Source organism: Triturus cristatus, chromosome 4_2 (genome assembly GCF_964204655.1).
Source record: "Triturus cristatus chromosome 4_2, aTriCri1.1, whole genome shotgun sequence".
NCBI classification, from domain to species: Eukaryota; Metazoa; Chordata; class Amphibia; order Caudata; family Salamandridae; genus Triturus; species Triturus cristatus.
This window is the reverse complement of record NC_140586.1, coordinates 102,730,771-102,874,949: the sequence shown is the minus strand read 5'-3', so window position 1 is coordinate 102,874,949 and position 144,179 is coordinate 102,730,771.

The window sequence follows — 144,179 nt, the reverse complement described above, 5'->3', positions numbered from 1 at the left end:
ATTTTCCACGTACAAATGCGAATTGTAGTTCAAAGAGGCAACATTTGAAAACGGACCATTTTTTTTGTTTCTGAAGCATGTCGTAAGGGGGGGTGGTTAACTCTTTCATCAAAAATTGGGCGTTTTTGTTTGAACAATAAAGGCCTCCAAATGTTATTTAATTCACTTTCTGGGGTGGAGAAACACTTTTTAAGGCCTCAGAATGAGTAAATTGGCCATTTTCATTCACTTTTAGCCATTCCAAAAACTTGTGTTTAAGGCCCCTGGACGCATGAAAATCACTTTAAACATCTCATTTTATCTTTAAAAGTGATTTTCCACGTACAAATGTGAATTGTAGTTCAAAGACGCAACATTTGAAAACTGACCATTTTTTTAGTTTCTGAAGCATGTCGTAAGGGGGGGTGGTTATCTCTTTCATCAAAAATCAGGCGTTTTCGCTTGAACAATAAAGGCCTCCAAATGTTATTTAATTCACTTCCCGTGGAGGAGAAACACTTTATAAGGCCGCAGAGTGAGTAAATTGGCCATTTTCATTCACGATTACCCATTTCTCAAATCTTGTGTTTAGGGCCCCTGGAAGCTTGAAAATCACCTTAAACATCTCATATTATCTCAAAAAGTGATTTTCCTTGTACAAATGTGAATTGTAGTTCAAAGACGCAACATTTGAAAATGGACCTTTTTTTCGTTTCTGAAGCATGTCGTAAGGCGGGGTGGTTATCTCTTTCATAAAAAATCAGGCGTTTTCGCTTGAACAATAAAGGCCTCCAAATGTTATTTAATTCACTTCCCGTAGAGGAGACATACTTTTTAAGGCCGCAGAGTGAGAAAATTGGCCATTTTCATTCACTTTTACCTATTTCTCAAATCTTGTGTTTAGGGCCCCTGGAAGCTTGAAAATCACTTTAAACATCTAATTTTATCTCTAAAAGTGATTATCCACGTACAAATGTGAATTGTAGTTCAAAGACGCAACATTTGAAAATTGACAATTTTTTACATTACTGAAGCATGTCGTAAGGGGCGGTGGTTATCTCTTTCACCAAAAAACGGGCGTTTTTTGTATTGAACATTAAAGGCCTCCAAATGTTATTTAATTCACTTCCCGTGGAGGAGCAACACTTTTTAAGGCCTCAGAGTGAGTAAATTGGCCATTTTCATTCACTTTTACCCATTTCTCAAATCTTGTGTTTAGGGCCCCTGGAAGCATGAAAATCACTTTAAACATCTCATTTTATCTTTAAAAGTGATTTTCCTTCTACAAATGTGAATTGTAGTTCAAAGACGCAACATTTGAAAATGGACCATTTTTGTCGTTTCTGAAGCATATCGCAAGGGGGGTGGTTATCTCTTTCACCAAAAAACAGGCGTTTTTGATTGAACAATAAAGGCCTCCACATGTTATTTTATTCACTTTCCGGGGTGGAGGAATACTTGTTAAGGCCTCAGAATGAGTAAATTGGCCATTTTCATTCACTTTTACCCATTCCTCAAATCATTTGCTTAAGGCCCCTGGAAGCATGAAAATCACTTTAAACATCTCATTTTATCTTTAAAAGTGATTTTCCTTGTACAAATGTGAATTGTAGTTCAAAAAGGCAACATTTGAAAACAGACCATTTTTTTAGTGTCTGAAGCATGTCGTAAGAGGGGGTGGTTATCTCTTTCACCAAAAAACGGGCGTTTTTTGTATTGAACAATAAAGGCCTCAAAATGTTATTTAATTCCCTTCCCGTGGAGGAGAAACACGTTTTAAGGCCTCAGAGTGAGTAAATTGGCCATTTTCATTCACTTTTACCCATTTCTCAAATCTTGTGTTTAGGGCCCCTGGAAGCATGAAGATCACTTTAAACATCTCATTTTATCTTTAAAAGTGATTTTCCTTGTACAAATGTGAATTGTAGTTCAAAGACGCAACATTTGAAAACGGACCATTTTTTTAGTTTCTGAAGCATGTCGTAAGGTTCAATGTAGAAAAAGTGCTGGCATCATTCATCACCAGCAAAATCAAAAAGTGATAGATCGCCATTAAAACAGATGGTTATGCCATCAACAACAGAAAGTCACTGCATGCTGTCAACCACATCACCTGACAACGCCGAAGAAACTGTGATCAACATCGTAGAGGCAAAAAATTACAGTCACTTTCCAACTTCTCAGGTCGTTTTTGATTGAACAATAAAGGCCTCCAAATGTTATTTAATTCACTTTCTGGGGTGGGGAAACACTGTTTAAGGCCTCTGAATGAGTAAATTGGCCATTTTCATTCACTTTTACCATTCCACAAATCTTGTGTTTAAGGCCCCTGGAAGCATGAAAATCACTTCAAACATCTCATTTTATCTTTAAAAGTGATTTTCCACTTACAAATGAGAATTGTAGTTCAAAGACGCAACATTTGAAAATGGACCATTTTTTTTGTTTCTGAAGCATGTCGTAAGGGGGGGGGGGTGGTTATCTCTTTCACAAAAAAACGGGCGTTTTTTGTATTGAACAATAAAGGACTCCAAATGGTATTTAATTCACTTCCCGTGGAGGAGAAACACTTTTTAAGGCCTCAGAGTGAGTAAATTGGCCATTTTCATTCACTTTTACCCATTTCTCAAATCTTGTGTTTAGGGCCCCTGGAAGCATGAAAATCACTTTAAACATCTCATTTTATCTTTAAAAGTGATTTTCCTTCTACAAATGTGAATTGTAGTTCAAAGATGCAACATTTGAAAATGGACCATTTTTGTCGTTTCTGAAGCATATCGTAAGGGGGGGTGGTTATCTCTTTCACCAAAAAACAGGCGTTTTTGATTGAACAATAAAGGCCTCCAAATGTTATTTTATTCACTTTCCGGGGTGGAGAAATACTTGTTAAGGTCTCAGAATGAGTAAATTGGCCATTTTCATTCACTTTTACCCATTCCTCAAATCATGTGCTTAAGGCCCCTGGAAGCATGAAGATCACTTTAAACATCTCATTTTATCTTTAAAAGTGATTTTCCTTGTACAAATGTGAATTGTAGTTCAAAGACGCAACATTTGAAAACGGACCATTTTTTTCGTTTCTTAAGCATGTCGTAAGGGGGGGTGGTTATCTCTTTCATCAAAAATCAGGCGTTTTCGCTTGAACAATAAAGGCCTCCAAATGTTATTTTATTCACTTCCCTTGGAGGAGAAACACTTTTTAAGGCCGCTGAGTGAGTAAATTGGCCATTTTCATTCACCTTTAGCCATTCCAAAAATCTTGTGTTTAAGGCCCCTGGACGCATGAAAATCACTTTAAACATCTCATTTTATCTTTAAAAGTGATTTTCCACGTACAAATGTGAATTTTAGTTCAAAGACGCAACATTTGAAAACGGACCATTTTTTTAGTTTCTGAAGCATGTCGTAAGGGGGGGTGGTTATCTCTTTCATCAAAAATCAGGCGTTTTCGCTTGAACAATAAAGGCCTCCAAATGGTATTTAATTCACTTCCCGTGGAGGAGAAACACTTTTTAAGTCCGCAGAGTGAGTAAATTGGCCATTTTCATTCACTTTAACCCATTCCAAAAATCTTGTGTTTAAGGCCCCTGGACGAATGAAAATCACTTTAAACATCTCATTTTTTCTTTAAAAGTGAATTTCCACGTACAAATGTGAATTGTAGTTCAAAGACGCCCCATTTGAAAATGGACCATTTTTTTAGTTTCTGAAGCATGTCGTAAGGGGGGGTGGTTATCTCTTTCATCAAAAATCGGGCGTTTTTGATTGAACAATAAAGGCCTCCAAATGTTATTTAATTCACTTTCTGGGGTGGAGAAACACTGTTTAAGGCCTCAGAATGAGTAAATTGGCCATTTTCATTCATTTTTACCATTCCACAAATCTTGTGTTTAAGGCCCCTGGAAGCATGAAAATCACTTGAAACATCTCATTTTATCTTTAAAAGTGATTTTTCACTTACAAATGTGAATTGTAGTTCAAAGACGCCACATTTGAAAACGGACCATTTTTTTAGTTTCTGAAGCATGTCGTAAGGGGGGGTGGTTATCTCTTTCATCAAAAATCATGCGTTTTTGCTTGAACAATAAAGGCCTCCAAATGTTATTTTATTCACTTTCCGGGGTGTAGAAATACTTGTTAAGGCCTCAGAATGAGTAAATTGGCCATTTTCATTCACTTTTACCCATTCCTCAAATCTTGTGCTTAAGGCCCCTGGAAGCATGAAAATCACTTTAAACATCTCATTTTATCTTTAAAAGTGATTTTCCTTGTACAAATGTGAATTGTAGTTCACAGAGGCAACATTTGAAAATGGACCATTTTTTTAGAGTCTGAAGCATCTCGTAAGGGGGGCGTGGTTATCTCTTTCATCAAAAATCGGGCATTTTTGATTGAACAATAAAGGCCTACAAATGTTATTTAATTCACTTTCTGGGGTGGAGAAAAACTTTTTAAGACCCCAGAGTGAATAAATTGGCCATTTTCATTCACGTTTACCCATTCCTCAAATCTTGTGTTTAGGGCCCCTGGAAGCTTGAAAATCACTTTAAACATCTCATTTTATCTTTAAAAGTGATTTTCCACGTACAAATGTGAATTGTAGTTCAAAGACGCAACATTTGAAAACGGACCATTTTTTCAGTTTCTGAAGCATGTCGTAAGGGGGGGTGGTTATCTCTTTCATCAAAAATCAGGCGTTTTCACTTGAACAATAAATACCTCCAAATGTTATTTAATTCACTTCCCGTGGAGGAGAAACACTTTTTAAGGCCGCAGAGTGAGTAAATTGGCCATTTTCATTCACGATTACCCATTTCTCAAATCTTGTGTTTAGGGCCCCTGGAACCTTGAAAATCACTTTAAACATCTCATTTTATCTCTAAAAGTGATTTTCCTTGTACAAATGTGAATTGTAGTTCAAAGACGCAACATTTGAAAATGGACCTTTTTTTTAGTTTCTGAAGCATGTCGTAAGGCGGGGTGGTTATCTCTTTCATAAAAAATCAGGCGTTTTCGCTTGAACAATAAAGGCCTCCAAATGTTATTTAATTCACTTCCCGTAGAGGAGAAATACTTTTTAAGGCCGCAGAGTGAGTAAATTGGCCATTTTCATTCACTTTTACCTATTTCTCAAATCTTGTGTTTAGGGCCCCTGGAAGCTTGAAAATCACTTTAAACATCTAATTTTATCTCTAAAAGTGATTTTCCTTGTACAGATGTGAATTGTAGTTCAAAGACGCAACATTTGAAAATGGACCATTTTTGTTGTTTCTGAAGCATGTCGTAAGGGGGGGTGGTTATCTCTTTCACCAAAAAACAGGCGTTTTTGATTGAACAATAAAGGCCTCCAAATGTTATTTTATTCACTTTCCGGGGTGGAGAAATACTTGTTAAGGCCTCAGAGTGAGTAAATTGGCCAATTTCATTCATGTTTACCCATTCCTCAGATCTTGTGTTTAGGGCCCCTGGAAGCTTGAAAATCACTTTAAACATCTCATTTTATCTTTAAAAGTGATTTTCCACGTACAAATGTGAATTGTAGTTCAAAGATGCAACATTTGAAAACGGATCATTTTTTTAGTTTCTGAAGCATGTCGTAAGGGGGTGGTTAACTCTTTCATCAAAAATCAGGCGTTTTTGCTTGAACAATAAAGGCCTCCAAATGTTATTTAATTCACCTCCCGTGGAGGAGAAAGACTTTTTAAGGCCGCAGAGTGAGTAAATTGGCCATTTTCATTCACGATTACCCATTTCTCAAATCTTGTGTTTAGGGCCCCTGGAAGCTTGAAAATCACCTTAAACATCTCATTTTATCTCTAAAAGTGATTTTCCTTGTACAAATGTGAATTGTAGTTCAAAGACGCAACATTTGAAAATGGACCTTTTTTTCGTTTCTGAAGCATGTCGTAAGGCGGGGTGGTTATCTCTTTCATAAAAAATCAGGCGTTTTCGCTTGAACAATAAAGGCCTCCAAATGTTATTTAATTCACTTCCCGTAGAGGAGAAACACTTTTTAAGGCCGCAGAGTGAGTAAATTGGCCATTTTCATTCACTTTTACCTATTTCTCAAATCTTGTGTTTAGAACCCCTGGAAGCTTGAAAATCACTTTAAACATCTAATTTTATCTCTAAAAGTGATTATCCACGTACAAATGTGAATTGTAGTTCAAAGACGCAACATTTGAAAATTGACAATTTTTTACGTTTCTGAAGCATGTCGTAAGGGGGGGTAGTTATCTCTTTCACCAAAAAACGTGCGTTTTTTGCATTGAACAATAAAGTCCTCCAAATGTTATTTTATTCACTTTCCGGGGTGGAGAAATACTTGTTAAGGCCTCAGAGTGAGTAAATTGGCCAATTTCATTCATGTTTACCCATTCCTCAGATCTTGTGTTTAGGGCCCCTGGAAGCTTGAAAATCACTTTAAACATCTCATTTTATCTTTAAAAGTGATTTTCCACGTACAAATGCGAATTGTAGTTCAAAGAGGCAACATTTGAAAACGGACCATTTTTTTTGTTTCTGAAGCATGTCGTAAGGGGGGGTGGTTAACTCTTTCATCAAAAATTGGGCGTTTTTGTTTGAACAATAAAGGCCTCCAAATGTTATTTAATTCACTTTCTGGGGTGGAGAAACACTTTTTAAGGCCTCAGAATGAGTAAATTGGCCATTTTCATTCACTTTTAGCCATTCCAAAAACTTGTGTTTAAGGCCCCTGGACGCATGAAAATCACTTTAAACATCTCATTTTATCTTTAAAAGTGATTTTCCACGTACAAATGTGAATTGTAGTTCAAAGACGCAACATTTGAAAACTGACCATTTTTTTAGTTTCTGAAGCATGTCGTAAGGGGGGGTGGTTATCTCTTTCATCAAAAATCAGGCGTTTTCGCTTGAACAATAAAGGCCTCCAAATGTTATTTAATTCACTTCCCGTGGAGGAGAAACACTTTATAAGGCCGCAGAGTGAGTAAATTGGCCATTTTCATTCACGATTACCCATTTCTCAAATCTTGTGTTTAGGGCCCCTGGAAGCTTGAAAATCACCTTAAACATCTCATATTATCTCAAAAAGTGATTTTCCTTGTACAAATGTGAATTGTAGTTCAAAGACGCAACATTTGAAAATGGACCTTTTTTTCGTTTCTGAAGCATGTCGTAAGGCGGGGTGGTTATCTCTTTCATAAAAAATCAGGCGTTTTCGCTTGAACAATAAAGGCCTCCAAATGTTATTTAATTCACTTCCCGTAGAGGAGACATACTTTTTAAGGCCGCAGAGTGAGAAAATTGGCCATTTTCATTCACTTTTACCTATTTCTCAAATCTTGTGTTTAGGGCCCCTGGAAGCTTGAAAATCACTTTAAACATCTAATTTTATCTCTAAAAGTGATTATCCACGTACAAATGTGAATTGTAGTTCAAAGACGCAACATTTGAAAATTGACAATTTTTTACATTACTGAAGCATGTCGTAAGGGGCGGTGGTTATCTCTTTCACCAAAAAATGGGCGTTTTTTGTATTGAACATTAAAGGCCTCCAAATGTTATTTAATTCACTTCCCGTGGAGGAGCAACACTTTTTAAGGCCTCAGAGTGAGTAAATTGGCCATTTTCATTCACTTTTACCCATTTCTCAAATCTTGTGTTTAGGGCCCCTGGAAGCATGAAAATCACTTTAAACATCTCATTTTATCTTTAAAAGTGATTTTCCTTCTACAAATGTGAATTGTAGTTCAAAGACGCAACATTTGAAAATGGACCATTTTTGTCGTTTCTGAAGCATATCGCAAGGGGGGTGGTTATCTCTTTCACCAAAAAACAGGCGTTTTTGATTGAACAATAAAGGCCTCCACATGTTATTTTATTCACTTTCCGGGGTGGAGGAATACTTGTTAAGGCCTCAGAATGAGTAAATTGGCCATTTTCATTCACTTTTACCCATTCCTCAAATCATTTGCTTAAGGCCCCTGGAAGCATGAAAATCACTTTAAACATCTCATTTTATCTTTAAAAGTGATTTTCCTTGTACAAATGTGAATTGTAGTTCAAAAAGGCAACATTTGAAAACAGACCATTTTTTTAGTGTCTGAAGCATGTCGTAAGAGGGGGTGGTTATCTCTTTCACCAAAAAACGGGCGTTTTTTGTATTGAACAATAAAGGCCTCAAAATGTTATTTAATTCCCTTCCCGTGGAGGAGAAACACGTTTTAAGGCCTCAGAGTGAGTAAATTGGCCATTTTCATTCACTTTTACCCATTTCTCAAATCTTGTGTTTAGGGCCCCTGGAAGCATGAAGATCACTTTAAACATCTCATTTTATCTTTAAAAGTGATTTTCCTTGTACAAATGTGAATTGTAGTTCAAAGACGCAACATTTGAAAACGGACCATTTTTTTAGTTTCTGAAGCATGTCGTAAGGTTCAATGTAGAAAAAGTGCTGGCATCATTCATCACCAGCAAAATCAAAAAGTGATAGATCGCCATTAAAACAGATGGTTATGCCATCAACAACAGAAAGTCACTGCATGCTGTCAACCACATCACCTGACAACGCCGAAGAAACTGTGATCAACATCGTAGAGGCAAAAAATTACAGTCACTTTCCAACTTCTCAGGTCGTTTTTGATTGAACAATAAAGGCCTCCAAATGTTATTTAATTCACTTTCTGGGGTGGGGAAACACTGTTTAAGGCCTCTGAATGAGTAAATTGGCCATTTTCATTCACTTTTACCATTCCACAAATCTTGTGTTTAAGGCCCCTGGAAGCATGAAAATCACTTCAAACATCTCATTTTATCTTTAAAAGTGATTTTCCACTTACAAATGAGAATTGTAGTTCAAAGACGCAACATTTGAAAATGGACCATTTTTTTTGTTTCTGAAGCATGTCGTAAGGGGGGGGGTGGTTATCTCTTTCACAAAAAAACGGGCGTTTTTTGTATTGAACAATAAAGGACTCCAAATGGTATTTAATTCACTTCCCGTGGAGGAGAAACACTTTTTAAGGCCTCAGAGTGAGTAAATTGGCCATTTTCATTCACTTTTACCCATTTCTCAAATCTTGTGTTTAGGGCCCCTGGAAGCATGAAAATCACTTTAAACATCTCATTTTATCTTTAAAAGTGATTTTCCTTCTACAAATGTGAATTGTAGTTCAAAGATGCAACATTTGAAAATGGACCATTTTTGTCGTTTCTGAAGCATATCGTAAGGGGGGGTGGTTATCTCTTTCACCAAAAAACAGGCGTTTTTGATTGAACAATAAAGGCCTCCAAATGTTATTTTATTCACTTTCCGGGGTGGAGAAATACTTGTTAAGGTCTCAGAATGAGTAAATTGGCCATTTACATTCACTTTTACCCATTCCTCAAATCATGTGCTTAAGGCCCCTGGAAGCATGAAGATCACTTTAAACATCTCATTTTATCTTTAAAAGTGATTTTCCTTGTACAAATGTGAATTGTAGTTCAAAGACGCAACATTTGAAAACGGACCATTTTTTTCGTTTCTTAAGCATGTCGTAAGGGGGGGTGGTTATCTCTTTCATCAAAAATCAGGCGTTTTCGCTTGAACAATAAAGGCCTCCAAATGTTATTTTATTCACTTCCCTTGGAGGAGAAACACTTTTTAAGGCCGCTGAGTGAGTAAATTGGCCATTTTCATTCACCTTTAGCCATTCCAAAAATCTTGTGTTTAAGGCCCCTGGACGCATGAAAATCACTTTAAACATCTCATTTTATCTTTAAAAGTGATTTTCCACGTACAAATGTGAATTTTAGTTCAAAGACGCAACATTTGAAAACGGACCATTTTTTTAGTTTCTGAAGCATGTCGTAAGGGGGGGTGGTTATCTCTTTCATCAAAAATCAGGCGTTTTCGCTTGAACAATAAAGGCCTCCAAATGGTATTTAATTCACTTCCCGTGGAGGAGAAACACTTTTTAAGTCCGCAGAGTGAGTAAATTGGCCATTTTCATTCACTTTAACCCATTCCAAAAATCTTGTGTTTAAGGCCCCTGGACGAATGAAAATCACTTTAAACATCTCATTTTTTCTTTAAAAGTGAATTTCCACGTACAAATGTGAATTGTAGTTCAAAGACGCCCCATTTGAAAATGGACCATTTTTTTAGTTTCTGAAGCATGTCGTAAGGGGGGGTGGTTATCTCTTTCATCAAAAATCGGGCGTTTTTGATTGAACAATAAAGGCCTCCAAATGTTATTTAATTCACTTTCTGGGGTGGAGAAACACTGTTTAAGGCCTCAGAATGAGTAAATTGGCCATTTTCATTCATTTTTACCATTCCACAAATCTTGTGTTTAAGGCCCCTGGAAGCATGAAAATCACTTGAAACATCTCATTTTATCTTTAAAAGTGATTTTTCACTTACAAATGTGAATTGTAGTTCAAAGACGCCACATTTGAAAACGGACCATTTTTTTAGTTTCTGAAGCATGTCGTAAGGGGGGGTGGTTATCTCTTTCATCAAAAATCATGCGTTTTTGCTTGAACAATAAAGGCCTCCAAATGTTATTTTATTCACTTTCCGGGGTGTAGAAATACTTGTTAAGGCCTCAGAATGAGTAAATTGGCCATTTTCATTCACTTTTACCCATTCCTCAAATCTTGTGCTTAAGGCCCCTGGAAGCATGAAAATCACTTTAAACATCTCATTTTATCTTTAAAAGTGATTTTCCTTGTACAAATGTGAATTGTAGTTCACAGAGGCAACATTTGAAAATGGACCATTTTTTTAGAGTCTGAAGCATCTCGTAAGGGGGGCGTGGTTATCTCTTTCATCAAAAATCGGGCATTTTTGATTGAACAATAAAGGCCTACAAATGTTATTTAATTCACTTTCTGGGGTGGAGAAAAACTTTTTAAGACCCCAGAGTGAATAAATTGGCCATTTTCATTCACGTTTACCCATTCCTCAAATCTTGTGTTTAGGGCCCCTGGAAGCTTGAAAATCACTTTAAACATCTCATTTTATCTTTAAAAGTGATTTTCCACGTACAAATGTGAATTGTAGTTCAAAGACGCAACATTTGAAAACGGACCATTTTTTCAGTTTCTGAAGCATGTCGTAAGGGGGGGTGGTTATCTCTTTCATCAAAAATCAGGCGTTTTCACTTGAACAATAAATACCTCCAAATGTTATTTAATTCACTTCCCGTGGAGGAGAAACACTTTTTAAGGCCGCAGAGTGAGTAAATTGGCCATTTTCATTCACGATTACCCATTTCTCAAATCTTGTGTTTAGGGCCCCTGGAACCTTGAAAATCACTTTAAACATCTCATTTTATCTCTAAAAGTGATTTTCCTTGTACAAATGTGAATTGTAGTTCAAAGACGCAACATTTGAAAATGGACCTTTTTTTTAGTTTCTGAAGCATGTCGTAAGGCGGGGTGGTTATCTCTTTCATAAAAAATCAGGCGTTTTCGCTTGAACAATAAAGGCCTCCAAATGTTATTTAATTCACTTCCCGTAGAGGAGAAATACTTTTTAAGGCCGCAGAGTGAGTAAATTGGCCATTTTCATTCACTTTTACCTATTTCTCAAATCTTGTGTTTAGGGCCCCTGGAAGCTTGAAAATCACTTTAAACATCTAATTTTATCTCTAAAAGTGATTTTCCTTGTACAGATGTGAATTGTAGTTCAAAGACGCAACATTTGAAAATGGACCATTTTTGTTGTTTCTGAAGCATGTCGTAAGGGGGGGTGGTTATCTCTTTCACCAAAAAACAGGCGTTTTTGATTGAACAATAAAGGCCTCCAAATGTTATTTTATTCACTTTCCGGGGTGGAGAAATACTTGTTAAGGCCTCAGAGTGAGTAAATTGGCCAATTTCATTCATGTTTACCCATTCCTCAGATCTTGTGTTTAGGGCCCCTGGAAGCTTGAAAATCACTTTAAACATCTCATTTTATCTTTAAAAGTGATTTTCCACGTACAAATGTGAATTGTAGTTCAAAGATGCAACATTTGAAAACGGATCATTTTTTTAGTTTCTGAAGCATGTCGTAAGGGGGTGGTTAACTCTTTCATCAAAAATCAGGCGTTTTTGCTTGAACAATAAAGGCCTCCAAATGTTATTTAATTCACCTCCCGTGGAGGAGAAAGACTTTTTAAGGCCGCAGAGTGAGTAAATTGGCCATTTTCATTCACGATTACCCATTTCTCAAATCTTGTGTTTAGGGCCCCTGGAAGCTTGAAAATCACCTTAAACATCTCATTTTATCTCTAAAAGTGATTTTCCTTGTACAAATGTGAATTGTAGTTCAAAGACGCAACATTTGAAAATGGACCTTTTTTTCGTTTCTGAAGCATGTCGTAAGGCGGGGTGGTTATCTCTTTCATAAAAAATCAGGCGTTTTCGCTTGAACAATAAAGGCCTCCAAATGTTATTTAATTCACTTCCCGTAGAGGAGAAACACTTTTTAAGGCCGCAGAGTGAGTAAATTGGCCATTTTCATTCACTTTTACCTATTTCTCAAATCTTGTGTTTAGAACCCCTGGAAGCTTGAAAATCACTTTAAACATCTCATTTTATCTTTAAAAGTGATTTTCCACGTACAAATGTGAATTGTAGTTCAAAGACGCAACATTTGAAAACGGACCATTTTTTCAGTTTCTGAAGCATGTCGTAAGGGGGGGTGGTTATCTCTTTCATCAAAAATCAGGCGTTTTCACTTGAACAATAAATACCTCCAAATGTTATTTAATTCACTTCCCGTGGAGGAGAAACACTTTTTAAGGCCGCAGAGTGAGTAAATTGGCCATTTTCATTCACGATTACCCATTTCTCAAATCTTGTGTTTAGGGCCCCTGGAACCTTGAAAATCACTTTAAACATCTCATTTTATCTCTAAAAGTGATTTTCCTTGTACAAATGTGAATTGTAGTTCAAAGACGCAACATTTGAAAATGGACCTTTTTTTTAGTTTCTGAAGCATGTCGTAAGGCGGGGTGGTTATCTCTTTCATAAAAAATCAGGCGTTTTCGCTTGAACAATAAAGGCCTCCAAATGTTATTTAATTCACTTCCCGTAGAGGAGAAATACTTTTTAAGGCCGCAGAGTGAGTAAATTGGCCATTTTCATTCACTTTTACCTATTTCTCAAATCTTGTGTTTAGGGCCCCTGGAAGCTTGAAAATCACTTTAAACATCTAATTTTATCTCTAAAAGTGATTTTCCTTGTACAGATGTGAATTGTAGTTCAAAGACGCAACATTTGAAAATGGACCATTTTTGTTGTTTCTGAAGCATGTCGTAAGGGGGGGTGGTTATCTCTTTCACCAAAAAACAGGCGTTTTTGATTGAACAATAAAGGCCTCCAAATGTTATTTTATTCACTTTCCGGGGTGGAGAAATACTTGTTAAGGCCTCAGAGTGAGTAAATTGGCCAATTTCATTCATGTTTACCCATTCCTCAGATCTTGTGTTTAGGGCCCCTGGAAGCTTGAAAATCACTTTAAACATCTCATTTTATCTTTAAAAGTGATTTTCCACGTACAAATGTGAATTGTAGTTCAAAGATGCAACATTTGAAAACGGATCATTTTTTTAGTTTCTGAAGCATGTCGTAAGGGGGTGGTTAACTCTTTCATCAAAAATCAGGCGTTTTTGCTTGAACAATAAAGGCCTCCAAATGTTATTTAATTCACCTCCCGTGGAGGAGAAAGACTTTTTAAGGCCGCAGAGTGAGTAAATTGGCCATTTTCATTCACGATTACCCATTTCTCAAATCTTGTGTTTAGGGCCCCTGGAAGCTTGAAAATCACCTTAAACATCTCATTTTATCTCTAAAAGTGATTTTCCTTGTACAAATGTGAATTGTAGTTCAAAGACGCAACATTTGAAAATGGACCTTTTTTTCGTTTCTGAAGCATGTCGTAAGGCGGGGTGGTTATCTCTTTCATAAAAAATCAGGCGTTTTCGCTTGAACAATAAAGGCCTCCAAATGTTATTTAATTCACTTCCCGTAGAGGAGAAACACTTTTTAAGGCCGCAGAGTGAGTAAATTGGCCATTTTCATTCACTTTTACCTATTTCTCAAATCTTGTGTTTAGAACCCCTGGAAGCTTGAAAATCACTTTAAACATCTAATTTTATCTCTAAAAGTGATTATCCACGTACAAATGTGAATTGTAGTTCAAAGACGCAACATTTGAAAATTGACAATTTTTTACGTTTCTGAAGCATGTCGTAAGGGGTGGTAGTTATCTCTTTCACCAAAAAACGTGCGTTTTTTGCATTGAACAATAAAGGCCTCCAAATGTTATTTTATTCACTTTCCGGGGTGGAGAAATACTTGTTAAGGCCTCAGAGTGAGTAAATTGGCCAATTTCATTCATGTTTACCCATTCCTCAGATCTTGTGTTTAGGGCCCCTGGAAGCTTGAAAATCACTTTAAACGTCTCATTTTATCTTTAAAAGTGATTTTCCACGTACAAATGTGAATTGTAGTTCAAAGAGGCAACATTTGAAAACGGACCATTTTTTTTGTTTCTGAAGCATGTCGTAAGGGGGGGTGGTTATCTCTTTCATCAAAAATCGGGCGTTTTTGTTTGAACAATAAAGGCCTCCAAATGTTATTTAATTCACTTTCTGGGGTGGAGAAACACTTTTAAAGGCCTCAGAGTGAGTAAATTGGCCATTTTCATTCGATTGTACCCATTTCTCAAATCTTGTGTTTAGGGCCCCAGGAAGCATGAAGATCACTTTAAACATCTCATTTTATCTTTAAAAGTGATTTTCCTTGTACAAATGTGAATTGTAGTTCAAAGACGCAACATTTGAAAACGGACCATTTTTTTCGTTTCTGAAGCAGGTCGTAAGGGGGGGTGGTTATCTCTTTCATCAAAAATCAGGCATTTTCGCTTGAACAATAAAGGCCTCCAAACGTTATTTAATTCACTTCCCGTGGAGGAGAAACACTTTTTAAGTCCGCAGAGTGAGTAAATTGGCCATTTTCATTCACTTTTACCCAGTCCAAAAATCTTGTGTTTAAGGCCCCTGGACGCATGAAAATCACTTTAAGCATCTAATTTTTTCTTTAAAAGTGATTTTCCTTGTACAAATGTGAATTGTAGTTCAAAGATGCAACATTTGAAAACTGATCATTTTTTTAGTTTCTGAAGCATGTCGTAAGGGGGTGGTTAACTCTTTCATCAAAAATCAGGCGTTTTCGCTTGAACAATAAAGGCCTCCAAATGTTATTTAATTCACCTCCCGTGGAGGAGAAAGACTTTTTAAGGCCGCAGAGTGAGTAAATTGGCCATTTTCATTCACGATTACCCATTTCTCAAATCTTGTGTTTAGGGCCCCTGGAAGCTTGAAAATCACCTTAAACATCTCATTTTATCTCTAAAAGTGATTTTCCTTGTACAAATGTGAATTGTAGTTCAAAGACGCAACATTTGAAAATGGACCTTTTTTTCGTTTCTGAAGCATGTCGTAAGGCGGGGTGGTTATCTCTTTCATAAAAAATCAGGCGTTTTCGCTTGAACAATAAAGGCCTCCAAATGTTATTTAATTCACTTCCCGTAGAGGAGAAACACTTTTTAAGGCCGCAGAGTGAGTAAATTGGCCATTTTCATTCACTTTTACCTATTTCTCAAATCTTGTGTTTAGAACCCCTGGAAGCTTGAAAATCACTTTAAACATCTAATTTTATCTCTAAAAGTGATTATCCACGTACAAATGTGAATTGTAGTTCAAAGACGCAACATTTGAAAATTGACAATTTTTTACGTTTCTGAAGCATGTCGTAAGGGGTGGTAGTTATCTCTTTCACCAAAAAATGTGCGTTTTTTGCATTGAACAATAAAGGCCTCCAAATGTTATTTTATTCACTTTCCGGGGTGGAGAAATACTTGTTAAGGCCTCAGAGTGAGTAAATTGGCCAATTTCATTCATGTTTACCCATTCCTCAGATCTTGTGTTTAGGGCCCCTGGAAGCTTGAAAATCACTTTAAACATCTCATTTTATCTTTAAAAGTGATTTTCCACGTACAAATGTGAATTGTAGTTCAAAGAGGCAACATTTGAAAACGGACCATTTTTTTTGTTTCTGAAGCATGTCGTAAGGGGGGGTGGTTATCTCTTTCATCAAAAATCGGGCGTTTTTGTTTGAACAATAAAGGCCTCCAAATGTTATTTAATTCACTTTCTGGGGTGGAGAAACACTTTTAAAGGCCTCAGAGTGAGTAAATTGGCCATTTTCATTCACTTGTACCCATTTCTCAAATCTTGTGTTTAGGGCCCCTGGAAGCATGAAGATCACTTTAAACATCTCATTTTATCTTTAAAAGTGATTTTCCTTGTACAAATGTGAATTGTAGTTCAAAGACGCAACATTTGAAAACGGACCATTTTTTTCGTTTCTGAAGCAGGTCGTAAGGGGGGGTGGTTATCTCTTTCATCAAAAATCAGGCATTTTCGCTTGAACAATAAAGGCCTCCAAATGTTATTTAATTCACTTCCCGTGGAGGAGAAACACTTTTTAAGTCCGCAGAGTGAGTAAATTGGCCATTTTCATTCACTTTTACCCAGTCCAAAAATCTTGTGTTTAAGGCCCCTGGACGCATGAAAATCACTTTAAGCATCTCATTTTTTCTTTAAAAGTGATTTTCCTTGTACAAATGTGAATTGTAGTTCACAGAGGCAACATTTGAAAATGGACGATTTTTTTAGAGTCTGAAGCATGTCGTAAGGGGGGGGGGGTGGTTATCTCTTTCATCAAAAATCGGGCATTTTTGATTGAACAATAAAGGCCTACAAATGTTATTTAATTCACTTTCTGGGGTGGAGAAAAACTTTTTAAGACCCCAGAGTGAATAAATTGGCCATTTTCATTCACGTTTACCCATTCCTCAAATCTTGTGTTTAGGGCCCCTGGAAGCTTGAAAATCACTTTAAACATCTCATTTTATCTTTAAAAGTGATTTTCCACGTACAAATGTGAATTGTAGTTCAAAGACGCAACATTTGAAAACGGACCATTTTTTCAGTTTCTGAAGCATGTCGTAAGGGGGGGTGGTTATCTCTTTCATCAAAAATCAGGCGTTTTCACTTGAACAATAAATACCTCCAAATGTTATTTAATTCACTTCCCGTGGAGGAGAAACACTTTTTAAGGCCGCAGAGTGAGTAAATTGGCCATTTTCATTCACGATTACCCATTTCTCAAATCTTGTGTTTAGGGCCCCTGGAACCTTGAAAATCACTTTAAACATCTCATTTTATCTCTAAAAGTGATTTTCCTTGTACAAATGTGAATTGTAGTTCAAAGACGCAACATTTGAAAATGGACCTTTTTTTTAGTTTCTGAAGCATGTCGTAAGGCGGGGTGGTTATCTCTTTCATAAAAAATCAGGCGTTTTCGCTTGAACAATAAAGGCCTCCAAATGTTATTTAATTCACTTCCCGTAGAGGAGAAATACTTTTTAAGGCCGCAGAGTGAGTAAATTGGCCATTTTCATTCACTTTTACCTATTTCTCAAATCTTGTGTTTAGGGCCCCTGGAAGCTTGAAAATCACTTTAAACATCTAATTTTATCTCTAAAAGTGATTTTCCTTGTACAGATGTGAATTGTAGTTCAAAGACGCAACATTTGAAAATGGACCATTTTTGTCGTTTCTGAAGCATGTCGTAAGGGGGGGTGGTTATCTCTTTCACCAAAAAACAGGCGTTTTTGATTGAACAATAAAGGCCTCCAAATGTTATTTTATTCACTTTCCGGGGTGGAGAAATACTTGTTAAGGCCTCAGAGTGAGTAAATTGGCCAATTTCATTCATGTTTACCCATTCCTCAGATCTTGTGTTTAGGGCCCCTGGAAGCTTGAAAATCACTTTAAACATCTCATTTTATCTTTAAAAGTGATTTTCCACGTACAAATGTGAATTGTAGTTCAAAGATGCAACATTTGAAAACGGATCATTTTTTTAGTTTCTGAAGCATGTCGTAAGGGGGTGGTTAACTCTTTCATCAAAAATCAGGCGTTTTCGCTTGAACAATAAAGGCCTCCAAATGTTATTTAATTCACCTCCCGTGGAGGAGAATGACTTTTTAAGGCCGCAGAGTGAGTAAATTGGCCATTTTCATTCACGATTACCCATTTCTCAAATCTTGTGTTTAGGGCCCCTGGAAGCTTGAAAATCACCTTAAACATCTCATTTTATCTCTAAAAGTGATTTTCCTTGTACAAATGTGAATTGTAGTTCAAAGACGCAACATTTGAAAATGGACCTTTTTTTCGTTTCTGAAGCATGTCGTAAGGCGGGGTGGTTATCTCTTTCATAAAAAATCAGGCGTTTTCGCTTGAACAATAAAGGCCTCCAAATGTTATTTAATTCACTTCCCGTAGAGGAGAAACACTTTTTAAGGCCGCAGAGTGAGTAAATTGGCCATTTTCATTCACTTTTACCTATTTCTCAAATCTTGTGTTTAGAACCCCTGGAAGCTTGAAAATCACTTTAAACATCTAATTTTATCTCTAAAAGTGATTATCCACGTACAAATGTGAATTGTAGTTCAAAGACGCAACATTTGAAAATTGACAATTTTTTACGTTTCTGAAGCATGTCGTAAGGGGGGGTAGTTATCTCTTTCACCAAAAAACGTGCGTTTTTTGCATTGAACAATAAAGGCCTCCAAATGTTATTTTATTCACTTTCCGGGGTGGAGAAATACTTGTTAAGGCCTCAGAGTGAGTAAATTGGCCAATTTCATTCATGTTTACCCATTCCTCAGATCTTGTGTTTAGGGCCCCTGGAAGCTTGAAAATCACTTTAAACATCTCATTTTATCTTTAAAAGTGATTTTCCACGTACAAATGTGAATTGTAGTTCAAAGAGGCAACATTTGAAAACGGACCATTTTTTTTGTTTCTGAAGCATGTCGTAAGGGGGGGTGGTTATCTCTTTCATCAAAAATCGGGCGTTTTTGTTTGAACAATAAAGGCCTCCAAATGTTATTTAATTCACTTTCTGGGGTGGAGAAACACTTTTAAAGGCCTCAGAGTGAGTAAATTGGCCATTTTCATTCACTTGTACCCATTTCTCAAATCTTGTGTTTAGGGCCCCTGGAAGCATGAAGATCACTTTAAACATCTCATTTTATCTTTAAAAGTGATTTTCCTTGTACAAATGTGAATTGTAGTTCAAAGACGCAACATTTGAAAACGGACCATTTTTTTCGTTTCTGAAGCAGGTCGTAAGGGGGGGTGGTTATCTCTTTCATAAAAAATCAGGCGTTTTCGCTTGAACAATAAAGGCCTCCAAATGTTATTTAATTCACTTCCCGTAGAGGAGAAACACTTTTTAAGGCTGCAGAGTGAGTAAATTGGCCATTTTCATTCACTTTTACCTATTTCTCAAATCTTGTGTTTAGAACCCCTGGAAGCTTGAAAATCACTTTAAACATCTAATGTTATCTCTAAAAGTGATTATCCACGTACAAATGTGAATTGTAGTTCAAAGACGCAACATTTGAAAATTGACAATTTTTTACGTTTCTGAAGCATGTCGTAAGGGGGGGTAGTTATCTCTTTCACCAAAAAACGTGCGTTTTTTGCATTGAACAATAAAGGCCTCCAAATGTTATTTTATTCACTTTCCGGGGTGGAGAAATACCTGTTAAGGCCTCAGAGTGAGTAAAAGTGGGTGGCAAGCCTTTGTCGGGTCTTGTCCTGCCCGAGATGTCCTGCAAGCGGCACGTCGTGAGCCAGACCCAGTAGGAAGTCTCTGAACCCTGCGGGTACCACCAGGGTACGTGATCCACTGGGCTCAGCAAACCTAGGCTCACTGTACAACAAGTCATTCTCCCAGTAGAGAAAAAAGTTCTTCGGATCAGCACCTGCTGCCTGGTCTGCAGCCTGGTGCCGCAGACCTTCAAGAGTAGGGCATGCTTTCTGCGCGCGGCAGAACTCCTCTCTGGAGGGACCACCCTCTTGCTGCCAATGGGTCAGCTCAGGTATGTCTCCCAGCTCAGCGACCTGTTCCCCTGTAGGCCCCAGGGCATCCCCCGTAGGTTCTGCTCCTTCCTGGACCGTGGGAACAGCGGGGGTGGACGCACCACGCCCCTTGCCCTTCCTCTTTCTGGCAGGGACCTGGGCCGCTGTTTCAGGCTCCAGGTCTGCTTCACAACCCTGTCTGGCTGCCATGGACCGAGTGGTCACACAGACCCACTCAGGCAAACCCAACATCTCCAAATGAGCCTGGCGTTCCACCTCCTTCCACGGGGAACTCTCCAGGTCATTACCTAGCAGACAGTCTACTGGCATGGATGGACTCACAACAACTCTGAGAGGACCTGAGACCCCCCCCCACTCAAAGGGAACATGTGCTACCTTGCAAAGGCGCACAGAGTTGTCAGCTGACACTACTGGGTGGAGTACGTCTGGAATGATCAGCTCCTCAGGGACCCACTGACACCTGACCGTAGTCACACTGGCTCCAGTGTCCCTGAGAGCCTCCACCCTCCTCCCATTGATGGTCACCCACTGCCTGTACTTCTTAGTGTTATCAGGGACAGGGGTTTCCTGGACCATCTCTGTGTCTCCTAAAGAGACAAGGGACATAACTGCTAAACCCTCCAAATCACTAGAAATTAAATCCCCCCCAAAAGCTACACTAGCTATACCCGGTGTTGGAGCACCAGTGGGTGCCTGGGATTTCTTGGGACACACAGGAGCTTTGTGACCCAATTCCTGACAGTGATAACACCTAATGGGACCCTTGTTATCCGACCTGCCCTTAGGGGGCCAGGTTGGTTTGGGTTTTGACTTGGGGGGCTGGGACTGGTTACCCTGGGAACTATTTTGGGGCCCTTGTGAGAACTCCTTTTGGTTACCCTTGTCCCCCCCACTCTTCTGCTGGGGACCCTGCCCACCTTTGGCAATGGTACCCACAATTCCTCTGTGGACCCTGGTACTGGTCCAGCGGTCCGCCTCCTTAGCAAGCTCAATGGGGTCCGTCAACTTGCTATCTAAAAGATGCTGGCGCAGCTCTGGAACACATAGACTACTCAAGTGCTCCCAACTAATTAAATGTAACAACCCCTTATAATCAGTTACCTTGCTGCCCTTCATCCAACCTTCCAGTGCCCGCGAGTACAGATTCACACACTCCATCCAAGTCTCAGACTCTTTCTTCTTGGAATTCCTAAACTGCAGTCTATACTGCTCTGGAGTAAGTCCATACCTGAGACATAGGGCCTCCTTCATATTGGGATAGGTCATGGCACCTGCTAATTCTAAGGGCTCTAGAGCACTCCTCCCAGAAGCCTCAAAATGTTTCAACAGGCCCGCCCCCCAATGCTGTTCAGGCACACCATTCATCCTTAATGCAATTTCATACGATGTGAACCAAGCATAAATATCCTCACTCCTGTTGTAATTCTGTACTAAATCTTTGGGGATATATACTTTACCCCCCTGCACTGGCTGTGCGCTGCCACCATTTGAACCGGACTCCACCTGCTTGGCCTTGATGTCCAGTTCTCTCATGCTCACTTCATGAGCCAGAAGCAATTTCTTCTCTTCCAAGGCACGGGCATTCTTGCTCTCCTCCAACGCCTTGTCCTTCTCTACTTCCAATTGCTTCATTTTCATTTTCATCATTTCCATTTCATGGTCTCTCACCCTTTGATTCTCCTCCAGCTCCTCTGGAGTGAGCCCCCTACTGGAATGGGAGCTGCCAGCCCTTGAGACTGTTCTGCCCACGGGCAGATCTTGGGGAACAAAACCATCCTCTTCATCTGCATCATCCTCCTCTTGGGCCTCCCACCAGGCCTTCAAGATTCTTTGGAGCTCATCTTTTCTAGCTCCGCTTTTAAAGGGACAACCACGGTCTTTGCAGAATTGCTTGAGTGCTACTGCTCCGTACGAATACAAATCCGCAATGGAAAACTCCACTTCTGCCTTCTCACTTGTTGCCACCTGAGACATGATGCTCTTGAAGAGTTACTCAAAAATAGAATCAAAAGTATAGTATGTGGTTGTCTATTGGTCTGCACTTAACCTAGTGATGTACACCAATTACTGTGGGTCAAGTACAAATACAAGTTCAATCCCACCGCTGCCACCAATGTTAGATCTGGGGGTCTCTAGTTGGCAGGGTAGGTACCACTGTCCAAGTAGGGACCCTTGCTTCTAGTCAGGGAAAGGGGGATACACTGTTAAGATAACCCCTGCTCACCCTCTAGGTAGCTTGGCCTGAGCAGTCTAGGCTATCAAAGGCAATGTGTAAAGTATTTGTACCAACACTCACAGTAACACAGTGAAAACACCACAGATTTACTCCACACCAGTTTTAGAAAAATAAGGTATCTTTACTAAAAACTTCACAAGACCAAATACTACAGACAAACCAACATATAATTCAAAAAGGTTACTTTAAAGATAGTTCAAGAGTTTGCAGAAAGTACTCCAGGATGTCAAAATCAGTGTCCTGCACAATGCGACTCTCAATGCACAAAATGCGACACTTTCGTGCCCAACAGTACCTGTAGTTGCAATAAGGTTCCCAAAAGCTATAACAAGGAAGCTTGCAAAGGCGATGCGATACTCCTGAGATCCTGGGGAGGCTTTGCAGCAGCCCTGCTTCACGCAGCAGAGGTGGATGCGCCGGCTCTGATCTGTAAGGGGAGGATGCGATGACTTTGGCCTTCGTTGCGTAGGTTTCTTAGGGGGAAGCTTCACGCACAGGTTCGATGCGACACTCTTCGATGTGGTGCGATGCGTGGCGCAGCGTGGCCTTCCGGCGCCGCAACTCTCGATGCGCCACGGAACGGGACTCTGCGTCGACGCACGCAGCGATTGGAGACTTTTCACGCACCGGCAGTGGTGCGGCCCGCAAACTGGTTCTGCGACAACCCTCGCAATGGCAGGAAGCTTCACGCTTCGGGACGATGCTCGACGCACTCGGCGATGCGGAGACTCTGCGTGTTGCGATGGTGCCGCGTTGAAATTTTCCCCGCACTCTCGTCTTGCGACACGCAATCGGATGATGCGCTGGGTACCAGTCACTCTTGTTCACGCTTCTGCTTCCCAGCTCCCAAGACACAGCAAAACGACCTCCTGTGGCCCCAAGACTGGGCAAGCACTCCAAGGCAGGTCAGAACTCTCTCAGCAGAGTTCCAGGGGAGCTGGTGGTGAAGTCCTTTTGTTCCTGGGACTTCTTAACAGGGAGCCAGCTCTTCTCAGGCCCTTGGAGATCAGAATCAAAAGAAGGGGACACAGCAAAGTCCTTCCCCTCTCCTTGGCAGCAAAGCAAAACAGCAAGCAGGCAGTCTTCTCCTCTTCAGTTTCTTCCAGCTTTCTCCTTGGCAGAGGTTTCTTCTTAGTTCCAAAGTGATCTAAAGTTTTAGGTGTCTGGGGTCCTCTTCTTATACCCCTCCAAGCCTTTGTCTCTCTTTGTTCCAGTGGGGGGATTCCCCTGCTCAAACCGGTTCCTGGGTGTGCTCGGCTCTGGAGCACCTGGTTCCTTTCAGAGTGAGGGGCAGGGTCGTTAGACGCTCAGCAGGAGGTGGAGCCTTCTTTGTGCCAGCAGAGGCAGAGTCCTCAGCCTGGCCAGCAGGGGGTGGAGCCAGCTTTTGTGTTTGTCAGGGGCAGCCCTATTCAAACCCAGGGACTACTCCTCCCACCCATCTAAAGCAGATCTCCCTATTCACCCTGCTGCTGACTCATCCAGGCTCCTGGAGCCACCTAGCCCATCACATGACACCCTTCAGCCAACCAGCACACAGGCACACAGGAAGGTTAAACAGGAGAATAGCTACTTTCTAAAAAGTGCTATTCTCACACAGTGAATTTAAAAACCATCTTGCTAAAAAGATGTATAATTAAATTCTGAACACAGAGATACCAAACTTGGATTTTCTATCTTGCCCTTATGGGAAGATAGGCATGTAAACAGCCTTCCCCATTCTATCCTATGGGCAAGATAGCCTCTCAGCAGTGAAAAACGAAAATGGCTGTAATTCACTACTAGGGCATGTTACACACCTCAGTACATGCCCTACCTTTCAGATACACTGCACCCAGCCCAGGGGGGTACCTAGGGCCACCATAGGGATGCCTGACATGTACAGAAAGGGAAGGATAAGGCCTGGTCAGTGGGTGCACTGGCCAGGTCGACATGGCAGTCCTGGACTGCACATAGGCACTGCAAGCAGGCCTAAGGCATCATTTTAGCGCTACTCCTGTGGGTGGCACAATCAGTGCTGCAGCCCACTAGTAGCATTTGAATCACCAGCCCTGGCACACGCAGTGCACTTTACTAGGGGCTAACAGGTGAAACAAATATACCAATCATGGATAACCAATCAATACAACAATTTACCAAGGGAGCACTTGCACTTTGACACTGATCAGCAGTGGCAAAGTGCCCAAAGCATCTAAACCAGCAAAAACGAAATCCAGCATAGCATCAAAAATACAGGAGGTAGAGGCAAAAAGTCAGGGGTAACCACGCCAAAGATGCCAGGTCTAACATTTACCCATTCCTCAGATCTTGTGTTTAGGGCCCCTGGAAGCTTGAAAATCACTTTAAACATCTCATTTTATCTTTAAAAGTGATTTTCCACGTACAAATGTGAATTGTAGTTCAAAGAGGCAACATTTGAAAACGGACCATTTTTTTTGTTTCTGAAGCATGTCGTAAGGGGGGGTGGTTATCTCTTTCATCAAAAATCGGGCGTTTTTGTTTGAACAATAAAGGCCTCCAAATGTTATTTAATTCACTTTCTGGGGTGGAGAAACACTTTTAAAGGCCTCAGAGTGAGTAAATTGGCCATTTTCATTCACTTGTACCCATTTCTCAAATCTTGTGTTTAGGGCCCCTGGAAGCATGAAGATAACTTTAAACATCTCATTTTATCTTTAAAAGTGATTTTCCTTGTACAAATGTGAATTGTAGTTCAAAGACGCAACATTTGAAAACGGACCATTTTTTTCGTTTCTGAAGCAGGTCGTAAGGGGGGGTGGTTATCTCTTTCATCAAAAATCAGGTATTTTCGCTTGAACAATAAAGGCCTCCAAATGTTATTTAATTCACTTCCCGTGGAGGAGAAACACTTTTTAAGTCCGCAGAGTGAGTAAATTGGCCATTTTCATTCACTTTTACCCAGTCCAAAAATCTTGTGTTTAAGGCCCCTGGACGCATGAAAATCACTTTAAACATCTCATTTTATCTTTAAAAGTGATTTTCCTTGTACAAATGTGAATTGTAGTTCAAAGACGCAACATTTGAAAACGGACCATTTTTTTCGTTTCTGAAGCAGGTCGTAAGGGGGGGTGGTTATCTCTTTCATCAAAAATCAGGCATTTTCGCTTGAACAATAAAGGCCTCCAAATGTTATTTAATTCACTTCCGGTGGAGGAGAAACACTTTTTAAGTCCGCAGAGTGAGTAAATTGGCCATTTTCATTCACTTTTACCCAGTCCAAAAATCTTGTGTTTAAGGCCCCTGGACGCATGAAAATCACTTTAAGCATCTAATTTTTTCTTTAAAAGTGATTTTCCTTGTACAAATGTGAATTGTAGTTCACAGAGGCAACATTTGAAAATGGACGATTTTTTTAGAGTCTGAAGCATGTCGTAAGGGGGGGGGGTGGTTATCTCTTTCATCAAAAATCGGGCATTTTTGATTGAACAATAAAGGCCTACAAATGTTATTTTATTCACTTTCCGGGGTGGAGAAATACTTGTTAAGGCCTCAGAGTGAGTAAATTGGCCAATTTCATTCATGTTTACCCATTCCTCAGATCTTGTGTTTAGGGCCCCTGGAAGCTTGAAAATCACTTTAAACATCTCATTTTATCTTTAAAAGTGATTTTCCACGTACAAATGTGAATTGTAGTTCAAAGATGCAACATTTGAAAATGGATCATTTTTTTAGTTTCTGAAGCATGTCGTAAGGGGGGGTGGTTATCTCTTTCATCAAAAATCAGGTATTTTCGCTTGAACAATAAAGGCCTCCAAATGTTATTTAATTCACTTCCCGTGGAGGAGAAACACTTTTTAAGTCCGCAGAGTGAGTAAATTGGCCATTTTCATTCACTTTTACCCAGTCCAAAAATCTTGTGTTTAAGGCCCCTGGACGCATGAAAATCACTTTAAACATCTCATTTTATCGTTAAAAGTGATTTTCCTTGTACAAATGTGAATTGTAGTTCAAAGACGCAACATTTGAAAACGGACCATTTTTTTCGTTTCTGAAGCAGGTCGTAAGGGGGGGTGGTTATCTCTTTCATCAAAAATCAGGCATTTTCGCTTGAACAATAAAGGCCTCCAAATGTTATTTAATTCACTTCCGGTGGAGGAGAAACACTTTTTAAGTCCGCAGAGTGAGTAAATTGGCCATTTTCATTCACTTTTACCCAGTCCAAAAATCTTGTGTTTAAGGCCCCTGGACGCATGAAAATCACTTTAAGCATCTAATTTTTTCTTTAAAAGTGATTTTCCTTGTACAAATGTGAATTGTAGTTCACAGAGGCAACATTTGAAAATGGACGATTTTTTTAGAGTCTGAAGCATGTCGTAAGGGGGGGGGGTGGTTATCTCTTTCATCAAAAATCGGGCATTTTTGATTGAACAATAAAGGCCTACAAATGTTATTTTATTCACTTTCCGGGGTGGAGAAATACTTGTTAAGGCCTCAGAGTGAGTAAATTGGCCAATTTCATTCATGTTTACCCATTCCTCAGATCTTGTGTTTAGGGCCCCTGGAAGCTTGAAAATCACTTTAAACATCTCATTTTATCTTTAAAAGTGATTTTCCACGTACAAATGTGAATTGTAGTTCAAAGATGCAACATTTGAAAACGGATCATTTTTTTAGTTTCTGAAGCATGTCGTAAGGGGGTGGTTAACTCTTTCATCAAAAATCAGGCGTTTTCGCTTGAACAATAAAGGCCTCCAAATGTTATTTAATTCACCTCCCGTGGAGGAGAAAGACTTTTTAAGGCCGCAGAGTGAGTAAATTGGCCATTTTCATTCACGATTACCCATTTCTCAAATCTTGTGTTTAGGGCCCCTGGAAGCTTGAAAATCACCTTAAACATCTCATTTTATCTCTAAAAGTGATTTTCCTTGTACAAATGTGAATTGTAGTTCAAAGACGCAACATTTGAAAATGGACCTTTTTTTCGTTTCTGAAGCATGTCGTAAGGCGGGGTGGTTATCTCTTTCATAGAAAATCAGGCGTTTTCGCTTGAACAATAAAGGCCTCCAAATGTTATTTAATTCACTTCCCGTAGAGGAGAAACACTTTTTAAGGCCGCAGAGTGAGTAAATTGGCCATTTTCATTCACTTTTACCTATTTCTCAAATCTTGTGTTTAGAACCCCTGGAAGCTTGAAAATCACTTTAAACATCTAATTTTATCTCTAAAAGTGATTATCCACGTACAAATGTGAATTGTAGTTCAAAGACGCAACATTTGAAAATTGACAATTTTTTACGTTTCTGAAGCATGTCGTAAGGGGTGGTAGTTATCTCTTTCACCAAAAAACGTGCGTTTTTTGCATTGAACAATAAAGGCCTCCAAATGTTATTTTATTCACTTTCCGGGGTGGAGAAATACTTGTTAAGGCCTCAGAGTGAGTAAATTGGCCAATTTCATTCATGTTTACCCATTCCTCAGATCTTGTGTTTAGGGCCCCTGGAAGCTTGAAAATCACTTTAAACATCTCATTTTATCTTTAAAAGTGATTTTCCACGTACAAATGTGAATTGTAGTTCAAAGATGCAACATTTGAAAACGGATCATTTTTTTAGTTTCTGAAGCATGTCGTAAGGGGGTGGTTAACTCTTTCATCAAAAATCAGGCGTTTTCGCTTGAACAATAAAGGCCTCCAAATGTTATTTAATTCACCTCCCGTGGAGGAGAATGACTTTTTAAGGCCGCAGAGTGAGTAAATTGGCCATTTTCATTCACGATTACCCATTTCTCAAATCTTGTGTTTAGGGCCCCTGGAAGCTTGAAAATCACCTTAAACATCTCATTTTATCTCTAAAAGTGATTTTCCTTGTACAAATGTGAATTGTAGTTCAAAGACGCAACATTTGAAAATGGACCTTTTTTTCGTTTCTGAAGCATGTCGTAAGGCGGGGTGGTTATCTCTTTCATAAAAAATCAGGCGTTTTCGCTTGAACAATAAAGGCCTCCAAATGTTATTTAATTCACTTCCCGTAGAGGAGAAACACTTTTTAAGGCCGCAGAGTGAGTAAATTGGCCATTTTCATTCACTTTTACCTATTTCTCAAATCTTGTGTTTAGAACCCCTGGAAGCTTGAAAATCACTTTAAACATCTAATTTTATCTCTAAAAGTGATTATCCACGTACAAATGTGAATTGTAGTTCAAAGACGCAACATTTGAAAATTGACAATTTTTTACGTTTCTGAAGCATGTCGTAAGGGGGGGTAGTTATCTCTTTCACCAAAAAACGAGCGTTTTTTGCATTGAACAATAAAGGCCTCCAAATGTTATTTTATTCACTTTCCGGGGTGGAGAAATACTTGTTAAGGCCTCAGAGTGAGTAAATTGGCCAATTTCATTCATGTTTACCCATTCCTCAGATCTTGTGTTTAGGGCCCCTGGAAGCTTGAAAATCACTTTAAACATCTCATTTTATCTTTAAAAGTGATTTTCCACGTACAAATGTGAATTGTAGTTCAAAGAGGCAACATTTGAAAACGGACCATTTTTTTTGTTTCTGAAGCATGTCGTAAGGGGGGGTGGTTATCTCTTTAATCAAAAATCGGGCGTTTTTGATTGAACAATAAAGGCCTCCAAATGTTATTTAATTCACTTTCTGGGGTGGAGAAACACTGTTTAAGGCCTCAGAATGAGTAAATTGGCCATTTACATTCACTTTTACCATTCCACAAATCTTGTGTTTAAGGCCCCTGGAAGCATGAAAATCACTTGAAACATCTCATTTTATCTTTAAAAGTGATTTTCCTTGTACAAATGTGAATTGTAGTTCACAGAGGCAACATTTGAAAATGGACCTTTTTTTAGAGTCTGAAGCATGTCGTAAGGGGGGGTGGTTATCTCTTTCATCAAAAATCGGGCGTTTTTGATTGAACAATAAAGGACTACAAATGTTATTTAATTCACTTCCCGTGGAGGAGAAACACTTTTTAAGGCCTCAGAGTGAGTAAATTGGCCATTTTCATTCACTTTTACCCATTTCTCAAATCTTGTGTTTAGGGCCCCTGGAAGCATGAAGATCACTTTAAACATCTCATTTTATCTTTAAAAGTGATTTTCCTTGTACAAATGTGAATTGTAGTTCAAAGACGCAACATTTGAAAACGGACCATTTTTTTAGTTTCTGAAGCATGTCGTAAGGGGGGGTGGTTATCTCTTTCATCAAAAATCGGGCGTTTTTGATTGAACAATAAAGGACTACAAATGTTATTTAATTCACTTTCTGGGGTGGAGAAAAACTTTTTACGGCCCCAGAGTGAATAAATTGGCCATTTTCATTCACGTTTACCCATTCCTCAAATCTTGTGTTTAGGGCCCCTGGAAGCTTGAAAATCACTTTAAACATCTCATTTTATCTCTAAAAGTGATTATCCACGTACAAATGTGAATTGTAGTTCAAAGACGCAACATTTGAAAATGGACCATTTTTGTCGTTTCTGAAGCATGTTGTAAGGGGGGGTGGTTATATCTTTCACCAAAAAACAGGCGTTTTTAATTGAACAATAAAGGCCTTCAAATGTTATTTTATTCACTTTCCAGGGTGGAGAAATACTTGTTAAGGCCTCAGAATGAGTAAATTGGCCATTTTCATTCACTTTTACCCATTCCAAAAATTTTGTGTTTAATGCCCCTGGACGCATGAAAATCACTTTAAACATCTCATTTTATCTTTAAAAGTGATCTTCCACGTACAAATGTGAATTGTAGTTCAAAGACGCAACATTTGAAAACGGACCATTTTTCTTAGTTTTTGAAGCTTGTCGTAAGGGGGGGTGGTTATCTCTTTCGTCAAAAATCGGGCGTTTTCGCTTGAACAATAAAGGCCTCCAAATGTTATTTAATTCACTTCCCGTGGAGAAGAAACACTTTTTAAGGCCGCAGAGTGAGTAAATTGGCCATTTTCATTCACGATTACCCATTTCTCAAATCTTGTGTTTAGGGCCCTTGGAACCTTGAAAATCACTTTAAACATCTCATTTTATCTCTAAAAGTGATTTTCCTTGTACAAATGTGAATTGTAGTTCAAAGACGCAACATTTGAGAATGGACCTTTTTTTTAGTTTCTGAAGCATGTCGTAAGGCGGTTATCTCTTTCATAAAAAGTCAGGCGTTTTCGCTTGAACAATAAAGGCCTCCAAATGTTATTTAATTCACTTCTCGTAGAGGAGAAACACTTTTTAAGGCCGCAGAGTGAGTAAATTGGCCATTTGCATTCACTTTAACCTATTTCTCAAATCTTTTGTTTAGGGCCCCTGGAAGCTTGAAAATCACTTTAAACATTTAATTTTATCTCTAAAAGTGATTTTCCTTGTACAAATGTGAATTGTAGTTCAAAGACGCAACATTTGAAAATGGACCATTTTTTTCGTTTCTGAAGCATGTTGTAAAGGGGGGTGGTTATCTCTTTCACCAAAAAACGTGCGTTTTTGATTGAACAATAAATGCCTCCAAATGTTATTTAATTCACTTTCTGGGGTGGAGAAACACTTTTTAAGGCCTCAGAATGAGTAAAATGGCCATTTTCATTCACTTTTACCATTCCACAAATCTTGTGTTTAAGGCCCCTGGAAGCATGAAAATCACTTGAAACATCTCATTTTATCTTTAAAAGTGATTTTCCACTTACAAATGTGAATTGTAGTTCAAAGACGCCACATTTGAAAACGGACCATTTTTTTAGTTTCTGAAGCATGTCATAAGGGGGGGTGGTTATCTCTTTCATAAAAAATCAGGCGTTTTCGCTTGAACAATAAAGGCCTCCAAATGTTATTTAATTCACTTCCCGTAGAGGAGAAACACTTTTTAAGGCCGCAGAGTGAGTAAATTGGCCATTTTCATTCACTTTTACCTATTTCTCAAATCTTGTGTTTAGGGCCCCTGGAAGCTTGAAAATCACTTTAAACATCTTATTTTATCTCTAAAAGTGATTATCCACGTACAAATGTGAATTGTAGTTCAAAGACGCAACATTTGAAAATTGATAATTTTTTACGTTTCTGAAGCATGTCGTAAGGGGGGGTGGTTATCTCTTTCACAAAAAAACGGGCGTTTTTTGTATTGAACAATAAAGGCCTCCAAATGTTATTTAATTCACTTCCCGTGGAGGAGAAACACTTTTTAAGGCCTCAGAGTGAGTAAATTGGCCATTTTCATTCACTTTTACCCATTTCTCAAATCTTGTGTTTAGGGCCCCTGGAAGCATGAAAATCACTTTAAACATCTCATTTTATCTTTAAAAGTGATTTTCCTTGTACAAATGTGAATTGTAGTTCAAAGACGCAACATTTGAAAATGGACCATTTTTGTCGTTTCTGAAGCATATCGTAAGGGGGGGTGGTTATCTCTTTCACCAAAAAACAGGCGTTTTTGATTGAACAATAAAGGCCTCCAAATGTTATATTATTCACTTTCCGGGGTGGAGAAATACTTGTTAAGGCCTCAGAATGAGTAAATTGGCCATTTTCATTCACTTTTACCTATTCCTCAAATCATGTGCTTAAGGCCCCTAGAAGCATGAAAATCACTTGAAACATCTCATTTTATCTTTAAAAGTGATTTTCCACTTACAAATGTGAATTGTAGTTCAAAGACGCAACATTTGAAAATGGACCATTTTTTTAGTTTCTGAAGCATGTCGTAAGGGGGGGTGGTTATCTCTTTCATCAAAAATCAGGCGTTTTCGCTTGAACAATAAAGGCCTCCAAATGGTATTTTATTCACTTTCCGGGGTGGAGAAACACTTTTTAAGGCCTCAGAGTGAGTAAATTGGCCATTTTCATTCAGGTTTACCCATTCCTCAAATCTTGTGTTTAGGGCCCCTGGAAGCTTGAAAATCACTTTAAACATCTCATTTTATCTCTAAAAGTGATTATCCACGTACAAATGTGAATTGTAGTTCAAAGACGCAACATTTGAAAACGGACCAATTTTTTTAGTTTACGAAGCATGTCGTAAGGGGGCGTGGTGATCTCTTTCGTCAAAAATCGGGCGTTTTCACTTGAACAAGAAAGGCCTCCAAATGTTATTTTATTCACTTTCCGGGGTGGAGAAATACTTGTTAAGGCCTCAGAGTGAGTAAATTGGCCATTTTCATTCAGGTTTACCCATTCCTCAAATCTTGTGTTTAGGGCCCCTGGAAGCTTGAAAATCACTTTAAACATATCATTTTATCTTTAAAAGTGATTTTTCAAGTACAAATGTGAATTGTAGTTCAAAGAGGCAACATTTGAAAATGAACCATTTTTTTAGTTTCAGAAGCATGTGGTAAGGGGGGGTGGTTATCTCTTTCATCAAAAATCAGCCGTTTTTGATTGAACAATAAAGGCCTACAAATGTTATTTAATTCACTTTCTGGGGTGGGGAAAAACTTTTTAAGGCCTCAGAGTGAATAAATTGGCCATTTTCATTTACGTTTACCCGTTCCTCAAATCTTGTGTTTAGGGCCCCTGGAAGCATGAAAATCACTTTAAACATCTAATTTTATCTCTAAAAGTGATTATCCAAGTACAAATGTGAATTGTAGTTCAAAGACGCAACATTTGAAAATGGACCATTTTTGTCGTGTCTGAAGCATGTCGTAAGGGGGGGTGGTTATCTCTTTCACCAAAAAACAGGCGTTTTTATTTGAACAATAAAGGCCTCCAAATGTTATTTTATTCACTTTCCAGGGTGGAGAAATACTTGTTAAGGCCTCAGAATGAGTAAATTGGCCATTTTCATTCACTTTTACCCATTCCAAAAATCTTGTGTTTAAGGCCCCTGGACGCATGAAAATCACTTTAAACATCTCATTTTATCTTTAAAAGTGATTTTCCCCGTACAAATGTGAATTGTAGTTCAAAGACGCAACATTTGAAAACAGACCAATTTTTTTAGTTTCTGAAGCATGTCGTAAGGGGGGTGGTTATCTCTTTCATCAAAAATCGGGCGTTTTTGATTGAACAATAAAGGCCTCCAAATGCTATTTAATTCACTTTCTGGGGTGGAGAAACACTGTTTAAGGCCTCAGAATGAGTAAATTGGCCATTTACATTCACTTTTACCATTCCACAAATCTTGTGTTTAAGGCCCCTGGAAGCATGAAAATCACTTGAAACATCTCAGTTTATCTTTAAAAGTGATTTTTCACTTACAAATGTGAATTGTAGTTCAAAGACGCCACATTTGAAAACGGACCATTTTTTTAGTTTCTGAAGCATGTCGTAAGGGGGGGTGGTTATCTCTTTCATCAAAAATCAGGCATTTTCGCTTGAACAATAAAGGCCTCCAAATGTTATTTTATTCACTTTCCGGGGTGGAGAAATACTTGTTAAGGCCTCAGAATGAGTAAATTGGCCACTTTCCTTCACTTTTACCCATTCCTCAAATCTTGTGTTTAAGGCCCCTGGAAGCATGAAAATCACTTGAAACATCTCATTTTATCTTTAAAAGTGATTTTTCACTTACAAATGTGAATTGTAGTTCAAAGACGCCACATTTGAAAACGGACCATTTTTTTAGTTTCTGAAGCATGTCGTAAGGGGGGTGGTTATCTCTTTCATCAAAAATCGGGCGTTTTTGATTGAACAATAAAGGACTACAAATGTTATTTAATTCACTTTCTGGGGTGGAGAAAAACTTTTTAAGGCCCCAGAGTGAATAAATTGGCCATTTTCATTCACATTTACCCATTCCTCAAATCTTGTGTTTAGGGCCCCTGGAAGCTTGAAAATCACTTTAAACATCTCATTTTATCTCTAAAAGTGATTATCCACGTACAAATGTGAATTGTAGTTCAAAGACGCAACATTTGAAAATGGACCATTTTTGTCGTTTCTGAAGCATGTTGTAAGGGGGGGTGGTTATATCTTTCACCAAAAAACAGGCGTTTTTAATTGAACAATAAAGGCCTCCAAATGTTATTTTATTCACTTTCCAGGGTGGAGAAATACTTGTTAAGGCCTCAGAATGAGTAAATTGGCCATTTTCATTCACTTTTACCCATTCCAAAAATCTTGTGTTTAAGGCCCCTGGATGCATGAAAATCACTTTAAACATCTCATTTTATCTTTAAAAGTGATCTTCCACGTACAAATGTGAATTGTAGTTCAAAGACGCAACATTTGAAAACGGACCATTTTTCTTAGTTTTTGAAGCTTGTCGTAAGGGGGGGTGGTTATCTCTTTCGTCAAAAATCGGGCGCTTTCGCTTGAACAATAAAGGCCTCCAAATGGTATTTAATTCACTTCCCGTGGAGGAGAAACACTTTTTAAGGCCGCAGAGTGAGTAAATTGGCCATTTTCATTCACGATTACCCATTTTTCAAATCTTGTGTTTAGGGCCCCTGGAACCTTGAAAATCACTTTAAACATCTCATTTTATCTCTAAAAGTTATTTTCCTTGTACAAATGTGAATTGTAGTTCAAAGACGCAACATTTGAAAATTGACCTTTTTTTTAGTTTCTGAAGCATGTCGTAAGGCGGGGTGGTTATCTCTTTCAAAAAAACTCAGGCGTTTTCGCTTGAACAATAAAGGCCTCCAAATGTTATTTAATTCACTTCCCGTAGAGGAGAAACACTTTTTAAGGCCGCAGAGTAAGTAAATTGGCCATTTTCATTCACTTTTACCTATTTCTCAAATCTTTTGTTTAGGGCCCCTGGAAGCTTGAAAATCACTTTAAACATTTAATTTTATCTCTAAAAGTGATTTTCCTTGTACAAATGTGAATTGTAGTTCAAAGACGCAACATTTGAAAATGGACCATTTTTGTCGTTTCTGAAGCATGTCGTAAGGGGGGATGGTTATCTCTTTCACCAAAAAACGTGCGTTTTTTGTATTGAACAATAAAGGCCTCCAAATGTTATTTAATTCACTTTCCGTGGAGGAGAAACACTTTTTAAGGCCTCAGAGTGAGTAAATTGGCCATTTTCATTCACTTTTACCCATTTCTCAAATCTTGTGTTTAGGGCCCCTGGAAGCATGAAAATCACTTTAAACATCTCATTTTATCTTTAAAAGTGATTTTATGGCAAGGCACGGAGGCCAATATTATGCATAACTCTTTTTATTGCAACCCACAGCAGCAACACAAAAACAATGTAAAGAATTAAGAACATTCGTTTAACATTCCAAAAGTTCATAAAATCCAGTGAAAGGCAGCCATCTTCCTTTCTTTGTTGCTGCTCACAGCCCAGATAAGTTCGCTCTTTGATCTAACTTGTATGCTGATTAGGCAAAAGTGTTTAGTTAGGATTGTATGTATGATTAAGAAATTTAAAATTATCTGTGTGTAGTGAGTAAAAATGTTATGTGTGTAAGGATATTTTAAAAGTAAATATCAAGACAGGAGGATATTTTAAATTTAATTCTCAAGACAGGTTAGAAGAAAATGTAAACGAAGAGAGATTAATATTTTAAAAGGGGAATGGACTATGTAAATTAGTTTATGTTTATACAGGAGCTTTTTGTCAATGGATAAATGGGAAAGAAAATTTACCGTTAGTTCTATTAAGGTTAGGTAACCATGTGACAGGAATAAGTTTAGAGAGGTAAACGGAGGAAAGAAGACAGTTTATTTTGACCTGTTTATTATTTTACGATAAAACGGAAAATTATGTTTTAGGACATCGGTATGTGTAAGAAGGGGTCGCGCGAGCGTAACCGTCGCGTTCCGGTGTTTGCTAACTTAAATAACGCGTCTCTGTATTTGACGCGCGAGGTCAAGCAGCGTTTCAGTTTTTACGCGCGAGGACAGGCAGCGCGTGTCTGTGTGGGGTAGCGAACGAGCGTTTAATGATTACGCACGTTTTCTCGCAGCGCAAACATTGGAGTTTATTTATGAGGCAAAAATAGCGCATGTTAAGTTATAATATTATGAAAGAGGGAGTTTACTTACATGGCGATCGGCAGGCAAGTGTGGAGTGACTAATGTTTTTGATCCTTTTTGTCCGCCGTAGTCACATGATTTATCGGCTTCGGCCATTTTGAATTGGGATTGAAATGTGAGAAGGGAATGTATCTCTGGCAGCCATCTTTTGAACAAGCAAAAGAGCCAGTATTCGGTTGGTTTCAGTCAGTCAGAGTTGTGAGAGCAGTGAATTGTATTTTAAAGGTGATTTATTAATTTTGAAAAATATTTGAAAATTTGTAGAGTGTATTTAGAAAGAGGAATAGTGTAGAACTGTTTTAAATTTGAGATTTGGGTTTAGATTGGTTTGTTGAAAGAGGAGAAATAAAAAATGGATAATATTAATGAGAGTGGTGATGTATTGGATGGAAAGGTTATGGAGTGTGTAGATAAGGCAGTATCTGTATTGGCTACACAATTTGGAAAAAAGTTAGAAGATTGTATGAGTAAGATGGAGAAGAAATTCACGAAGGTAATGGCATCAGATGAACAGTATTGGTCTGTTGAGGAAGGTCCAATTCCAAGTGGAAGTAAAGTTTCAAGGAAAAGAAAACATTTGAATACTGATGTGGAAAGAAAAAAGAAAGAGAGCCTTATAAAGAAAGGCAATAAGGGAAAGACTCTTTTGGAGTCAGATAAAGAGGCTATAAAGGCCAAAGAGGGGTGTCGTAGGGCGATTGTCTGTGATGAATCCTCAAGCAGTGGGGATGTAGTTATTTCATGCTCTTCTGAGTTTGGTTCTTCAGATGAAGAGGAAGTTCCAATTAAAAAGAGTAAAAGAGAAACGGAAGGTGATGGTATGGATCAGTTGAAAGACCCCTTCGGGGAGGAGATGTTTGATCCAAATACTATTCAACATCCACTTTCTCCTCAATGGGTGCCAGTTAAACACGTGGCACAATACGTTGAATTTTGGATAAGAAGAGAAATGCCTAAGGAAGTGAGGACACGTCTGAGATCTGAGTGTCCAAGGCCCTCTCTTGCAAATAAGGTGGCGTATACGCCCGAATTGGATGCAAAGATGATTACCTTCCTAAATAAAATGGGCAGAGACCCTAGGAAAGGGCTTGAGAAGGGTCTCAAGGGGTGTCAGGACCGTCTATTGGATGTTTTTGGTCCTTTGACAAAGATTTTTGATATTTGTGAAGAGGCATATGCAAAGGAAGGTGTTGTTGATACAATTGAGTTGCGCCAATGGGTGCAAAGGGCGGTATGTTTATTGGGGAATGCCAACGCTTCCCTCTGTGTTGAGAGGAGAAAGAGCCTGTTGTTTAAAATAGATCCTAAATTGGCGGATCTGGCAGGAAGAGAATCAGGGCATTCGGCAAATGGTTTGCTTTTTGGTGAGGAGTTTGTTAAGGAAATGGCAAGGTACGCAGGGACCTTTAATTCTATTCAGAAGGCGCAGAAAGATATTAGGAGAGTTTTTGGCACGGCCGGGAGATTACGAGGCCGTTTTCCCGGCCGAGGATTTGGAACCAATAGAGGCTTCTTTAATAGAGGAGGTTTCCGGACAGGAAATTATCAATCAGGGTCCTATTCTCCTGGATTCTATCCACAGAGACAAAGAGGAGGAAGAGGCCGTTTTAGAGGGGAAAGGAGAACAAGATTTCAAGGTATGTTTGCAAAGAGACCTTTTTTCTACTCAAACAAAGGTGGGTGGAAGACTGGCACTATTCATAGACAGATGGAAGGATATCACGTCAGACCCTTGGGTGCTTCAGACAGTGGTAGGTTATCGGATAGATTTGGTAGGAAATCCAGTTCAAAGAAAGAGACCAACGCAATTAAGGTTTGCAAGGGATCAGGAGAGCTTAGTAAGTCAGGAGGTTTGGGAACTGGAAAACAAGGGTGCAATAGAATTGGCGGAATGGTCAGGAGGGTTTATAAGCAATCTTTTCTTGGTGGAGAAAAAAGACAAATCAATGAGACCTGTTATAAATCTAAGAGACTTGAACGAGTGGGTGGAGTACAACCATTTCAAAATGGAGGGTATTCATATGTTGAGAGATGTTTTGAGGAAAGGAGATTGGTTGACTCGCCTAGACCTAAAGGACGCCTATTTAACGGTTCCGGTCTGTGTAGATCAGAGAGATCTGTTGAAATTCGAATGGAAAGGAAGGATGTGGAGGTTCAAAAGCCTCCCCTTTGGTTTGACGTCGGCCCCTTGGTGCTTCACGAAAGTGATGCGTCCGATAGCAGCATGGCTTCGTTCAAGGGGAATAAGGTTAATCATTTATTTGGACGACATTCTAATCATGTCAGAGAGCAAGACACAGGCTCAGGAGAACACTTCACTGGCGGTAAAGGTTATAGAGGATTTAGGATTTGTAGTAAACAGAAAGAAGTCTTGTCTGATTCCAAATCAAGAAAGTGTATTTCTTGGTTTTCAGATCTCGACCTTGGATTGTGTGTTGAGTTTGCCGATGGACAAAGTCAGGAAAATCCGAAGGGAAGTGAGGAAGATTTTAGCGAAGGTGTGGGTTCCTTTGCGACAGGTTGCGAGAGTAATTGGGCTTCTATCAGCCTCAATTCAGGCAGTCTTCCCAGCCCCCCTTCACTATCGTGCTTTGCAGAGGATGAGAACTTTGTATTTAAGGAAAGGGGTGAGTTATTCACAGACAATTTGTGTAGAAAGGGAGGCGAAAGAGGAACTATTATGGTGGTTGGAGAATCTTGTAGCTTGGAACGGGAAAGCAATCTTCGGGCCTTCCCCAGATATGGTTATAGAGTCAGATGCAAGCCTTCAGGGCTGGGGTGCAAGATGTGGTGCAATGACTACAGGGGGAAAATGGTCAGGAGAGGAGAGGAATATGCATATCAACTATTTGGAGTTGTTGGCAGGGTCTTTTGCTGTGAGAAGTTTCACGAAGGATCAGGTGAAATGTTGTGTCCTTCTAAAGATGGACAACATTTCTGCAGTAAGGTATGTCAACAAGCTGGGGGGTCCTCGCTCGAGGGTGTTGGCAGATTTGGCAAAAGAGTTTTGGCATTTTTGTCTGAGCAGGAACATTATGATTGTTGCTCAGTACTTGCCAGGGAAGAGCAATTCGGTTGCGGATTGGAACTCCAGGCAACTGAAGGATTTCAGCGATTGGATGTTGAAGAGGACTGTGTTTTTGGCTCTGGACAGGTTATGGGGACCTCTTCCAATAGATCTCTTTGCAAATCGCTTGAATGCACAAGTTCACAGGTTTTACAGTTGGAGGCCGGATCCGAGTGCAGAGGCTGTAGATGCGTTAATGCAAATTTGGAAAGAACCTCGGAGCTATGCTTTTCCCCCTTTTGCTCTCATCCAAAGGGTCCTGTTGAAGGTGAGGGAAGACAGGGCAGAGTTAGTTCTCATAACACCTTTTTGGATGACACAGGTATGGTATCCAGATGTATTGGGGATGTTAATAGCAGACCCGGTACTTCTTCCAGTTGTACCGGATCTGCTATCCAACGTTTCGGGAGATTATCACGAGTTGGTAATTCTCGGTCAGTTAAAGCTCATAGCTTGGTTGATTTCGGGAGAGCCTGGCAAATGCAGGGCTTATCTTCAGAAGCTTCAAAGCTCATTAAGGAGTCATGGGCACCAGGGACAGCAAAGGCTTACAGATTGGCATGGGGGAGATGGGTTCGTTGGAGTACTGAAAGGAGTCTGGATCCAGTATCAGCTCCTTTAGTTGAGATAGTCAATTATTTGTCAGAGGTTTTCCATAATGGGAAGTCTTATAGTACAGTTAATATAGCAAGGTCAGCTATCTCTTCTGGACATGATTTGGTGGATAGCATCACGGTTGGTCAACATGATGTAGTCAGGAGACTTTTGAGAAGTGTAAGGATTAAGGCTCCTCCTGGGCCTAAGTATTCTTCACTGTGGGATGTGGACGTTGTCTTGAAGGTTTTGATGAGTTGGAATGAAAATGAGTTTCTAAATCTTAAAGATCTTTCACTCAAATTGGTTATGCTGCTGTGTCTTATTTCATTCAGAAGGGTTTCAGACGTCAGAGCATTGGAGGTTACAAGGCGACGTTTTGTTCCAGAGGGTGTTTGTTTTTCTATTTCAAGGAGAACAAAAACCTTATCAAGTACGATTTTTTACCCATGTTTGGATGTTTGTAGGAAGCTTTGTGTAGTAAGATGTATACGTGAGTATGAAAGGAGGACTGAGTTAGTAAGGGAGAGTCAAACCCAAATGGTTATTTCTTTCAGGCCTCCGCATAAGGCTGTTTCTACACCTACCTTAGCTCGGTGGGTTAGGGAGGTGATGTTTAGAGCAGGTATTGACTTAAAGAAATTTGGGGCACATTCTGCAAGAGGAGCTATGGCTACTAAGGCATTTATTTTGGGAGGAGGTTTAACAGCTATTTTAAATGCGGCAGATTGGTCTTCGGACTCTGTTTTTAAAAAGTTTTATTTCAAACCTGTGGATTGTGCGGTAGAGAATATTATGGCAAGGCTTTGAACATGCATAATATTGGCCTCCGTGCCTTGCCATAAAATTCAGATTTTCCACAGCTAGGGTGGGTAGAAAATCATGATTTTATTAAAGACACGGAGGCAGATATTATCCCTCCCTGTGTTTTTTCCCACCCTCTTTAATGTGTTTGGTTTGGTTTCTTTTAGGAGACGTTAGGAAATGAGCCACCATGGAGAAGCGTTGGAGTGTTTTGGAGTCTTTCCTTCGCAGTAAAGTTGCATATTTTGGATCGTTTATATGGACTTGTTCGCAGCGTTAAAGAAGGAAGATGGCTGCCTTTCACTGGATTTTATGAACTTTTGGAATGTTAAACGAATGTTCTTAATTCTTTACATTGTTTTTGTGTTGCTGCTGTGGGTTGCAATAAAAAGAGTTATGCATAATATCTGCCTCCGTGTCTTTAATAAAATCATGATTTTCTACCCACCCTAGCTGTGGAAAATCTGAATTTTCCTTGTACAAATGTGAATTGTAGTTCAAAGACGCAACATTTGAAAACGGACCATTTTTGTCGTTTCTGAAGCATGTCGTAAGGGGGGGGTTATCTTTTTCACCAAAAAACAGGCGTTTTTGATTGAACAATAAAGGCCTCCAGATGTTATTTTATTCACTTTCCGGGGTGGAGAAATACTTGTTAAGGCCTCAGAGTGAGTAAATTGGCCAATTTCATTCAGGTTTACCCATTCCTCAGATCTTGTGTTTAGGGCCCCTGGAAGCTTGAAAATCACGTTAAACGTCTCATTTTATCTTTAAAAGTGATTTTCCACGTACAAATGTGAATTGTAGTTCAAAGAGGCAACATTTGAAAACGGAGCATTTTTTTTGTTTCTGAAGCATGTCGTAAGGGGGGGTGGTTATCTCTTTCATCAAAAATCGGGCGTTTTTGATTGAACAATAAAGGCCTCCAAATGTTATTTAATTCACTTTCTGGGGTGGAGAAACACTTTTTAAGGCCTCAGAATGAGTAAAATGGCCATTTTCATTCACTTTTACCATTCCACAAATCTTGTGTTTAAGGCCCCTGGAAGCATGAAAATCACTTGAAACATCTAATTTCATCTTTAAAAGTGATTTTCCAGTTACAAATGTGAATTGTTGTTCAAAGACGTAACATTTGAAAATGGACCATTTTTTTCGTTTCTGAAGCATGTTGTAAAGGGGGGTGGTTATCTCTTTCACCAAAAAACGTGCGTTTTTGATTGAACAAAAAAGGCCTCCAAATGTTATTTTATTCTCTTTCCGTGGAGGAGAAACACTTTTTAAGGCCGCAGAGTGAGTAAATTGGCCCTTTTCATTTACTTTTAGCTATTCCAAAAACTTGTCTTTAAGGCCCCTGGATGCATGAAAATCACTTTAAACATCTCATTTTATCTTTAAAAGTGATTTTCCACGTACAAATGTGAATTGTAGTTCAAAGACGCAACATTTGAAAACGGATCATTTTTTTAGTTTCTGAAGCATGTCGTAAGGGGGGGTGGTTATCTCTTTCATCAAAAATCAGGCGTTTTCGCTTGAACAATAAAGGCCTCCAAATGTTATTTAATTCACTTCCCGTGGAGGAGAAAGACTTTTTAAGGCCGCAGAGTGAGTAAATTGGCCATTTTCATTCACTTTCACCTATTTCTCAAATCTTGTGTTTAGAACCCCTGGAAGCTTGAAAATCACTTTAAACATCTAATTTTATCTCTAAAAGTGATTATCCACGTCCAAATGTGAATTGTAGTTCAAAGATGCAACATTTGAAAATTGACAATTTTTTACGTTTCTGAAGCATGTCGTAAGGGGGGGTGGTTATCTCTTTCATCAAAAAACGGGCGTTTTTTGTATTGAACAATAAAGGCCTCCAAATGTTATTTAATTCACTTCCTGTGGAGGAGAAACACTTTTTAAGGCCTCAGAGTGAGTAAATTGGCCATTTTCATTCACTTTTACCCATTTCTCAAATCTTGTGTTTAGGGCCCCTGGAAGCATGAAAATCACTTTAAACATCTCATTTTATCTTTAAAAATGATTTTCCTTGTACAAATGTGAATTGTAGTACAAAGACGCAACATTTGAAAATGGACCATTTTTGTCGTTTCTGAAGCATATCGTAAGGGGGGGTGGTCTCTTTCACCAAAAAACAGGCGTTTTTGATTGAACAATAAAGGCCTCCAAATGTTATTTTATTCACTTTCCGGGGTGGAGAAATACTTGTTAAGGCCTCAGAATGAGTAAATTGACCATTTTCATTCACTTTTACCCATTCCTCAAATCATGTGCTTAAGGCCCCTGGAAGCATGAAAATCACTTTAAACATCTCATTTTATCTTTAAAAGTGATTTTCCTTGTACAAATGTGAATTGTAGTTCAAAGAGGCAACATTTGAAAACAGACCATTTTTTTAGTGTCTGAAGCATGTCGTAAGGGGGGGTGGTTATCTCTTTCATCAAAAATCAGGCATTTTCGCTTGAACAATAAAGGCCTCCAAATGTTATTTTATTCACTTCCCATGGAGGAGAAACACTTTTTAAGGCCGCTGAGTGAGTAAATTGGCCATTTTCATTCACTTTTAGCCATTCCAAAAATCTTGTGTTTAAGGCCCATGGACGCATGAAAATCACTTTAAACATCTCATTTTATCTTTAAAAGTGATTTTCCACGTACAAATGTGAATTGTAGTTTAAAGACGCAACATTTGAAAACGGACAATTTTTTTAGTTTCTGAAGCATGTCGTAAGGGGGGTGGTTATCTCTTTCATCAAAAATCAGGTGTTTTCGCTTGAACAATAAAGGCCTCCAAATGGTATTTAATTCACTTCCCGTGGAGGAGAAACACTTTTTAAGTCCGCAGAGTGAGTAAATTGGCCATTTTCATTCACTTTTAGCCATTCCAAAAATCTTGTGTTTAAGGCCCCCGGACGCATGAAAATCACTTTAAACATCTCATTTTTTCTTTAAAAGTGATTTTCCACGTACAAATGTGAATTGTAGTTCAAAGACGCCACATTTGAAAACGTACCATTTTTTTAGTTTCTGAAGCATGTCGTAAGGGGGGGTGGTTATCTCTTTAATCAAAAATCGGGCGTTTTTGATTGAACAATAAAGGCCTCCAAATGTTATTTAATTCACTTTCTGGGGTGGAGAAACACTGTTTAAGGCCTCAGAATGAGTAAATTGGCCATTTACATTCACTTTTACCATTCCACAAATCTTGTGTTTAAGGCCCCTGGAAGCATGAAAATCACTTGAAACATCTCATTTTATCTTTAAAAGTGATTTTCCTTGTACAAATGTGAATTGTAGTTCACAGAGGCAACATTTGAAAATGGACCTTTTTTTAGAGTCTGAAGCATGTCGTAAGGGGGGGTGGTTATCTCTTTCATCAAAAATCGGGCGTTTTTGATTGAACAATAAAGGACTACAAATGTTATTTAATTCACTTTCTGGGGTGGAGAAAAACTTTTTAAGGCCCCTGAGTGAATAAATTGGCCATTTTCATTCACGTTTACCCATTCCTCAAATCTTGTGTTTAGGGCCCCTGGAAGCTTGAAAATCACTTTAAACATCTCATTTTATCTCTAAAAGTGATTATCCACGTACAAATGTGAATTGTATTTCAAAGACGCAACATTTGAAAATGGACCATTTTTGTCGTTTCTGAAGCATGTTGTAAGGGGGGGTGGTTATATCTTTCACCAAAAAACAGGCGTTTTTAATTGAACAATAAAGGCCTTCAAATGTTATTTTATTCACTTTCCAGGGTGGAGAAATACTTGTTAAGGCCTCAGAATGAGTAAATTGGCCATTTTCATTCACTTTTACCCATTCCAAAAATTTTGTGTTTAAGGCCCCTGGACGCATGAAAATCACTTTAAACATCTCATTTTATCTTTAAAAGTGATCTTCCACGTACAAATGTGAATTGTAGTTCAAAGACGCAACATTTGAAAACGGACCATTTTTCTTAGTTTTTGAAGCTTGTCGTAAGGGGGGGTGGTTATCTCTTTCGTCAAAAATCGGGCGTTTTCGCTTGAACAATAAAGGCCTCCAAATGTTATTTAATTCACTTCCCGTGGAGAAGAAACACTTTTTAAGGCCGCAGAGTGAGTAAATTGGCCATTTTCATTCACGATTACCCATTTCTCAAATCTTGTGCTTAGGGCCCTTGGAACCTTGAAAATCACTTTAAACATCTCATTTTATCTCTAAAAGTGATTTTCCTTGTACAAATGTGAATTGTAGTTCAAAGACGCAACATTTGAGAATGGACCTTTTTTTTAGTTTCTGAAGCATGTCGTAAGGCGGGGTGGTTATCTCTTTCATAAAAAGTCAGGCGTTTTCGCTTGAACAATAAAGGCCTCCAAATGTTATTTAATTCACTTCTCGTAGAGGAGAAACACTTTTTAAGGCCGCAGAGTGAGTAAATTGGCCATTTTCATTCACTTTTACCTATTTCTCAAATCTTGTGTTTAGGGCCCCTGGAAGCTTGAAAATCACTTTAAACATCTTATTTTATCTCTAAAAGTGATTATCCACGTACAAATGTGAATTGTAGTTCAAAGACGCAACATTTGAAAATTGATAATTTTTTACGTTTCTTAAGCATGTCGTAAGGGGGGGTGGTTATCTCTTTCACAAAAAAACAGGCGTTTTTTGTATTGAACAATAAAGGCCTCCAAATGTTATTTAATTCACTTCCTGTGGAGGAGAAACACTTTTTAAGGCCTCAGAGTAGGTAAATTGGCCATTTTCATTCACTTTTACCCATTTCTCAAATCTTGTGTTTAGGGCCCCTGGAAGCATGAAAATCACTTTAAACATCTCATTTTATCTTTAAAAGTGATTTTCCTTGTACAAATGTGAATTGTAGTTCAAAGACGCAACATTTGAAAATGGACCATTTTTGTCGTTTCTGAAGCATATCATAAGGGGGGGTGGTTATCTCTTTCACCAAAAAACAGGCGTTTTTGATTGAACAATAAAGGCCTCCAAATGTTATTTTATTCACTTTCCGGGGTGGAGAAATACTTGTTAAGGCCTCAGAGTGAGTAAATTGGCCATTTTCATTCAGGTTTACCCATTCCTCAAATCTTGTGTTTAGGGCCCCAGGAAGCTTGAAAATAACTTTAAACATCTCATTTTATCTCTAAAAGTGATTATCCACGTACAAATGTGAATTGTAGTTCAAAGACGCAACATTTGAAAATGAACCATTTTTTTAGTTTCAGAAGCATGTGGTAAGGGGGGGTGGTTATCTCTTTCATCAAAAATCAGCCGTTTTTGATTGAACAATAAAGGCCTACAAATGTTATTTAATTCACTTTCTGGGGTGGGGAAAAACTTTTTAAGGCCTCAGAGTGAATAAATTGGCCATTTTCATTTACGTTTACCCATTCCTCAAATCTTGTGTTTAGGGCCCCTGGAAGCTTGAAAATCACTTTAAACATCTAATTTTATCTCTAAAAGTGATTATCCAAGTACAAATGTGAATTGTAGTTCAAAGACGCAACATTTGAAAATGGACCATTTTTGTCGTTTCTGAAGCATGTCGTAAGGGGGGGTGGTTATCTCTTTCACCAAAAAACAGGCGTTTTTATTTGAACAATAAAGGCCTCCAAATGTTATTTTATTCACTTTCCAGGGTGGAGAAATACTTGTTAAGGCCTCAGAATGAGTAAATTGGCCATTTTCATTCACTTTTACCCATTCCAAAAATCTTGTGTTTAAGGCCCCTGGACGCATGAAAATCACTTTAAACATCTCATTTTATCTTTAAAAGTGATTTTCCCCGTACAAATGTGAATTGTAGTTCAAAGACGCAACATTTGAAAACGGACCAATTTTTTTAGTTTCTGAAGCATGTCGTAAGGGGGGTGGTTATCTCTTTCATCAAAAATCGGGCGTTTTTGATTGAACAATAAAGGCCTCCAAATGCTATTTAATTCACTTTCTGGGGTGGAGAAACACTGTTTAAGGCCTCAGAATGAGTAAATTGGCCATTTACATTCACTTTTACCATTCCACAAATCTTGTGTTTAAGGCCCCTGGAAGCATGAAAATCACTTGAAACATCTCAGTTTATCTTTAAAAGTGATTTTTCACTTACAAATGTGAATTGTAGTTCAAAGACGCCACATTTGAAAACGGACCATTTTTTTAGTTTCTGAAGCATGTCGTAAGGGGGGGTGGTTATCTCTTTCATCAAAAATCAGGCATTTTCGCTTGAACAATAAAGGCCTCCAAATGTTATTTTATTCACTTTCCGGGGTGGAGAAATACTTGTTAAGGCCTCAGAATGAGTAAATTGGCCACTTTCCTTCACTTTTACCCATTCCTCAAATCTTGTGTTTAAGGCCCCTGGAAGCATGAACATCACCTGAAACATCTCATTTTATCTTTAAAAGTGATTTTTCACTTACAAATGTGAATTGTAGTTCAAAGACGCCACATTTGAAAACGGACCATTTTTTTAGTTTCTGAAGCATGTCGTAAGGGGGGTGGTTATCTCTTTCATCAAAAATCGGGCGTTTTTGATTGAACAATAAAGGACTACAAATGTTATTTAATTCACTTTCTGGGGTGGAGAAAAACTTTTTAAGGCCCCAGAGTGAATAAATTGGCCATTTTCATTCACATTTACCCATTCCTCAAATCTTGTGTTTAGGGCCCCTGGAAGCTTGAAAATCACTTTAAACATCTCATTTTATCTCTAAAAGTGATTATCCACGTACAAATGTGAATTGTAGTTCAAAGACGCAACATTTGAAAATGGACCATTTTTGTCGTTTCTGAAGCATGTTGTAAGGGGGGGTGGTTATATCTTTCACCAAAAAACAGGCGTTTTTAATTGAACAATAAAGGCCTCCAAATATTATTTTATTCACTTTCCAGGGTGGAGAAATACTTGTTAAGGCCTCAGAATGAGTAAATTGGCCATTTTCATTCACTTTTACCCATTCCAAAAATCTTGTGTTTAAGGCCCCTGGATGCATGAAAATCACTTTAAACATCTCATTTTATCTTTAAAAGTGATCTTCCACGTACAAATGTGAACTGTAGTTCAAAGACGCAACATTTGAAAACGGACCATTTTTCTTAGTTTTTGAAGCTTGTCGTAAGGGGGGGTGGTTATCTCTTTCGTCATAAATCGGGCGCTTTCGCTTGAACAATAAAGGCCTCCAAATGGTATTTAATTCACTTCCCGTGGAGGAGAAACACTTTTTAAGGCCGCAGAGTGAGTAAATTGGCCATTTTCATTCACGATTACCCATTTTTCAAATCTTGTGTTTAGGGCCCCTGGAACCTTGAAAATCACTTTAAACATCTCATTTTATCTCTAAAAGTTATTTTCCTTGTACAAATGTGAATTGTAGTTCAAAGACGCAACATTTGAAAATGGACCTTTTTTTTAGTTTCTGAAGCATGTCGTAAGGCGGGGTGGTTATCTCTTTCAAAAAAACTCAGGCGTTTTCGCTTGAACAATAAAGGCCTCCAAATGTTATTTAATTCACTTCCCGTAGAGGAGAAAAACTTTTTAAGGCCGCAGAGTAAGTAAATTGGCCATTTTCATTCACTTTTACCTATTTCTCAAATCTTTTGTTTAGGGCCCCTGGAAGCTTGAAAATCACTTTAAACATTTAATTTTATCTCTAAAAGTGATTTTCCTTGTACAAATGTGAATTGTAGTTCAAAGACGCAACATTTGAAAATGGACCATTTTTGACGTTTCTGAAGCATGTCGTAAGGGGGGGTGGTTATCTCTTTCACCAAAAAACGTGCGTTTTTTGTATTGAACAATAAAGGCCTCCAAATGTTATTTAATTCACTTTCCGTGGAGGAGAAACACTTTTTAAGGCCTCAGAGTGAGTAAATTGGCCATTTTCATTCACTTTTACCCATTTCTCAAATCTTGTGTTTAGGGCCCCTGGAAGCATGAAAATCACTTTAAACATCTCATTTTATCTTTAAAAGTGATTTTCCTTGTACAAATGTGAATTGTAGTTCAAAGACGCAACATTTGAAAACGGACCATTTTTGTCGTTTCTGAAGCATGTCGTAAGGGGGGGGTTATCTTTTTCACCAAAAAACAGGCGTTTTTGATTGAACAATAAAGGCCTCCAAATGTTATTTAATTCACTTTCTGGGGTGGAGAAACACTTTTTAAGGCCTCAGAATGAGTAAAATGGCCATTTTCATTCACTTTTACCATTCCACAAATCTTGTGTTTAAGGCCCCTGGAAGCATGAAAATCACTTGAAACATCTAATTTCAACTTTAAAAGTGATTTTCCAGTTACAAATGTGAATTGTTGTTCAAAGACGTAACATTTGAAAATGGACCATTTTTTTCGTTTCTGAAGCATGTTGTAAAGGGGGGTGGTTATCTCTTTCACCAAAAAACGTGCGTTTTTGATTGAACAAAAAAGGCCTCCAAATGTTATTTTATTCTCTTTCCGTGGAGGAGAAACACTTTTTAAGGCCGCAGAGTGAGTAAATTGGCCCTTTTCATTTACTTTTAGCTATTCCAAAAACTTGTCTTTAAGGCCCCTGGATGCATGAAAATCACTTTAAACATCTCATTTTATCTTTAAAAGTGATTTTCCACGTACAAATGTGAATTGTAGTTCAAAGATGCAACATTTGAAAACGGATCATTTTTTTAGTTCCTGAAGCATGTCGTAAGGGGGGGTGGTTATCTCTTTCATCAAAAATCAGGCGTTTTCGCTTGAACAATAAAGGCCTCCAAATGTTATTTAATTCACTTCCCGTGGAGGAGAAAGACTTTTTAAGGCCGCAGAGTGAGTAAATTGGCCATTTTCATTCACTTTCACCTATTTCTCAAATCTTGTGTTTAGAACCCCTGGAAGCTTGAAAATCACTTTAAACATCTAATTTTATCTCTAAAAGTGATTATCCACGTCCAAATGTGAATTGTAGTTCAAAGACGCAACATTTGAAAATTGACAATTTTTTACGTTTCTGAAGCATGTCGTAAGGGGGGGTGGTTATCTCTTTCATCAAAAAACGGGCGTTTTTTGTATTGAACAATAAAGGCCTCCAAATGTTATTTTATTCACTTTCCGGGGTGGAGAAATACTTGTTAAGGCCTCAGAATGAGTAAATTGACCATTTTCATTCACTTTTACCCATTCCTCAAATCATGTGCTTAAGGCCCCTGGAAGCATGAAAATCACTTTAAACATCTCATTTTATCTTTAAAAGTGATTTTCCTTGTACAAATGTGAATTTTAGTTCAAAGAGGCAACATTTGAAAACAGACCATTTTTTTAGTGTCTGAAGCATGTCGTAAGGGGGGGGGGTGGTTATCTCTTTCATCAAAAATCAGGCATTTTCGCTTGAACAATAAAGGCCTCCAAATGTTATTTTATTCACTTCCCGTGGAGGAGAAACACTTTTTAAGGCTGCTGAGTGAGTAAATTGGCCATTTTCATTCACTTTTAGCCATTCCAAAAATCTTGTGTTTAAGGCCCATGGACGCATGAAAATCACTTTAAACATCTCATTTTATCTTTAAAAGTGATTTTCCACGTACAAATGTGAATTGTAGTTCAAAGACGCAACATTTGAAAACGGACAATTTTTTTAGTTTCTGAAGCATGTCGTAAGGGGGGTGGTTATCTCTTTCATCAAAAATCAGGCGTTTTCGCTTGAACAATAAAGGCCTCCAAATGGTATTTAATTCACTTCCCGTGGAGGAGAAACACTTTTTAAGTCCGCAGAGTGAGTAAATTGGCCATTTTCATTCACTTTTACCCATTCCAAAAATCTTGTGTTTAAGGCCCCCGGACGCATGAAAATCACTTTAAACATCTCATTTTTTCTTTAAAAGTGATTTTCCACGTACAAATGTGAATTGTAGTTCAAAGACGCCACATTTGAAAACGTACCATTTTTTTAGTTTCTGAAGCATGTCGTAAGGGGGGGTGGTTATCTCTTTCATCAAAAATCGGGCGTTTTTGATTGAACAATAAAGGCCTCCAAATGTTATTTAATTCACTTTCTGGGGTGGAGAAACACTGTTTAAGGCCTCAGAATGAGTAAATTGGCCATTTACATTCACTTTTACCATTCCACAAATCTTGTGTTTAAGGCCCCTGGAAGCATGAAAATCACTTGAAACATCTCATTTTATCTTTAAAAGTGATTTTCCTTGTACAAATGTGAATTGTAGTTCACAGAGGCAACATTTGAAAATGGACCTTTTTTTAGAGTCTGAAGCATGTCGTAAGGGGGGGTGGTTATCTCTTTCATCAAAAATCGGGCGTTTTTGATTGAACAATAAAGGACTACAAATGTTATTTAATTCGCTTTCTGGGGTGGAGAAAAACTTTTTAAGGCCCCAGAGTGAATAAATTGGCCATTTTCATTCACGTTTACCCATTTCTCAAATCTTGTGTTTAGGGCCCCTGGAAGCTTGAAAATCACTTTAAACATCTCATTTTATCTCTAAAAGTGATTATCCACGTACAAATGTGAATTGTAGTTCAAAGACGCAACATTTGAAAATGGACCATTTTTGTCGTTTCTGAAGCATGTTGTAAGGGGGGGTGGTTATATCTTTCACCAAAAAACAGGAGTTTTTAATTGAACAATAAAGGCCTTCAAATGTTATTTTATTCACTTTCCAGGCTGGAGAAATACTTGTTAAGGCCTCAGAATGAGTAAATTGGCCATTTTCATTCACTTTTACCCATTCCAAAAATTTTGTGTTTAAGGCCCCTGGACGCATGAAAATCACTTTAAACATCTCATTTTATCTTTAAAAGTGATCTTCCACGTACAAATGTGAATTGTAGTTCAAAGACGCAACATTTGAAAACGGACCATTTTTCTTAGTTTTTGAGGCTTGTCGTAAGGGGGGGTGGTTATCTCTTTCGTCAAAAATCGGGCGTTTTCGCTTGAACAATAAAGGCCTCCAAATGTTATTTAATTCACTTCCCGTGGAGAAGAAACACTTTTTAAGGCCGCAGAGTGAGTAAATTGGCCATTTTCATTCATGATTACCCATTTCTCAAATCTTGTGTTTAGGGCCCTTGGAACCTTGAAAATCACTTTAAACATCTCATTTTATCTCTAAAAGTGATTTTCCTTGTACAAATGTGAATTGTAGTTCAAAGACGCAACATTTGAGAATGGACCTTTTTTTTAGTTTCTGAAGCATGTCGTAAGGCGGGGTGGTTATCTCTTTCATAAAAAGTCAGGCGTTTTCGCTTGAACAATAAAGGCCTCCAAATGTTATTTAATTCACTTCTCGTAGAGGAGAAACACTTTTTAAGGCAGCAGAGTGAGTAAATTGGCCATTTGCATTCACTTTAACCTATTTCTCAAATCTTTTGTTGAGGGCCCCTGGAAGCTTGAAAATCACTTTAAACATCTCATTTTATCTTTAAAAGTGATTTTCCTTGTACAAATGTGAATTGTAGTTCAAAGACGCAACATTTGAAAATGGACCATTTTTTTCGTTTCTGAAGCATGTTGTAAAGGGGGGTGGTTATCTCTTTCACCAAAAAACGTGCGTTTTTGATTGAACAATAAATGCCTCCAAATGTTATTTAATTCACTTTCTGGGGTGGAGAAACACTTTTTAAGGCCTCAGAATGAGTAAAATTGCCATTTTCATTCACTTTTACCATTCCACAAATCTTGTGTTTAAGGCCCCTGGAAGCATGAAAATCACTTGAAACATCTCATTTTATCTTTAAAAGTGATTTTTCACTTACAAATGTGAATTGTAGTTCAAAGACGCCACATTTGAAAACGGACCATTTTTTTAGTTTCTGAAGCATGTCGTAAGGGGGGGTGGTTATCTCTTTCATAAAAAATCAGGCGTTTTCGCTTGAACAATAAAGGCCTCCAAATGTTATTTAATTCACTTCCCGTAGAGGAGAAACACTTTTTAAGGCCGCAGAGTGAGTAAATTGGCCATTTTCATTCACTTTTACCTATTTCTCAAATCTTGTGTTTAGGGCCCCTGGAAGCTTGAAAATCACTTTAAACATCTTATTTTATCTCTAAAAGTGATTATCCACGTACAAATGTGAATTGTAGTTCAAAGACGCAACATTTGAAAATTGATAATTTTTTACGTTTCTTAAGCATGTCGTAAGGGGGGGTGGTTATCTCTTTCACAAAAAAACAGGCGTTTTTTGTATTGAACAATAAAGGCCTCCAAATGTTATTTAATTCACTTCCTGTGGAGGAGAAACACTTTTTAAGGCCTCAGAGTGAGTAAATTGGCCATTTTCATTCACTTTTACCCATTTCTCAAATCTTGTGTTTAGGGCCCCTGGAAGCATGAAAATCACTTTAAACATCTCTTTTTATCTTTAAAAGTGATTTTCCTTGTACAAATGTGAATTGTAGTTCAAAGATGCAACATTTGAAAATGGACCATTTTTGTCGTTTCTGAAGCATATCGTAAGGGGGGGTGGTTATCTCTTTCACCAAAAAACCAGGCGTTTTCGATTGAACAATAAAGGCCTCCAAATGTTATTTTATTCACTTTCTGGGGTGGAGAAATACTTGTTAAGGCCTCAGAGTGAGTAAATTGGCCATTTTCATTCAGGTTTACCCATTCCTCAAATCTTGTGTTTAGGGCCCCTGGAAGCTTGAAAATCACTTTAAACATCTCATTTTATCTCTAAAAGTGATTATCCACGTACAAATGTGAATTGTAGTTCAAAGACGCAACATTTGAAAACGGACCAATTTTTTTAGTTTACGAAGCATGTCGTAAGGGGGGGTGGTTATCTCTTTCGTCAAAAATCGGGCGTTTTCACTTGAACAAGAAAGGCCTCCAAATGTTATTTTATTCACTTTCCGGGGTGGAGAAATACTTGTTAAGGCCTCAGAGTGAGTAAATTGGCCATTTTCATTCAGGTTTACCCATTCCTCAAATCTTGTGTTTAGGGCCCCTGGAAGCTTGAAAATCACTTTAAACATATCATTTTATCTTTAAAAGTGATTTTCCAAGTACAAATGTGAATTGTAGTTCAAAGAGGCAACATTTGAAAATGAACCATTTTTTTAGTTTCAGAAGCATGTGGTAAGGGGGGGTGGTTATCTCTTTCATCAAAAATCAGCCGTTTTTGATTGAACAATAAAGGCCTACAAATGTTATTTAATTCACTTTCTGGGGTGGGGAAAAACTTTTTAAGGCCTCAGAGTGAATAAATTGGCCATTTTCATTTACGTTTACCCATTCCTCAAATCTTGTGTTTAGGGCCCCTGGAAGCTTGAAAATCACTTTAAACATCTAATTTTATCTCTAAAAGTGATTATCCAAGTACAAATGTGAATTGTAGTTCAAAGACGTAACATTTGAAAATGGACCATTTTTGTCGTTTCTGAAGCATGTCGTAAGGGGGGGTGGTTATCTCTTTCACCAAAAAACAGGCGTTTTTATTTGAACAATAAAGGCCTCCAAATGTTATTTTATTCACTTTCCAGGGTGGAGAAATACTTGTTAAGGCCTCAGAATGAGTAAATTGGCCATTTTCATTCACTTTTACCCATTCCAAAAATCTTGTGTTTAATGCCCCTGGACGCATGAAAATCACTTTAAACATCTCATTTTATCTTTAAAAGTGATTTTCCCCTTACAAATGTGAATTGTAGTTCAAAGACGCAACATTTGAAAACGGACCAATTTTTTTAGTTTCTGAAGCATGTCGTAAGGGGGGTGGTTATCTCTTTCATCAAAAATCGGGCGTTTTTGATTGAACAATAAAGGCCTCCAAATGCTATTTAATTCACTTTCTGGGGTGGAGAAACACTGTTTAAGGCCTCAGAATGAATAAATTGGCCATTTACATTCACTTTTACCATTCCACAAATCTTGTGTTTAAGGCCCCTGGAAGCATGAAAATCACTTGAAACATCTCAGTTTATCTTTAAAAGTGATTTTTCACTTACAAATATGAATTGTAGTTCAAAGACGCCACATTTGAAAACGGACCATTTTTTTAGTTTCTGAAGCATGTCGTAAGGGGGGGTGGTTATCTCTTTCATCAAAAATCAGGCATTTTCGCTTGAACAATAAAGGCCTCCAAATGTTATTTTATTCACTTTCCGGGGTGGAGAAATACTTGTTAAGGCCTCAGAATGAGTAAATTGGCCACTTTCCTTCACTTTTACCCATTCCTCAAATCTTGTGTTTAAGGCCCCTGGAAGCATGAAAATCACTTGAAACATCTCATTTTATCTTTAAAAGTGCTTTTTCACTTACAAATGTGAATTGTAGTTCAAAGACGCCACATTTGAAAACGGACCATTTTTTTAGTTTCTGAAGCATGTCGTAAGGGGGGTGGTTATCTCTTTCATCAAAAATCGGGCGTTTTTGATTGAACAATAAAGGACTACAAATGTTATTTAATTCACTTTCTGGGGTGGAGAAAAACTTTTTAAGGCCCCAGAGTGAATAAATTGGCCATTTTCATTCACATTTACCCATTCCTCAAATCTTGTGTTTAGGGCCCCTGGAAGCTTGAAAATCACTTTAAACATCTCATTTTATCTCTAAAAGTGATTATCCACGTACAAATGTGAATTGTAGTTCAAAGACGCAACATTTGAAAATGGACCATTTTTGTCGTTTCTGAAGCATGTTGTAAGGGGGGGTGGTTATATCTTTCACCAAAAAACAGGCGTTTTTAATTGAACAATAAAGGCCTCCAAATGTTATTTTATTCACTTTCCAGGGTGGAGAAATACTTGTTAAGGCCTCAGAATGAGTAAATTGGCCATTTTCATTCACTTTTACCCATTCCAAAAATCTTGTATTTAAGGCCCCTGGATGCATGAAAATCACTTTAAACATCTCATTTTATCTTTAAAAGTGATCTTCCACGTACAAATGTGAATTGTAGTTCAAAGACGCAACATTTGAAAACGGACCATTTTTCTTAGTTTTTGAAGCTTGTCGTAAGGGGGGGTGGTTATCTCTTTCGTCAAAACTCAGGCGTTTTCGCTTGAACAATAAAGGCCTCCAAATGTTATTTAATTCACTTCCCGTAGAGGAGAAACACTTTTTAAGGCCGCAGAGTAAGTAAATTGGCCATTTTCATTCACTTTTACCTATTTCTCAAATCTTTTGTTTAGGGCCCCTGGAAGCTTGAAAATCACTTTAAACATTTAATTTTATCTCTAAAAGTGATTTTCCTTGTACAAATGTGAATTGTAGTTCAAAGACGTAACATTTGAAAATGGACCATTTTTGTCGTTTCTGAAGCATGTCGTAAGGGGGAGGGTTATCTCTTTCACCAAAAAACGTGCGTTTTTTGTATTGAACAATAAAGGCCTCCAAATGTTATTTAATTCACTTTCCGTGGAGGAGAAACACTTTTTAAGGCCTCAGAGTGAGTAAAATGGCCATTTTCATTCACTTTTACCATTCCACAAATCTTGTGTTTAAGGCCCCTGGAAGCATGAAAATCACTTGAAACATCTAATTTCATCTTTAAAAGTGATTTTCCAGTTACAAATGTGAATTGTTGTTCAAAGACGTAACATTTGAAAATGGACCATTTTTTTCGTTTCTGAAGCATGTTGTAAAGGGGGGTGGTTATCTCTTTCACCAAAAAACGTGCGTTTTTGATTGAACAAAAAAGGCCTCCAAATGTTATTTTATTCTCTTTCCGTGGAGGAGAAACACTTTTTAAGGCCGCAGAGTGAGTAAATTGGCCATTTTCATTTACTTTTAGCCATTCCAAAAACTTGTCTTTAAGGCCCCTGGATGCATGAAAATCACTTTAAACATCTCATTTTATCTTTAAAAGTGATTTTCCACGTACAAATGTGAATTGTAGTTCAAAGACGCAACATTTGAAAACGGATCATTTTTTTAGTTTCTGAAGCATGTCGTAAGGGGGGGTGGTTATCTCTTTCATCAAAAATCAGGCGTTTTCGCTTGAACAATAAAGGCCTCCAAATGTTATTTAATTCACTTCCCGTGGAGGAAAAAGACTTTTTAAGGCCGCAGAGTGAGTAAATTGGCCATTTTCATTCACTTTCACCTATTTCTCAAATCTTGTGTTTAGAACCCCTGGAAGCTTGAAAATCACTTTAAACATCTAATTTTATCTCTAAAAGTGATTATCCACGTCCAAATGTGAATTGTAGTTCAAAGACGCAACATTTGAAAATTGACAATTTTTTACGTTTCTGAAGCATGTCGTAAGGGGGGGTGGTTATCTCTTTCACCAAAAAACGGGCGTTTTTTGTATTGAACAATAAAGGCCTCCAAATGTTATTTAATTCACTTCCTGTGGAGGAGAAACACTTTTTAAGGCCTCAGAGTGAGTAAATTGGCCATTTTCATTCACTTTTACCCATTTCTCAAATCTTGTGTTTAGGGCCCCTGGAAGCATGAAAATCACTTTAAACATCTCATTTTATCTTTAAAAATGATTTTCCTTGTACAAATGTGAATTGTAGTACAAAAACGCAACATTTGAAAATGGACCATTTTTGTCGTTTCTGAAGCATATCGTAAGGGGGGGTGGTCTCTTTCACCAAAAAACAGGCGTTTTTGATTGAACAATAAAGGCCTCCAAATGTTATTTTATTCACTTTCCGGGGTGGAGAAATACTTGTTAAGGCCTCAGAATGAGTAAATTGACCATTTTCATTCACTTTTACCCATTCCTCAAATCATGTGCTTAAGGCCCCTGGAAGCATGAAAATCACTTTAAACATCTCATTTTATCTTTAAAAGTGATTTTCCTTGTACAAATGTGAATTTTAGTTCAAAGAGGCAACATTTGAAAACAGACCATTTTTTTAGTTTCTGAAGCATGTCGTAAGGGGGGGGGTGGTTATCTCTTTCATCAAAAATCAGGCGTTTTCGCTTGAACAATAAAGGCCTCCAAATGGTATTTAATTCACTTCCCGTGGAGGAGAAACACTTTTTAAGTCCGCAGAGTGAGTAAATTGGCCATTTTCATTCACTTTTACCCATTCCAAAAATCTTGTGTTTAAGGCCCCCGGACGCATGAAAATCACTTTAAACATCTCATTTTTTCTTTAAAAGTGATTTTCCACGTACAAATGTGAATTGTAGTTCAAAGACGCCACATTTGAAAACGTACCATTTTTTTAGTTTCTGAAGCATGTCGTAAGGGGGGGTAGTTATCTCTTTCATCAAAAATCGGGCGTTTTTGATTGAACAATAAAGGCCTCCAAATGTTATTTAATTCACTTTCTGGGGTGGAGAAACACTGTTTAAGGCCTCAGAATGAGTAAATTGGCCATTTACATTCACTTTTACCATTCCACAAATCTTGTGTTTAAGGCCCCTGGAAGCATGAAAATCACTTGAAACATCTCATTTTATCTTTAAAAGTGATTTTCCTTGTACAAATGTGAATTGTAGTTCACAGAGGCAACATTTGAAAATGGACCTTTTTTTAGAGTCTGAAGCATGTCGTAAGGGGGGGTGGTTATCTCTTTCATCAAAAATCGGGCGTTTTTGATTGAACAATAAAGGACTACAAATGTTATTTAATTCACTTTCTGGGGTGGAGAAAAACTTTTTAAGGCCCCAGAGTGAATAAATTGGCCATTTTCATTCACGTTTACCCATTCCTCAAATCTTGTGTTTAGGGCACCTGGAAGCTTGAAAATCACTTTAAACATCTCATTTTATCTCTAAAAGTGATTATCCACGTACAAATGTGAATTGTAGTTCAAAGACGCAACATTTGAAAATGGACCATTTTTGTTGTTTCTGAAGCATGTTGTAAGGGGGGGGGGTTATATCTTTCACCAAAAAACAGGCGTTTTTAATTGAACAATAAAGGCCTTCAAATGTTATTTTATTCACTTTCCAGGGTGGAGAAATACTTGTTAAGGCCTCAGAATGAGTAAATTGGCCATTTTCATTCACTTTTACCCATTCCAAAAATTTTGTGTTTAAGGCCCCTGGACGCATGAAAATCACTTTAAACATCTCATTTTATCTTTAAAAGTGATCTTCCACGTACAAATGTGAATTGTAGTTCAAAGACGCAACATTTGAAAACGGACCATTTTTCTTAGTTTTTGAAGCTTGTCGTAAGGGGGGGTGGTTATCTCTTTCGTCAAAAATCGGGCGTTTTCGCTTGAACAATAAAGGCCTCCAAATGTTATTTAATTCACTTCTCGCAGAGGAGAAACACTTTTTAAGGCAGCAGAGTGAGTAAATTGGCCATTTGCATTCACTTTAACCTATTTCTCAAATCTTTTGTTGAGGGCCCCTGGAAGCTTGAAAATCACTTTAAACATCTCATTTTATCTTTAAAAGTGATTTTCCTTGTACAAATGTGAATTGTAGTTCAAAGACGCAACATTTGAAAATGGACCATTTTTTTGTTTCTGAAGCATGTTGTAAAGGGGGGTGGTTATCTCTTTCACCAAAAAACGTGCGTTTTTGATTGAACAATAAATGCCTCCAAATGTTATTTAATTCACTTTCTGGGGTGGAGAAACACTTTTTAAGGCCTCAGAATGAGTAAAATTGCCATTTTCATTCACTTTTACCATTCCACAAATCTTGTGTTTAAGGCCCCTGGAAGCATGAAAATCACTTGAAACATCTCATTTTATCTTTAAAAGTGATTTTCCACTTACAAATGTGAATTGTAGTTCAAAGACGCCACATTTGAAAACGGACCATTTTTTTAGTTTCTGAAGCATGTCGTAAGGGGGGTGGTTATCTCTTTCACAAAAAAACAGGCGTTTTTTGTATTGAACAATAAAGGCCTCCAAATGTTATTTAATTCACTTCCTGTGGAGGAGAAACACTTTTTAAGGCCTCAGAGTGAGTAAATTGGCCATTTTCATTCACTTTTACCCATTTCTCAAATCTTGTGTTTAGGGCCCCTGGAAGCATGAAAATCACTTTAAACATCTCATTTTATCTTTAAAAGTGATTTTCCTTGTACAAATGTGAATTGTAGTTCAAAGACGCAACATTTGAAAATGGACCATTTTTGTCGTTTCTGAAGCATATCGTAAGGGGGGGTGGTTATCTCTTTCACCAAAAAACAGGCGTTTTTGATTGAACAATAAAGGCCTCCAAATGTTATTTTATTCACTTTCCGGGGTGGAGAAATACTTGTTAAGGCCTCAGAATGATTAAATTGGCCATTTTCATTCACTTTTACCTATTCCTCAAATCATGTGCTTAAGGCCCCTGGAAGCATGAAAATCACTTTAAACATCTCATTTTATCTTTAAAAGTGATTTTCCTTGTACAAATGTGAATTGTAGTTCAAAGACGCCACATTTGAAAATGGACCATTTTTTTTAGTTTCTGAAGCATGTCGTAAGGGGGGGTGATTATCGCTTTCATTAAAAATCAGGCGTTTTCGCTTGAACAATAAAGGCCTCCAAATGTTATTTTATTCACTTTCTGGGGTGGAGAAAAACTTTTTAAGGTCTCAGAGTGAATAAATTGGCCATTTTCATTCACGTTTACCCATTCCTCAAATCTTGTGTTTAGGGCCCCTGGAAGCTTGAAAATCACTTTAAACATCTCATTTTATCTCTAAAAGTGATTATCCACGTACAAATGTGAATTGTAGTTCAAAGACGCAACATTTGAAAACGGACCAATTTTTTTAGTTTCTGAAGCATGTCGTAAGGGGGGGTGGTTATCTCTTTCGTCAAAAATCGGGCGTTTTCACTTGAACAACAAAGGCCTCCAAATGTTATTTTATTCACTTTCCGGGGTGGAGAAATACTTGTTAAGGCCTCAGAGTGAGTAAATTGGCCATTTTCATTCAGGTTTACCCATTCCTCAAATCTTGTGTTTAGGGCCCCTGGAAGCTTGAAAATCACTTTAAACATATCATTTTATCTTTAAAAGTGATTTTCCAAGTACAAATGTGAATTGTAGTTCAAAGAGGCAACATTTGAAAATGAACCATTTTTTTAGTTTCCGAAGCATGTGGTAAGGGGGGGTGGTTATCTCTTTCATCAAAAATCAGCTGTTTTTTATTGAACAATAAAGGCCTACAAATGTTATTTAATTCACTTTCTGGGGTGGGGAAAAACTTTTTAAGGCCTCAGAGTGAATAAATTGGCCATTTTCCTTTACGTTTACCCATTCCTCAAATCTTGTGTTTAGGGCCCCTGGAAGCTTGAAAATCACTTTAAACATCTAATTTTATCTCTAAAAGTGATTATCCAAGTACAAATGTGAATTGTAGTTCAAAGACGCAACATTTGAAAATGGACCATTTTTGTCGTTTCTGAAGCATGTCGTAAGGGGGGGTGGTTATCTCTTTCACCAAAAAACGTGCGTTTTTTGTATTGAACAATAAAGGCCTACAAATGTTATTTAATTCACTTTCTGGGGTGGGGAAAAACTTTTTAAGGCCTCAGAGTGAATAAATTGGCCATTTTCATTTACGTTTACCCATTCCTCAAATCTTGTGTTTAGGGCCCCTGGAAGCTTGAAAATCACTTTAAACATCTAATTTTATCTCTAAAAGTGATTATCCAAGTACAAATGTGAATTGTAGTTCAAAGACGCAACATTTGAAAATGGACCATTTTTGTCGTTTCTGAAGCATGTCGTAAGGGGGGGTGGTTATCTCTTTCACCAAAAAACAGGCGTTTTTAATTGAACAATAAAGGCCTCCAAATGTTATTTTATTCTCTTTCCAGGGTGGAGAAATACTTGTTAAGGCCTCAGAATGAGTAAATTGGCCATTTTCATTCACTTTTACCCATTCCAAAAATCTTGTGTTTAAGGCCCCTGGACGCATGAAAATCACTTTAAACATCTCATTTTATCTTTAAAACTGATTTTCCCCATACAAATGTGAATTGTAGTTCAAAGACGCAACATTTGAAAACGGACCAATTTTTTTAGTTTCTGAAGCATGTCGTAAGGGGGGTGGTTATCTCTTTCATCAAAAATCGGGCGTTTTTGATTGAACAATAAAGGCCTCCAAATGTTATTTAATTCACTTTCTGGGGTGGAGAAACACTGTTTAAGGCCTCAGAATGAGTAAATTGGCCATTTACATTCACTTTTACCATTCCACAAATCTTGTGTTTAAGGCCCCTGGAAGCATGAAAATCACTTGAAACATCTCATTTTATCTTTAAAAGTGATTTTCCTTGTACAAATGTGAATTGTAGTTCACAGAGGCAACATTTGAAAATGGACCTTTTTTTAGAGTCTGAAGCATGTCGTAAGGGGGGGTGGTTATCTCTTTCATCAAAAATCGGGCGTTTTTGATTGAACAATAAAGGACTACAAATGTTATTTAATTCACTTCCCGTGGAGGAGAAACACTTTTTAAGGCCGCAGAGTGAGTAAATTGGCCATTTTCATTCACTTTTACCTATTTCTCAAATCTTTTGTTTAGGGCCCCTGGAAGCTTGAAAATCACTTTAAACATTTAATTTTATCTCTAAAAGTGATTTTCCTTGTACAAATGTGAATTGTAGTTCAAAGACGCAACATTTGAAAATGGACCATTTTTGTCGTTTCTGAAGCATGTCGTAAGGGGGGAGGGTTATCTCTTTCACCAAAAAACGTGCGTTTTTTGTATTGAACAATAAAGGCCTCCAAATGTTATTTAATTCACTTTCCGTGGAGGAGAAACACTTTTTAAGGCCTCAGAGTGAGTAAAATGGCCATTTTCATTCACTTTTACCATTCCTCAAATCTTGTGTTTAAGGCCCCTGGAAGCATGAAAATCACTTGAAACATCTAATTTCATCTTTAAAAGTGATTTTCCAGTTACAAATGTGAATTGTTGTTCAAAGACGTGACATTTGAAAATGGACCATTTTTTTCGTTTCTGAAGCATGTTGTAAAGGGGGGTGGTTATCTCTTTCACCAAAAAACGTGCGTTTTTGATTGAACAAAAAAGGCCTCCAAATGTTATTTTATTCTCTTTCCGTGGAGGAGAAACACTTTTTAAGGCCGCAGAGTGAGTAAATTGGCCATTTTCATTTACTTTTAGCCATTCCAAAAACTTGTCTTTAAGGCCCCTGGATGCATGAAAATCACTTTAAACATCTCATTTTATCTTTAAAAGTGATTTTCCACGTACAAATGTGAATTGTAGTTCAAAGACGCAACATTTGAAAACGGATCATTTTTTTAGTTTCTGAAGCATGTCGTAAGGGGGGGTGGTTATCTCTTTCATCAAAAATCAGGTGTTTTCGCTTGAACAAATAAAGGCCTCCAAATGTTATTTAATTCACTTCCCGTGGAGGAAAAAGACTTTTTAAGGCCGCAGAGTGAGTAAATTGGCCATTTTCATTCACTTTCACCTATTTCTCAAATCTTGTGTTTAGAACCCCTGGAAGCTTGAAAATCACTTTAAACATCTAATTTTATCTCTAAAAGTGATTATCCACGTCCAAATGTGAATTGTAGTTCAAAGACGCAACATTTGAAAATTGACAATTTTTTACGTTTCTGAAGCATGTCGTAAGGGGGGGTGGTTATCTCTTTCACCAAAAAACGGGCGTTTTTTGTATTGAACAATAAAGGCCTCCAAATGTTATTTAATTCACTTCCTGTGGAGGAGAAACACTTTTTAAGGCCTCAGAGTGAGTAAATTGGCCATTTTCATTCACTTTTACCCATTTCTCAAATCTTGTGTTTAGGGCCCCTGGAAGCATGAAAATCACTTTAAACATCTCATTTTATCTTTAAAAATGATTTTCCTTGTACAAATGTGAATTGTAGTACAAAAACGCAACATTTGAAAATGGACCATTTTTGTCGTTTCTGAAGCATATCGTAAGGGGGGGTGGTCTCTTTCACCAAAAAACAGGCGTTTTTGATTGAACAATAAAGGCCTCCAAATGTTATTTTATTCACTTTCCGGGGTGGAGAAATACTTGTTAAGGCCTCAGAATGAGTAAATTGACCATTTTCATTCACTTTTACCCATTCCTCAAATCATGTGCTTAAGGCCCCTGGAAGCATGAAAATCACTTTAAACATCTCATTTTATCTTTAAAAGTGATTTTCCTTGTACAAATGTGAATTTTAGTTCAAAGAGGCAACATTTGAAAACAGACCATTTTTTTAGTGTCTGAAGCATGTCGTAAGGGGGGGGGGGTGGTTATCTCTTTCATCAAAAATCAGGCATTTTCGCTTGAACAATAAAGGCCTCCAAATGTTATTTTATTCACTTCCCGTGGAGGAGAAACACTTTTTAAGGCCGCTGAGTGAGTAAATTGGCCATTTTCATTCACTTTTAGCCATTCCAAAAATCTTGTGTTTAAGGCCCATGGACGCATGAAAATCACTTTAAACATCTCATTTTATCTTTAAAAGTGATTTTCCACGTACAAATGTGAATTGTAGTTCAAAGACGCAACATTTGAAAACGGACAATTTTTTTAGTTTCTGAAGCATGTCGTAAGGGGGGTGGTTATCTCTTTCATCAAAAATCAGGCGTTTTCGCTTGAACAATAAAGGCCTCCAAATGGTATTTAATTCACTTCCCGTGGAGGAGAAACACTTTTTAAGTCCGCAGAGTGAGTAAATTGGCCATTTTCATTCACTTTTACCCATTCCAAAAATCTTGTGTTTAAGGCCCCCGGACGCATGAAAATCACTTTAAACATCTCATTTTTTCTTTAAAAGTGATTTTCCACGTACAAATGTGAATTGTAGTTCAAAGACGCCACATTTGAAAACGTACCATTTTTTTAGTTTCTGAAGCATGTCGTAAGGGGGGGTGGTTATCTCTTTCATCAAAAATCGGGCATTTTTGATTGAACAATAAAGGCCTCCAAATGTTATTTAATTCACTTTCTGGGGTGGAGAAACACTGTTTAAGGCCTCAGAATGAGTAAATTGGCCATTTACATTCACTTTTACCATTCCACAAATCTTGTGTTTAAGGCCCCTGGAAGCATGAAAATCACTTGAAACATCTCATTTTATCTTTAAAAGTGATTTTCCTTGTACAAATGTGAATTGTAGTTCACAGAGGCAACATTTGAAAATGGACCTTTTTTTAGAGTCTGAAGCATGTCGTAAGGGGGGGTGGTTATCTCTTTCATCAAAAATCGGGCGTTTTTGATTGAACAATAAAGGACTAAAAATGTTATTTAATTCACTTTCTGGGGTGGAGAAAAACTTTTTAAGGCCCCAGAGTGAATAAATTGGCCATTTTCATTCACGTTTACCCATTCCTCAAATCTTGTGTTTAGGGCCCCTGGAAGCTTGAAAATCACTTTAAACATCTCATTTTATCTCTAAAAGTGATTATCCACGTACAAATGTGAATTGTAGTTCAAAGACGCAACATTTGAAAATGGACCATTTTTGTTGTTTCTGAAGCATGTTGTAAGGGGGGGGGGGTTATATCTTTCACCAAAAAACAGGCGTTTTTAATTGAACAATAAAGGCCTTCAAATGTTATTTTATTCACTTTCCAGGGTGGAGAAATACTTGTTAAGGCCTCAGAATGAGTAAATTGGCCATTTTCATTCACTTTTACCCATTCCAAAAATTTTGTGTTTAAGGCCCATGGACGCATGAAAATCACTTTAAACATCTCATTTTATCTTTAAAAGTGATCTTCCACGTACAAATGTGAATTGTAGTTCAAAGACGCAACATTTGAAAACGGACCATTTTTCTTAGTTTTTGAAGCTTGTCGTAAGGGGGGGTGGTTATCTCTTTCGTCAAAAATCGGGCGTTTTCGCTTGAACAATAAAGGCCTCCAAATGTTATTTAATTCACTTCCCGTGGAGAAGAAACACTTTTTAAGGCCGCAGAGTGAGTAAATTGGCCATTTTCATTCATGATTACCCATTTCTCAAATCTTGTGTTTAGGGCCCTTGGAACCTTGAAAATCACTTTAAACATCTCATTTTATCTCTAAAAGTGATTTTCCTTGTACAAATGTGAATTGTAGTTCAAAGACGCAACATTTGAGAATGGACCTTTTTTTTAGTTTCTGAAGCATGTCGTAAGGCGGGGTGGTTATCTCTTTCATAAAAAGTCAGGCGTTTTTGCTTGAACAATAAAGGCCTCCAAATGTTATTTAATTCACTTCTCGTAGAGGAGAAACACTTTTTAAGGCAGCAGAGTGAGTAAATTGGCCATTTGCATTCACTTTAACCTATTTCTCAAATCTTTTGTTGAGGGCCCCTGGAAGCTTGAAAATCACTTTAAACATCTCATTTTATCTTTAAAAGTGATTTTCCTTGTACAAATGTGAATTGTAGTTCAAAGACGCAACATTTGAAAATGGACCATTTTTTTCGTTTCTGAAGCATGTTGTAAAGGGGGGTGGTTATCTCTTTCACCAAAAAACGTGCGTTTTTGATTGAACAATAAATGCCTCCAAATGTTATTTAATTCACTTTCTGGGGTGGAGATACACTTTTTAAGGCCTCAGAATGAGTAAAATTGACATTTTCATTCACTTTTACCATTCCACAAATCTTGTGTTTAAGGCCCCTGGAAGCATGAAAATCACTTGAAACATCTCATTTTATCTTTAAAAGTGATTTTCCACTTACAAATGTGAATTGTAGTTCAAAGACGCCACATTTGAAAACGGACCATTTTTTTAGTTTCTGAAGCATGTCGTAAGGGGGGGTGGTTATCTCTTTCATAAAAAATCAGGCGTTTTCGCTTGAACAATAAAGGCCTCCAAATGTTATTTAATTCACTTCCCGTAGAGGAGAAACACTTTTTAAGGCCGCAGAGTGAGTAAATTGGCCATTTTCATTCACTTTTACCTATTTCTCAAATCTTGTGTTTAGGGCCCCTGGAAGCTTGAAAATCACTTTAAACATCTTATTTTATCTCTAAAAGTGATTATCCACGTACAAATGTGAATTGTAGTTCAAAGACGCAACATTTGAAAATTGATAATTTTTTACGTTTCTTCAGCATGTCGTAAGGGGGGGTGGTTATCTCTTTCACAAAAAAACAGGCGTTTTTGATTGAACAATAAAGGCCTCCAAATGTTATTTTATTCACTTTCTGGGGTGGAGAAATACTTGTTAAGGCCTCAGAATGAGTAAATTGGCCATTTTCATTCACTTTTACCTATTCCTCAAATCATGTGCTTAAGGCCCCTGGAAGCATGAAAATCACTTTAAACATCTCATTTTATCTTTAAAAGTGATTTTCCTTGTACAAATGTGAATTGTAGTTCAAAGACGCCACATTTGAAAATGGACCATTTTTTTTAGTTTCTGAAGCATGTCGTAAGGGGGGGTGATTATCGCTTTCATTAAAAATCAGGCGTTTTCGCTTGAACAATAAAGGCCTCCAAATGTTATTTTATTCACTTTCTGGGGTGGAGAAAAACTTTTTAAGGTCTCAGAGTGAATAAATTGGCCATTTTCATTCACGTTTACCCATTCCTCAAATCTTGTGTTTAGGGCCCCTGGAAGCTTGAAAATCACTTTAAACATCTCATTTTATCTCTAAAAGTGATTATCCACGTACAAATGTGAATTGTAGTTCAAAGACGCAACATTTGAAAACGGACCAATTTTTTTAGTTTCTGAAGCATGTCGTAAGGGGGGGTGGTTATCTCTTTCGTCAAAAATCGGGCGTTTTCACTTGAACAACAAAGGCCTCCAAATGTTATTTTATTCACTTTCCGGGGTGGAGAAATACTTGTTAAGGCCTCAGAGTGAGTAAATTGGCCATTTTCATTCAGGTTTACCCATTCCTCAAATCTTGTGTTTAGGGCCCCTGGAAGCTTGAAAATCACTTTAAACATATCATTTTATCTTTAAAAGTGATTTTCCAAGTACAAATGTGAATTGTAGTTCAAAGAGGCAACATTTGAAAATGAACCATTTTTTTAGTTTCCGAAGCATGTGGTAAGGGGGGGTGGTTATCTCTTTCATCAAAAATCAGCTGTTTTTTATTGAACAATAAAGGCCTACAAATGTTATTTAATTCACTTTCTGGGGTGGGGAAAAACTTTTTAAGGCCTCAGAGTGAATAAATTGGCCATTTTCATTTACGTTTACCCATTCCTCAAATCTTGTGTTTAGGGCCCCTGGAAGCTTGAAAATCACTTTAAACATCTAATTTTATCTCTAAAAGTGATTATCCAAGTACAAATGTGAATTGTAGTTCAAAGACGCAACATTTGAAAATGGACCATTTTTGTCGTTTCTGAAGCATGTCGTAAGGGGGGGTGGTTATCTCTTTCACCAAAAAACAGGCGTTTTTAATTGAACAATAAAGGCCTCCAAATGTTATTTTATTCACTTTCCAGGGTGGAGAAATACTTGTTAAGGCCTCAGAATGAGTAAATTGGCCATTTTCATTCACTTTTACCCATTCCAAAAATCTTGTGTTTAAGGCCCCTGGACGCATGAAAATCACTTTAAACATCTCATTTTATCTTTAAAACTGATTTTCCCCATACAAATGTGAATTGTAGTTCAAAGACGCAACATTTGAAAACGGACCAATTTTTTTAGTTTCTGAAGCATGTCGTAAGGGGGGTGGTTATCTCTTTCATCAAAAATCGGGCGTTTTTGATTGAACAATAAAGGCCTCCAAATGTTATTTAATTCACTTTCTGGGGTGGAGAAACACTGTTTAAGGCCTCAGAATGAGTAAATTGGCCATTTACATTCACTTTTACCATTCCACAAATCTTGTGTTTAAGGCCCCTGGAAGCATGAAAATCACTTGAAACATCTCAGTTTATCTTTAAAAGTGATTTTTCACTTACAAATGTGAATTGTAGTTCACAGAGGCAACATTTGAAAATGGACCTTTTTTTAGAGTCTGAAGCATGTCGTAAGGGGGGGTGGTTATCTCTTTCATCAAAAATCGGGCGTTTTTGATTGAACAATAAAGGACTACAAATGTTATTTAATTCACTTCCCGTGGAGGAGAAACACTTTTTAAGGCCGCAGAGTGAGTAAATTGGCCATTTTCATTCACTTTTACTTATTTCTCAAATCTTTTGTTTAGGGCCCCTGGAAGCTTGAAAATCACTTTAAACATTTAATTTTATCTCTAAAAGTGATTTTCCTTGTACAAATGTGAATTGTAGTTCAAAGACGCAACATTTGAAAATGGACCATTTTTGTCGTTTCTGAAGCATGTCGTAAGGGGGGATGGTTATCTCTTTCACCAAAAAACGTGCGTTTTTTGTATTGAACAATAAAGGCCTCCAAATGTTATTTAATTCACTTTCCGTGGAGGAGAAACACTTTTTAAGGCCTCAGAGTGAGTAAATTGGCCATTTTCATTCACCTTTACCCATTTCTCAAATCTTGTGTTTAGGGCCCCTGGAAGCATGAAAATCACTTTAAACATCTCATTTTATCTTTAAAAGTGATTTTCCTTGTACAAATGTGAATTGTAGTTCAAAGACGCAACATTTGAAAACGGACCATTTTTGTCGTTTCTGAAGCATGTCGTAAGGGGGGGTTATCTTTTTCACCCAAAAACAGGCGTTTTTGATTGAACAAAAAAGGCCTCCAAATGTTATTTTATTCTCTTTCCGTGGAGGAGAAACACTTTTTAAGGCCGCAGAGTGAGTAAATTGGCCATTTTCATTTACTTTTAGCCATTCCAAAAACTTGTCTTTAAGGCCCCTGGATGCATGAAAATCACTTTAAACATCTCATTTTATCTTTAAAAGTGATTTTCCACGTACAAATGTGAATTGTAGTTCAAAGACGCAACATTTGAAAACGGATCATTTTTTTAGTTTCTGAAGCATGTCGTAAGGGGGCGTGGTTATCTCTTTCGTCAAAAATCAGGCGTTTTCGCTTGAACAATAAAGGCCTCCAAATGTTATTTAATTCACTTCCCGTGGAGGAGAAAGACTTTTTAAGGCCGCAGAGTGAGTAAATTGGCCATTTTCATTCACTTTTACCTATTTCTCAAATCTTGTGTTTAGAACCCCTGGAAGCTTGAAAATCACTTTAAACATCTAATTTTATCTCTAAAAGTGATTATCCACGTACAAATGTGAATTGTAGTTCAAAGACGCAACATTTGAAAATTGACAATTTTTTACGTTTCTGAAGCATGTCGTAAGGGGGGGTGGTTATCTCTTTCACCAAAAAACGGGCTTTTTTTGTATTGAACAATAAATGCCTCCAAATGTTAGTTATTTCACTTCCTGTGGAGGAGAAACACTTTTTAAGGCCTCAGAGTGAGTAAATTGGCCATTTTCATTCACTTTTACCCATTTCTCAAATCTTGTGTTTAGGGCCCCTGGAAGCATGAAAATCACTTTAAACATCTCATTTTATCTTTAAAAATGATTTTCCTTGTACAAATGTGAATTGTAGTACAAAGACGCAACATTTGAAAATGGACAATTTTTGTCGTTTCTGAAGCATATCGTAAGGGGGGGTGGTTATCTCTTTCACCAAAAAACAGGCGTTTTTGATTGAACAATAAAGGCCTCCAAATGTTATTTTATTCACTTTCCGGGGTGGAGAAATACTTGTTAAGGCCTCAGAATGAGTAAATTGACCATTTTCATTCACTTTTACCCATTCCTCAAATCATGTGCTTAAGGCCCCTGGAAGCATGAAAATCACTTTAAACATCTCATTTTATCTTTAAAAGTGATTTTCCTTGTACAAATGTGAATTGTAGTTCAAAGACGCAACATTTGAAAATGGACCATTTTTGTCGTTTCTGAAGCATGTTGTAAGGGGGGGTTATCTTTTTCACCAAAAAACAGGCGTTTTTGATTGAACAATAAAGGCCTCCAAATGGTATTTTATTCACTTTCCGGGGTGGAGAAATACTTGTTAAGGCCTCAGAGTGAGTAAATTGGCCAATTTCATTCATGTTTACCCATTCCTCAGATCTTGTGTTTAGGGCCCCTGGAAGCTTGAAAATCACTTTAAACATCTCATTTTATCTTTAAAAGTGATTTTCCACGTACAAATGTGAATTGTAGTTCAAAGAGGCAACATTTGAAAACGGACCATTTTTTTTGTTTCTGAAGCATGTCGTAAGGGGGGTGGTTATCTCTTTCATCAAAAATCGGGCGTTTTTGATTGAACAATAAAGGCCTCCAAATGTTATTTAATTCACTTTCTGGGGTGGAGAAACACTTTTTAAGGCCTCAGAATGAGTAAAATGGCCATTTTCATTCACTTTTACCATTCCACAAATCTTGTGTTTAAGGCCCCTGGAAGGATGAATATCACTTGAAACATCTAATTTCATCTTTAAAAGTGATTTTCCAGTTACAAATGTGAATTGTAGTTCAAAGATGCAACATTTGAAAACGGATCATTTTTTTAGTTTCTGAAGCATGTCGTAAGGGGGGGTGGTTATCTCTTTCATCAAAAATCAAGCGTTTTTGCTTGAACAATAAAGGCCTCCAAATGTTATTTAATTCACTTCCCGTGGAGGAGAAAGACTTTTTAAGGCCGCAGAGTGAGTAAATTGGCCATTTTCATTCACTTTTACCTATTTCTCAAATCTTGTGTTTAGAACCCCTGGAAGCTTGAAAATCACTTTAAACATCTAATTTTATCTCTAAAAGTGATTATCCACGTACAAATGTGAATTGTAGTTCAAAGACGCAACATTTGAAAATTGACAATTTTTTACGTTTCTGAAGCATGTCGTAAGGGGGGGTGGTTATCTCTTTCACCAAAAAACTGGCGTTTTTTGGATTGAACAATAAAGGCCTCTAAATGTTATTTAATTCACTTCCTGTGGAGGAGAAACACTTTTTAAGGCCTCAGAGTGAGTAAATTGGCCATTTTCATTTACTTTTACCCATTTCTCAAATCTTGTGTTTAGGGCCCCTGGAAGCATGAAAATCACTTTAAACATCTCATTTTATCTTTAAAAATGATTTTCCTTGTACAAATGTGAATTGTAGTACAAAGACGCAACATTTGAAAATGGACCATTTTTGTCGTTTCTGAAGCATATCGTAAAGGGGGGTGGTTATCTCTTTCACCAAAAAACAGGCGTTTTTGATTGAACAATAAAGGCCTCCAAATGTTATTTTATTCACTTTCCGGGGTGGAGAAATACTTGTTAAGGCCTCAGAATGAGTAAATTGACCATTTTCATTCACTTTTACCCATTCCTCAAATCATGTGCTTAAGGCCCCTGGAAGCATGAAAATCACTTTAAACATCTCATTTTATCTTTAAAAGTGATTTTCCTTGTACAAATGTGAATTGTAGTTCAAAGAGGCAACATTTGAAAACAGACCATTTTTTTAGTGTGTGAAGCATGTCGTAAGGGGGGGTGGTTATCTCTTTCATCAAAAATCAGGCATTTTCGCTTGAACAATAAAGGCCTCCAAATGTTATTTTATTCTCTTCCCGTGGAGGAGAAACACTTTTTAAGGCCGCTGAGTGAGTAAATTGGCCATTTTCATTCACTTTTAGCCATTCCAAAAATCTTGTGTTTAAGGCCCATGGATGCATGAAAATTACTTTAAACATCTCATTTTATCTTTAAAAGTGATTTTCCACGTACAAATGTGAATTGTAGTTCAAAGACGCAACATTTGAAAACGGACAATTTTTTTAGTTTCTGAAGCATGTCGTAAGGGGGGTGGTTATCTCTTTCATCAAAAATCAGGCGTTTTCGCTTGAACAATAAAGGCCTCCAAATGTTATTTAATTCACTTCCCGTGGAGGAGAAACACTTTTTAAGTCCGCAGAGTGAGTAAATTGGCCATTTTCATTCACTTTTACCCATTCCAAAAATCTTGTGTTTAAGGCCCCCGGACGCATGAAAATCACTTTAAACATCTCATTTTTTCTTTAAAAGTGATTTTCCACGTACAAATGTGAATTGTAGTTCAAAGACGCCACATTTGAAAACGTACCATTTTTTTAGTTTCTGAAGCATGTCGTAAGGGGGGGTGGTTATCTCTTTCATCAAAAATCGGGCGTTTTTGATTGAACAATAAAGGCCTCCAAATGTTATTTAATTCACTTTCTGGGGTGGAGAAACACTGTTTAAGGCCTCAGAATGAGTAAATTGGCCATTTACATTCACTTTTACCATTCCACAAATCTTGTGTTTAAGGCCCCTGGAAGCATGAAAATCACTTGAAACATCTCATTTTATCTTTAAAAGTGATCTTCCACGTACAAATGTGAATTGTAGATCAAAGACGCAACATTTGAAAACGGACCATTTTTCTTAGTTTTTGAAGCTTGTCGTAAGGGGGGGTGGTTATCTCTTTCGTCAAAAATCGGGCGTTTTTGCTTGAACAATAAAGGCCTCCAAATGTTATTTCATTCACTTCCCGTGGAGAAGAAACACTTTTTAAGGCCGCAGAGTGAGTAAATTGGCCATTTTCATTCACGATTACCCATTTCTCAAATCTTGTGTTTAGGGCCCCTGGAACCTTGAAAATCACTTTAAACATCTCATTTTATCTCTAAAAGTTATTTTCCTTGTACAAATGTGAATTGTGGTTCAAAGACGCAACATTTGAAAATGGACCTTTTTTTTAGTTTCTGAAGCATGTCGTAAGGCGGGGTGGTTATCTCTTTCATAAAAACTCAGGCGTTTTTGCTTGAACAATAAAGGCCTCCAAATGTTATTTAATTCACTTCCCGTAGAGGAGAAACACTTTTTAAGGCCGCAGAGTAAGTAAATTGGCCATTTTCATTCACTTTTACCTATTTCTCAAATCTTTTGTTTAGGGCCCCTGGAAGCTTGAAAATCACTTTAAACATTTAATTTTATCTCTAAAAGTGATTTTCCTTGTACAAATGTGAATTGTAGTTCAAAGACGCAACATTTGAAAATGGACCATTTTTGTCGTTTCTGAAGCATGTCGTAAGGGGGGATGGTTATCTCTTTCACCAAAAAACGTGCGTTTTTTGTATTGAACAATAAAGGCCTCCAAATGTTATTTAATTCACTTTCCGTGGAGGAGAAACACTTTTTAAGGCCTCAGAGTGAGTAAATTGGCCATTTTCATTCACTTTTACCCATTTCTCAAATCTTGTGTTTAGGGCCCCTGGAAGCATGAAAATCACTTTAAACATCTCATTTTATCTTTAAAAGTGATTTTCCTTGTACAAATGTGAATTGTAGTTCAAAGACGCAACATTTGAAAACGGACCATTTTTGTCGTTTCTGAAGCATGTCGTAAGGGGGGGTTATCTTTTTCACCAAAAAACAGGCGTTTTTGATTGAACAAAAAAGGCCTCCAAATGTTATTTTATTCTCTTTCCGTGGAGGAGAAACACTTTTTAGGGCCGCAGAGTGAGTAAATTGGCCATTTTCATTTACTTTTAGCCATTCCAAAAACTTGTCTTTAAGGCCCCTGGATGCATGAAAATCACTTTAAACATCTCATTTTATCTTTAAAAGTGATTTTCCACGTACAAATGTGAATTGTAGTTCAAAGACGCAACATTTGAAAACGGATCATTTTTTTAGTTTCTGAAGCATGTCGTAAGGGGGGTGGTTATCTCTTTCATCAAAAATCAGGCGCTTTCGCTTGAACAATAAAGGCCTCCAAATGTTATTTAATTCACTTCCCGTGGAGGAGAAAGACTTTTTAAGGCCGCAGAGTGAGTAAATTGGCCATTTTCATTCACTTTTACCTATTTCTCAAATCTTGTGTTTAGAACCCTCTGGAAGCTTGAAAATCACTTTAAACATCTAATTTTATCTCTAAAAGTGATTATCCACGTACAAATGTGAATTGTAGTTCAAAGACGCAACATTTGAAAATTGACAATTTTTTACGTTTCTGAAGCATGTCGTAAGGGGGGGTGGTTATCTCTTTCACCAAAAAACGGGCGTTTTTTGTATTGAACAATAAAGGCCTCCAAATGTTATTTAATTCACTTCCTGTGGAGGAGAGACACTTTTTAAGGCCTCAGAGTGAGTAAATTGGCCATTTTCATTCACTTTTACCCATTTCTCAAATATTGTGTTTAGGGCCCCTGGAAGCATGAAAATCACTTTAAACATCTCATTTTATCTTTAAAAATGATTTTCCTTGTACAAATGTGAATTGTAGTACAAAGACGCAACATTTGAAAATGGACCATTTTTGTCGTTTCTGAAGCATATCGTAAGGGGGGGTGGTTATCTCGTTCACCAAAAAACAGGCGTTTTTGATTGAACAATAAAGGCCTCCCAATTTTTTTTTATTCACTTTCCGGGGTGGAGAAATACTTGTTAAGGCCTCAGAATGAGTAAATTGACCATTTTCATTCACTTTTACCCATTCCTCAAATCATGTGCTTAAGGCCCCTGGAAGCATGAAAATCACTTTAAACATCTCATTTTATCTTTAAAAGTGATTTTCCTTGTACAAATGTGAATTGTAGTTCAAAGACGCAACATTTAAAAATGGACCATTTTTGTCGTTTCTGAAGCATGTCGTAAGGGGGGGTTATCTTTTTCACCAAAAAACAGGCGTTTTTGATTGAACAATAAAGGCCTCCAAATGTTATTTTATTCACTTTCCGGGGTGGAGAAATACTTGTTAAGGCCTCAGAGTGAGTAAATTGGCCAATTTCATTCATGTTTACCCATTCCTCAGATCTTGTGTTTAGGGCCCCTGGAAGCTTGAAAATCACTTTAAACATCTCATTTTATCTTTAAAAGTGATTTTTCACGTAGAAATGTGAATTGTATTTCAAAGAGGCAACATTTGAAAATGGACCATTTTTTTGTTTCTGAAGCATGTCGTAAGGGGGGCTGGTTATCTCTTTCATCAAAAATCAGGCGTTTTTGATTGAACAATAAAGGCCTCCAAATGTTATTTAATTCACTTTCTGGGGTGGAGAAACACTGTTTAAGGCCTCAGAATGAGTAAATTGGCCATTTACATTCACTTTTACCATTCCACAAATCTTGTGTTTAAGGCCCCTGGAAGCATGAAAATCACTTGAAACATCTCATTTTATCTTTAAAAGTGATTTTCCTTGTACAAATGTGAATTGTAGTTCACAGAGGCAACATTTGAAAATGGACCTTTTTTTAGAGTCTGAAGCATGTCGTAAGGGGGGGTGGTTATCTCTTTCATCAAAAATCGGGCGTTTTTGATTGAACAATAAAGGACTACAAATGTTATTTAATTCACTTTCTGGGGTGGAGAAAAACTTTTTAAGGCCCCAGAGTGAATAAATTGGCCATTTTCATTCACGTTTACCCATTCCTCAAATCTTGTGTTTAGGGCCCCTGGAAGCTTGAAAATCACTTTAAACATCTCATTTTATCTCTAAAAGTGATTATCCACGTACAAATGTGAATTGTAGTTCAAAGACGCAACATTTGAAAATGGACCATTTTTGTTGTTTCTGAAGCATCTTGTAAGGGGGGGGGGTTATATCTTTCACCAAAAAACAGGCGTTTTTAATTGAACAATAAAGGCCTTCAAATGTTATTTTATTCACTTTCCAGGGTGGAGAAATACTTGTTAAGGCCTCAGAATGAGTAAATTGGCCATTTTCATTCACTTTTACCCATTCCAAAAATTTTGTGTTTAAGGCCCATGGACGCATGAAAATCACTTTAAACATCTCATTTTATCTTTAAAAGTGATCTTCCACGTACAAATGTGAATTGTAGTTCAAAGACGCAACATTTGAAAACGGACCATTTTTCTTAGTTTTTGAAGCTTGTCGTAAGGGGGGGTGGTTATCTCTTTCGTCAAAAATCGGGCGTTTTCGCTTGAACAATAAAGGCCTCCAAATGTTATTTAATTCACTTCCCGTGGAGAAGAAACACTTTTTAAGGCCGCAGAGTGAGTAAATTGGCCATTTTCATCCATGATTACCCATTTCTCAAATCTTGTGTTTAGGGCCCTTGGAACCTTGAAAATCACTTTAAACATCTCATTTTATCTCTAAAAGTGATTTTCCTTGTACAAATGTGAATTGTAGTTCAAAGACGCAACATTTGAGAATGGACCTTTTTTTTAGTTTCTGAAGCATGTCGTAAGGCGGGGTGGTTATCTCTTTCATAAAAAGTCAGGCGTTTTCGCTTGAACAATAAAGGCCTCCAAATGTTATTTAATTCACTTCTCGTAGAGGAGAAACACTTTTTAAGGCAGCAGAGTGAGTAAATTGGCCATTTGCATTCACTTTAACCTATTTCTCAAATCTTTTGTTGAGGGCCCCTGGAAGCTTGAAAATCACTTTAAACATCTCATTTTATCTTTAAAAGTGATTTTCCTTGTACAAATGTGAATTGTAGTTCAAAGACGCAACATTTGAAAATGGACCATTTTTTTCGTTTCTGAAGCATGTTGTAAAGGGGGGTGGTTATCTCTTTCACCAAAAAACGTGCGTTTTTGATTGAACAATAAATGCCTCCAAATGTTATTTAATTCACTTTCTGGGGTGGAGAAACACTTTTTAAGGCCTCAGAATGAGTAAAATTGCCATTTTCATTCACTTTTACCATTCCACAAATCTTGTGTTTAAGGCCCCTGGAAGCATGAAAATCACTTGAAACATCTCATTTTATCTTTAAAAGTGATTTTCCACTTACAAATGTGAATTGTAGTTCAAAGACGCCACATTTGAAAACGGACCATTTTTTTAGTTTCTGAAGCATGTCGTAAGGGGGGGTGGTTATCTCTTTCATAAAAAATCAGGCGTTTTCGCTTGAACAATAAAGGCCTCCAAATGTTATTTAATTCACTTCCCGTAGAGGAGAAACACTTTTTAAGGCCGCAGAGTGAGTAAATTGGCCATTTTCATTCACTTTTACCTATTTCTCAAATCTTGTGTTTAGGGCCCCTGGAAGCTTGAAAATCACTTTAAACATCTTATTTTATCTCTAAAAGTGATTATCCACGTACAAATGTGAATTGTAGTTCAAAGACGCAACATTTGAAAATTGATAATTTTTTACGTTTCTTCAGCATGTCGTAAGGGGGGGTGGTTATCTCTTTCACAAAAAAACAGGCGTTTTTGATTGAACAATAAAGGCCTCCAAATGTTATTTTATTCACTTTCCGGGGTGGAGAAATACTTGTTAAGGCCTCAGAATGAGTAAATTGGCCATTTTCATTCACTTTTACCTATTCCTCAAATCATGTGCTTAAGGCCCCTGGAAGCATGAAAATCACTTTAAACATCTCATTTTATCTTTAAAAGTGATTTTCCTTGTACAAATGTGAATTGTAGTTCAAAGACGCCACATTTGAAAATGGACCATTTTTTTTAGTTTCTGAAGCATGTCGTAAGGGGGGGTGATTATCGCTTTCATTAAAAATCAGGCGTTTTCGCTTGAACAATAAAGGCCTCCAAATGTTATTTTATTCACTTTCTGGGGTGGAGAAAAACTTTTTAAGGTCTCAGAGTGAATAAATTGGCCATTTTCATTCACGTTTACCCATTCCTCAAATCTTGTGTTTAGGGCCCCTGGAAGCTTGAAAATCACTTTAAACATCTCATTTTATCTCTAAAAGTGATTATCCACGTACAAATGTGAATTGTAGTTCAAAGACGCAACATTTGAAAACGGACCAATTTTTTTAGTTTCTGAAGCATGTCGTAAGGGGGGGTGGTTATCTCTTTCGTCAAAAATCGGGCGTTTTCACTTGAACAACAAAGGCCTCCAAATGTTATTTTATTCACTTTCCGGGGTGGAGAAATACTTGTTAAGGCCTCAGAGTGAGTAAATTGGCCATTTTCATTCAGGTTTACCCATTCCTCAAATCTTGTGTTTAGGGCCCCTGGAAGCTTGAAAATCACTTTAAACATATCATTTTATCTTTAAAAGTGATTTTCCAAGTACAAATGTGAATTGTAGTTCAAAGAGGCAACATTTGAAAATGAACCATTTTTTTAGTTTCCGAAGCATGTGGTAAGGGGGGGTGGTTATCTCTTTCATCAAAAATCAGCTGTTTTTTATTGAACAATAAAGGCCTACAAATGTTATTTAATTCACTTTCTGGGGTGGGGAAAAACTTTTTAAGGCCTCAGAGTGAATAAATTGGCCATTTTCATTTACGTTTACCCATTCCTCAAATCTTGTGTTTAGGGCCCCTGAAAGCTTGAAAATCACTTTAAACATCTAATTTTATCTCTAAAAGTGATTATCCAAGTACAAATGTGAATTGTAGTTCAAAGACGCAACATTTGAAAATGGACCATTTTTGTCGTTTCTGAAGCATGTCGTAAGGGGGGGTGGTTATCTCTTTCACCAAAAAACAGGCGTTTTTAATTGAACAATAAAGGCCTCCAAATGTTATTTTATTCACTTTCCAGGGTGGAGAAATACTTGTTAAGGCCTCAGAATGAGTAAATTGGCCATTTTCATTCACTTTTACCCATTCCAAAAATCTTGTGTTTAAGGCCCCTGGACGCATGAAAATCACTTTAAACATCTCATTTTATCTTTAAAACTGATTTTCCCCATACAAATGTGAATTGTAGTTCAAAGACGCAACATTCGAAAACGGACCAATTTTTTTAGTTTCTGAAGCATGTCGTAAGGGGGGTGGTTATCTCTTTCATCAAAAATCGGGCGTTTTTGATTGAACAATAAAGGCCTCCAAATGTTATTTAATTCACTTTCTGGGGTGGAGAAACACTGTTTAAGGCCTCAGAATGAGTAAATTGGCCATTTACATTCACTTTTACCATTCCACAAATCTTGTGTTTAAGGCCCCTGGAAGCATGAAAATCACTTGAAACATCTCAGTTTATCTTTAAAAGTGATTTTTCACTTACAAATGTGAATTGTAGTTCACAGAGGCAACATTTGAAAATGGACCTTTTTTTAGAGTCTGAAGCATGTCGTAAGGGGGGGTGGTTATCTCTTTCATCAAAAATCGGGCGTTTTTGATTGAACAATAAAGGACTACAAATGTTATTTAATTCACTTCCCGTGGAGGAGAAACACTTTTTAAGGCCGCAGAGTGAGTAAATTGGCCATTTTCATTCACTTTTACCTATTTCTCAAATCTTGTGTTTAGGGCCCCTGGAAGCATGAAAATCACTTTAAACATCTCATTTTATCTTTAAAAGTGATTTTCCTTGTACAAATGTGAATTGTAGTTCAAAGACGCAACATTTGAAAATGGACCATTTTTGTCGTTTCTGAAGCATGTCGTAAGGGAGGGTGGTTATCTCTTTCACCAAAAAACAGGCGTTTTTTATTGAACAATAAAGGCCTCCAAATGTTATTTTATTCACTTTCCGGGGTGGAGAAATACTTGTTAAGGCCTCAGAATGAGTAAATTGGCCATTTTCATTCACTTTTACCATTCCACCAATCTTGTGTTTGAGGCCCCTGGAAGCATGAAAATCACTTTAAACATCTCATTTTATCTTTAAAAGTGATTTTCCACGTACAAATGTGAATTTTAGTTCAAAGAGACAACATTTGAAAACGGACCATTTTTTTGTTTCCGAAGCATGTCGTAAGGGGGGGTGGTTATCTCTTTCACCAAAAAACGTGCGTTTTTGATTGAACAATAAAGGCCTCCAAATGTTATTTTATTCTTTTCCCGTGGAGGAGAAACATTTTTTAAGGCCTCAGAGTGAGTAAATTGGCCATTTTCATTCACTTTTACCCATTCCAAAAATCTTGTGTTTAAGGTCCCTGGACGCATAAAAATCACTTTAAACATCTCATTTTATCTTTAAAAGTGATTTTCCATGTAGAAATGTGAATTGTAGTTCAAGGACGCAACATTTGAAAACGGACCATTTTTTTAGTTTCTGAAGCATGTCGTAAGGGGGCGTGGTTATCTTTTTCATCAAAAATCAGGCGTTTTCGCTTGAACAATAAAGGCCTCCAAATGTTATTTTATTCACTTCCCGTGGAGGAGAAACACTTTTTAAGGCCGCAGAGTGAGTAAATTGGCCATTTTCATTCACTTTTACCCATTCTAAAAATCTTGTGTTTAAGGCCCCTGGACGCATGAAAATAACTTTAAACATCTCATTTTATCTTTAAAAGTGATTTTCCACGTACAAATGTGAATTGTAGTTCAAAGACGCAGCATTTGAAAACGGACCATTTTTTTATTTTCTGAAGCATGTCGTAAGGGGGTGGTTATCTCTTTCATCAAAAATCAGGCGTTTTCGATTGAACAATAAAGGCCTCCAAATGTTCTTTTATTCACTTTCTGGGGTGGAGAAACACTTTTTAAGGCCGCAGAGTGAGTAAATTGGCCATTTTCATTCACTTTTACCATTCCACAAATCTTGTGTTTAAGGCCCCTGGAAGCATGAAAATCACTTGAAACATCTCATTTCATCTTTAAAAGTGATTTTCCACTTACAAATGTGAATTGTAGTTCAAAGACTCAACATTTGAAAATGGACCATTTTTTTCGTTTCTGAAGCATGTCGTAAGGGGGGGGTGGTTATCTCTTTCACCAAAAAACGTGCGTTTTCGATTTAACAATAAAGGCCTCCAAATGTTATTTTATTCTCTTTCCGGGGTGGAGAAATACTTGTTAAGGCCTCAGAATGAGTAAATTGGCCATTTTTATTCACTTTTACCATTCCACCAATCTTGTGTTTAAGGCCCCTGGAAGCATGAAAATCACTTTAAACATCTCATTTTATCTTTAAAAGTGATTTTCCACGTACAAATGTGAATTTTAGTTCAAAGAGACAACATTTGAAAATGGACCATTTTTTTGTTTCTGAAGCATGTCGTAAGGGGGGGTGGTTATCTCTTTCACCAAAAAACGTGCGTTTTTGATTGAACAATAAAGGCCTCCAAATGTTATTTTATTCTCTTCCCGTGGAGGAGAAACACTTTTTAAGGCCGCAGAGTGAGTCAATTGGCCATTTTCATTCACTTTTACCCATTCCAAAAATCTTGTGTTTAAGGCCCCTGGACGCATAAAAATCACTTTAAACATCTCATTTTATCTTTAAAAGTGATTTTCCATGTACAAATGTGAATTGTAGTTCAAAGACGCAACATTTGAAAATGGACCATTTTTTTAGTTTCTGAAGCATGTCGGAAGGGGGGGTGGTTATCTCTTTCATCAAAAATAAGGCGTTTTCGCTTGAACAATAAAGGCATCCAAATGGTATTTTATTCACTTCCCGTGGAGGAGAAACACTTTTTAAGGCCGCAGAGTGAGTAAATTGGCCATTTTCATTCACTTTTACCCATTCAAAAAATCTTGTGTTTAAGGCCCCTGGATGCATGAAAATCACTTTAAACATCTCATTTTATCTTTAAAAGTGATTTTCCACGTACAAATGTGAATTGTAGTTCAAAGACGCAACATTTGAAAATGGACCATTTTTTTAGTTTCTGAAGCATGTCGTAAGGGGGGGTGGTTATCTCTTTCATCAAAAATCAGGCGTTTTCGCTTGAACAATAAAGGCCTCCAAATGTTATTTAATTCACTTTCCGGGGTGGAGAAATACTTGTTAAGGCCTCAGAATGAGTAAATTGGCCATTTTCATTCACTTTTACCATTCCACAAACCTTGTGTTTAAGGCCCCTGGAAGAATGAAAATCACTTGAAACATCTCATTTCATCTTTAAAAGTGATTTTACACTTACAAATGTGAATTGAGGTTCTAAGACGCAACATTTGAAAATGAACCATTTTTTTAGTTTCAGAAGCATGCCATAAGGGGGGGTGGTTATCTCTTTCATCAAAAAACAGGCGTTTTCGCTTGAACAATAAAGGCCTCCAAATGGTATTTTATTCACTTCCCGTGGAGGAGAAACACTTTTTAAGGCCGCAGAGTGAGCAAATTAGCCATTTTCATTCACGATTACCCATTTCTCAAATCTTGTGTTTAGGGCCCCTGGAAGCTTGAAAATCACTTTAAACATCTCATTTTATCTCTAAAAGTGATTATCCACGTACAATGTTAATTGTAGTTCAAAGACGCCACATTTGAAAATGAACCATTTTTTTAGTTTCAGAAGCATGCCGTAAGGGGGGGTGGTTATCTCTTTCATCGAAAATCAGGCGTTTTCACTTGAACAATAAAGGCCTCCAAATGTTATTTAATTCACTTCCCATGGAGTAGAAACACTTTTTAAGGCCTCAGAGTGAGTAAATTGGCCATTTTCATTCACTTTTACCCATTTCTCAAATCTTGTGTTTAGGGCCCCTGGAAGCATGAAAATCACTTTAAACATCTCATTTTATCTTTAAAAGTGATTTTCCTTGTACAAATGTGAATTGTAGTTCAAAAACGCAACATTTGAAAATGGACCATTTTTGTCGTTTCTGAAGCATGTCGTAAGGGAGGGTGGTTATCTCTTTCACCAAAAAACAGGCGTTTTTGATTGAACAATAAAGGCCTCCAAATGTTATTTTATTCACTTTCCGGGGTGGAGAAATACTTGTTAAGGCCTCAGAATGAGTAAATTGGCCATTTTCATTCACTTTTACCATTCCACCAATCTTGTGTTTGAGGCCCCTGGAAGCATGAAAATCACTTGAAACATTTCATTTCATCTTTAAAAGTGATTTTCCACTTACAAATGTGAATTGTAGTTCAAAGACGCAACATTTGAAAACGCACCATTTTTTTAGTTTCTGAAGCATGTCGTAAGGGGGGGGTGGTTATCTCTTTCATCAAAAATCAGGCGTTTTCGCTTGAACAATAAAGGCCTCCATATGTTATTTTATTCACTTCCCGTGGAGGAGAAACACTTTTTAAGGCCGCAGAGTGAGTAAATTGGCCATTTTCATTCACTTTTACCCATTCTAAAAATCTTGTGTTTAAGGCCCCTGGATGCATGAAAATCACTTTAAACATCTCATTTTATCTTTAAAAGTGATTTTCCTTGTACAAATGTGAATTGTAGTTCAAAGAGGCAACATTTGAAAACGGACCATTTTTTTAGTTTCTGAAGCATGTCGTAAGGGGGGTGGTTATCTCTTTCATCAAAAATCAGGCGTTTTCGCTGGAACAATAAAGGCCTCCAAATGTTATTTAATTCACTTCCCGTGGAGGAGAAACACTTTTTAAGGCCGCAGATTGAGATAATTGGCCATTTTCATTCATGATTAACCATTTCTCAAATCTTGTGTTTAGGGCCCCTGGAAGCTTGAAAATCACTTTAAACATCTCATTTTATCTCTAAAAGTGATTATCCACGTACAATGTTAATTGTAGTTCAAAGACGCCACATTTGAAAATGAACCATTTTTTAGTTTCAGAAGCATGCCGTAAGGCGGGGTGGTTATCTCTTTCATCAAAAATCAGGCGTTTTCACTTGAACAATAAAGGCCTCCAAATGTTATTTAATTCACTTCCCATGGAGGAGAAACACTTTTTAATGCCTCAGAGTGAGTAAATTGGCCATTTTCATTCACTTTTACCCATTTCTCAAATCTTGTGTTTAGGGCCCCTGGAAGCATGAAAATCACTTTAAACATCTCATTTTCTCTTTAAAAGTGATTTTCCTTGTACAAATGTGAATTGTAGTTCAAAGACGCAACATTTGAAAATGGACCATTTTTGTCGTTTCTGAAGCATGTCGTAGGGGGGGTGGTTATCTCTTTCATCAAAAATAAGGCGTTTTCGCTTGAACAATAAAGGCATCCAAATGGTATTTTATTCACTTTCCGGGGTGGAGAAATACTTGTTAAGGCCTCAGAATGAGTAAATTGGCCATTTTCATTCACTTTTACCATTCCACCAATCTTGTGTTTGAGGCCCCTGGAAGCATGAAAATCACTTTAAACATCTCATTTTATCTTTAAAAGTGATTTTCCACGTACAAATGTGAATTTTAGTTCAAAGAGACAACATTTGAAAACGGACCATTTTTTTGTTTCTGAAGCATGTCGTAAGGGGGGGTGGTTATCTCTTTCACCAAAAAACGTGCGTTTTTGATTGAACAATAAAGGCCTCCAAATGTTATTTTATTCTTTTCCCGTGGAGGAGAAACATTTTTTAAGGCCTCAGAGTGAGTAAATTGGCCATTTTCATTCACTTTTACCCATTCCAAAAATCTTGTGTTTAAGGCCCCTGGACGCATAAAAATCACTTTAAACATCTCATTTTATCTTTAAAAGTGATTTTCCATGTAGAAATGTGAATTGTAGTTCAAGGACGCAACATTTGAAAACGGACCATTTTTTTAGTTTCTGAAGCATGTCGTAAGGGGGCGTGGTTATCTTTTTCATCAAAAATCAGGCGTTTTCGCTTGAACAATAAAGGCCTCCAAATGTTATTTAATTCACTTTCCGGGGTGGAGAAATACTTGTTAAGGCCTCAGAATGAGTAAATTGGCCATTTTCATTCACTTTTACCATTCCACAAACCTTGTGTTTAAGGCCCCTGGAAGAATGAAAATCACTTGAAACATCTCATTTCATCTTTAAAAGTGATTTTACACTTACAAATGTGAATTGAGGTTCTAAGACGCAACATTTGAAAATGAACCATTTTTTTAGTTTCAGAAGCATGCCATAAGGGGGGGTGGTTATCTCTTTCATCAAAAAACAGGCGTTTTCGCTTGAACAATAAAGGCCTCCAAATGGTATTTTATTCACTTCCCGTGGAGGAGAAACACTTTTTAAGGCCGCAGAGTGAGCAAATTAGCCATTTTCATTCACGATTACCCATTTCTCAAATCTTGTGTTTAGGGCCCCTGGAAGCTTGAAAATCACTTTAAACATCTCATTTTATCTCTAAAAGTGATTATCCACGTACAATGTTAATTGTAGTTCAAAGACGCCACATTTGAAAATGAACCATTTTTTTAGTTTCAGAAGCATGCCGTAAGGGGGGGTGGTTATCTCTTTCATCGAAAATCAGGCGTTTTCACTTGAACAATAAAGGCCTCCAAATGTTATTTAATTCACTTCCCATGGAGTAGAAACACTTTTTAAGGCCTCAGAGTGAGTAAATTGGCCATTTTCATTCACTTTTACCCATTTCTCAAATCTTGTGTTTAGGGCCCCTGGAAGCATGAAAATCACTTTAAACATCTCATTTTATCTTTAAAAGTGATTTTCCTTGTACAAATGTGAATTGTAGTTCAAAAACGCAACATTTGAAAATGGACCATTTTTGTCGTTTCTGAAGCATGTCGTAAGGGAGGGTGGTTATCTCTTTCACCAAAAAACAGGCGTTTTTGATTGAACAATAAAGGCCTCCAAATGTTATTTTATTCACTTTCCGGGGTGGAGAAATACTTGTTAAGGCCTCAGAATGAGTAAATTGGCCATTTTCATTCACTTTTACCATTCCACCAATCTTGTGTTTGAGGCCCCTGGTAGCATGAAAATCACTTTAAACATCTCATTTTATCTTTAAAAGTGATTTTCCACGTACAAATGTGAATTTTAGTTCAAAGAGACAACATTTGAAAACGGACCATTTTTTTGTTTCTGAAGCATGTTGTAAGGGGGGTGGTTATCTCTTTCATCAAAAATCAGGCGTTTTCGCTTGAACAATAAAGGTCTCCAAATGTTATTTAATTCACTTTCTGGGGTGGAGAAACACTTTTTAAGGCCTCAGAATGAGTAAATTGGCCATTTTCATTCACTTTTACCATTCCACAAATCTTGTGTTTAAGGCCCCTGGAAGCATGAAAATCACTTGAAACATTTCATTTCATCTTTAAAAGTGATTTTCCACTTACAAATGTGAATTGTAGTTCAAAGACGCAACATTTGAAAACGCACCATTTTTTTAGTTTCTGAAGCATGTCGTAAGGGGGGGGTGGTTATCTCTTTCATCAAAAATCAGGCGTTTTCGCTTGAACAATAAAGGCCTCCATATGTTATTTTATTCACTTCCCGTGGAGGAGAAACACTTTTTAAGGCTGCAGAGTGAGTAAATTGGCCATTTTCATTCACTTTTACCCATTCTAAAAATCTTGTGTTTAAGGCCCCTGGATGCATGAAAATCACTTTAAACATCTCATTTTATCTTTAAAAGTGATTTTCCTTGTACAAATGTGAATTGTAGTTCAAAGAGGCAACATTTGAAAACGGACCATTTTTTTAGTTTCTGAAGCATGTCGTAAGGGGGGTGGTTATCTCTTTCATCAAAAATCAGGCGTTTTCGCTGGAACAATAAAGGCCTCCAAATGTTATTTAATTCACTTCCCGTGGAGGAGAAACACTTTTTAAGGCCGCAGATTGAGATAATTGGCCATTTTCATTCATGATTAACCATTTCTCAAATCTTGTGTTTAGGGCCCCTGGAAGCTTGAAAATCACTTTAAACATCTCATTTTATCTCTAAAAGTGATTATCCACGTACAATGTTAATTGTAGTTCAAAGACGCCACATTTGAAAATGAACCATTTTTTAGTTTCAGAAGCATGCCGTAAGGCGGGGTGGTTATCTCTTTCATCAAAAATCAGGCGTTTTCACTTGAACAATAAAGGCCTCCAAATGTTATTTAATTCACTTCCCATGGAGGAGAAACACTTTTTAATGCCTCAGAGTGAGTAAATTGGCCATTTTCATTCACTTTTACCCATTTCTCAAATCTTGTGTTTAGGGCCCCTGGAAGCATGAAAATCACTTTAAACATCTCATTTTCTCTTTAAAAGTGATTTTCCTTGTACAAATGTGAATTGTAGTTCAAAGACGCAACATTTGAAAATGGACCATTTTTGTCGTTTCTGAAGCATGTCGTAGGGGGGGTGGTTATCTCTTTCATCAAAAATCAAGCGTTTTTGCTTGAACAATAAAGGCCTCCAAATGTTATTTAATTCACTTTCCGGGGTGGAGAAATACTTGTTAAGGCCCCAGAATGAGTAAATTGGCCATTTTCATTCACTTTTACCATTCCACAAATCTTGTGTTTAAGGCCCCTGGAAGCATGAAAATCACTTGAAACATCTCATTTCATCTTTAAAAGTGATTTTACACTTACAAATGTGAATTGAGGTTCAAAGACGCAACATTTGAAAATGAACCATTTTTTTAGTTTCAGAAGCATGCCGTAAGGGGGGGTGGTTATCTCTTTCATCAAAAATCAGGCGTTTTCGCTTGAACAATAAAGGCCTCCAAATGGTATTTTATTCACTTCCCGTGGAGGAGAAACACTTTTTAAGGCCGCAGAGTGAGTAAATTGGCCATTTTCATTCACAATTACCCATTTCTCAAATCTTGTGTTTAGGGCCCCTGGAAGCTTGAAAATCACTTTAAATATCTCATTTTATCTCTAAAACTGATTATCCACGTACAATGTTAATTGTAGTTCAAAGACGCCACATTTGAAAATGAACCATTTTTTTTCTTTCAGAAGCATGCCGTAAGGGGGAGTGGTTATCTCTTTCATCAAAAATCAGGCGTTTTCACTTGAACAATAAAGGCCTCCAAATGTTATTTAATTCACTTCCCATGGAGTAGAAACACTTTTTAAGGCCTCAGAGTGAGTAAATTGGCCATTTTCATTCACTTTTACCCATTTCTCAAATCTTGTGTTTAGGGCCCCTGGAAGCATGAAAATCACTTTAAACATCTCATTTTATCTTTAAAAGTGATTTTCCTTGTACAAATGTGAATTGTAGTTCAAAGACGCAACATTTGAAAATGGACCATTTTTGTCGTTTCTGAAGCATGTCGTAAGGGAGGGTGGTTATCTCTTTCACCAAAAAACAGGCGTTTTTTATTGAACAATAAAGGCCTCAAAATGTTATTTTATTCACTTTCCGGGGTGGAGAAATACTTGTTAAGGCCTCAGAATGAGTAAATTGGCCATTTTCATTCACTTTTACCATTCCACCAATCTTGTGTTTGAGGCCCCTGGAAGCATGAAAATCACTTTAAACATCTCATTTTATCTTTAAAAGTGATTTTCCACGTACAAATGTGAATTTTAGTTCAAAGAGACAACATTTGAAAACGGACCATTTTTTTGTTTCTGAAGCATGTCGTAAGGGGGGGTGGTTATCTCTTTCACCAAAAAACGTGCGTTTTTGATTGAACAATAAAGGCCTCCAAATGTTATTTTATTCTTTTCCCGTGGAGGAGAAACATTTTTTAAGGCCTCAGAGTGAGTAAATTGGCCATTTTCATTCACTTTTACCCATTCCAAAAATCTTGTGTTTAAGGCCCCTGGACGCATAAAAATCACTTTAAACATCTCATTTTATCTTTAAAAGTGATTTTCCATGTAGAAATGTGAATTGTAGTTCAAGGACGCAACATTTGAAAACGGACCATTTTTTTAGTTTCTGAAGCATGTCGTAAGGGGGCGTGGTTATCTTTTTCATCAAAAATCAGGCGTTTTCGCTTGAACAATAAAGGCCTCCAAATGTTATTTTATTCACTTCCCGTGGAGGAGAAACACTTTTTAAGGCCACAGAGTGAGTAAATTGGCCATTTTCATTCACTTTTACCCATTCTAAAAATCTTGTGTTTAAGGCCCCTGGACGCATGAAAATAACTTTAAACATCTCATTTTATCTTTAAAAGTGATTTTCCACGTACAAATGTGAATTGTAGTTCAAAGACGCAGCATTTGAAAACGGACCATTTTTTTATTTTCTGAAGCATGTCGTAAGGGGGTGGTTATCTCTTTCATCAAAAATCAGGCGTTTTCGATTGAACAATAAAGGCCTCCAAATGTTCTTTTATTCACTTTCTGGGGTGGAGAAACACTTTTTAAGGCCGCAGAGTGAGTAAATTGGCCATTTTCATTCACTTTTACCATTCCACAAATCTTGTGTTTAAGGCCCCTGGAAGCATGAAAATCACTTGAAACATCTCATTTCATCTTTAAAAGTGATTTTCCACTTACAAATGTGAATTGTAGTTCAAAGACTCAACATTTGAAAATGGACCATTTTTTTCGTTTCTGAAGCATGTCGTAAGGGGGGGGTGGTTATCTCTTTCACCAAAAAACGTGCGTTTTCGATTTAACAATAAAGGCCTCCAAATGTTATTTTATTCTCTTTCCGGGGTGGAGAAATACTTGTTAAGGCCTCAGAATGAGTAAATTGGCCATTTTTATTCACTTTTACCATTCCACCAATCTTGTGTTTAAGGCCCATGGAAGCATGAAAATCACTTTAAACATCTCATTTTATCTTTAAAAGTGATTTTCCACGTACAAATGTGAATTTTAGTTCAAAGAGACAACATTTGAAAATGGACCATTTTTTTGTTTCTGAAGCATGTCGTAAGGGGGGGTGGTTATCTCTTTCACCAAAAAACGTGCGTTTTTGATTGAACAATAAAGGCCTCCAAATGTTATTTTATTCTCTTCCCGTGGAGGAGAAACACTTTTTAAGGCCGCAGAGTGAGTCAATTGGCCATTTTCATTCACTTTTACCCATTCCAAAAATCTTGTGTTTAAGGCCCCTGGACGCATAAAAATCACTTTAAACATCTCATTTTATCTTTAAAAGTGATTTTCCATGTACAAATGTGAATTGTAGTTCAAAGACGCAACATTTGAAAATGGACCATTTTTTTAGTTTCTGAAGCATGTCGGAAGGGGGGGTGGTTATCTCTTTCATCAAAAATAAGGCGTTTTCGCTTGAACAATAAAGGCATCCAAATGGTATTTTATTCACTTCCCGTGGAGGAGAAACACTTTTTAAGGCCGCAGAGTGAGTAAATTGGCCATTTTCATTCACTTTTACCCATTCAAAAAATCTTGTGTTTAAGGCCCCTGGATGCATGAAAATCACTTTAAACATCTCATTTTATCTTTAAAAGTGATTTTCCACGTACAAATGTGAATTGTAGTTCAAAGACGCAACATTTGAAAATGGACCATTTTTTTAGTTTCTGAAGCATGTCGTAAGGGGGGGTGGTTATCTCTTTCATCAAAAATCAGGCGTTTTCGCTTGAACAATAAAGGCCTCCAAATGTTATTTAATTCACTTTCCGGGGTGGAGAAATACTTGTTAAGGCCTCAGAATGAGTAAATTGGCCATTTTCATTCACTTTTACCATTCCACAAACCTTGTGTTTAAGGCCCCTGGAAGAATGAAAATCACTTGAAACATCTCATTTCATCTTTAAAAGTGATTTTACACTTACAAATGTGAATTGAGGTTCTAAGACGCAACATTTGAAAATGAACCATTTTTTTAGTTTCAGAAGCATGCCATAAGGGGGGGTGGTTATCTCTTTCATCAAAAAACAGGCGTTTTCGCTTGAACAATAAAGGCCTCCAAATGGTATTTTATTCACTTCCCGTGGAGGAGAAACACTTTTTAAGGCCGCAGAGTGAGCAAATTAGCCATTTTCATTCACGATTACCCATTTCTCAAATCTTGTGTTTAGGGCCCCTGGAAGCTTGAAAATCACTTTAAACATCTCATTTTATCTCTAAAAGTGATTATCCACGTACAATGTTAATTGTAGTTCAAAGACGCCACATTTGAAAATGAACCATTTTTTTAGTTTCAGAAGCATGCCGTAAGGGGGGGTGGTTATCTCTTTCATCGAAAATCAGGCGTTTTCACTTGAACAATAAAGGCCTCCAAATGTTATTTAATTCACTTCCCATGGAGTAGAAACACTTTTTAAGGCCTCAGAGTGAGTAAATTGGCCATTTTCATTCACTTTTACCCATTTCTCAAATCTTGTGTTTAGGGCCCCTGGAAGCATGAAAATCACTTTAAACATCTCATTTTATCTTTAAAAGTGATTTTCCTTGTACAAATGTGAATTGTAGTTCAAAAACGCAACATTTGAAAATGGACCATTTTTGTCGTTTCTGAAGCATGTCGTAAGGGAGGGTGGTTATCTCTTTCACCAAAAAACAGGCGTTTTTGATTGAACAATAAAGGCCTCCAAATGTTATTTTATTCACTTTCCGGGGTGGAGAAATACTTGTTAAGGCCTCAGAATGAGTAAATTGGCCATTTTCATTCACTTTTACCATTCCACCAATCTTGTGTTTGAGGCCCCTGGTAGCATGAAAATCACTTTAAACATCTCATTTTATCTTTAAAAGTGATTTTCCACGTACAAATGTGAATTTTAGTTCAAAGAGACAACATTTGAAAACGGACCATTTTTTTGTTTCTGAAGCATGTTGTAAGGGGGGGTGGTTATCTCTTTCATCAAAAATCAGGCGTTTTCGCTTGAACAATAAAGGTCTCCAAATGTTATTTAATTCACTTTCTGGGGTGGAGAAACACTTTTTAAGGCCTCAGAATGAGTAAATTGGCCATTTTCATTCACTTTTACCATTCCACAAATCTTGTGTTTAAGGCCCCTGGAAGCATGAAAATCACTTGAAACATTTCATTTCATCTTTAAAAGTGATTTTCCACTTACAAATGTGAATTGTAGTTCAAAGACGCAACATTTGAAAACGCACCATTTTTTTAGTTTCTGAAGCATGTCGTAAGGGGGGGGTGGTTATCTCTTTCATCAAAAATCAGGCGTTTTCGCTTGAACAATAAAGGCCTCCATATGTTATTTTATTCACTTCCCGTGGAGGAGAAACACTTTTTAAGGCCGCAGAGTGAGTAAATTGGCCATTTTCATTCACTTTTACCCATTCTAAAAATCTTGTGTTTAAGGCCCCTGGATGCATGAAAATCACTTTAAACATCTCATTTTATCTTTAAAAGTGATTTTCCTTGTACAAATGTGAATTGTAGTTCAAAGAGGCAACATTTGAAAACGGACCATTTTTTTAGTTTCTGAAGCATGTCGTAAGGGGGGTGGTTATCTCTTTCATCAAAAATCAGGCGTTTTCGCTGGAACAATAAAGGCCTCCAAATGTTATTTAATTCACTTCCCGTGGAGGAGAAACACTTTTTAAGGCCGCAGATTGAGATAATTGGCCATTTTCATTCATGATTAACCATTTCTCAAATCTTGTGTTTAGGGCCCCTGGAAGCTTGAAAATCACTTTAAACATCTCATTTTATCTCTAAAAGTGATTATCCACGTACAATGTTAATTGTAGTTCAAAGACGCCACATTTGAAAATGAACCATTTTTTAGTTTCAGAAGCATGCCGTAAGGCGGGGTGGTTATCTCTTTCATCAAAAATCAGGCGTTTTCACTTGAACAATAAAGGCCTCCAAATGTTATTTAATTCACTTCCCATGGAGGAGAAACACTTTTTAATGCCTCAGAGTGAGTAAATTGGCCATTTTCATTCACTTTTACCCATTTCTCAAATCTTGTGTTTAGGGCCCCTGGAAGCATGAAAATCACTTTAAACATCTCATTTTCTCTTTAAAAGTGATTTTCCTTGTACAAATGTGAATTGTAGTTCAAAGACGCAACATTTGAAAATTGACCATTTTTGTTGTTTCTGAAGCATGTCGTAGGGGGGGTGGTTATCTCTTTCATCAAAAATCAAGCGTTTTTGCTTGAACAATAAAGGCCTCCAAATGTTATTTAATTCACTTTCCGGGGTGGAGAAATACTTGTTAAGGCCCCAGAATGAGTAAATTGGCCATTTTCATTCACTTTTACCATTCCACAAATCTTGTGTTTAAGGCCCCTGGAAGCATGAAAATCACTTGAAACATCTCATTTCATCTTTAAAAGTGATTTTACACTTACAAATGTGAATTGAGGTTCAAAGACGCAACATTTGAAAATGAACCATTTTTTTAGTTTCAGAAGCATGCCGTAAGGGGGGGTGGTTATCTCTTTCATCAAAAATCAGGCGTTTTCGCTTGAACAATAAAGGCCTCCAAATGGTATTTTATTCACTTCCCGTGGAGGAGAAACACTTTTTAAGGCCGCAGAGTGAGTAAATTGGCCATTTTCATTCACAATTACCCATTTCTCAAATCTTGTGTTTAGGGCCCCTGGAAGCTTGAAAATCACTTTAAATATCTCATTTTATCTCTAAAACTGATTATCCACGTACAATGTTAATTGTAGTTCAAAGACGCCACATTTGAAAATGAACCATTTTTTTTCTTTCAGAAGCATGCCGTAAGGGGGAGTGGTTATCTCTTTCATCAAAAATCAGGCGTTTTCACTTGAACAATAAAGGCCTCCAAATGTTATTTAATTCACTTCCCATGGAGTAGAAACACTTTTTAAGGCCTCAGAGTGAGTAAATTGGCCATTTTCATTCACTTTTACCCATTTCTCAAATCTTGTGTTTAGGGCCCCTGGAAGCATGAAAATCACTTTAAACATCTCATTTTATCTTTAAAAGTGATTTTCCTTGTACAAATGTGAATTGTAGTTCAAAGACGCAACATTTGAAAATGGACCATTTTTGTCGTTTCTGAAGCATGTCGTAAGGGAGGGTGGTTATCTCTTTCACCAAAAAACAGGCGTTTTTTATTGAACAATAAAGGCCTCCAAATGTTATTTTATTCACTTTCCGGGGTGGAGAAATACTTGTTAAGGCCTCAGAATGAGTAAATTGGCCATTTTCATTCACTTTTACCATTCCACCAATCTTGTGTTTGAGGCCCCTGGAAGCATGAAAATCACTTTAAACATCTCATTTTATCTTTAAAAGTGATTTTCCACGTACAAATGTGAATTTTAGTTCAAAGAGACAACATTTGAAAACGGACCATTTTTTTGTTTCTGAAGCATGTCGTAAGGGGGGGTGGTTATCTCTTTCACCAAAAAACGTGCGTTTTTGATTGAACAATAAAGGCCTCCAAATGTTATTTTATTCTTTTCCCGTGGAGGAGAAACATTTTTTAAGGCCTCAGAGTGAGTAAATTGGCCATTTTCATTCACTTTTACCCATTCCAAAAATCTTGTGTTTAAGGCCCCTGGACGCATAAAAATCACTTTAAACATCTCATTTTATCTTTAAAAGTGATTTTCCATGTAGAAATGTGAATTGTAGTTCAAGGACGCAACATTTGAAAACGGACCATTTTTTTAGTTTCTGAAGCATGTCGTAAGGGGGCGTGGTTATCTTTTTCATCAAAAATCAGGCGTTTTCGCTTGAACAATAAAGGCCTCCAAATGTTATTTTATTCACTTCCCGTGGAGGAGAAACACTTTTTAAGGCCGCAGAGTGAGTAAATTGGCCATTTTCATTCACTTTTACCCATTCTAAAAATCTTGTGTTTAAGGCCCCTGGACGCATGAAAATAACTTTAAACATCTCATTTTATCTTTAAAAGTGATTTTCCACGTACAAATGTGAATTGTAGTTCAAAGACGCAGCATTTGAAAACGGACCATTTTTTTATTTTCTGAAGCATGTCGTAAGGGGGTGGTTATCTCTTTCATCAAAAATCAGGCGTTTTCGATTGAACAATAAAGGCCTCCAAATGTTCTTTTATTCACTTTCTGGGGTGGAGAAACACTTTTTAAGGCCGCAGAGTGAGTAAATTGGCCATTTTCATTCACTTTTACCATTCCACAAATCTTGTGTTTAAGGCCCCTGGAAGCATGAAAATCACTTGAAACATCTCATTTCATCTTTAAAAGTGATTTTCCACTTACAAATGTGAATTGTAGTTCAAAGACTCAACATTTGAAAATGGACCATTTTTTTCGTTTCTGAAGCATGTCGTAAGGGGGGGGTGGTTATCTCTTTCACCAAAAAACGTGCGTTTTCGATTTAACAATAAAGGCCTCCAAATGTTATTTTATTCTCTTTCCGGGGTGGAGAAATACTTGTTAAGGCCTCAGAATGAGTAAATTGGCCATTTTTATTCACTTTTACCATTCCACCAATCTTGTGTTTAAGGCCCCTGGAAGCATGAAAATCACTTTAAACATCTCATTTCATCTTTAAAAGTGATTTTACACTTACAAATGTGAATTGAGGTTCAAAGACGCAACATTTGAAAATGAACCATTTTTTTAGTTTCAGAAGCATGCCGTAAGGGGGGGGTGGTTATCTCTTTCATCAAAAATCAGGCGTTTTCGCTTGAATAATAAAGGCCTCCAAATGGTATTTTATTCACTTCCCGTGGAGGAGAAACACTTTTTAAGGCCGCAGAGTGAGTAAATTGGCCATTTTCATTCACAATTACCCATTTCTCAAATCTTGTGTTTAGGGCCCCTGGAAGCTTGAAAATCACTTTAAATATCTCATTTTATCTCTAAAACTGATTATCCACGTACAATGTTAATTGTAGTTCAAAGACGCCACATTTGAAAATGAACCATTTTTTTTCTTTCAGAAGCATGCCGTAAGGGGGAGTGGTTATCTCTTTCATCAAAAATCAGGCGTTTTCACTTGAACAATAAAGGCCTCCAAATGTTATTTAATTCACTTCCCATGGAGTAGAAACACTTTTTAAGGCCTCAGAGTGAGTAAATTGGCCATTTTCATTCACTTTTACCCATTTCTCAAATCTTGTGTTTAGGGCCCCTGGAAGCATGAAAATCACTTTAAACATCTCATTTTATCTTTAAAAGTGATTTTCCTTGTACAAATGTGAATTGTAGTTCAAAGACGCAACATTTGAAAATGGACCATTTTTGTCGTTTCTGAAGCATGTCGTAAGGGAGGGTGGTTATCTCTTTCACCAAAAAACAGGCGTTTTTTATTGAACAATAAAGGCCTCCAAATGTTATTTTATTCACTTTCCGGGGTGGAGAAATACTTGTTAAGGCCTCAGAATGAGTAAATTGGCCATTTTCATTCACTTTTACCATTCCACCAATCTTGTGTTTGAGGCCCCTGGAAGCATGAAAATCACTTTAAACATCTCATTTTATCTTTAAAAGTGATTTTCCACGTACAAATGTGAATTTTAGTTCAAAGAGACAACATTTGAAAACGGACCATTTTTTTGTTTCTGAAGCATGTCGTAAGGGGGGGTGGTTATCTCTTTCACCAAAAAACGTGCGTTTTTGATTGAACAATAAAGGCCTCCAAATGTTATTTTATTCTTTTCCCGTGGAGGAGAAACATTTTTTAAGGCCTCAGAGTGAGTAAATTGGCCATTTTCATTCACTTTTACCCATTCCAAAAATCTTGTGTTTAAGGCCCCTGGACGCATAAAAATCACTTTAAACATCTCATTTTATCTTTAAAAGTGATTTTCCATGTAGAAATGTGAATTGTAGTTCAAGGACGCAACATTTGAAAACGGACCATTTTTTTAGTTTCTGAAGCATGTCGTAAGGGGGCGTGGTTATCTTTTTCATCAAAAATCAGGCGTTTTCGCTTGAACAATAAAGGCCTCCAAATGTTATTTAATTCACTTTCCGGGGTGGAGAAATACTTGTTAAGGCCTCAGAATGAGTAAATTGGCCATTTTCATTCACTTTTACCATTCCACAAACCTTGTGTTTAAGGCCCCTGGAAGAATGAAAATCACTTGAAACATCTCATTTCATCTTTAAAAGTGATTTTACACTTACAAATGTGAATTGAGGTTCTAAGACGCAACATTTGAAAATGAACCATTTTTTTAGTTTCAGAAGCATGCCATAAGGGGGGGTGGTTATCTCTTTCATCAAAAAACAGGCGTTTTCGCTTGAACAATAAAGGCCTCCAAATGGTATTTTATTCACTTCCCGTGGAGGAGAAACACTTTTTAAGGCCGCAGAGTGAGCAAATTAGCCATTTTCATTCACGATTACCCATTTCTCAATGTGTTTAGGGCCCCTGGAAGCTTGAAAATCACTTTAAACATCTCATTTTATCTCTAAAAGTGATTATCCACGTACAATGTTAATTGTAGTTCAAAGACGCCACATTTGAAAATGAACCATTTTTTTAGTTTCAGAAGCATGCCGTAAGGGGGGGTGGTTATCTCTTTCATCGAAAATCAGGCGTTTTCACTTGAACAATAAAGGCCTCCAAATGTTATTTAATTCACTTCCCATGGAGTAGAAACACTTTTTAAGGCCTCAGAGTGAGTAAATTGGCCATTTTCATTCACTTTTACCCATTTCTCAAATCTTGTGTTTAGGGCCCCTGGAAGCATGAAAATCACTTTAAACATCTCATTTTATCTTTAAAAGTGATTTTCCTTGTACAAATGTGAATTGTAGTTCAAAAACGCAACATTTGAAAATGGACCATTTTTGTCGTTTCTGAAGCATGTCGTAAGGGAGGGTGGTTATCTCTTTCACCAAAAAACAGGCGTTTTTGATTGAACAATAAAGGCCTCCAAATGTTATTTTATTCACTTTCCGGGGTGGAGAAATACTTGTTAAGGCCTCAGAATGAGTAAATTGGCCATTTTCATTCACTTTTACCATTCCACCAATCTTGTGTTTGAGGCCCCTGGTAGCATGAAAATCACTTTAAACATCTCATTTTATCTTTAAAAGTGATTTTCCACGTACAAATGTGAATTTTAGTTCAAAGAGACAACATTTGAAAACGGACCATTTTTTTGTTTCTGAAGCATGTTGTAAGGGGGGGTGGTTATCTCTTTCATCAAAAATCAGGCGTTTTCGCTTGAACAATAAAGGTCTCCAAATGTTATTTAATTCACTTTCTGGGGTGGAGAAACACTTTTTAAGGCCTCAGAATGAGTAAATTGGCCATTTTCATTCACTTTTACCATTCCACAAATCTTGTGTTTAAGGCCCCTGGAAGCATGAAAATCACTTGAAACATTTCATTTCATCTTTAAAAGTGATTTTCCACTTACAAATGTGAATTGTAGTTCAAAGACGCAACATTTGAAAACGCACCATTTTTTTAGTTTCTGAAGCATGTCGTAAGGGGGGGGTGGTTATCTCTTTCATCAAAAATCAGGCGTTTTCGCTTGAACAATAAAGGCCTCCATATGTTATTTTATTCACTTCCCGTGGAGGAGAAACACTTTTTAAGGCCGCAGAGTGAGTAAATTGGCCATTTTCATTCACTTTTACCCATTCTAAAAATCTTGTGTTTAAGGCCCCTGGATGCATGAAAATCACTTTAAACATCTCATTTTATCTTTAAAAGTGATTTTCCTTGTACAAATGTGAATTGTAGTTCAAAGAGGCAACATTTGAAAACGGACCATTTTTTTAGTTTCTGAAGCATGTCGTAAGGGGGGTGGTTATCTCTTTCATCAAAAATCAGGCGTTTTCGCTGGAACAATAAAGGCCTCCAAATGTTATTTAATTCACTTCCCGTGGAGGAGAAACACTTTTTAAGGCCGCAGATTGAGATAATTGGCCATTTTCATTCATGATTAACCATTTCTCAAATCTTGTGTTTAGGGCCCCTGGAAGCTTGAAAATCACTTTAAACATCTCATTTTATCTCTAAAAGTGATTATCCACGTACAATGTTAATTGTAGTTCAAAGACGCCACATTTGAAAATGAACCATTTTTTAGTTTCAGAAGCATGCCGTAAGGCGGGGTGGTTATCTCTTTCATCAAAAATCAGGCGTTTTCACTTGAACAATAAATGCCTCCAAATGTTATTTAATTCACTTCCCATGGAGGAGAAACACTTTTTAATGCCTCAGAGTGAGTAAATTGGCCCTTTTCATTCACTTTTACCCATTTCTCAAATCTTGTGTTTAGGGCCCCTGGAAGCATGAAAATCACTTTAAACATCTCATTTTCTCTTTAAAAGTGATTTTCCTTGTACAAATGTGAATTGTAGTTCAAAGACGCAACATTTGAAAATGGACCATTTTTGTCGTTTCTGAAGCATGTCGTAGGGGGGGTGGTTATCTCTTTCATCAAAAATCAAGCGTTTTTGCTTGAACAATAAAGGCCTCCAAATGTTATTTAATTCACTTTCCGGGGTGGAGAAATACTTGTTAAGGCCCCAGAATGAGTAAATTGGCCATTTTCATTCACTTTTACCATTCCACAAATCTTGTGTTTAAGGCCCCTGGAAGCATGAAAATCACTTGAAACATCTCATTTCATCTTTAAAAGTGATTTTACACTTACAAATGTGAATTGAGGTTCAAAGACGCAACATTTGAAAATGAACCATTTTTTTAGTTTCAGAAGCATGCCGTAAGGGGGGGTGGTTATCTCTTTCATCAAAAATCAGGCGTTTTCGCTTGAACAATAAAGGCCTCCAAATGGTATTTTATTCACTTCCCGTGGAGGAGAAACACTTTTTAAGGCCGCAGAGTGAGTAAATTGGCCATTTTCATTCACAATTACCCATTTCTCAAATCTTGTGTTTAGGGCCCCTGGAAGCTTGAAAATCACTTTAAATATCTCATTTTATCTCTAAAACTGATTATCCACGTACAATGTTAATTGTAGTTCAAAGACGCCACATTTGAAAATGAACCATTTTTTTTCTTTCAGAAGCATGCCGTAAGGGGGAGTGGTTATCTCTTTCATCAAAAATCAGGCGTTTTCACTTGAACAATAAAGGCCTCCAAATGTTATTTAATTCACTTCCCATGGAGTAGAAACACTTTTTAAGGCCTCAGAGTGAGTAAATTGGCCATTTTCATTCACTTTTACCCATTTCTCAAATCTTGTGTTTAGGGCCCCTGGAAGCATGAAAATCACTTTAAACATCTCATTTTATCTTTAAAAGTGATTTTCCTTGTACAAATGTGAATTGTAGTTCAAAGACGCAACATTTGAAAATGGACCATTTTTGTCGTTTCTGAAGCATGTCGTAAGGGAGGGTGGTTATCTCTTTCACCAAAAAACAGGCGTTTTTTATTGAACAATAAAGGCCTCCAAATGTTATTTTATTCACTTTCCGGGGTGGAGAAATACTTGTTAAGGCCTCAGAATGAGTAAATTGGCCATTTTCATTCACTTTTACCATTCCACCAATCTTGTGTTTGAGGCCCCTGGAAGCATGAAAATCACTTTAAACATCTCATTTTATCTTTAAAAGTGATTTTCCACGTACAAATGTGAATTTTAGTTCAAAGAGACAACATTTGAAAACGGACCATTTTTTTGTTTCTGAAGCATGTCGTAAGGGGGGGTGGTTATCTCTTTCACCAAAAAACGTGCGTTTTTGATTGAACAATAAAGGCCTCCAAATGTTATTTTATTCTTTTCCCGTGGAGGAGAAACATTTTTTAAGGCCTCAGAGTGAGTAAATTGGCCATTTTCATTCACTTTTACCCATTCCAAAAATCTTGTGTTTAAGGCCCCTGGACGCATAAAAATCACTTTAAACATCTCATTTTATCTTTAAAAGTGATTTTCCATGTAGAAATGTGAATTGTAGTTCAAGGACGCAACATTTGAAAACGGACCATTTTTTTAGTTTCTGAAGCATGTCGTAAGGGGGCGTGGTTATCTTTTTCATCAAAAATCAGGCGTTTTCGCTTGAACAATAAAGGCCTCCAAATGTTATTTTATTCACTTCCCGTGGAGGAGAAACACTTTTTAAGGCCGCAGAGTGAGTAAATTGGCCATTTTCATTCACTTTTACCCATTCTAAAAATCTTGTGTTTAAGGCCCCTGGACGCATGAAAATAACTTTAAACATCTCATTTTATCTTTAAAAGTGATTTTCCACGTACAAATGTGAATTGTAGTTCAAAGACGCAGCATTTGAAAACGGACCATTTTTTTATTTTCTGAAGCATGTCGTAAGGGGGTGGTTATCTCTTTCATCAAAAATCAGGCGTTTTCGATTGAACAATAAAGGCCTCCAAATGTTCTTTTATTCACTTTCTGGGGTGGAGAAACACTTTTTAAGGCCGCAGAGTGAGTAAATTGGCCATTTTCATTCACTTTTACCATTCCACAAATCTTGTGTTTAAGGCCCCTGGAAGCATGAAAATCACTTGAAACATCTCATTTCATCTTTAAAAGTGATTTTCCACTTACAAATGTGAATTGTAGTTCAAAGACTCAACATTTGAAAATGGACCGTTTTTTTCGTTTCTGAAGCATGTCGTAAGGGGGGGGTGGTTATCTCTTTCACCAAAAAACGTGCGTTTTCGATTTAACAATAAAGGCCTCCAAATGTTATTTTATTCTCTTTCCGGGGTGGAGAAATACTTGTTAAGGCCTCAGAATGAGTAAATTGGCCATTTTTATTCACTTTTACCATTCCACCAATCTTGTGTTTAAGGCCCCTGGAAGCATGAAAATCACTTTCAACATCTCATTTTATCTTTAAAAGTGATTTTCCACGTACAAATGTGAATTTTAGTTCAAAGAGACAACATTTGAAAATGGACCATTTTTTTGTTTCTGAAGCATGTCGTAAGGGGGGGTGGTTATCTCTTTCACCAAAAAACGTGCGTTTTTGATTGAACAATAAAGGCCTCCAAATGTTATTTTATTCTCTTCCCGTGGAGGAGAAACACTTTTTAAGGCCGCAGAGTGAGTCAATTGGCCATTTTCATTCACTTTTACCCATTCCAAAAATCTTGTGTTTAAGGCCCCTGGACGCATAAAAATCACTTTAAACATCTCATTTTATCTTTAAAAGTGATTTTCCATGTACAAATGTGAATTGTAGTTCAAAGACGCAACATTTGAAAATGGACCATTTTTTTAGTTTCTGAAGCATGTCGGAAGGGGGGGTGGTTATCTCTTTCATCAAAAATAAGGCGTTTTCGCTTGAACAATAAAGGCATCCAAATGGTATTTTATTCACTTCCCGTGGAGGAGAAACACTTTTTAAGGCCGCAGAGTGAGTAAATTGGCCATTTTCATTCACTTTTACCCATTCAAAAAATCTTGTGTTTAAGGCCCCTGGATGCATGAAAATCACTTTAAACATCTCATTTTATCTTTAAAAGTGATTTTCCACGTACAAATGTGAATTGTAGTTCAAAGACGCAACATTTGAAAATGGACCATTTTTTTAGTTTCTGAAGCATGTCGTAAGGGGGGGGTGGTTATCTCTTTCATCAAAAATCAGGCGTTTTCGCTTGAACAATAAAGGCCTCCAAATGTTATTTAATTCACTTTCCGGGGTGGAGAAATACTTGTTAAGGCCTCAGAATGAGTAAATTGGCCATTTTCATTCACTTTTACCATTCCACAAACCTTGTGTTTAAGGCCCCTGGAAGAATGAAAATCACTTGAAACATCTCATTTCATCTTTAAAAGTGATTTTACACTTACAAATGTGAATTGAGGTTCTAAGACGCAACATTTGAAAATGAACCATTTTTTTAGTTTCAGAAGCATGCCATAAGGGGGGGTGGTTATCTCTTTCATCAAAAAACAGGCGTTTTCGCTTGAACAATAAAGGCCTCCAAATGGTATTTTATTCACTTCCCGTGGAGGAGAAACACTTTTTAAGGCCGCAGAGTGAGCAAATTAGCCATTTTCATTCACGATTACCCATTTCTCAAATCTTGTGTTTAGGGCCCCTGGAAGCTTGAAAATCACTTTAAACATCTCATTTTATCTCTAAAAGTGATTATCCACGTACAATGTTAATTGTAGTTCAAAGACGCCACATTTGAAAATGAACCATTTTTTTAGTTTCAGAAGCATGCCGTAAGGGGGGGTGGTTATCTCTTTCATCGAAAATCAGGCGTTTTCACTTGAACAATAAAGGCCTCCAAATGTTATTTAATTCACTTCCCATGGAGTAGAAACACTTTTTAAGGCCTCAGAGTGAGTAAATTGGCCATTTTCATTCACTTTTACCCATTTCTCAAATCTTGTGTTTAGGGCCCCTGGAAGCATGAAAATCACTTTAAACATCTCATTTTATCTTTAAAAGTGATTTTCCTTGTACAAATGTGAATTGTAGTTCAAAAACGCAACATTTGAAAATGGACCATTTTTGTCGTTTCTGAAGCATGTCGTAAGGGAGGGTGGTTATCTCTTTCACCAAAAAACAGGCGTTTTTGATTGAACAATAAAGGCCTCCAAATGTTATTTTATTCACTTTCCGGGGTGGAGAAATACTTGTTAAGGCCTCAGAATGAGTAAATTGGCCATTTTCATTCACTTTTACCATTCCCCCAATCTTGTGTTTGAGGCCCCTGGTAGCATGAAAATCACTTTAAACATCTCATTTTATCTTTAAAAGTGATTTTCCACGTACAAATGTGAATTTTAGTTCAAAGAGACAACATTTGAAAACGGACCATTTTTTTGTTTCTGAAGCATGTTGTAAGGGGGGGTGGTTATCTCTTTCATCAAAAATCAGGCGTTTTCGCTTGAACAATAAAGGTCTCCAAATGTTATTTAATTCACTTTCTGGGGTGGAGAAACACTTTTTAAGGCCTCAGAATGAGTAAATTGGCCATTTTCATTCACTTTTACCATTCCACAAATCTTGTGTTTAAGGCCCCTGGAAGCATGAAAATCACTTGAAACATTTCATTTCATCTTTAAAAGTGATTTTCCACTTACAAATGTGAATTGTAGTTCAAAGACGCAACATTTGAAAACGCACCATTTTTTTAGTTTCTGAAGCATGTCGTAAGGGGGGGGTGGTTATCTCTTTCATCAAAAATCAGGCGTTTTCGCTTGAACAATAAAGGCCTCCATATGTTATTTTATTCACTTCCCGTGGAGGAGAAACACTTTTTAAGGCCGCAGAGTGAGTAAATTGGCCATTTTCATTCACTTTTACCCATTCTAAAAATCTTGTGTTTAAGGCCCCTGGATGCATGAAAATCACTTTAAACATCTCATTTTATCTTTAAAAGTGATTTTCCTTGTACAAATGTGAATTGTAGTTAAAAGAGGCAACATTTGAAAACGGACCATTTTTTTAGTTTCTGAAGCATGTCGTAAGGGGGGTGGTTATCTCTTTCATCAAAAATCAGGCGTTTTCGCTGGAACAATAAAGGCCTCCAAATGTTATTTAATTCACTTCCCGTGGAGGAGAAACACTTTTTAAGGCCGCAGATTGAGATAATTGGCCATTTTCATTCATGATTAACCATTTCTCAAATCTTGTGTTTAGGGCCCCTGGAAGCTTGAAAATCACTTTAAACATCTCATTTTATCTCTAAAAGTGATTATCCACGTACAATGTTAATTGTAGTTCAAAGACGCCACATTTGAAAATGAACCATTTTTTAGTTTCAGAAGCATGCCGTAAGGCGGGGTGGTTATCTCTTTCATCAAAAATCAGGCGTTTTCACTTGAACAATAAAGGCCTCCAAATGTTATTTAATTCACTTCCCATGGAGGAGAAACACTTTTTAATGCCTCAGAGTGAGTAAATTGGCCATTTTCATTCACTTTTACCCATTTCTCAAATCTTGTGTTTAGGGCCCCTGGAAGCATGAAAATCACTTTAAACATCTCATTTTCTCTTTAAAAGTGATTTTCCTTGTACAAATGTGAATTGTAGTTCAAAGACGCAACATTTGAAAATTGACCATTTTTGTTGTTTCTGAAGCATGTCGTAGGGGGGGTGGTTATCTCTTTCATCAAAAATCAAGCGTTTTTGCTTGAACAATAAAGGCCTCCAAATGTTATTTAATTCACTTTCCGGGGTGGAGAAATACTTGTTAAGGCCCCAGAATGAGTAAATTGGCCATTTTCATTCACTTTTACCATTCCACAAATCTTGTGTTTAAGGCCCCTGGAAGCATGAAAATCACTTGAAACATCTCATTTCATCTTTAAAAGTGATTTTACACTTACAAATGTGAATTGAGGTTCAAAGACGCAACATTTGAAAATGAACCATTTTTTTAGTTTCAGAAGCATGCCGTAAGGGGGGGTGGTTATCTCTTTCATCAAAAATCAGGCGTTTTCGCTTGAACAATAAAGGCCTCCAAATGGTATTTTATTCACTTCCCGTGGAGGAGAAACACTTTTTAAGGCCGCAGAGTGAGTAAATTGGCCATTTTCATTCACAATTACCCATTTCTCAAATCTTGTGTTTAGGGCCCCTGGAAGCTTGAAAATCACTTTAAATATCTCATTTTATCTCTAAAACTGATTATCCACGTACAATGTTAATTGTAGTTCAAAGACGCCACATTTGAAAATGAACCATTTTTTTTCTTTCAGAAGCATGCCGTAAGGGGGAGTGGTTATCTCTTTCATCAAAAATCAGGCGTTTTCACTTGAACAATAAAGGCCTCCAAATGTTATTTAATTCACTTCCCATGGAGTAGAAACACTTTTTAAGGCCTCAGAGTGAGTAAATTGGCCATTTTCATTCACTTTTACCCATTTCTCAAATCTTGTGTTTAGGGCCCCTGGAAGCATGAAAATCACTTTAAACATCTCATTTTATCTTTAAAAGTGATTTTCCTTGTACAAATGTGAATTGTAGTTCAAAGACGCAACATTTGAAAATGGACCATTTTTGTCGTTTCTGAAGCATGTCGTAAGGGAGGGTGGTTATCTCTTTCACCAAAAAACAGGCGTTTTTTATTGAACAATAAAGGCCTCCAAATGTTATTTTATTCACTTTCCGGGGTGGAGAAATACTTGTTAAGGCCTCAGAATGAGTAAATTGGCCATTTTCATTCACTTTTACCATTCCACCAATCTTGTGTTTGAGGCCCCTGGAAGCATGAAAATCACTTTAAACATCTCATTTTATCTTTAAAAGTGATTTTCCACGTACAAATGTGAATTTTAGTTCAAAGAGACAACATTTGAAAACGGACCATTTTTTTGTTTCTGAAGCATGTCGTAAGGGGGGGTGGTTATCTCTTTCACCAAAAAACGTGCGTTTTTGATTGAACAATAAAGGCCTCCAAATGTTATTTTATTCTTTTCCCGTGGAGGAGAAACATTTTTTAAGGCCTCAGAGTGAGTAAATTGGCCATTTTCATTCACTTTTACCCATTCCAAAAATCTTGTGTTTAAGGCCCCTGGACGCATAAAAATCACTTTAAACATCTCATTTTATCTTTAAAAGTGATTTTCCATGTAGAAATGTGAATTGTAGTTCAAGGACGCAACATTTGAAAACGGACCATTTTTTTAGTTTCTGAAGCATGTCGTAAGGGGGCGTGGTTATCTTTTTCATCAAAAATCAGGCGTTTTCGCTTGAACAATAAAGGCCTCCAAATGTTATTTTATTCACTTCCCGTGGAGGAGAAACACTTTTTAAGGCCGCAGAGTGAGTAAATTGGCCATTTTCATTCACTTTTACCCATTCTAAAAATCTTGTGTTTAAGGCCCCTGGACGCATGAAAATAACTTTAAACATCTCATTTTATCTTTAAAAGTGATTTTCCACGTACAAATGTGAATTGTAGTTCAAAGACGCAGCATTTGAAAACGGACCATTTTTTTATTTTCTGAAGCATGTCGTAAGGGGGTGGTTATCTCTTTCATCAAAAATCAGGCGTTTTCGATTGAACAATAAAGGCCTCCAAATGTTCTTTTATTCACTTTCTGGGGTGGAGAAACACTTTTTAAGGCCGCAGAGTGAGTAAATTGGCCATTTTCATTCACTTTTACCATTCCACAAATCTTGTGTTTAAGGCCCCTGGAAGCATGAAAATCACTTGAAACATCTCATTTCATCTTTAAAAGTGATTTTCCACTTACAAATGTGAATTGTAGTTCAAAGACTCAACATTTGAAAATGGACCATTTTTTTCGTTTCTGAAGCATGTCGTAAGGGGGGGGTGGTTATCTCTTTCACCAAAAAACGTGCGTTTTCGATTTAACAATAAAGGCCTCCAAATGTTATTTTATTCTCTTTCCGGGGTGGAGAAATACTTGTTAAGGCCTCAGAATGAGTAAATTGGCCATTTTTATTCACTTTTACCATTCCACCAATCTTGTGTTTAAGGCCCCTGGAAGCATGAAAATCACTTTAAACATCTCATTTCATCTTTAAAAGTGATTTTACACTTACAAATGTGAATTGAGGTTCAAAGACGCAACATTTGAAAATGAACCATTTTTTTAGTTTCAGAAGCATGCCGTAAGGGGGGGGTGGTTATCTCTTTCATCAAAAATCAGGCGTTTTCGCTTGAATAATAAAGGCCTCCAAATGGTATTTTATTCACTTCCCGTGGAGGAGAAACACTTTTTAAGGCCGCAGAGTGAGTAAATTGGCCATTTTCATTCACAATTACCCATTTCTCAAATCTTGTGTTTAGGGCCCCTGGAAGCTTGAAAATCACTTTAAATATCTCATTTTATCTCTAAAACTGATTATCCACGTACAATGTTAATTGTAGTTCAAAGACGCCACATTTGAAAATGAACCATTTTTTTTCTTTCAGAAGCATGCCGTAAGGGGGAGTGGTTATCTCTTTCATCAAAAATCAGGCGTTTTCACTTGAACAATAAAGGCCTCCAAATGTTATTTAATTCACTTCCCATGGAGTAGAAACACTTTTTAAGGCCTCAGAGTGAGTAAATTGGCCATTTTCATTCACTTTTACCCATTTCTCAAATCTTGTGTTTAGGGCCCCTGGAAGCATGAAAATCACTTTAAACATCTCATTTTATCTTTAAAAGTGATTTTCCTTGTACAAATGTGAATTGTAGTTCAAAGACGCAACATTTGAAAATGGACCATTTTTGTCGTTTCTGAAGCATGTCGTAAGGGAGGGTGGTTATCTCTTTCACCAAAAAACAGGCGTTTTTTATTGAACAATAAAGGCCTCCAAATGTTATTTTATTCACTTTCCGGGGTGGAGAAATACTTGTTAAGGCCTCAGAATGAGTAAATTGGCCATTTTCATTCACTTTTACCATTCCACCAATCTTGTGTTTGAGGCCCCTGGAAGCATGAAAATCACTTTAAACATCTCATTTTATCTTTAAAAGTGATTTTCCACGTACAAATGTGAATTTTAGTTCAAAGAGACAACATTTGAAAACGGACCATTTTTTTGTTTCTGAAGCATGTCGTAAGGGGGGGTGGTTATCTCTTTCACCAAAAAACGTGCGTTTTTGATTGAACAATAAAGGCCTCCAAATGTTATTTTATTCTTTTCCCGTGGAGGAGAAACATTTTTTAAGGCCTCAGAGTGAGTAAATTGGCCATTTTCATTCACTTTTACCCATTCCAAAAATCTTGTGTTTAAGGCCCCTGGACGCATAAAAATCACTTTAAACATCTCATTTTATCTTTAAAAGTGATTTTCCATGTAGAAATGTGAATTGTAGTTCAAGGACGCAACATTTGAAAACGGACCATTTTTTTAGTTTCTGAAGCATGTCGTAAGGGGGCGTGGTTATCTTTTTCATCAAAAATCAGGCGTTTTCGCTTGAACAATAAAGGCCTCCAAATGTTATTTAATTCACTTTCCGGGGTGGAGAAATACTTGTTAAGGCCTCAGAATGAGTAAATTGGCCATTTTCATTCACTTTTACCATTCCACAAACCTTGTGTTTAAGGCCCCTGGAAGAATGAAAATCACTTGAAACATCTCATTTCATCTTTAAAAGTGATTTTACACTTACAAATGTGAATTGAGGTTCTAAGACGCAACATTTGAAAATGAACCATTTTTTTAGTTTCAGAAGCATGCCATAAGGGGGGGTGGTTATCTCTTTCATCAAAAAACAGGCGTTTTCGCTTGAACAATAAAGGCCTCCAAATGGTATTTTATTCACTTCCCGTGGAGGAGAAACACTTTTTAAGGCCGCAGAGTGAGCAAATTAGCCATTTTCATTCACGATTACCCATTTCTCAATGTGTTTAGGGCCCCTGGAAGCTTGAAAATCACTTTAAACATCTCATTTTATCTCTAAAAGTGATTATCCACGTACAATGTTAATTGTAGTTCAAAGACGCCACATTTGAAAATGAACCATTTTTTTAGTTTCAGAAGCATGCCGTAAGGGGGGGTGGTTATCTCTTTCATCGAAAATCAGGCGTTTTCACTTGAACAATAAAGGCCTCCAAATGTTATTTAATTCACTTCCCATGGAGTAGAAACACTTTTTAAGGCCTCAGAGTGAGTAAATTGGCCATTTTCATTCACTTTTACCCATTTCTCAAATCTTGTGTTTAGGGCCCCTGGAAGCATGAAAATCACTTTAAACATCTCATTTTATCTTTAAAAGTGATTTTCCTTGTACAAATGTGAATTGTAGTTCAAAAACGCAACATTTGAAAATGGACCATTTTTGTCGTTTCTGAAGCATGTCGTAAGGGAGGGTGGTTATCTCTTTCACCAAAAAACAGGCGTTTTTGATTGAACAATAAAGGCCTCCAAATGTTATTTTATTCACTTTCCGGGGTGGAGAAATACTTGTTAAGGCCTCAGAATGAGTAAATTGGCCATTTTCATTCACTTTTACCATTCCACCAATCTTGTGTTTGAGGCCCCTGGTAGCATGAAAATCACTTTAAACATCTCATTTTATCTTTAAAAGTGATTTTCCACGTACAAATGTGAATTTTAGTTCAAAGAGACAACATTTGAAAACGGACCATTTTTTTGTTTCTGAAGCATGTTGTAAGGGGGGGTGGTTATCTCTTTCATCAAAAATCAGGCGTTTTCGCTTGAACAATAAAGGTCTCCAAATGTTATTTAATTCACTTTCTGGGGTGGAGAAACACTTTTTAAGGCCTCAGAATGAGTAAATTGGCCATTTTCATTCACTTTTACCATTCCACAAATCTTGTGTTTAAGGCCCCTGGAAGCATGAAAATCACTTGAAACATTTCATTTCATCTTTAAAAGTGATTTTCCACTTACAAATGTGAATTGTAGTTCAAAGACGCAACATTTGAAAACGCACCATTTTTTTAGTTTCTGAAGCATGTCGTAAGGGGGGGGTGGTTATCTCTTTCATCAAAAATCAGGCGTTTTCGCTTGAACAATAAAGGCCTCCATATGTTATTTTATTCACTTCCCGTGGAGGAGAAACACTTTTTAAGGCCGCAGAGTGAGTAAATTGGCCATTTTCATTCACTTTTACCCATTCTAAAAATCTTGTGTTTAAGGCCCCTGGATGCATGAAAATCACTTTAAACATCTCATTTTATCTTTAAAAGTGATTTTCCTTGTACAAATGTGAATTGTAGTTCAAAGAGGCAACATTTGAAAACGGACCATTTTTTTAGTTTCTGAAGCATGTCGTAAGGGGGGTGGTTATCTCTTTCATCAAAAATCAGGCGTTTTCGCTGGAACAATAAAGGCCTCCAAATGTTATTTAATTCACTTCCCGTGGAGGAGAAACACTTTTTAAGGCCGCAGATTGAGATAATTGGCCATTTTCATTCATGATTAACCATTTCTCAAATCTTGTGTTTAGGGCCCCTGGAAGCTTGAAAATCACTTTAAACATCTCATTTTATCTCTAAAAGTGATTATCCACGTACAATGTTAATTGTAGTTCAAAGACGCCACATTTGAAAATGAACCATTTTTTAGTTTCAGAAGCATGCCGTAAGGCGGGGTGGTTATCTCTTTCATCAAAAATCAGGCGTTTTCACTTGAACAATAAATGCCTCCAAATGTTATTTAATTCACTTCCCATGGAGGAGAAACACTTTTTAATGCCTCAGAGTGAGTAAATTGGCCCTTTTCATTCACTTTTACCCATTTCTCAAATCTTGTGTTTAGGGCCCCTGGAAGCATGAAAATCACTTTAAACATCTCATTTTCTCTTTAAAAGTGATTTTCCTTGTACAAATGTGAATTGTAGTTCAAAGACGCAACATTTGAAAATGGACCATTTTTATCGTTTCTGAAGCATGTCGTAGGGGGGGTGGTTATCTCTTTCATCAAAAATCAAGCGTTTTTGCTTGAACAATAAAGGCCTCCAAATGTTATTTAATTCACTTTCCGGGGTGGAGAAATACTTGTTAAGGCCCCAGAATGAGTAAATTGGCCATTTTCATTCACTTTTACCATTCCACAAATCTTGTGTTTAAGGCCCCTGGAAGCATGAAAATCACTTGAAACATCTCATTTCATCTTTAAAAGTGATTTTACACTTACAAATGTGAATTGAGGTTCAAAGACGCAACATTTGAAAATGAACCATTTTTTTAGTTTCAGAAGCATGCCGTAAGGGGGGGTGGTTATCTCTTTCATCAAAAATCAGGCGTTTTCGCTTGAACAATAAAGGCCTCCAAATGGTATTTTATTCACTTCCCGTGGAGGAGAAACACTTTTTAAGGCCGCAGAGTGAGTAAATTGGCCATTTTCATTCACAATTACCCATTTCTCAAATCTTGTGTTTAGGGCCCCTGGAAGCTTGAAAATCACTTTAAATATCTCATTTTATCTCTAAAACTGATTATCCACGTACAATGTTAATTGTAGTTCAAAGACGCCACATTTGAAAATGAACCATTTTTTTTCTTTCAGAAGCATGCCGTAAGGGGGAGTGGTTATCTCTTTCATCAAAAATCAGGCGTTTTCACTTGAACAATAAAGGCCTCCAAATGTTATTTAATTCACTTCCCATGGAGTAGAAACACTTTTTAAGGCCTCAGAGTGAGTAAATTGGCCATTTTCATTCACTTTTACCCATTTCTCAAATCTTGTGTTTAGGGCCCCTGGAAGCATGAAAATCACTTTAAACATCTCATTTTATCTTTAAAAGTGATTTTCCTTGTACAAATGTGAATTGTAGTTCAAAGACGCAACATTTGAAAATGGACCATTTTTGTCGTTTCTGAAGCATGTCGTAAGGGAGGGTGGTTATCTCTTTCACCAAAAAACAGGCGTTTTTTATTGAACAATAAAGGCCTCCAAATGTTATTTTATTCACTTTCCGGGGTGGAGAAATACTTGTTAAGGCCTCAGAATGAGTAAATTGGCCATTTTCATTCACTTTTACCATTCCACCAATCTTGTGTTTGAGGCCCCTGGAAGCATGAAAATCACTTTAAACATCTCATTTTATCTTTAAAAGTGATTTTCCACGTACAAATGTGAATTTTAGTTCAAAGAGACAACATTTGAAAACGGACCATTTTTTTGTTTCTGAAGCATGTCGTAAGGGGGGGTGGTTATCTCTTTCACCAAAAAACGTGCGTTTTTGATTGAACAATAAAGGCCTCCAAATGTTATTTTATTCTTTTCCCGTGGAGGAGAAACATTTTTTAAGGCCTCAGAGTGAGTAAATTGGCCATTTTCATTCACTTTTACCCATTCCAAAAATCTTGTGTTTAAGGCCCCTGGACGCATAAAAATCACTTTAAACATCTCATTTTATCTTTAAAAGTGATTTTCCATGTAGAAATGTGAATTGTAGTTCAAGGACGCAACATTTGAAAACGGACCATTTTTTTAGTTTCTGAAGCATGTCGTAAGGGGGCGTGGTTATCTTTTTCATCAAAAATCAGGCGTTTTCGCTTGAACAATAAAGGCCTCCAAATGTTATTTTATTCACTTCCCGTGGAGGAGAAACACTTTTTAAGGCCGCAGAGTGAGTAAATTGGCCATTTTCATTCACTTTTACCCATTCTAAAAATCTTGTGTTTAAGGCCCCTGGACGCATGAAAATAACTTTAAACATCTCATTTTATCTTTAAAAGTGATTTTCCACGTACAAATGTGAATTGTAGTTCAAAGACGCAGCATTTGAAAACGGACCATTTTTTTATTTTCTGAAGCATGTCGTAAGGGGGTGGTTATCTCTTTCATCAAAAATCAGGCGTTTTCGATTGAACAATAAAGGCCTCCAAATGTTCTTTTATTCACTTTCTGGGGTGGAGAAACACTTTTTAAGGCCGCAGAGTGAGTAAATTGGCCATTTTCATTCACTTTTACCATTCCACAAATCTTGTGTTTAAGGCCCCTGGAAGCATGAAAATCACTTGAAACATCTCATTTCATCTTTAAAAGTGATTTTCCACTTACAAATGTGAATTGTAGTTCAAAGACTCAACATTTGAAAATGGACCGTTTTTTTCGTTTCTGAAGCATGTCGTAAGGGGGGGGTGGTTATCTCTTTCACCAAAAAACGTGCGTTTTCGATTTAACAATAAAGGCCTCCAAATGTTATTTTATTCTCTTTCCGGGGTGGAGAAATACTTGTTAAGGCCTCAGAATGAGTAAATTGGCCATTTTTATTCACTTTTACCATTCCACCAATCTTGTGTTTAAGGCCCCTGGAAGCATGAAAATCACTTTCAACATCTCATTTTATCTTTAAAAGTGATTTTCCACGTACAAATGTGAATTTTAGTTCAAAGAGACAACATTTGAAAATGGACCATTTTTTTGTTTCTGAAGCATGTCGTAAGGGGGGGTGGTTATCTCTTTCACCAAAAAACGTGCGTTTTTGATTGAACAATAAAGGCCTCCAAATGTTATTTTATTCTCTTCCCGTGGAGGAGAAACACTTTTTAAGGCCGCAGAGTGAGTCAATTGGCCATTTTCATTCACTTTTACCCATTCCAAAAATCTTGTGTTTAAGGCCCCTGGACGCATAAAAATCACTTTAAACATCTCATTTTATCTTTAAAAGTGATTTTCCATGTACAAATGTGAATTGTAGTTCAAAGACGCAACATTTGAAAATGGACCATTTTTTTAGTTTCTGAAGCATGTCGGAAGGGGGGGTGGTTATCTCTTTCATCAAAAATAAGGCGTTTTCGCTTGAACAATAAAGGCATCCAAATGGTATTTTATTCACTTCCCGTGGAGGAGAAACACTTTTTAAGGCCGCAGAGTGAGTAAATTGGCCATTTTCATTCACTTTTACCCATTCAAAAAATCTTGTGTTTAAGGCCCCTGGATGCATGAAAATCACTTTAAACATCTCATTTTATCTTTAAAAGTGATTTTCCACGTACAAATGTGAATTGTAGTTCAAAGACGCAACATTTGAAAATGGACCATTTTTTTAGTTTCTGAAGCATGTCGTAAGGGGGGGGTGGTTATCTCTTTCATCAAAAATCAGGCGTTTTCGCTTGAACAATAAAGGCCTCCAAATGTTATTTAATTCACTTTCCGGGGTGGAGAAATACTTGTTAAGGCCTCAGAATGAGTAAATTGGCCATTTTCATTCACTTTTACCATTCCACAAACCTTGTGTTTAAGGCCCCTGGAAGAATGAAAATCACTTGAAACATCTCATTTCATCTTTAAAAGTGATTTTACACTTACAAATGTGAATTGAGGTTCTAAGACGCAACATTTGAAAATGAACCATTTTTTTAGTTTCAGAAGCATGCCATAAGGGGGGGTGGTTATCTCTTTCATCAAAAAACAGGCGTTTTCGCTTGAACAATAAAGGCCTCCAAATGGTATTTTATTCACTTCCCGTGGAGGAGAAACACTTTTTAAGGCCGCAGAGTGAGCAAATTAGCCATTTTCATTCACGATTACCCATTTCTCAAATCTTGTGTTTAGGGCCCCTGGAAGCTTGAAAATCACTTTAAACATCTCATTTTATCTCTAAAAGTGATTATCCACGTACAATGTTAATTGTAGTTCAAAGACGCCACATTTGAAAATGAACCATTTTTTTAGTTTCAGAAGCATGCCGTAAGGGGGGGTGGTTATCTCTTTCATCGAAAATCAGGCGTTTTCACTTGAACAATAAAGGCCTCCAAATGTTATTTAATTCACTTCCCATGGAGTAGAAACACTTTTTAAGGCCTCAGAGTGAGTAAATTGGCCATTTTCATTCACTTTTACCCATTTCTCAAATCTTGTGTTTAGGGCCCCTGGAAGCATGAAAATCACTTTAAACATCTCATTTTATCTTTAAAAGTGATTTTCCTTGTACAAATGTGAATTGTAGTTCAAAAACGCAACATTTGAAAATGGACCATTTTTGTCGTTTCTGAAGCATGTCGTAAGGGAGGGTGGTTATCTCTTTCACCAAAAAACAGGCGTTTTTGATTGAACAATAAAGGCCTCCAAATGTTATTTTATTCACTTTCCGGGGTGGAGAAATACTTGTTAAGGCCTCAGAATGAGTAAATTGGCCATTTTCATTCACTTTTACCATTCCCCCAATCTTGTGTTTGAGGCCCCTGGTAGCATGAAAATCACTTTAAACATCTCATTTTATCTTTAAAAGTGATTTTCCACGTACAAATGTGAATTTTAGTTCAAAGAGACAACATTTGAAAACGGACCATTTTTTTGTTTCTGAAGCATGTTGTAAGGGGGGGTGGTTATCTCTTTCATCAAAAATCAGGCGTTTTCGCTTGAACAATAAAGGTCTCCAAATGTTATTTAATTCACTTTCTGGGGTGGAGAAACACTTTTTAAGGCCTCAGAATGAGTAAATTGGCCATTTTCATTCACTTTTACCATTCCACAAATCTTGTGTTTAAGGCCCCTGGAAGCATGAAAATCACTTGAAACATTTCATTTCATCTTTAAAAGTGATTTTCCACTTACAAATGTGAATTGTAGTTCAAAGACGCAACATTTGAAAACGCACCATTTTTTTAGTTTCTGAAGCATGTCGTAAGGGGGGGGTGGTTATCTCTTTCATCAAAAATCAGGCGTTTTCGCTTGAACAATAAAGGCCTCCATATGTTATTTTATTCACTTCCCGTGGAGGAGAAACACTTTTTAAGGCCGCAGAGTGAGTAAATTGGCCATTTTCATTCACTTTTACCCATTCTAAAAATCTTGTGTTTAAGGCCCCTGGATGCATGAAAATCACTTTAAACATCTCATTTTATCTTTAAAAGTGATTTTCCTTGTACAAATGTGAATTGTAGTTAAAAGAGGCAACATTTGAAAACGGACCATTTTTTTAGTTTCTGAAGCATGTCGTAAGGGGGGTGGTTATCTCTTTCATCAAAAATCAGGCGTTTTCGCTGGAACAATAAAGGCCTCCAAATGTTATTTAATTCACTTCCCGTGGAGGAGAAACACTTTTTAAGGCCGCAGATTGAGATAATTGGCCATTTTCATTCATGATTAACCATTTCTCAAATCTTGTGTTTAGGGCCCCTGGAAGCTTGAAAATCACTTTAAACATCTCATTTTATCTCTAAAAGTGATTATCCACGTACAATGTTAATTGTAGTTCAAAGACGCCACATTTGAAAATGAACCATTTTTTAGTTTCAGAAGCATGCCGTAAGGCGGGGTGGTTATCTCTTTCATCAAAAATCAGGCGTTTTCACTTGAACAATAAAGGCCTCCAAATGTTATTTAATTCACTTCCCATGGAGGAGAAACACTTTTTAATGCCTCAGAGTGAGTAAATTGGCCATTTTCATTCACTTTTACCCATTTCTCAAATCTTGTGTTTAGGGCCCCTGGAAGCATGAAAATCACTTTAAACATCTCATTTTCTCTTTAAAAGTGATTTTCCTTGTACAAATATGAATTGTAGTTCAAAGACGCAACATTTGAAAATGGACCATTTTTGTCGTTTCTGAAGCATGTCGTAGGGGGGGTGGTTATCTCTTTCATCAAAAATCAAGTGTTTTTGCTTGAACAATAAAGGCCTCCAAATGTTATTTAATTCACTTTCCGGGGTGGAGAAATACTTGTTAAGGCCCCAGAATGAGTAAATTGGCCATTTTCATTCACTTTTACCATTCCACAAATCTTGTGTTTAAGGCCCCTGGTAGCATGAAAATCACTTGAAACATCTCATTTCATCTTTAAAAGTGATTTTACACTTACAAATGTGAATTGAGGTTTAAAGACGCAACATTTGAAAATGAACCATTTTTTTAGTTTCAGAAGCATGCCGTAAGGGGGGGTGGTTATCTCTTTCATCAAAAATCAGGCGTTTTCGCTTGAACAATAAAGGCCTCCAAATGGTATTTTATTCACTTCCCGTGGAGGAGAAACACTTTTTAAGGCCGCAGAGTGAGTAAATTGGCCATTTTCATTCACAATTACCCATTTCTCAAATCTTGTGTTTAGGGCCCCTGGAAGCTTGAAAATCACTTTAAATATCTCATTTTATCTCTAAAACTGATTATCCACGTACAATGTTAATTGTAGTTCAAAGACGCCACATTTGAAAATGAACCATTTTTTTTCTTTCAGAAGCATGCCGTAAGGGGGAGTGGTTATCTCTTTCATCAAAAATCAGGCGTTTTCACTTGAACAATAAAGGCCTCCAAATGTTATTTAATTCACTTCCCATGGAGTAGAAACACTTTTTAAGGCCTCAGAGTGAGTAAATTGGCCATTTTCATTCACTTTTACCCATTTCTCAAATCTTGTGTTTAGGGCCCCTGGAAGCATGAAAATCACTTTAAACATCTCATTTTATCTTTAAAAGTGATTTTCCTTGTACAAATGTGAATTGTAGTTCAAAGACGCAACATTTGAAAATGGACCATTTTTGTCGTTTCTGAAGCATGTCGTAAGGGAGGGTGATTATCTCTTTCACCAAAAAACAGGCGTTTTTTATTGAACAATAAAGGCCTCCAAATGTTATTTTATTCACTTTCCGGGGTGGAGAAATACTTGTTAAGGCCTCAGAATGAGTAAATTGGCCATTTTCATTCACTTTTACCATTCCACCAATCTTGTGTTTGAGGCCCCTGGAAGCATGAAAATCACTTTAAACATCTCATTTTATCTTTAAAAGTGATTTTCCACGTACAAATGTGAATTGTAGTTCAAAGACGCAACATTTGAAAATGGACCATTTTTTTAGTTTCTGAAGCATGTCGTAAGGGGGGGTGGTTATCTCTTTCATCAAAAATCAGGCGTTTTCGCTTGAACAATAAAGGCCTCCAAATGTTATTTAATTCACTTTCCGGGGTGGAGAAATACTTGTTAAGGCCTCAGAATGAGTAAATTGGCCATTTTCATTCACTTTTACCATTCCACAAACCTTGTGTTTAAGGCCCCTGGAAGAATGAAAATCACTTGAAACATCTCATTTCATCTTTAAAAGTGATTTTACACTTACAAATGTGAATTGAGGTTCTAAGACGCAACATTTGAAAATGAACCATTTTTTTAGTTTCAGAAGCATGCCATAAGGGGGGGTGGTTATCTCTTTCATCAAAAAACAGGCGTTTTCGCTTGAACAATAAAGGCCTCCAAATGGTATTTTATTCACTTCCCGTGGAGGAGAAACACTTTTTAAGGCCGCAGAGTGAGCAAATTAGCCATTTTCATTCACGATTACCCATTTCTCAAATCTTGTGTTTAGGGCCCCTGGAAGCTTGAAAATCACTTTAAACATCTCATTTTATCTCTAAAAGTGATTATCCACGTACAATGTTAATTGTAGTTCAAAGACGCCACATTTGAAAATGAACCATTTTTTTAGTTTCAGAAGCATGCCGTAAGGGGGGGTGGTTATCTCTTTCATCGAAAATCAGGCGTTTTCACTTGAACAATAAAGGCCTCCAAATGTTATTTAATTCACTTCCCATGGAGTAGAAACACTTTTTAAGGCCTCAGAGTGAGTAAATTGGCCATTTTCATTCACTTTTACCCATTTCTCAAATCTTGTGTTTAGGGCCCCTGGAAGCATGAAAATCACTTTAAACATCTCATTTTATCTTTAAAAGTGATTTTCCTTGTACAAATGTGAATTGTAGTTCAAAAACGCAACATTTGAAAATGGACCATTTTTGTCGTTTCTGAAGCATGTCGTAAGGGAGGGTGGTTATCTCTTTCACCAAAAAACAGGCGTTTTTGATTGAACAATAAAGGCCTCCAAATGTTATTTTATTCACTTTCCGGGGTGGAGAAATACTTGTTAAGGCCTCAGAATGAGTAAATTGGCCATTTTCATTCACTTTTACCATTCCCCCAATCTTGTGTTTGAGGCCCCTGGTAGCATGAAAATCACTTTAAACATCTCATTTTATCTTTAAAAGTGATTTTCCACGTACAAATGTGAATTTTAGTTCAAAGAGACAACATTTGAAAACGGACCATTTTTTTGTTTCTGAAGCATGTTGTAAGGGGGGGTGGTTATCTCTTTCATCAAAAATCAGGCGTTTTCGCTTGAACAATAAAGGTCTCCAAATGTTATTTAATTCACTTTCTGGGGTGGAGAAACACTTTTTAAGGCCTCAGAATGAGTAAATTGGCCATTTTCATTCACTTTTACCATTCCACAAATCTTGTGTTTAAGGCCCCTGGAAGCATGAAAATCACTTGAAACATTTCATTTCATCTTTAAAAGTGATTTTCCACTTACAAATGTGAATTGTAGTTCAAAGACGCAACATTTGAAAACGCACCATTTTTTTAGTTTCTGAAGCATGTCGTAAGGGGGGGGTGGTTATCTCTTTCATCAAAAATCAGGCGTTTTCGCTTGAACAATAAAGGCCTCCATATGTTATTTTATTCACTTCCCGTGGAGGAGAAACACTTTTTAAGGCCGCAGAGTGAGTAAATTGGCCATTTTCATTCACTTTTACCCATTCTAAAAATCTTGTGTTTAAGGCCCCTGGATGCATGAAAATCACTTTAAACATCTCATTTTATCTTTAAAAGTGATTTTCCTTGTACAAATGTGAATTGTAGTTCAAAGAGGCAACATTTGAAAACGGACCATTTTTTTAGTTTCTGAAGCATGTCGTAAGGGGGGTGGTTATCTCTTTCATCAAAAATCAGGCGTTTTCGCTGGAACAATAAAGGCCTCCAAATGTTATTTAATTCACTTCCCGTGGAGGAGAAACACTTTTTAAGGCCGCAGATTGAGATAATTGGCCATTTTCATTCATGATTAACCATTTCTCAAATCTTGTGTTTAGGGCCCCTGGAAGCTTGAAAATCACTTTAAACATCTCATTTTATCTCTAAAAGTGATTATCCACGTACAATGTTAATTGTAGTTCAAAGACGCCACATTTGAAAATGAACCATTTTTTAGTTTCAGAAGCATGCCGTAAGGCGGGGTGGTTATCTCTTTCATCAAAAATCAGGCGTTTTCACTTGAACAATAAAGGCCTCCAAATGTTATTTAATTCACTTCCCATGGAGGAGAAACACTTTTTAATGCCTCAGAGTGAGTAAATTGGCCATTTTCATTCACTTTTACCCATTTCTCAAATCTTGTGTTTAGGGCCCCTGGAAGCATGAAAATCACTTTAAACATCTCATTTTCTCTTTAAAAGTGATTTTCCTTGTACAAATGTGAATTGTAGTTCAAAGACGCAACATTTGAAAATGGACCATTTTTGTCGTTTCTGAAGCATGTCGTAGGGGGGGTGGTTATCTCTTTCATCAAAAATCAAGCGTTTTTGCTTGAACAATAAAGGCCTCCAAATGTTATTTAATTCACTTTCCGGGGTGGAGAAATACTTGTTAAGGCCCCAGAATGAGTAAATTGGCCATTTTCATTCACTTTTACCATTCCACAAATCTTGTGTTTAAGGCCCCTGGTTGCATGAAAATCACTTGAAACATCTCATTTCATCTTTAAAAGTGATTTTACACTTACAAATGTGAATTGAGGTTCAAAGACGCAACATTTGAAAATGAACCATTTTTTTAGTTTCAGAAGCATGCCGTAAGGGGGGGTGGTTATCTCTTTCATCAAAAATCAGGCGTTTTCGCTTGAACAATAAAGGCCTCCAAATGGTATTTTATTCACTTCCCGTGGAGGAGAAACACTTTTTAAGGCCGCAGAGTGAGTAAATTGGCCATTTTCATTCACAATTACCCATTTCTCAAATCTTGTGTTTAGGGCCCCTGGAAGCTTGAAAATCACTTTAAATATCTCATTTTATCTCTAAAACTGATTATCCACGTACAATGTTAATTGTAGTTCAAAGACGCCACATTTGAAAATGAACCATTTTTTTTCTTTCAGAAGCATGCCGTAAGGGGGAGTGGTTATCTCTTTCATCAAAAATCAGGCGTTTTCACTTGAACAATAAAGGCCTCCAAATGTTATTTAATTCACTTCCCATGGAGTAGAAACACTTTTTAAGGCCTCAGAGTGAGTAAATTGGCCATTTTCATTCACTTTTACCCATTTCTCAAATCTTGTGTTTAGGGCCCCTGGAAGCATGAAAATCACTTTAAACATCTCATTTTATCTTTAAAAGTGATTTTCCTTGTACAAATGTGAATTGTAGTTCAAAGACGCAACATTTGAAAATGGACCATTTTTGTCGTTTCTGAAGCATGTCGTAAGGGAGGGTGATTATCTCTTTCACCAAAAAACAGGCGTTTTTTATTGAACAATAAAGGCCTCCAAATGTTATTTTATTCACTTTCCGGGGTGGAGAAATACTTGTTAAGGCCTCAGAATGAGTAAATTGGCCATTTTCATTCACTTTTACCATTCCACCAATCTTGTGTTTGAGGCCCCTGGAAGCATGAAAATCACTTTAAACATCTCATTTTATCTTTAAAAGTGATTTTCCACGTACAAATGTGAATTTTAGTTCAAAGAGACAACATTTGAAAACGGACCATTTTTTTGTTTCTGAAGCATGTCGTAAGGGGGGGTGGTTATCTCTTTCACCAAAAAACGTGCGTTTTTGATTGAACAATAAAGGCCTCCAAATGTTATTTTATTCTTTTCCCGTGGAGGAGAAACATTTTTTAAGGCCTCAGAGTGAGTAAATTGGCCATTTTCATTCACTTTTACCCATTCCAAAAATCTTGTGTTTAAGGCCCCTGGACGCATAAAAATCACTTTAAACATCTCATTTTATCTTTAAAAGTGATTTTCCATGTAGAAATGTGAATTGTAGTTCAAGGACGCAACATTTGAAAACGGACCATTTTTTTAGTTTCTGAAGCATGTCGTAAGGGGGCGTGGTTATCTTTTTCATCAAAAATCAGGCGTTTTCGCTTGAACAATAAAGGCCTCCAAATGTTATTTTATTCACTTCCCGTGGAGGGGAAACACTTTTTAAGGCCGCAGAGTGAGTAAATTGGCCATTTTCATTCACTTTTACCCATTCTAAAAATCTTGTGTTTAAGGCCCCTGGACGCATGAAAATAACTTTAAACATCTCATTTTATCTTTAAAAGTGATTTTCCAGGTACAAATGTGAATTGTAGTTCAAAGACGCAGCATTTGAAAACGGACCATTTTTTTATTTTCTGAAGCATGTCGTAAGGGGGTGGTTATCTCTTTCATCAAAAATCAGGCGTTTTCGATTGAACAATAAAGGCCTCCAAATGTTCTTTTATTCACTTTCTGGGGTGGAGAAACACTTTTTAAGGCCGCAGAGTGAGTAAATTGGCCATTTTCATTCACTTTTACCATTCCACAAATCTTGTGTTTAAGGCCCCTGGAAGCAAGAAAATCACTTGAAACATCTCATTTCATCTTTAAAAGTGATTTTCCACTTACAAATGTGAATTGTAGTTCAAAGACTCAACATTTGAAAATGGACCATTTTTTTCGTTTCTGAAGCATGTCGTAAGGGGGGGGTGGTTATCTCTTTCACCAAAAAACGTGCGTTTTCGATTTAACAATAAAGGCCTCCAAATGTTATTTTATTCTCTTTCCGGGGTGGAGAAATACTTGTTAAGGCCTCAGAATGAGTAAATTGGCCATTTTTATTTACTTTTACCATTCCACCAATCTTGTGTTTAAGGCCCCGGGAAGCATGAAAATCACTTTAAACATCTCATTTTATCTTTAAAAGTGATTTTCCACGTACAAATGTGAATTTTAGTTCAAAGAGACAACATTTGAAAATGGACCATTTTTTTGTTTCTGAAGCATGTCGTAAGGGGGGGTGGTTATCTCTTTCACCAAAAAACGTGCGTTTTCACTTGAACAATAAAGGCCTCCAAATGTTATTTAATTCACTTCCCATGGAGTAGAAACACTTTTTAAGGCCTCAGAGTGAGTAAATTGGCCATTTTCATTCACTTTTACCCATTTCTCAAATCTTGTGTTTAGGGCCCCTGGAAGCATGAAAATCACTTTAAACATCTCATTTTATCTTTAAAAGTGATTTTCCTTGTACAAATGTGAATTGTAGTTCAAAGACGCAACATTTGAAAATGGACCATTTTTGTCGTTTCTGAAGCATGTCGTAAGGGAGGGTGGTTATCTCTTTCACCAAAAAACAGGCGTTTTTTATTGAACAATAAAGGCCTCCAAATGTTATTTTATTCACTTTCCGGGGTGGAGAAATACTTGTTAAGGCCTCAGAATGAGTAAATTGGCCATTTTCATTCACTTTTACCATTCCGCCAATCTTGTGTTTGAGGCCCCTGGAAGCATGAAAATCACTTTAAACATCTCATTTTATCTTTAAAAGTGATTTTCCACGTACAAATGTGAATTTTAGTTCAAAGAGACAACATTTGAAAACGGACCATTTTTTTGTTTCTGAAGCATGTCGTAAGGGGGGGTGGTTATCTCTTTCACCAAAAAACGTGCGTTTTTGATTGAACAATAAAGGCCTCCAAATGTTATTTTATTCTTTTCCCGTGGAGGAGAAACATTTTTTAAGGCCTCAGAGTGAGTAAATTGGCCATTTTCATTCACTTTTACCCATTCCAAAAATCTTGTGTTTAAGGCCCCTGGACGCATAAAAATCACTTTAAACATCTCATTTTATCTTTAAAAGTGATTTTCCATGTAGAAATGTGAATTGTAGTTCAAGGACGCAACATTTGAAAACGGACCATTTTTTTAGTTTCTGAAGCATGTCGTAAGGGGGCGTGGTTATCTTTTTCATCAAAAATCAGGCGTTTTCGCTTGAACAATAAAGGCCTCCAAATGTTATTTTATTCACTTCCCGTGGAGGAGAAACACTTTTTAAGGCCGCAGAGTGAGTAAATTGGCCATTTTCATTCACTTTTACCCATTCTAAAAATCTTGTGTTTAAGGCCCCTGGACGCATGAAAATAACTTTAAACATCTCATTTTATCTTTAAAAGTGATTTTCCACGTACAAATGTGAATTGTAGTTCAAAGACGCAGCATTTGAAAACGGACCATTTTTTTATTTTCTGAAGCATGTCGTAAGGGGGTGGTTATCTCTTTCATCAAAAATCAGGCGTTTTCGATTGAACAATAAAGGCCTCCAAATGTTCTTTTATTCACTTTCTGGGGTGGAGAAACACTTTTTAAGGCCGCAGAGTGAGTAAATTGGCCATTTTCATTCACTTTTACCATTCCACAAATCTTGTGTTTAAGGCCCCTGGAAGCATGAAAATCACTTGAAACATCTCATTTCATCTTTAAAAGTGATTTTCCACTTACAAATGTGAATTGTAGTTCAAAGACTCAACATTTGAAAATGGAGCATTTTTTTCGTTTCTGAAGCATGTCGTAAGGGGGGGGTGGTTATCTCTTTCACCAAAAAACGTGCGTTTTCGATTTAACAATAAAGGCCTCCAAATGTTATTTTATTCTCTTTCCGGGGTGGAGAAATACTTGTTAAGGCCTCAGAATGAGTAAATTGGCCATTTTTATTCACTTTTACCATTCCACCAATCTTGTGTTTAAGGCCCCTGGAAGCATGAAAATCACTTTAAACATCTCATTTCATCTTTAAAAGTGATTTTACACTTACAAATGTGAATTGAGGTTCAAAGACGCAACATTTGAAAATGAACCATTTTTTTAGTTTCAGAAGCATGCCGTAAGGGGGGGTGGTTATCTCTTTCATCAAAAATCAGGCGTTTTCGCTTGAACAATAAAGGCCTCCAAATGGTATTTTATTCACTTCCCGTGGAGGAGAAACACTTTTTAAGGCCGCAGAGTGAGTAAATTGGCCATTTTCATTCACAATTACCCATTTCTCAAATCTTGTGTTTAGGGCCCCTGGAAGCTTGAAAATCACTTTAAATATCTCATTTTATCTCTAAAACTGATTATCCACGTACAATGTTAATTGTAGTTCAAAGACGCCACATTTGAAAATGAACCATTTTTTTTCTTTCAGAAGCATGCCGTAAGGGGGAGTGGTTATCTCTTTCATCAAAAATCAGGCGTTTTCACTTGAACAATAAAGGCCTCCAAATGTTATTTAATTCACTTCCCATGGAGTAGAAACACTTTTTAAGGCCTCAGAGTGAGTAAATTGGCCATTTTCATTCACTTTTACCCATTTCTCAAATCTTGTGTTTAGGGCCCCTGGAAGCATGAAAATCACTTTAAACATCTCATTTTATCTTTAAAAGTGATTTTCCTTGTACAAATGTGAATTGTAGTTCAAAGACGCAACATTTGAAAATGGACCATTTTTGTCGTTTCTGAAGCATGTCGTAAGGGAGGGTGGTTATCTCTTTCACCAAAAAACAGGCGTTTTTTATTGAACAATAAAGGCCTCCAAATGTTATTTTATTCACTTTCCGGGGTGGAGAAATACTTGTTAAGGCCTCAGAATGAGTAAATTGGCCATTTTCATTCACTTTTACCATTCCACCAATCTTGTGTTTGAGGCCCCTGGAAGCATGAAAATCACTTTAAACATCTCATTTTATCTTTAAAAGTGATTTTCCACGTACAAATGTGAATTTTAGTTCAAAGAGACAACATTTGAAAACGGACCATTTTTTTGTTTCTGAAGCATGTCGTAAGGGGGGGTGGTTATCTCTTTCACCAAAAAACGTGCGTTTTTGATTGAACAATAAAGGCCTCCAAATGTTATTTTATTCTTTTCCCGTGGAGGAGAAACATTTTTTAAGGCCTCAGAGTGAGTAAATTGGCCATTTTCATTCACTTTTACCCATTCCAAAAATCTTGTGTTTAAGGCCCCTGGACGCATAAAAATCACTTTAAACATCTCATTTTATCTTTAAAAGTGATTTTCCATGTAGAAATGTGAATTGTAGTTCAAGGACGCAACATTTGAAAACGGACCATTTTTTTAGTTTCTGAAGCATGTCGTAAGGGGGCGTGGTTATCTTTTTCATCAAAAATCAGGCGTTTTCGCTTGAACAATAAAGGCCTCCAAATGTTATTTTATTCACTTCCCGTGGAGGGGAAACACTTTTTAAGGCCGCAGAGTGAGTAAATTGGCCATTTTCATTCACTTTTACCCATTCTAAAAATCTTGTGTTTAAGGCCCCTGGACGCATGAAAATAACTTTAAACATCTCATTTTATCTTTAAAAGTGATTTTCCAGGTACAAATGTGAATTGTAGTTCAAAGACGCAGCATTTGAAAACGGACCATTTTTTTATTTTCTGAAGCATGTCGTAAGGGGGTGGTTATCTCTTTCATCAAAAATCAGGCGTTTTCGATTGAACAATAAAGGCCTCCAAATGTTCTTTTATTCACTTTCTGGGGTGGAGAAACACTTTTTAAGGCCGCAGAGTGAGTAAATTGGCCATTTTCATTCACTTTTACCATTCCACAAATCTTGTGTTTAAGGCCCCTGGAAGCAAGAAAATCACTTGAAACATCTCATTTCATCTTTAAAAGTGATTTTCCACTTACAAATGTGAATTGTAGTTCAAAGACTCAACATTTGAAAATGGACCATTTTTTTCGTTTCTGAAGCATGTCGTAAGGGGGGGGTGGTTATCTCTTTCACCAAAAAACGTGCGTTTTCGATTTAACAATAAAGGCCTCCAAATGTTATTTTATTCTCTTTCCGGGGTGGAGAAATACTTGTTAAGGCCTCAGAATGAGTAAATTGGCCATTTTTATTTACTTTTACCATTCCACCAATCTTGTGTTTAAGGCCCCGGGAAGCATGAAAATCACTTTAAACATCTCATTTTATCTTTAAAAGTGATTTTCCACGTACAAATGTGAATTTTAGTTCAAAGAGACAACATTTGAAAATGGACCATTTTTTTGTTTCTGAAGCATGTCGTAAGGGGGGGTGGTTATCTCTTTCACCAAAAAACGTGCGTTTTCACTTGAACAATAAAGGCCTCCAAATGTTATTTAATTCACTTCCCATGGAGTAGAAACACTTTTTAAGGCCTCAGAGTGAGTAAATTGGCCATTTTCATTCACTTTTACCCATTTCTCAAATCTTGTGTTTAGGGCCCCTGGAAGCATGAAAATCACTTTAAACATCTCATTTTATCTTTAAAAGTGATTTTCCTTGTACAAATGTGAATTGTAGTTCAAAGACGCAACATTTGAAAATGGACCATTTTTGTCGTTTCTGAAGCATGTCGTAAGGGAGGGTGGTTATCTCTTTCACCAAAAAACAGGCGTTTTTTATTGAACAATAAAGGCCTCCAAATGTTATTTTATTCACTTTCCGGGGTGGAGAAATACTTGTTAAGGCCTCAGAATGAGTAAATTGGCCATTTTCATTCACTTTTACCATTCCGCCAATCTTGTGTTTGAGGCCCCTGGAAGCATGAAAATCACTTTAAACATCTCATTTTATCTTTAAAAGTGATTTTCCACGTACAAATGTGAATTTTAGTTCAAAGAGACAACATTTGAAAACGGACCATTTTTTTGTTTCTGAAGCATGTCGTAAGGGGGGGTGGTTATCTCTTTCACCAAAAAACGTGCGTTTTTGATTGAACAATAAAGGCCTCCAAATGTTATTTTATTCTTTTCCCGTGGAGGAGAAACATTTTTTAAGGCCTCAGAGTGAGTAAATTGGCCATTTTCATTCACTTTTACCCATTCCAAAAATCTTGTGTTTAAGGCCCCTGGACGCATAAAAATCACTTTAAACATCTCATTTTATCTTTAAAAGTGATTTTCCATGTAGAAATGTGAATTGTAGTTCAAGGACGCAACATTTGAAAACGGACCATTTTTTTAGTTTCTGAAGCATGTCGTAAGGGGGCGTGGTTATCTTTTTCATCAAAAATCAGGCGTTTTCGCTTGAACAATAAAGGCCTCCAAATGTTATTTTATTCACTTCCCGTGGAGGAGAAACACTTTTTAAGGCCGCAGAGTGAGTAAATTGGCCATTTTCATTCACTTTTACCCATTCTAAAAATCTTGTGTTTAAGGCCCCTGGACGCATGAAAATAACTTTAAACATCTCATTTTATCTTTAAAAGTGATTTTCCACGTACAAATGTGAATTGTAGTTCAAAGACGCAGCATTTGAAAACGGACCATTTTTTTATTTTCTGAAGCATGTCGTAAGGGGGTGGTTATCTCTTTCATCAAAAATCAGGCGTTTTCGATTGAACAATAAAGGCCTCCAAATGTTCTTTTATTCACTTTCTGGGGTGGAGAAACACTTTTTAAGGCCGCAGAGTGAGTAAATTGGCCATTTTCATTCACTTTTACCATTCCACAAATCTTGTGTTTAAGGCCCCTGGAAGCATGAAAATCACTTGAAACATCTCATTTCATCTTTAAAAGTGATTTTCCACTTACAAATGTGAATTGTAGTTCAAAGACTCAACATTTGAAAATGGAGCATTTTTTTCGTTTCTGAAGCATGTCGTAAGGGGGGGGTGGTTATCTCTTTCACCAAAAAACGTGCGTTTTCGATTTAACAATAAAGGCCTCCAAATGTTATTTTATTCTCTTTCCGGGGTGGAGAAATACTTGTTAAGGCCTCAGAATGAGTAAATTGGCCATTTTTATTCACTTTTACCATTCCACCAATCTTGTGTTTAAGGCCCCTGGAAGCATGAAAATCACTTTAAACATCTCATTTCATCTTTAAAAGTGATTTTACACTTACAAATGTGAATTGAGGTTCAAAGACGCAACATTTGAAAATGAACCATTTTTTTAGTTTCAGAAGCATGCCGTAAGGGGGGGTGGTTATCTCTTTCATCAAAAATCAGGCGTTTTCGCTTGAACAATAAAGGCCTCCAAATGGTATTTTATTCACTTCCCGTGGAGGAGAAACACTTTTTAAGGCCGCAGAGTGAGTAAATTGGCCATTTTCATTCACAATTACCCATTTCTCAAATCTTGTGTTTAGGGCCCCTGGAAGCTTGAAAATCACTTTAAATATCTCATTTTATCTCTAAAACTGATTATCCACGTACAATGTTAATTGTAGTTCAAAGACGCCACATTTGAAAATGAACCATTTTTTTTCTTTCAGAAGCATGCCGTAAGGGGGAGTGGTTATCTCTTTCATCAAAAATCAGGCGTTTTCACTTGAACAATAAAGGCCTCCAAATGTTATTTAATTCACTTCCCATGGAGTAGAAACACTTTTTAAGGCCTCAGAGTGAGTAAATTGGCCATTTTCATTCACTTTTACCCATTTCTCAAATCTTGTGTTTAGGGCCCCTGGAAGCATGAAAATCACTTTAAACATCTCATTTTATCTTTAAAAGTGATTTTCCTTGTACAAATGTGAATTGTAGTTCAAAGACGCAACATTTGAAAATGGACCATTTTTGTCGTTTCTGAAGCATGTCGTAAGGGAGGGTGGTTATCTCTTTCACCAAAAAACAGGCGTTTTTTATTGAACAATAAAGGCCTCCAAATGTTATTTTATTCACTTTCCGGGGTGGAGAAATACTTGTTAAGGCCTCAGAATGAGTAAATTGGCCATTTTCATTCACTTTTACCATTCCGCCAATCTTGTGTTTGAGGCCCCTGGAAGCATGAAAATCACTTTAAACATCTCATTTTATCTTTAAAAGTGATTTTCCACGTACAAATGTGAATTTTAGTTCAAAGAGACAACATTTGAAAACGGACCATTTTTTTGTTTCTGAAGCATGTCGTAAGGGGGGGTGGTTATCTCTTTCACCAAAAAACGTGCGTTTTTGATTGAACAATAAAGGCCTCCAAATGTTATTTTATTCTTTTCCCGTGGAGGAGAAACATTTTTTAAGGCCTCAGAGTGAGTAAATTGGCCATTTTCATTCACTTTTACCCATTCCAAAAATCTTGTGTTTAAGGCCCCTGGACGCATAAAAATCACTTTAAACATCTCATTTTATCTTTAAAAGTGATTTTCCATGTAGAAATGTGAATTGTAGTTCAAGGACGCAACATTTGAAAACGGACCATTTTTTTAGTTTCTGAAGCATGTCGTAAGGGGGCGTGGTTATCTTTTTCATCAAAAATCAGGCGTTTTCGCTTGAACAATAAAGGCCTCCAAATGTTATTTTATTCACTTCCCGTGGAGGAGAAACACTTTTTAAGGCCGCAGAGTGAGTAAATTGGCCATTTTCATTCACTTTTACCCATTCTAAAAATCTTGTGTTTAAGGCCCCTGGACGCATGAAAATAACTTTAAACATCTCATTTTATCTTTAAAAGTGATTTTCCACGTACAAATGTGAATTGTAGTTCAAAGACGCAGCATTTGAAAACGGACCATTTTTTTATTTTCTGAAGCATGTCGTAAGGGGGTGGTTATCTCTTTCATCAAAAATCAGGCGTTTTCGATTGAACAATAAAGGCCTCCAAATGTTCTTTTATTCACTTTCTGGGGTGGAGAAACACTTTTTAAGGCCGCAGAGTGAGTAAATTGGCCATTTTCATTCACTTTTACCATTCCACAAATCTTGTGTTTAAGGCCCCTGGAAGCATGAAAATCACTTGAAACATCTCATTTCATCTTTAAAAGTGATTTTCCACTTACAAATGTGAATTGTAGTTCAAAGACTCAACATTTGAAAATGGAGCATTTTTTTCGTTTCTGAAGCATGTCGTAAGGGGGGGGTGGTTATCTCTTTCACCAAAAAACGTGCGTTTTCGATTTAACAATAAAGGCCTCCAAATGTTATTTTATTCTCTTTCCGGGGTGGAGAAATACTTGTTAAGGCCTCAGAATGAGTAAATTGGCCATTTTTATTCACTTTTACCATTCCACCAATCTTGTGTTTAAGGCCCCTGGAAGCATGAAAATCACTTTAAACATCTCATTTCATCTTTAAAAGTGATTTTACACTTACAAATGTGAATTGAGGTTCAAAGACGCAACATTTGAAAATGAACCATTTTTTTAGTTTCAGAAGCATGCCGTAAGGGGGGGTGGTTATCTCTTTCATCAAAAATCAGGCGTTTTCGCTTGAACAATAAAGGCCTCCAAATGGTATTTTATTCACTTCCCGTGGAGGAGAAACACTTTTTAAGGCCGCAGAGTGAGTAAATTGGCCATTTTCATTCACAATTACCCATTTCTCAAATCTTGTGTTTAGGGCCCCTGGAAGCTTGAAAATCACTTTAAATATCTCATTTTATCTCTAAAACTGATTATCCACGTACAATGTTAATTGTAGTTCAAAGACGCCACATTTGAAAATGAACCATTTTTTTTCTTTCAGAAGCATGCCGTAAGGGGGAGTGGTTATCTCTTTCATCAAAAATCAGGCGTTTTCACTTGAACAATAAAGGCCTCCAAATGTTATTTAATTCACTTCCCATGGAGTAGAAACACTTTTTAAGGCCTCAGAGTGAGTAAATTGGCCATTTTCATTCACTTTTACCCATTTCTCAAATCTTGTGTTTAGGGCCCCTGGAAGCATGAAAATCACTTTAAACATCTCATTTTATCTTTAAAAGTGATTTTCCTTGTACAAATGTGAATTGTAGTTCAAAGACGCAACATTTGAAAATGGACCATTTTTGTCGTTTCTGAAGCATGTCGTAAGGGAGGGTGGTTATCTCTTTCACCAAAAAACAGGCGTTTTTTATTGAACAATAAAGGCCTCCAAATGTTATTTTATTCACTTTCCGGGGTGGAGAAATACTTGTTAAGGCCTCAGAATGAGTAAATTGGCCATTTTCATTCACTTTTACCATTCCGCCAATCTTGTGTTTGAGGCCCCTGGAAGCATGAAAATCACTTTAAACATCTCATTTTATCTTTAAAAGTGATTTTCCACGTACAAATGTGAATTTTAGTTCAAAGAGACAACATTTGAAAACGGACCATTTTTTTGTTTCTGAAGCATGTCGTAAGGGGGGGTGGTTATCTCTTTCACCAAAAAACGTGCGTTTTTGATTGAACAATAAAGGCCTCCAAATGTTATTTTATTCTTTTCCCGTGGAGGAGAAACATTTTTTAAGGCCTCAGAGTGAGTAAATTGGCCATTTTCATTCACTTTTACCCATTCCAAAAATCTTGTGTTTAAGGCCCCTGGACGCATAAAAATCACTTTAAACATCTCATTTTATCTTTAAAAGTGATTTTCCATGTAGAAATGTGAATTGTAGTTCAAGGACGCAACATTTGAAAACGGACCATTTTTTTAGTTTCTGAAGCATGTCGTAAGGGGGCGTGGTTATCTTTTTCATCAAAAATCAGGCGTTTTCGCTTGAACAATAAAGGCCTCCAAATGTTATTTTATTCACTTCCCGTGGAGGAGAAACACTTTTTAAGGCCGCAGAGTGAGTAAATTGGCCATTTTCATTCACTTTTACCCATTCTAAAAATCTTGTGTTTAAGGCCCCTGGACGCATGAAAATAACTTTAAACATCTCATTTTATCTTTAAAAGTGATTTTCCACGTACAAATGTGAATTGTAGTTCAAAGACGCAGCATTTGAAAACGGACCATTTTTTTATTTTCTGAAGCATGTCGTAAGGGGGTGGTTATCTCTTTCATCAAAAATCAGGCGTTTTCGATTGAACAATAAAGGCCTCCAAATGTTCTTTTATTCACTTTCTGGGGTGGAGAAACACTTTTTAAGGCCGCAGAGTGAGTAAATTGGCCATTTTCATTCACTTTTACCATTCCACAAATCTTGTGTTTAAGGCCCCTGGAAGCATGAAAATCACTTGAAACATCTCATTTCATCTTTAAAAGTGATTTTCCACTTACAAATGTGAATTGTAGTTCAAAGACTCAACATTTGAAAATGGAGCATTTTTTTCGTTTCTGAAGCATGTCGTAAGGGGGGGTGGTTATCTCTTTCACCAAAAAACGTGCGTTTTCGATTTAACAATAAAGGCCTCCAAATGTTATTTTATTCTCTTTCCGGGGTGGAGAAATACTTGTTAAGGCCTCAGAATGAGTAAATTGGCCATTTTTATTCACTTTTACCATTCCACCAATCTTGTGTTTAAGGCCCCTGGAAGCATGAAAATCACTTTAAACATCTCATTTCATCTTTAAAAGTGATTTTACACTTACAAATGTGAATTGAGGTTCAAAGACGCAACATTTGAAAATGAACCATTTTTTTAGTTTCAGAAGCATGCCGTAAGGGGGGGTGGTTATCTCTTTCATCAAAAATCAGGCGTTTTCGCTTGAACAATAAAGGCCTCCAAATGGTATTTTATTCACTTCCCGTGGAGGAGAAACACTTTTTAAGGCCGCAGAGTGAGTAAATTGGCCATTTTCATTCACAATTACCCATTTCTCAAATCTTGTGTTTAGGGCCCCTGGAAGCTTGAAAATCACTTTAAATATCTCATTTTATCTCTAAAACTGATTATCCACGTACAATGTTAATTGTAGTTCAAAGACGCCACATTTGAAAATGAACCATTTTTTTTCTTTCAGAAGCATGCCGTAAGGGGGAGTGGTTATCTCTTTCATCAAAAATCAGGCGTTTTCACTTGAACAATAAAGGCCTCCAAATGTTATTTAATTCACTTCCCATGGAGTAGAAACACTTTTTAAGGCCTCAGAGTGAGTAAATTGGCCATTTTCATTCACTTTTACCCATTTCTCAAATCTTGTGTTTAGGGCCCCTGGAAGCATGAAAATCACTTTAAACATCTCATTTTATCTTTAAAAGTGATTTTCCTTGTACAAATGTGAATTGTAGTTCAAAGACGCAACATTTGAAAATGGACCATTTTTGTCGTTTCTGAAGCATGTCGTAAGGGAGGGTGGTTATCTCTTTCACCAAAAAACAGGCGTTTTTTATTGAACAATAAAGGCCTCCAAATGTTATTTTATTCACTTTCCGGGGTGGAGAAATACTTGTTAAGGCCTCAGAATGAGTAAATTGGCCATTTTCATTCACTTTTACCATTCCACCAATCTTGTGTTTGAGGCCCCTGGAAGCATGAAAATCACTTTAAACATCTCATTTTATCTTTAAAAGTGATTTTCCACGTACAAATGTGAATTTTAGTTCAAAGAGACAACATTTGAAAACGGACCATTTTTTTGTTTCTGAAGCATGTCGTAAGGGGGGGTGGTTATCTCTTTCACCAAAAAACGTGCGTTTTTGATTGAACAATAAAGGCCTCCAAATGTTATTTTATTCTTTTCCCGTGGAGGAGAAACATTTTTTAAGGCCTCAGAGTGAGTAAATTGGCCATTTTCATTCACTTTTACCCATTCCAAAAATCTTGTGTTTAAGGCCCCTGGACGCATAAAAATCACTTTAAACATCTCATTTTATCTTTAAAAGTGATTTTCCATGTAGAAATGTGAATTGTAGTTCAAGGACGCAACATTTGAAAACGGACCATTTTTTTAGTTTCTGAAGCATGTCGTAAGGGGGCGTGGTTATCTTTTTCATCAAAAATCAGGCGTTTTCGCTTGAACAATAAAGGCCTCCAAATGTTATTTTATTCACTTCCCGTGGAGGAGAAACACTTTTTAAGGCCGCAGAGTGAGTAAATTGGCCATTTTCATTCACTTTTACCCATTCTAAAAATCTTGTGTTTAAGGCCCCTGGACGCATGAAAATAACTTTAAACATCTCATTTTATCTTTAAAAGTGATTTTCCACGTACAAATGTGAATTGTAGTTCAAAGACGCAGCATTTGAAAACGGACCATTTTTTTATTTTCTGAAGCATGTCGTAAGGGGGTGGTTATCTCTTTCATCAAAAATCAGGCGTTTTCGATTGAACAATAAAGGCCTCCAAATGTTCTTTTATTCACTTTCTGGGGTGGAGAAACACTTTTTAAGGCCGCAGAGTGAGTAAATTGGCCATTTTCATTCACTTTTACCATTCCACAAATCTTGTGTTTAAGGCCCCTGGAAGCATGAAAATCACTTGAAACATCTCATTTCATCTTTAAAAGTGATTTTCCACTTACAAATGTGAATTGTAGTTCAAAGACTCAACATTTGAAAATGGACCATTTTTTTCGTTTCTGAAGCATGTCGTAAGGGGGGGGTGGTTATCTCTTTCACCAAAAAACGTGCGTTTTCGATTTAACAATAAAGGCCTCCAAATGTTATTTTATTCTCTTTCCGGGGTGGAGAAATACTTGTTAAGGCCTCAGAATGAGTAAATTGGCCATTTTTATTCACTTTTACCATTCCACCAATCTTGTGTTTAAGGCCCCTGGAAGCATGAAAATCACTTTAAACATCTCATTTTATCTTTAAAAGTAATTTTCCACGTACAAATGTGAATTTTAGTTCAAAGAGACAACATTTGAAAATGGACCATTTTTTTGTTTCTGAAGCATGTCGTAAGGGGGGGTGGTTATCTCTTTCACCAAAAAACGTGCGTTTTTGATTGAACAATAAAGGCCTCCAAATGTTATTTTATTCTCTTCCCGTGGAGGAGAAACACTTTTTAAGGCCGCAGAGTGAGTCAATTGGCCATTTTCATTCACTTTTACCCATTCCAAAAATCTTGTGTTTAAGGCCCCTGGACGCATAAAAATCACTTTAAACATCTCATTTTATCTTTAAAAGTGATTTTCCATGTACAAATGTGAATTGTAGTTCAAAGACGCAACATTTGAAAATGGACCATTTTTTTAGTTTCTGAAGCATGTCGTAAGGGGGGGTGGTTATCTCTTTCATCAAAAATCAGGCGTTTTCGCTTGAACAATAAAGGCCTCCAAATGTTATTTAATTCACTTTCCGGGGTGGAGAAATACTTGTTAAGGCCACAGAATGAGTAAATTGGCCATTTTCATTCACTTTTACCATTCCACAAACCTTGTGTTTAAGGCCCCTGGAAGAATGAAAATCACTTGAAACATCTCATTTCATCTTTAAAAGTGATTTTACACTTACAAATGTGAATTGAGGTTCTAAGACGCAACATTTGAAAATGAACCATTTTTTTAGTTTCAGAAGCATGCCATAAGGGGGGGTGGTTATCTCTTTCATCAAAAAACAGGCGTTTTCGCTTGAACAATAAAGGCCTCCAAATGGTATTTTATTCACTTCCCGTGGAGGAGAAACACTTTTTAAGGCCGCAGAGTGAGCAAATTAGCCATTTTCATTCACGATTACCCATTTCTCAAATCTTGTGTTTAGGGCCCCTGGAAGCTTGAAAATCACTTTAAACATCTCATTTTATCTCTAAAAGTGATTATCCACGTACAATGTTAATTGTAGTTCAAAGACGCCACATTTGAAAATGAACCATTTTTTTAGTTTCAGAAGCATGCCGTAAGGGGGGGTGGTTATCTCTTTCATCGAAAATCAGGCGTTTTCACTTGAACAATAAAGGCCTCCAAATGTTATTTAATTCACTTCCCATGGAGTAGAAACACTTTTTAAGGCCTCAGAGTGAGTAAATTGGCCATTTTCATTCACTTTTACCCATTTCTCAAATCTTGTGTTTAGGGCCCCTGGAAGCATGAAAATCACTTTAAACATCTCATTTTATCTTTAAAAGTGATTTTCCTTGTACAAATGTGAATTGTAGTTCAAAAACGCAACATTTGAAAATGGACCATTTTTGTTGTTTCTGAAGCATGTCGTAAGGGAGGGTGGTTATCTCTTTCACCAAAAAACAGGCGTTTTTGATTGAACAATAAAGGCCTCCAAATGTTATTTTATTCACTTTCCGGGGTGGAGAAATACTTGTTAAGGCCTCAGAATGAGTAAATTGGCCATTTTCATTCACTTTTACCATTCCACCAATCTTGTGTTTGAGGCCCCTGGTAGCATGAAAATCACTTTAAACATCTCATTTTATCTTTAAAAGTGATTTTCCACGTACAAATGTGAATTTTAGTTCAAAGAGACAACATTTGAAAACGGACCATTTTTTTGTTTCTGAAGCATGTTGTAAGGGGGGGTGGTTATCTCTTTCATCAAAAATCAGGCGTTTTCGCTTGAACAATAAAGGTCTCCAAATGTTATTTAATTCACTTTCTGGGGTGGAGAAACACTTTTTAAGGCCTCAGAATGAGTAAATTGGCCATTTTCATTCACTTTTACCATTCCACAAATCTTGTGTTTAAGGCCCCTGGAAGCATGAAAATCACTTGAAACATTTCATTTCATCTTTAAAAGTGATTTTCCACTTACAAATGTGAATTGTAGTTCAAAGACGCAACATTTGAAAACGCACCATTTTTTTAGTTTCTGAAGCATGTCGTAAGGGGGGGGGTGGTTATCTCTTTCATCAAAAATCAGGCGTTTTCGCTTGAACAATAAAGGCCTCCATATGTTATTTTATTCACTTCCCGTGGAGGAGAAACACTTTTTAAGGCCGCAGAGTGAGTAAATTGGCCATTTTCATTCACTTTTACCCATTCTAAAAATCTTGTGTTTAAGGCCCCTGGATGCATGAAAATCACTTTAAACATCTCATTTTATCTTTAAAAGTGATTTTCCTTGTACAAATGTGAATTGTGGTTCAAAGAGGCAACATTTGAAAACGGACCATTTTTTTAGTTTCTGAAGCATGTCGTAAGGGGGGTGGTTATCTCTTTCATCAAAAATCAGGCGTTTTCGCTGGAACAATAAAGGCCTCCAAATGTTATTTAATTCACTTCCCGTGGAGGAGAAACACTTTTTAAGGCCGCAGATTGAGATAATTGGCCATTTTCATTCATGATTAACCATTTCTCAAATCTTGTGTTTAGGGCCCCTGGAAGCTTGAAAATCACTTTAAACATCTCATTTTATCTCTAAAAGTGATTATCCACGTACAATGTTAATTGTAGTTCAAAGACGCCACATTTGAAAATGAACCATTTTTTAGTTTCAGAAGCATGCCGTAAGGCGGGGTGGTTATCTCTTTCATCAAAAATCAGGCGTTTTCACTTGAACAATAAAGGCCTCCAAATGTTATTTAATTCACTTCCCATGGAGGAGAAACACTTTTTAATGCCTCAGAGTGAGTAAATTGGCCATTTTCATTCACTTTTACCCATTTCTCAAATCTTGTGTTTAGGGCCCCTGGAAGCATGAAAATCACTTTAAACATCTCATTTTCTCTTTAAAAGTGATTTTCCTTGTACAAATGTGAATTGTAGTTCAAAGACGCAACATTTGAAAATGGACCATTTTTGTCGTTTCTGAAGCATGTCGTAGGGGGGGTGGTTATCTCTTTCATCAAAAATCAAGCGTTTTTGCTTGAACAATAAAGGTCTCCAAATGTTATTTAATTCACTTTCCGGGGTGGAGAAATACTTGTTAAGGCCCCAGAATGAGTAAATTGGCCATTTTCATTCACTTTTACCATTCCACAAATCTTGTGTTTAAGGCCCCTGGAAGCATGAAAATCACTTGAAACATCTCATTTCATCTTTAAAAGTGATTTTACACTTACAAATGTGAATTGAGGTTCAAAGACGCAACATTTGAAAATGAACCATTTTTTTAGTTTCAGAAGCATGCCGTAAGGGGGGGTGGTTATCTCTTTCATCAAAAATCAGGCGTTTTCGCTTGAACAATAAAGGCCTCCAAATGGTATTTTATTCACTTCCCGTGGAGGAGAAACACTTTTTAAGGCCGCAGAGTGAGTAAATTGGCCATTTTCATTCACAATTACCCATTTCTCAAATCTTGTGTTTAGGGCCCCTGGAAGCTTGAAAATCACTTTAAATATCTCATTTTATCTCTAAAACTGATTATCCACGTACAATGTTAATTGTAGTTCAAAGACGCCACATTTGAAAATGAACCATTTTTTTTCTTTCAGAAGCATGCCGTAAGGGGGAGTGGTTATCTCTTTCATCAAAAATCAGGCGTTTTCACTTGAACAATAAAGGCCTCCAAATGTTATTTAATTCACTTCCCATGGAGTAGAAACACTTTTTAAGGCCTCAGAGTGAGTAAATTGGCCATTTTCATTCACTTTTACCCATTTCTCAAATCTTGTGTTTAGGGCCCCTGGAAGCATGAAAATCACTTTAAACATCTCATTTTATCTTTAAAAGTGATTTTCCTTGTACAAATGTGAATTGTAGTTCAAAGACGCAACATTTGAAAATGGACCATTTTTGTCGTTTCTGAAGCATGTCGTAAGGGAGGGTGGTTATCTCTTTCACCAAAAAACAGGCGTTTTTTATTGAACAATAAAGGCCTCCAAATGTTATTTTATTCACTTTCCGGGGTGGAGAAATACTTGTTAAGGCCTCAGAATGAGTAAATTGGCCATTTTCATTCACTTTTACCATTCCGCCAATCTTGTGTTTGAGGCCCCTGGAAGCATGAAAATCACTTTAAACATCTCATTTTATCTTTAAAAGTGATTTTCCACGTACAAATGTGAATTTTAGTTCAAAGAGACAACATTTGAAAACGGACCATTTTTTTGTTTCTGAAGCATGTCGTAAGGGGGGGTGGTTATCTCTTTCACCAAAAAACGTGCGTTTTTGATTGAACAATAAAGGCCTCCAAATGTTATTTTATTCTTTTCCCGTGGAGGAGAAACATTTTTTAAGGCCTCAGAGTGAGTAAATTGGCCATTTTCATTCACTTTTACCCATTCCAAAAATCTTGTGTTTAAGGCCCCTGGACGCATAAAAATCACTTTAAACATCTCATTTTATCTTTAAAAGTGATTTTCCATGTAGAAATGTGAATTGTAGTTCAAGGACGCAACATTTGAAAACGGACCATTTTTTTAGTTTCTGAAGCATGTCGTAAGGGGGCGTGGTTATCTTTTTCATCAAAAATCAGGCGTTTTCGCTTGAACAATAAAGGCCTCCAAATGTTATTTTATTCACTTCCCGTGGAGGAGAAACACTTTTTAAGGCCGCAGAGTGAGTAAATTGGCCATTTTCATTCACTTTTACCCATTCTAAAAATCTTGTGTTTAAGGCCCCTGGACGCATGAAAATAACTTTAAACATCTCATTTTATCTTTAAAAGTGATTTTCCACGTACAAATGTGAATTGTAGTTCAAAGACGCAGCATTTGAAAACGGACCATTTTTTTATTTTCTGAAGCATGTCGTAAGGGGGTGGTTATCTCTTTCATCAAAAATCAGGCGTTTTCGATTGAACAATAAAGGCCTCCAAATGTTCTTTTATTCACTTTCTGGGGTGGAGAAACACTTTTTAAGGCCGCAGAGTGAGTAAATTGGCCATTTTCATTCACTTTTACCATTCCACAAATCTTGTGTTTAAGGCCCCTGGAAGCATGAAAATCACTTGAAACATCTCATTTCATCTTTAAAAGTGATTTTCCACTTACAAATGTGAATTGTAGTTCAAAGACTCAACATTTGAAAATGGAGCATTTTTTTCGTTTCTGAAGCATGTCGTAAGGGGGGGGTGGTTATCTCTTTCACCAAAAAACGTGCGTTTTCGATTTAACAATAAAGGCCTCCAAATGTTATTTTATTCTCTTTCCGGGGTGGAGAAATACTTGTTAAGGCCTCAGAATGAGTAAATTGGCCATTTTTATTCACTTTTACCATTCCACCAATCTTGTGTTTAAGGCCCCTGGAAGCATGAAAATCACTTTAAACATCTCATTTCATCTTTAAAAGTGATTTTACACTTACAAATGTGAATTGAGGTTCAAAGACGCAACATTTGAAAATGAACCATTTTTTTAGTTTCAGAAGCATGCCGTAAGGGGGGGTGGTTATCTCTTTCATCAAAAATCAGGCGTTTTCGCTTGAACAATAAAGGCCTCCAAATGGTATTTTATTCACTTCCCGTGGAGGAGAAACACTTTTTAAGGCCGCAGAGTGAGTAAATTGGCCATTTTCATTCACAATTACCCATTTCTCAAATCTTGTGTTTAGGGCCCCTGGAAGCTTGAAAATCACTTTAAATATCTCATTTTATCTCTAAAACTGATTATCCACGTACAATGTTAATTGTAGTTCAAAGACGCCACATTTGAAAATGAACCATTTTTTTTCTTTCAGAAGCATGCCGTAAGGGGGAGTGGTTATCTCTTTCATCAAAAATCAGGCGTTTTCACTTGAACAATAAAGGCCTCCAAATGTTATTTAATTCACTTCCCATGGAGTAGAAACACTTTTTAAGGCCTCAGAGTGAGTAAATTGGCCATTTTCATTCACTTTTACCCATTTCTCAAATCTTGTGTTTAGGGCCCCTGGAAGCATGAAAATCACTTTAAACATCTCATTTTATCTTTAAAAGTGATTTTCCTTGTACAAATGTGAATTGTAGTTCAAAGACGCAACATTTGAAAATGGACCATTTTTGTCGTTTCTGAAGCATGTCGTAAGGGAGGGTGGTTATCTCTTTCACCAAAAAACAGGCGTTTTTTATTGAACAATAAAGGCCTCCAAATGTTATTTTATTCACTTTCCGGGGTGGAGAAATACTTGTTAAGGCCTCAGAATGAGTAAATTGGCCATTTTCATTCACTTTTACCATTCCGCCAATCTTGTGTTTGAGGCCCCTGGAAGCATGAAAATCACTTTAAACATCTCATTTTATCTTTAAAAGTGATTTTCCACGTACAAATGTGAATTTTAGTTCAAAGAGACAACATTTGAAAACGGACCATTTTTTTGTTTCTGAAGCATGTCGTAAGGGGGGGTGGTTATCTCTTTCACCAAAAAACGTGCGTTTTTGATTGAACAATAAAGGCCTCCAAATGTTATTTTATTCTTTTCCCGTGGAGGAGAAACATTTTTTAAGGCCTCAGAGTGAGTAAATTGGCCATTTTCATTCACTTTTACCCATTCCAAAAATCTTGTGTTTAAGGCCCCTGGACGCATAAAAATCACTTTAAACATCTCATTTTATCTTTAAAAGTGATTTTCCATGTAGAAATGTGAATTGTAGTTCAAGGACGCAACATTTGAAAACGGACCATTTTTTTAGTTTCTGAAGCATGTCGTAAGGGGGCGTGGTTATCTTTTTCATCAAAAATCAGGCGTTTTCGCTTGAACAATAAAGGCCTCCAAATGTTATTTTATTCACTTCCCGTGGAGGAGAAACACTTTTTAAGGCCGCAGAGTGAGTAAATTGGCCATTTTCATTCACTTTTACCCATTCTAAAAATCTTGTGTTTAAGGCCCCTGGACGCATGAAAATAACTTTAAACATCTCATTTTATCTTTAAAAGTGATTTTCCACGTACAAATGTGAATTGTAGTTCAAAGACGCAGCATTTGAAAACGGACCATTTTTTTATTTTCTGAAGCATGTCGTAAGGGGGTGGTTATCTCTTTCATCAAAAATCAGGCGTTTTCGATTGAACAATAAAGGCCTCCAAATGTTCTTTTATTCACTTTCTGGGGTGGAGAAACACTTTTTAAGGCCGCAGAGTGAGTAAATTGGCCATTTTCATTCACTTTTACCATTCCACAAATCTTGTGTTTAAGGCCCCTGGAAGCATGAAAATCACTTGAAACATCTCATTTCATCTTTAAAAGTGATTTTCCACTTACAAATGTGAATTGTAGTTCAAAGACTCAACATTTGAAAATGGAGCATTTTTTTCGTTTCTGAAGCATGTCGTAAGGGGGGGGTGGTTATCTCTTTCACCAAAAAACGTGCGTTTTCGATTTAACAATAAAGGCCTCCAAATGTTATTTTATTCTCTTTCCGGGGTGGAGAAATACTTGTTAAGGCCTCAGAATGAGTAAATTGGCCATTTTTATTCACTTTTACCATTCCACCAATCTTGTGTTTAAGGCCCCTGGAAGCATGAAAATCACTTTAAACATCTCATTTCATCTTTAAAAGTGATTTTACACTTACAAATGTGAATTGAGGTTCAAAGACGCAACATTTGAAAATGAACCATTTTTTTAGTTTCAGAAGCATGCCGTAAGGGGGGGGTGGTTATCTCTTTCATCAAAAATCAGGCGTTTTCGCTTGAACAATAAAGGCCTCCAAATGGTATTTTATTCACTTCCCGTGGAGGAGAAACACTTTTTAAGGCCGCAGAGTGAGTAAATTGGCCATTTCCTTCACAATTACCCATTTCTCAAATCTTGTGTTTAGGGCCCCTGGAAGCTTGAAAATCACTTTAAATATCTCATTTTATCTCTAAAACTGATTATCCACGTACAATGTTAATTGTAGTTCAAAGACGCCACATTTGAAAATGAACCATTTTTTTTCTTTCAGAAGCATGCCGTAAGGGGGAGTGGTTATCTCTTTCATCAAAAATCAGGCGTTTTCACTTGAACAATAAAGGCCTCCAAATGTTATTTAATTCACTTCCCATGGAGTAGAAACACTTTTTAAGGCCTCAGAGTGAGTAAATTGGCCATTTTCATTCACTTTTACCCATTTCTCAAATCTTGTGTTTAGGGCCCCTGGAAGCATGAAAATCACTTTAAACATCTCATTTTATCTTTAAAAGTGATTTTCCTTGTACAAATGTGAATTGTAGTTCAAAGACGCAACATTTGAAAATGGACCATTTTTGTCGTTTCTGAAGCATGTCGTAAGGGAGGGTGGTTATCTCTTTCACCAAAAAACAGGCGTTTTTTATTGAACAATAAAGGCCTCCAAATGTTATTTTATTCACTTTCCGGGGTGGAGAAATACTTGTTAAGGCCTCAGAATGAGTAAATTGGCCATTTTCATTCACTTTTACCATTCCACCAATCTTGTGTTTGAGGCCCCTGGAAGCATGAAAATCACTTTAAACATCTCATTTTATCTTTAAAAGTGATTTTCCACGTACAAATGTGAATTTTAGTTCAAAGAGACAACATTTGAAAACGGACCATTTTTTTGTTTCTGAAGCATGTCGTAAGGGGGGGTGGTTATCTCTTTCACCAAAAAACGTGCGTTTTTGATTGAACAATAAAGGCCTCCAAATGTTATTTTATTCTTTTCCCGTGGAGGAGAAACATTTTTTAAGGCCTCAGAGTGAGTAAATTGGCCATTTTCATTCACTTTTACCCATTCCAAAAATCTTGTGTTTAAGGCCCCTGGACGCATAAAAATCACTTTAAACATCTCATTTTATCTTTAAAAGTGATTTTCCATGTAGAAATGTGAATTGTAGTTCAAGGACGCAACATTTGAAAACGGACCATTTTTTTAGTTTCTGAAGCATGTCGTAAGGGGGCGTGGTTATCTTTTTCATCAAAAATCAGGCGTTTTCGCTTGAACAATAAAGGCCTCCAAATGTTATTTTATTCACTTCCCGTGGAGGAGAAACACTTTTTAAGGCCGCAGAGTGAGTAAATTGGCCATTTTCATTCACTTTTACCCATTCTAAAAATCTTGTGTTTAAGGCCCCTGGACGCATGAAAATAACTTTAAACATCTCATTTTATCTTTAAAAGTGATTTTCCACGTACAAATGTGAATTGTAGTTCAAAGACGCAGCATTTGAAAACGGACCATTTTTTTATTTTCTGAAGCATGTCG